Source organism: Cnephaeus nilssonii (assembly GCF_951640355.1).
Source record: "Cnephaeus nilssonii genome assembly, chromosome: 14".
NCBI classification, from domain to species: Eukaryota; Metazoa; Chordata; class Mammalia; order Chiroptera; family Vespertilionidae; genus Cnephaeus; species Cnephaeus nilssonii.
The window spans coordinates 46,694,555-46,838,733 of record NC_137085.1 but is presented as its reverse complement, the minus strand read 5'-3'; the positions used below and the strand labels follow the sequence as shown (position 1 = coordinate 46,838,733).

General features: G+C 42.3%; 1 protein-coding gene across 1 annotated transcript; it reads left to right on the top strand.

Moving 5' to 3' along the window:
• Positions 1–31,047: 31,047 nt before the first annotated feature.
• LOC307111171 (uncharacterized protein) lies at positions 31,048–113,018 on the top strand (the record flags this gene model as incomplete). The annotated part of the gene is made up of 7 exons (XM_079790839.1): positions 31,048–31,101; positions 33,396–33,451; positions 35,707–35,802; positions 95,777–95,926; positions 98,314–98,452; positions 111,951–112,006; positions 112,533–113,018. The coding sequence occupies 5 exons, from the start codon at positions 31,048–31,050 to the stop codon at positions 98,366–98,368; spliced, it is 411 nt and encodes a 136-aa protein (XP_079646965.1). The 3' UTR covers positions 98,369–98,452; positions 111,951–112,006; positions 112,533–113,018.
• Between the last annotated feature and the right edge of the window lie 31,161 nt (positions 113,019–144,179).

The window sequence follows — 144,179 nt, the reverse complement described above, 5'->3', positions numbered from 1 at the left end:
GCCAGGTGTCCGCGGCAGCCCCCCTCAGCGGCCGCGGACCATCAAAAGTGGGGAAGCTGGGTGCCTGTCTGCTCCGGCACCAGGCCTTTCGGAAGCCTCTGCTGAGCCGGAGGCTTCTGAAAGGCCTGGTGCACCAGTGGACAGGCACCCAGCTCCACCACGAAAAGCAAAAGCATGTAGGGGACCCTACACGTGCATGATTCAGTCATGCACTGGGCCTCTAGTATATATATACACACACACACACACACACACACACACACACACACACACACTGGGTGGCCAGATTATTATGCGTTTAATCTGGCCACTCGATGTAGACTGACCACAGAGTTGGGATTTTAAAATAAGGTTTTTCCATGTATAAGAACTGCATTGTGGGTAGTTAGAAAGAAGCAGGGGACTTATTAACCAGAGGCTGGGGGCCACTATCTCCTGGTCCCTTGACATATCAAGATTTGCAAGCTTTCCCTTATACATAAGTACACTGAGTGGCTGGATTATTATGCATTCAGAGATCATAATAATCTGGCCACTCAGTGTATATGTATGTGTGTGTGTGTGTGTGTGTGTGTGTGTGTGTGTATGATGTGTGTGTATATGTGTATGTGTACCTTAGGTTATCCTTGTCTACCATTATTAGAAGCAATAGCCTATTGTGAACATCTCTTAAACAGTATCTCATCCTGGAGTCTTTTATACTAATCATTCTAAAAGGGAAAGTTGAGTAGTATAATATACTAGAGGCCCAGTGCATGATTGAATCATGCATGTGTAGGGTCCCCTACACGCTTTTGCTTTCGATCGCAGTGGAGCTGGGTGCCTGTCCGCTGGTGCACCAGGCCTTTCAGAAGCCTCCGGCTCGGTGGAGGCTTCCGAAAGGCCTGGTGCCGGAGCAGACAGGCACCCAGCTCCCCCGCTTTTGATGGTCCGCGGCGGGATGTGAGCTCACTGCCCCAGAGGCCCTTTCTGTTCCACAGCACAGCCATGGCGCAGACGCGAGCTCAGCATCCCACCGGCCCAATCGGCTACCCCGGCCACCCCGAGTCCCGCCCCCTGCGCCTCCCTCTGGCCCAATCGTGGGCGTAGCGAAGTGATGGTAATTTACATATTACCATTTTATTAGGTAGGATAGAGGCCTGGTACAGGGGTGGGGGCCATCTTGTGTCCACATGGGGGCAGGATCTTTGACCACCTGGGGGCAGCTATATTGTGTGTTGCAGTGATGATCAATCTGTATATTACTCTTTTATTAGAGAGGATAGAGGCCTGGTATGGGGGTGGGGGCCAGCTGGTTTGCTCTGAAGGGTGTCCCTGATCAGGGTGGGGTTCCCTTGGGGCGTGGGGCGGCCTGAGTGAGAGGCCTGTGGTGGTTTGCAGGCTGGCACGCCTCCTGGCAACCCAAGCGGAGGCCCTGGTATCTGGAATTTATTTTCCTTCTACAATTGAAACTTTGTAGCCTGGAGCGGAGCCAAGCGTGGGGTTCCCTCCGAGGCGGCAGCCATTTCTGTTGGGGTTATAATTGAAACTTTGTTGCCTTAAGCGGGTGGTCCCGGCCAGGGTGTGCGGAAAGCTTTGCTTCCCCTGTTGCCGGTGGCAACCCTGGCCTGCTCTCTCAAGCTCCGTTCTGACGCCATTTCTGTTTGAATTTGTTTACCTTCTATAATTGAAACTTTGTAGCTTGAGTGGAGGCTTAGGCCTGGCAAGGGCAGGTGGAAAGCTTATTTCCCTCTGTTGCCTGGGAAACCTTGCTCTCTGTGGCTGTAGCCATCTTGGATGGGTTAATTTGCATACTTGCTCTGATTGGATGGTGGGTGTGGCTTGTGGGCATGGCTTGTGGGTGTGTCGGAGGTATGGTCAATTTGCATATTTGTCTATTATTAGGTAGGATAATGATTGCACATGGATTAATTGATTTCTGTGTCTATCAGTAAAAATTTAATGATTGCTTTCTATAAATTTCTTATTTACTCTCAGATCCATTCCTTACTTCTTTTCTTCTATGATTTGTATAATAGATATAGGCTCTCTTACCCTTTGGCTTCCAAGTATGTATGTCCAAGGAGGCACTGGTAAGACATTGGAGGCAAGAACAGGGAAGAAGTCGAGGAATTCTCACCTCTCTTTTTGTTTCCTTTGATGTCTCTGAGAGTAGCTGTGTCTCCTCCATGGTTCCAGCTCTTACTGGAAGGCCCTGGCTTCTGGGCTGTGATAACAGCTCTTCCCATTGTCTTCCCTATTCCTAAGGGTGGTAGAGGCCTCTTATTATTGCTAACTCATGGGTTGGGTTACTCCACTTGGCTTCTCAACCCTTCTGTCACTTTGTAGTCAGTTCCCTCCAAATTTTCACCATGTCATAATTCCTCTATCTTAAAGACCTAGTGCAGTTACTTTATTTTTCCATAGAGTTTTGTTATAGTATGATGTGTATAACATCCAGTTCTTCTTCTCAGAGAAGGTATAATCTTTACAAGGAACAAAAGGTATCTCTAGATGAAAAAATAACAGATCACCACATAGTAAGAGTCAGTCTTAATGATTTATAGGAGAAGGCCAAAGCAACTGAGAGAAGGGAGAAACCTCTGGAATCTTCATAATCTTTATGTGGAGGTGAGATAAGTTGAATTGCATAGTAGAATAGAATAGAACATGCTCCAGGTGGAAGACAGGATCAAAGAGTTAAAATAAGAAATTTTGTACAACAAATTCATGTTCAAAACTTCCATGTAAAAGTAGCTTTTGAAATTACTTTCCATTCAAACTAATGGTAGGTGATTCTTGTTCATGCTTTGAAAAAATCTTTAAACTTTGAAAAACATTTAAAGCTGTTTGAAGTGATGGCGTTTTTAATCTCATGTTACCCATGTGGTCTTGCTGGTCCATAATCTTGTACTAAGCTAGAAATTAACCTGCCATTCATGGCAAACAAGCTCTGGCACTTCAGATGCTACCAACAGACAGCTGATTAAAAGCTGAGTAATGAATTATGGTTTAAAAAATTCTTGAGCAAATGCAAATTTTTCTAGTGAATAAGAGTTTATGATAGGTGTATGAGGAGATGCTCTTTCTATGCCAAGATGTCACTGTATTTTTTAATGGACTAAAGAAATTGAAATAAGTTAGGAAATAGAAGATATAGTGTGAAACCAATTACTTTGATGTGGATTATTACTCTAGCTAATTTTTAAAAAATGTTGTTGCTTTTTAAAATTTTTACAGAGAGAGGAAGGTAGGAGAGAGAAAGATAGAAACTTTGATCACCTTCCTCCTGCATGCCCCCTACTGGGAATTGAGCCCGCAACCTGGACATGTGCCCTGACCGGGAATTGAATCAGTGACCTCTTGGTGCATGGGATGACACTCAACCAAGTGAGCCACACCAGCCGGCATTACTCTAATTTGTAAGTGTGTTGCCAGGCTGTGCTCAGGACCTGCTGGGAATCAACATGCCTCTCTGTTGGTATATATTGTCTTCATATAGTCAGTGGGAAGAACATTGAATTTGTAGTCAGATCTGAGTTGGTCTTTTTTTTTTTTTGGCAGTTTGATCACGGGTGATGAATTTAGCTTCTTTTTTATTAATTTATTTTTAATTACATTTGATATAAAATATTATATTGGTTTCAGGTGTACAACAGAGTGATTAGACATTTATATACCTTACAAGGTGATCTTCCAATAAGTTTAGTACCCATATGGCACCATACATAGTTGTAACAATGTCACTGACTATATTTCCTATGCTGTACTTTACATCTCTGTGTTGTTGTGTTTTTTTTTATAACTGGCAATTTGTACTTCTTTTTTTTAAAAATATATTTTATTGATTTTTTACAGAGAGGAAGGAAGAGGGAGAGAGAGAGTTAGAAACATCGATGAAAGAGAAACATCAATCAGCTGCCTCCTGCACACTCCCTCCTGGGGATGTGCCCACAACCAAGGTACATGCCCTTGACCGGAATCAAAGCTGGGACCCTTGGGTCCACAGGCCAATGCTCTATCCACTGAGCCAAACCGTTTAGGGTGCAATTTGTACTTCTTAATCCCTGGGGATTTAACTTCTGAGTTTTGCCTTCTTCATCTGTTAATTAGAAAGAATGATGTAATCTCTTAGGAGGCTGTTGTAATTATTTAGGTGAAAGTGCTTAGTAAACTGTCTTACAAATGTAGCTATTTCTTGCTTAAGTATTTGTTAACTGTCTCTCTATATCTACACTCCTGTGCTTGGCCAGGTTATAAAATTTGCTGGGGGCAGATAATAGACACCTAACTGCACTATTACATAGGACCTTGTGCTTATAACACAGACAAGGGAGAATGGCAACATTTTCTTGTTTGCTTTTTTTTAATTTTTTCATTTTTCAATTGGCACTGCTAAAATTCTGGCACCTGGCCCATAGAGTATTTGAACTCATTTTACATTTTACCCACATGACATGCTTGGCTCTGCTCCAGAGGTAGAAGTTGAAGTAAGTAAATGATCTCTTTATTTGCTTTATAACTAAGCTCCGTTTCCTTTCCTCTCTTACATCCTGAAGCCTTCATAATATACAGTATATACATGGCATAGAATGTACATGAACTAACAAGTCATTACTTGCAAAGTTCTTTTTTCTTTTCCTGTCTTCGGGACTTTATTAGCACTTGGAAATCTTAAAAGTTCAGCTCATAGGCAGGCTCCTCATCGGGTATTCCTTGACCCCAATCTGTGAAGCACACTAGCCACTCGATGATAAGCCAACTGCTAAAAATCAGAGACAGCCCAGGAGACCCCCTGCAAGCTTCTAGCTTTCCCTACTCAGAACAAGTGTTAAACTGGTCAGAAGTCACACAATTCACTTGGAGAATAATAGTCTTTTGCAGTTTATGCTTATCTTGACACCCAACAGCAGTAATAATATGTTTGGCATAAACTACATACTACTTTTTATTATTCCAGAGGTTTCTTTAGCAACACTCTTCCCTCGCCCCCAATATTCCCAGACTTCGAAATTTCTAAAAATAAAATCTTAACTATATTTGTAAAGACAAAATAAGTTCTAGCATACACATTTTCTGTTTATTCCTCTGCTTCGCCTCCGCCCTTGCCAAATCTTTCAGCTATTCACACCAAAAATGCTAAAAGTCAAAGAGTATCATCAGGATTTCTCAAAGAGGACTCTTGTCTTTTTTAATTTAAAGCTTTAAGAGCTCTCTGAACTCATATGTGAGAGACAATTGAACACTTTTCCCCTTTCCTTAATAATGGTCTATATGTTTTGTTTTATTAATCTGTTCTCAGCTATTAGCAGCCTAGAAAACATATGTAAATACTGACCTTCTGAATGCCAAAATTTAACTTCGAATTTGGAAGTAGATCATGAAGACACCAGAGCTGTCAAAATAAATGAAATAGCACCCACTGATCACATTCAAACTTTTATTCTGAGCTAAATTTGATCAAGCGGTTCACAGCTCATTAGAAGCAGTGAATTGGAAATGGAAATGTGGTCGCCCTATGTCACAGTCAGCTTGGGCTGCCATAACAAAATACATAGACTAGGGGAATTTAGGGGAATTAAACACAAACGTTTACTTCTCTGGAGGCTAGGAAGTCCAAGATCAAGGTGCTGGCCAGTTTGGTTCCTGGTAAGGGCCTTCTTCCTGGCTTGTAGCTGGATGCCTTCTCTCATGGTCTTTGTTTAGTGCATGCATATGGGAAGGGGGAGGAGAGAGAGAGAGAGAGAGAGAGAGAGAGAGAGAGAGAGAGAGAGAGAGAGAGAGAGAGAGAGACTTCTTATAATAGCACTAATGCCATCATGAGGGTCCCACCCTTAAGACCTCATATAAACCTAATCACTCCCCAAAAGCACCATCTCCAAATACCATCACGTTGGGGGGTAGGGTTTCAACATGTGAACTTTAGGGGCCAAAATTCAGTCCATAGCATCCAGCTAAAGTCAGATACACTGGCAACAGCCAAAAGAGAAAATTAGTCTCCTGATAGGGAGGGATCAAAGAAAAACTGTTATTTTATTTTTAAGGGGGACCATTTAGTTCAGGGACATATCACACTGTGGATGCCAGTGGTTCCTGAGAGCATCATGATTACTAATGTTCTGATTCATTAACAACAGGATGAAGAGACTTCAGTGCCCTCTGTTTAAGAGGGAAGAGTGTACTCTGTACTCTTTCAGAATTATTTTTGTCAGTGTACTTAAAATACTGCTATGTCTTCAGGTTGCAATTAATCATGTGAAATATCCATTTACATTGAATGGTTTGTTTTCCTGAAACCTGACCCATCTTATGCATTAACAAACAATAAGTATTTTATAGGATCAGTCAACAGGATACTATTTTCAGAGAACAATTTTCTTTAAAGCTGAATTATGCAGGAGCTAACAACATTTTATGTTGAGACTTCAGCTGTTGAAAACCATTCATCAGGTTTTTCATTACCTAGCACCAAGGTTGAAAAAAAGGTATCACAGTGCTTTCTTATGCAAGCAATGTGCATGAAAAGTCTTATTACTGTTTAAGTTAAAGGTGGTAATACAGATTGGGGTTCAACAGAAGAGAGGAATTATGTTTGACTGCAATTCTTTCACCTTGGCCAAGGAACAGTGATCTCCTGATTTGTCTGCCCTTTGTCTTAGTGTTTCTCTCATGTTAGTAGCCATTTGCTGGACTCTGGTGATTGCAATAGCCACATCCCCCCTTTACTGCCTGCCATAGTTACCAGGCAATCAGCATCCATCTCCACAACAAGGCTCATCATGCCAAAGGCTAGGCTACTCAAGTCAGTTGGCCGCAATTCCCTGAGTCAGTCCCTATAATAGACATGGCCTTGCCAAGAGGCCATAATAATTGTTATCACTTGGCAAAGGCTCCCCATACTCTGGATGGTGTTTGGAAAGGTACAGTCTGCTACTGCCTCCATCATTCTCTTTTTATGTGTTTTTTCACATCTGAGAAGCCCCCATTTGGCTGACAAATCTCTTCTTTGGCTATATTAAAGCCTCTGTGATCCGGTCTCATCTTGCAGAGTGGTACTACCCTGCTGTCTTGTTAAGCTGACACTGCAGATCTTGGATATGAGCCATTATGTCCTGATTTTAGAGTTTATGCCTGGATGTCATCTGACTCATCTAGATCTGTGTTCTTGAGGTAGATGTCTCTCTGTAGTACCCCCAAACCAACAGTTACTGAATAATGCTCTGTACCACATGCTTTATCTCATATCCACTTCTAATCTATTAGCAAATTCTCATGACTCCACCTAAAAATATTTATCTTGATTCTACTGACTTCTCCCCCCCTCCACTGCTGTCTAGCCCAGGCTTCCAACCTATCAAGCATGTTTCTGCCTTGGGGCTTGTGCATTTGCTATTATGTTCTGGGGACAGGGCTGTCCTTTTCCCTCTGAAATGTGCATGTCTCAGTCCACTACTTCATTCTGAGCTCTGTGCATATGTCCTGTCATTGGAGAAGTCCTCCTGACTACTCTATCTAAAATAAGAGCCTCCTTCCCCCATGGTGTATCCCTGGCTGTCTCTCCTCACTCTGCTCATGTATTTGCTCATTAATTTTTAAATCCATCTCCCTCCCTAAAAATATAGGCTCCACTGGGTTTGTTCTCCAGATACTAGAACAGTGCCTGGCACCTAGTATGCCCTCAGTAGACATTTGTTGGCTAATTGACAGAATGATTCTTTATCATATTGAATCCTCACAGCACTTCTTTAGGTGTTAGGTACCGCATTCCAATTTTGTATATAAGCTAAAAAAGCAGGCTTGATAACTTGCTTAGAGAATACAGCTACTAAGGAGTTGAGTTTTTAATTTTGGTCATCATGACCCTGAGTTCACTGTTCAACATATCACACTTTTAACCCCATCTAGTAATGAAGAACTCCATGGCAATGTTAGTGAGTGATAGGAGGTGGCATTACATTTACCATTGATGTTTATGGCAGGACAGATCACTGGGTTTTACCTGATTTCACAGCTGATGATGAAATTCTTCAAGAAGCTAAGTTGTAGTTCTTCTGAATACTGTCAATCAAGACTCCTCAGTCTCAATATGGAGGATATGGAGTTTAGCTTTCTGTTTCCTTGGCATTTTGTTCTGAATAAACTGGTCAAAAACCTGCTGATTAGTCATTGGGTTTCCTCATCCCCTCTCAGATAGATAATCATAACAAGAACGTTATGTGTAGTTTGAGTCCAGAGACAGAAGACAGATCATATTCATTCATTCAAGGATCCGAGTCAAATAACCAGCCACAGGTCTAAGATACATAATGTTAGATGTGACATTTTCAGGATTTAAAGCAACAGGGTCCTTATATCGATGGATTTCGACCCATCACAAGAATGCCCGACTGGTGTTAGAAAAGGAAAGCCCTAGCAACTAACCAAGTGCCCACACTTGCCTTTAGATGCTGCCTCTTGGGCCAGAGCAAAGGCAAGGTCAGGAGCTAGTATGTGCCTTTTGAACACACTGCCCCAGCCATGGGAAGTCAAGAGGGCTCTATGAGTGGCTGCTGGTGTATGTATCAGTGGGTTCATCTCTGAATGGGTAATGTTGTCTCATAGGTTGATGCCATTTTGTTTTTGTTTATGAAAAAATAAAAATTTACTTTTAGTACCTGTTTTAATGTAAATGTAAATGTCTGCAAATACAAGTCTGTTGAAACTCCAGGAAATAAGTGGTTATATGGCTATAAAAAGTAAAAGTACAATGAGTTCAACATGAGTCAGCATATGAGAATGTTGTTGAGGGGGCAAATGTGACCCTGGAACCTGAAAACAGGAACCTAGCAGGAGGTTCTTTTTCCTGCAAACATCATTTTCCATCTATTTTTAGAACACCTCTTATATACCAGGTAATGTGTTATATGCTGGTACCACACCGATCTAAGAGCCAGCCAGTTCTCAAAGGGGCCAGGAACAAGGGACTTCTCTATGGGCCACTTTTGGATGCTCATGTTCCCCTTTATTTCAGCTTTCAGGAATTCTAAAAGGGGAACTAAAAATTTGAGATAAATGAAAAAGGAATTGATTAATTAGTGTGAAGGTGATTTAATGACCAATTAGAGGAAAGATACCAAGAGCATACCTTGTAGTTTGTCTCCCTTCACGCTTAGTGAGGAGGTCTGTGCAGCCAGAGAGATGATATTGAGATAGAATAGATATAAAGACTTTCCCTTCTTGGCCTTAAAGCAGTGAAAATATTTCCAGATAGCTCTCAGTCCTCGCTTTCAAGATGACCAAGGAAAGGAACAACAGTCATGCCCCAAAAGGTCCCAGCCATGTGCAGCCTATTCGCTGCACCAACAGTGCCCAGTGCATGCCCAAGGATAACACCATTAAAAAGTTTGCCATTTGAAACATGGTAGAGGCTGCAGCAATTAGGAACATTTCCAAAGCAAGTGTCTTTGATGCCTATGTGCTTCACAAGCTGTATGTGAAACTGCATTACTTCAATTTATATATTGAAGTCCTAACCCCCAATACCTCAGTATGTGACTGTATTTGGAGATAGGACCTTTAAAGTGGTAATTAAGTTAAACAGGGTCATCAGGCTGGGCCATAATGCAAGATAACTGGTGTCCTTATAAAAAGAGGAGATTAGGACACAAACTGGCACAGAGGGCAGACCATGTGCAGACGCAGGGAGAACACGGCCATCTACAAGCCAAGGAAAGAAGCCTAGAAGAAATCAACTCTGCCAATAGCTTGATCTCAGACTCCTAGACTGTAAGACTGAGAGGAAATACATTTCTGTTTTTTAAGCCACCCAGTCTGTGGTATTTTCTTATGGCAGCCCTAGCGAAGTAAAACAAACACACAAATGCCAATCGAAGGACTCCAGCCCTAAACATGTAAGTATGCAAAGTACTGCACATACATATCAGGACTACTTTAGAAAGAAGTATTCTTAGGTGCTAGATCACGCTGGGCTTGCTAAACTCAATGGTAGGTAGGATGAGAAATAATCCTGACTGGCTACATGGATGCTAAGTGCTTTATGATTCTTTTTTCAATTGAATTTATTCAGCTAACATTGGTTAATAAAATTGTATAGATTTCAAGTGTATAGTTCTATGATACATCATCTGCATATTGTCTTGTGTATTCCATGCCCCAAGTCAAATCTCCTTCCATCACCATTTATCCCTCTTTTACCCTCTGCTTCTTCCCCCAACTCAATTTCCCTTGGGTAATCATAATACTATTGGCTATGTCTGTGAGTATTTTTTTTTTCTCAATCCCTTCACCTTTTTCACCCAGCCCCCCAAACTCCTCCCTTTGACAGCTGGCAGCCTGTTCTCTGAGTCTATGAGTCTGTTTCTATTTTGCTTTTTTGTTTTGTTCATTAGATGCCACATATACGTGAAATCATATGGTGCTTGTCTTTTTTTTTTTTTTTTTACTGGCTTATTTCACCTTAACATGATACTCTCCAAGTCCATCCGTGTTGTAGAAAAAGGTAAGATTTCCTTCTTTTTTTTTTTTTAAGGCCAAGTAGCATTCCATTGTGTAAATGCACCACTGCTTCTTTATCCACTTATCTGCTGATGGGCACTTGGGCTGCTTCCAAATCTTGACTATTGTAAATAATGCTACAATGAACATAGGGTACCTATATTATTTTGAATTAGTGTTTTGGGCTTCTTCAGTTATATTCCTAGAAGTGGAATCACTGGGTCATAAGGCAGTTCCATGTTTAATTTTTTAAGGTAACTCCATACTGTTTTCCACATTGTATGGTTGCACCAATCTACATTCCCACCAACAGTGCATGAGGGTTCTCTTTTCTCCACATCCCCACCAACACTTGTTGTTTGATTTATTGATGACAGCCATTCTGCCAGGGGTGAGGTGATATCTCATTGTGGTTTTAATTTGCATTATTCTGATGATTAGTGGTGTTGAACATCTTTTCATTTGTCTATTGGCCATCTGTATGTCCTTTTGGGGAGGTGTCTATTCAGATTCTTTGTCCATTTTTTAATTGGATTGTTTGTATCTTTGGTGTGGAGTTCTTTAAGTTATTTCTAAATATTGGATATTAACTCCTTATCACATGTATCATTGGCAAACATGTTCTCCCATTCAGTGGGGTGTCTTTCATTTTCTTGATTGTTTCCTTTGCTGTGCAAAAGATTTTTAGTTTGATGTAGTCCCATTTATTTATTTTTTCTTTTGTTTCCCTTGCCCAAGATGATATATCAGAAAAAAATATTGCTATGGGAAATGTCCGAGATTTTACTGCCTATGTTTTCTTCTAGGATTTTTGTAGTTTCCAGTCTAATATTTAAGTCTTTAATCCATTTTGAGTTTATTCTTGTTTATGTTGAAAGAAGGTGGTTTAGTTTGATTTTTTTTGGCATGTATCTGTCCAATTTTTCCAACACCACTTATTGAGTAGGCTGTCTTTACCCCATTGTATGTTCTTGCCTTCATTTAGGCTTCAGTTGGTTATTCAGGTTGATTATTCTATATTTTAGTTGTAATTCCAGTTTGGTCCTGGGTAGGAGGTGAGTGTAGCTTCCACCTACTCTGCCACTATTTTGGATTGAAAACCCTGTTTTATGATTTTAGTAGCTCATTCACTGTGTGAACATTTTTAAGTGCCTTCTATGTACCAGCATTGAAATGGAGGAAATGCAAGAATGATTGACGAAGGATATGTCCTCAAGGATTTAGTTATAGGTGGTCATTGCTACACTGTGAGAAGTCTTATGATGAATATATGAACAGGGCACCTAACCTAACAGCGTGGTTGTTCTAGCTCTTATTTCCACAGTCAATGGACTACACTTGGTATTTTCTTTACTTATTTCTCCTAACGTCCTCTTTTATTATATTGATCTTCTCCAGTTTTGTTTTTTCCTTTATGACTAAGCATTGGATATTAACATAGGATCTGTAGTAGTTCATTAGGCTTCCAGGAAGTCATTCAGAGAGCTTGATGCAAAAAATCAGACTTTGTGTTAACTCTGACCTGGAACATTACCATCTATCTAACTCAGTTCCAGAAAAGGGAACCACCTTCGGTGACCTCTTACCCCCATGTTTGAGGCCATAAATGGGTAGTGGGGCCCTGCCAAGTTGGGTCACTGTGGTTCATAGGGACTGTCACTCTCTCAGAAACATTATACAGCTGCAGAATTACTATGCTACCCAAGGTGATTCATGAAATCTGTACTTCTTAAGAAGGGAATGATAGAAATCTCATATAAAAGCTGTAATGCAGTCATGAGCTCTACCTCTCAGTTGACTGCCCAGAAGAGTCCTTGAGGAACCAAAAGAGAAATCTGGGGAACCTAACACTTTGATTTGCCCAAGACAAGTATTAGGAAGCAGTAGGAGTACAAGTTTTAGATTATATTTTTAATCTAGGATGATGATAAAATATAAATGATGTTTGATATCTACTTGTATTTGGTATGTACTTGTATTTAGGGTTCTTCAGAGAAATAGATAGGGAAATAGTGGGGAGTTATTTAAGGAATTGGCTTATGTGATTTTGGGGGATGACAAGTAAAAAAATCTGTAGGGTAGGCCAGAAGACTGGAAACTCAGGCAGGGTTTCTATGAAGCAGTAGTCTTCTTCTAGGGGAAACTTCTATCTTTCCTCTGAAGGACCTCAACTGATTGGATGAGACCCACCCACAGTATGAAGAGTAATGTGCTTTGCTAAAAGTCCATTGTAAATGTTAAGCACATTACAAAATACCTTCTTACCAATATCTAGGCTAGTTTTTGGCCAAATAACTGGGCACCATAGTCTAACCAAGTTGACACAGAAAATTAACCACCATACTACTTTTAACTAAAAGAAATAATCTGAATTCTTCATCATGTTATTGAATAAGAATATCAAGGAAGATAACTATTATTTACAAAAATTCTTTAAACCTCATATTCATCTCTCGTTGTATGCTTTCATTCCCAGGATTTCACATGGCAGGCAAGTTCATCTTTGAAAAACTCTCATAGTTGACAAGCCCTTGCTTGAATTGATTTAGTTCCAATCCCTCTCCATATAAATGCCATATATTAAGTGCAGTTCTACCCTCTGGAAAAACACTGAAGCAGGATGAAGACCAATTTGTCTTAAATAAGGTCCAAGGTGTGTTCTATGGGATACTCATTTTGTGCCATGCTCACTGTCAGGGGAGGGGGCTAGAGAAGGTCCTGTGGTCAAATAAGGTTGGGAAACATTGCTTATAAGCTCTTCCTTTGTAAGACTTATATGACTCCTATGAAAGGTTTTGAGATTCTGCATCAAAGAAACCAGCTATATTAGTATTTCACATACACTTAACCTTGGAAAATCCCCTTTCTGTTTTACAGTACCATCCTACAGAATATAAATTGAAAAATTCTCTTTGACATCATCAATATCCAACAAATCAACTGTTTGGTTTAGATGGTCTGTTCCCCTGGTTGCTAAGCCTCATGGCTTTTGTTATCAGAGCTCTGTTGTGGAACAGTCCTTAGTGGCTTAAAATAATAGCTATTTATTATTTTTCCTGAGTCTACAGTTCACTGGGTGATTCTGATGATCTTATGTATCTGCAGTGATGAGTGGCTGGTCTAGCCTAGCCTTGCTGGAATGACTCAGCTTTATTCCATGTACCTCTCATATCCTTCCAGCCATCTCTCCTGGGGTATTCTCATTGCAGTGGCAGAGGCTGAAGAGACAAAATGGAAGCATGCGAGCAAACACTTTTCCAAGTCTCTGCTTGTATCAAGTTTACTAAAATTCTATTGGCCAAAAATGTCCCTTGAGAGAGTTATGAGTGGTAGGGTACTACAAAGTTACAGGGCAAAGAACAACAATATGGGGTAGCCATTAATTGAGGCCATTGGTTATATTCATCTAACGAAACTGTCAAATGAAAATCTGAGAAAGGGTGTCAAGAAAGATGCATCAGAATTGCCAGATGAGCATAGGAAAATTGCATTGAATCCTTTCAGAGATGCTCATAGTAGGGTTGGGTATCCATAGTTTTAAAACCTCCTCAGGTAATACTGATAATGAGATGATAAACCAGGTTATGAAATCCCCTAGTCTAGATCCCTCTTCTGTTTAACAATATTAATTAAGCTTTTATATATTTTTTTTAGTTATTTTTTAACAGTTTATTTTTTTATTGTTTAAAGTATTACATATAGTAGTACATATATCTCCTTTTTCCCCCCATTGACCTTCCCCCAGCCTCCCCTACCCTCTGTTGCATGTCCTCACACCCCCCCCCCCCCCCCCCCCGCCGCCCCAGCATTTTGTGTCCATTGGTTGTACTTATACGCACGCATGCAAGTCCTTTGGTTGATCTCTTTCTCCCTCTCCGCAACACTCCCTAGCCTTCCTGCTGTAATTTGACAGTCTTTCCGGTGCTTCACTGCCTCTGTATCTATCTTTTTGTTCATCAGGTTATAATGTTCTTTATTTTCCATAAATGAGTGAGATCATGTGGTATTTTTCTTTCATTGCCTGGCTTATTTCACTTAACATAATGCTCTCCAGGTCCGTCCATGCTGCTGCAAATGATAAGAATTCCTTCTTTTTTATAGCCGCTTAGTATTCCATTGTGTAGATGTACCATAGTTTTCTAATCCACTCATCTGCTGATGGTCATTTAGGCTGTTTCCAAACCTTAGCTATGGTGAATTGTGCTGCTATGAAAATAGGGCTGCATATATCCTTTCTGATTGGTGTTTCTAGTTTCTTTGGATATATTCCTAGAAGTGGGATTATTGGGTCAAATGGGAGTTCCATTTTTAGTTTTTTGAAGAAACTCCATACTGTTCTCCACTGTGGCTGCACCAGTCTGAATTCCCACCAGCAGTGCACGAGGGTTCCTTTTTCTCCGCATCCTCTCCAGCACTTGTTGTTTGTTGATTTGTTGATGATAGCCATTCTGACAGGTGTGAGATGGTACCGCATTGTCGTTTTGATTTGCATCTCTCAGATAATTAGTGACTTTGAGCATGTACAATATCATGTTATCTGCACATAAGGACAGCTTTACTTCTTTTCCAATTCGGATGCCTTTTATTTCTTCTTCTTGTCTAATTGCAATGGCTAATACTTCCAGTACTATGTCAAACAGGATTGGTGAGAGTGGGCATCCCTGTCTTGTTCCTGTTCTTAGGGGAAATGGTTTTATAATGATAAATGCCACAAGAGATATAGAAACAAGTCTAAGATGTTGATGCTTCTTCCCAATGAGCTTCGTCTTAGGCAAATATGAGTAATGTGTGATAAGTTATACAACAGCAGGCCAGTTTTCAATCCCATACCTGCCATGACTCTTTTCTGGCCTTAAATCTGACATAATTCATTCATTGTGTGCCATGCCCTCAATCAGGGGCAACTGGAAGAGGTAGACTAAACCAAGAGTGTGGCCCTAACTGGTTTGGCTCAGTGGATAGAGAGTCAGCCTGCGGACTCAAGGGTCCCAGGTTCGATTCCGGTCAAGGGCATGTACCTTGGTTGTGGGCACATCCCCAGTGGGGGGTGTGCAGGAGGCAGCTGATTGATGTTTCTTTCTCATCGATGTTTCTAACTCTCTCTCCCTCTCCTTTCCTCTCTGTAAAAAATCAATAATATATATATATATATATATATATATATATATATATATATATATATATCAAGAGTGTGCAAATTTAGCCAAACTTAGAAGGTGCTGGGAATAGGTGATTTCTTCCTAGAAGACCAAGGATGTCAGAGGGTCAATGGAATTACTATTGTAAAGGATTTGACTATTAAGATGTATTAGTACCAAGCATTATCTACAGACTGAATAAAATACTATCTCCCAAATATATATACAACTGTTTCTACCAAAGATAGTTATGTACTCTTATGATTAGTAACATAACATATAGGCATTACTGGAGTCATCATATCCAATTATTTTTGTGTATATATGTATTTATATAAAATCTCAATCAGTAGGGAGTGAATATACAACTAATTAATATCTTGTGGAAGTTTATAATGTTTACATTCAAACGTTGGAAGGTGTATCAGTCTGTTCTTGCTGCCATAACAAAATACCACAGATTGGGTAGCTTAAATAATAGATTTTCATTTTCTCACAGTTCTGGAGGCTGGAAGTCCTTTGTCAAGGTGCCAGCAGGGTTAGTGTCTGATGAGAGTCCTCTTTCTGGCTATCCTTCTCATTATGTCCTCACGTGGCCCTTTCTCTGTGTGAGTGCACAGAAAGGCTCTGGTGACTCTTCCTCCTTTTATGAGACCCCCAGGCTATCAGATTAAGGCCCTACCTTTTGACCCCATTTAACTTTCATTACCCTCTCAAACGCCCTACCTCCACAGTCACATTGTGGGTTCAGGCTTCAACTCATGAATTTTGGGGAGTCATAACTTAATCAATAACAGAAGCCATTGTGTTAGATTGTTGATGAATGTAATAAAATGCCTCACTCCTTACTACAGCCATTTGGAATCTCCTCCCAGACATAATTGGAGCTCAGAAGCTTCCCTAGCTCGGTCCTTTAGGATGGCGACTCGCAAACATTTTTTAACCATAGCCATACTAGGCAGCTGAAAAGATCCATTGGCCTTCCTACTTCATGTGTTCCAACTAGATTATATAAAGCAATGGGGCCAAATATATATGGATTGTATGTTTACTTTAAAATCAAATGATAAATTTATATATAGATTTTTACACCTTAGAACATTGCAACATGAACTTAAATAATCAAATAATCTTATGTTCATTTTGATCATATGTTGCAGTTAAAAAAAGGAAACAAAATTTCATCACATTACGCCCTAGCCAGTTTGCTCAGTGGATAGAGTGTTGGCCTGTGGACCAAAGGGTCCCGGGTTTGATTCCAGACAAGGGCACGTACCTTGATTGCAGGCTCCTCCCTTGCCAGGGCCTTGATCAGAGCTCATGCAGGAGGTAACCAATGGATGTGTTTCTTTCACATCAATGTTTCTCTCTGTTTTTCCCTCTCTCTTCCACTTTCCCTAAATATCAATGGAAAAATATCCTTGGGTAAAGATTAACAACAACAACAAAAATTTCCTCACATCACCAATGAATGTTCTGCTGTACAAGCATATTTTAAATATTTATCAATAAAGGCATAAATGATTAATATTTGAATTGCAATGCTTTTGTGTCACAATATAGCTATTAGAATATTTTAGTCTCCTAATCTGCATATGTGCTTTATTGGAAGCTATGAAAGCAAACATTAATGGCACAGTGGTTAAGAGTGATGGCTCTAAAACAAGGGCCAGCACACTATGCTTGTTTTTATAAATAAAGTTTTATTGGAACTCAGCCATGCTGATTTGTTCACATAGGGTCTACAGCTACTTTTGGGCTACATTAGCACAGCTGAGAATACATGGCCTATAAGGCCTAAAATATTTACCATCTGGCCTTTCACAATAAAAGTTTTCTGACCTCCAGAGTAAAGATCCTTGAGTTCAAATCCTGACTCTAGTTTCCAGCTGTGTGATCTTAGGCAAGTTACCTAGCTTCTCAGTTCCTTAGTTTCCTCATCTGTAAAACGAGGAAGTAATATTAATTGCCTCAAAGGAGGGTCAAAGCAAATCGCTGAGCATATAAAGATCTCATCCTGGATTAAAAAGAACACTAAAACAGTAGTTGTTAGTACTAACCAAACAACCGCAACAAACTACATTTGTAATGAAAATGCTAAATTAAGAGCAATTTATAATTAAAAAGGGAAAATGATAGTAATTAAAAACCTGACCATCTCAAGTCAACTGTGATGAGGCTCCTCCCCAAGTGTCCTTTCTAAAAACTTGCAGGAATTCTATTTCTATGTGGGGCATACCCAGTGGGAGCTTTTGAACACTGGCAAGCATTGCCGGGCACTGAGCCATTGTACGAGAATATAGATTAAGTTTTAATAAACTCTGGCAATATGCTAAATTTAGTTTAATAATAACACAATTAGTAACTTACCAGTAAATAGCCTCTAGCCATTCATAAAAATAGAAGTCAGTGGAATTCAATTGCATTTTTGTTTCTGTTTATAGCCTAATCAAATCATCTTTTGCAACCCCAGCCCTAACCCTTTCCTGGTTGGATGGGCAGCCATCTAGTTCATAGAGTCAACGAAACCAAGTCATGGATTCCATCCCTGGTTATATTGTCAACTTGATTCTCTCCTGTGGCCACAGGCTTTACCTTTCACCATGGTCAGCTGTGGCAAATCTGTCCCTGGGGAAGACGGAGTAGTAGTTCGTGTGGTTGGGCAAACATAAATATCTTAGCCCCAATGGAATACATCTCCCAATGACGAGAGGTAGGCCAGTAGCCTCATGTTTTGTTAAAGGAAGTTCATAGTCAAAAAGAGAGAAGGGCATTGGAAGTTGCTCCTCATTTACTTCGGGATTATGTGAGGTCATTGGCAGTTTCTTCTACCAGAGGTTAGTTTTGCAATTGTATGGGTGACACCTGGAATAGCAGTCATAAAGAATAAACTGGGTGTTTAATTAGGAGGAAGAAGTGTGAATAGAAAGTTCCTTGCCTAATCTGGAGGTTGTTTGGATCCTTATCACTGTCAGAAGTCTCTTCACAAAATTTCGAAATGAAATGCAGATAATCATTAACCTGGTAGTATGACTGGGAAAGAGCCATTAAGAATGGTTACGGAGCCGCATGGTCAGTACTGTGCTTCCTCGTCACCGTAGACTCTGATTGTATTTTCTTCTTTAGATATTCAATTGATGTTGAAAAAAGTTGCTATGGATGATTTTTGCACAAAATGCTCCATACTACATTTCTGGTCTTTTCTTTCTTCTCTGTTGGCAGTCTCTCTGGTATGTGAGAAGTTTGGCAGAGCCCCCTGTCTTTGTTCTTCCCCTTCTGTCTCTATTTCTTCATGTTCTGTGGCTACCTGGAGATCTCCCTTCTTTGCTCTCCACCCTCCCCCATTGATTTTCTCATTTTCCACTCCTGTCCTTGGAGATTACTAGCAAACCCAGTCTAACTTCAGTCAAGAGAAAGTGAGCTGTCCATACCCAGCGTTGTTCCTGGGTCAGAAATGACCAGATAATGTATTATTGAAAAGAAAGAAGGACATAAAAGAATGTTTTTGTGAGTTTATAGTTCCTGTTCAGCTTTCTTGTTTTTTAAAACAACATGTGTTTCCTGATTATGGAAAAAATACTTGTCCATTGTAGGAAGTTTGGCAAAATAACACTAATAAAGGAAAACATTTTTTAAAAAAATATATAATCACCCATAATCCTACACACTGGATAGCCACTGTTAATATTTTGCTGTATTTCTTTCCTGTCTTCTTCACCCTTATTTTAATTACACATATACGTGCATACATTTCTCTGTTAAAAAGTTACATTAAAATAATACCTCATATTTATAGAGTGCTTACTGTATACTAGATCTATGCCAAGTATTTTATGTATATTATTTCATTTAATCTTCATTACAACACTATGAAGTATGACTTACGTTCTCATTACATTAAAATGAGGAAATTAGGCCCAGAGAATGAAATAACTTGACCAATGTAAGTAAGGATGAAAATTCAAGCAGATAGAAACTCACCGTATTAACACTTTTCTATTCTGGTCACCAGACTACTCCATTACTAGTAGATTTGATTATTTAATTTTTTAGTGATTAGAGGATTAATTTTTAGAAATTCAAGTTATTATCTTTGAAAAATAATATAATGTATATCAATAATGGTTAAAATACTTAAATTTAAATTTTGTAACAGAGTACCTTTTGTCCTTCCATAAAATGGGTAGCGGAATTATTACCCACATGAAGTGCCATAAACTGAACTCTATTCTTGTTATTATCCTTGTTTCTCATTCCTTCTTTACTCTTCTAAATGAACTGATGGATTTGTCAGGTAAGAAAGGGAAGAGGTGGAGTCATCTCATTAACACACAAAGGATTCACACTCAACTTCTCCCTCCACTCACTCCTTCTCAGTGACTATTACACACTCATAGATCCACTGCTTTCTTTCTCATTCTACTTTCCTAATATTTCCCCAATGGTTTTAATCATAAAATAGACAGGAGTTGAAGTTCTTAGCCAACTGAGCAACATCTAACAAAATTATGATTTCCCTAATAATAGAGTGGATTCAATGTATATAAACATTTTATTTTTTGTTCTTAATGTTGCATTTTATCAGTTTATAATGTGCATTTTCTTCTATTGATGATTTCTGTCTTCTAAAATAAATACTCTACCAGAGTAGAAATTCTACTTTATCTCCATCTAAAAATATTTGTGTGGGAAAATGTTATCTGAAATCATTATACATCTGCACATTTATAATCTGCTTTCCCACATGATAGGTAGGTGACTTATACATTTTAAAGGGCTGCATTATTCTTGATTCTTTAAATATATTTATTCTGTTTGTGAGCATGTAAAGTGTATTTTATAAATGAGCTTCAGGGGGCACTGCTGCAAAATTTCTTCAAACTGTTATTTAATTCCTGGATTTCCTGTGAAATGTCAACACTGCTGCTTATTACTAAGAAAGCAGAATAAACATCCTAAAGGGTATTCTTGAACTACCTGATTTCAAATGCTGAATAAAAAGGTTAATTTAGAATAATACTATTTTGTGTATAATATATATGAGATGTAATGTATAATTATTCATTTGAGCCCTTTCATTTTTATGGATGGATGGGGAAACTGAGTTTATGGCCTGCCCAAGTTCAACAGCTGGAAGTGAAGTTTCCTGCTTAGGAACAACCACATTTTCTATAGTACCTTAAAATAGAAGGCATTTATTTTCTCTACTATTCCCCAAAGGTTTTTAGATTTAGAAAAAATACCTGGAAAACTAATACTCTACCAGAGTAAAACTGTCTGGAAAATTAAACACTTCCTTATATCCATAGTCTCTGAAATAGAGTTTCTCCCTGCTCTTCCACAACTTCTACAACCAAGGCTATGCAATACCACCCAAAGGTCAAAAATTTGAACCATTTTTAGAGGCACAGAAAAATTACAAGAATAGTACAGAGAGTTTCAAAGTGTCCATGTTCTCGCATGCCGGAATTTAGCATTTTACATTTCGTAGTATAATTATCATAACCAGAAAATTAACATTGGTATAATACCATAAACTAAACTAAAGACTCCACCTGATCTCTAGTTTGAAGTGTCCAACTAATATCTTTTCTGCTGTTGTTGTTCCTAAAATCCAATTTAGGATTCCTGCATTTGGTTGTTATTTCTCTCTCGTCTCGTATAATTTTTCAGTCTTTCCTTTTCTATTGTGACCTTGACACCCCAAAGAGTATTGATCAGTTATTTTGCTGGACGTCACTCAATTCAGGCCTGTCTGGCATCTTCTTGTGATTGGACTGAAGTCATCCAGAGTACCACAGAACATTGTCACCCTTCTCAGTACATCAAATCCAGCATTCAGGATGTCCATATGTATGATTATTGGTGATGTTGGTCTTGATCACTTGGTCGAGATGGTGACAACCAGACAGTTCCACTATAATGTTATCATCCCAATGGCCAAAGATGAAACAATTTGGGCAAGAAAATAGATAATGATAGTATTAGATGGTAACCTGTGAAATAATATACATATACATGAGTTCATAGTGATATAAATAAGTAATTGGTAAAATAGATGTGGTTAATTCTTGCTTTCTCAATAGTTATGTTCTATAAAGTCACTGTGTTTAAACACTGAATAAGCTAATAATGATTCACTGCTCCTAGAGAAATTGCAGGTTTAGGTTTTACAAGCCTCTGGTAAAAACCTTCTCATCAGTTGATCCATACATAACCTGGTTTTATTTGTGTTTCTGTTTAAAGACACTTTATTTAATATCATTTGTTGATTTGTTAGCATTGAACTTAGCCTATAGCACTACAACTCATGCCTGAATGAAGCTTATATAACACTAGAGGCCCAGTGCACGAATTTGTGCACGGGTGGGGTCCGGCTGGCCCAAACTGACAGGGGCCCATCAGGCTGGACTGGTGTGGGGGAGAAGCCACAGGCGGTGGGCCAGCTGGCCCCTCCCCCATTCTGGGTGGGGGGTTGAGGTGGGGCCAGCCAGGGGGAGGGGCTGCGGGCAGTTGGCCGGCCCGCCTGCCCCCGATCGGGGCCAGGGGGGCCGATTGGGAGCTAGGATGGCCGGGGTGGAGGGGCCGATCCGGGCCTGGATCAGGCTGGTTAGCTGGTGCAGTGCGCGTCATAGCCACCAGTTGTTCTGGTCATTCTGGTCGTTCTGCTGTTCTGTTCGCTGAGCTTTTATATAGAGAGATAGGTATTTTCTCTGTAAGGTACATCACCGCCTCTTGTGCTCAGGTATACTAGATAGCACTGTGCTTGGGGTACATTTCAAACAGTGAAATGACCAATAAAAAGCACAAAAATGTGGCACTAAATAGATTGAGAAAAGGACAATTGTTTACAGTATGAGAGCTGAAATAAGGCAGAGGGTCACCTTGTGTGACCTCAGTGGGAATGTGTGCTTGAGGTGGCTCACATTTTTTCACTGCTGTACATGTCCAAGAATGACCGAGAAAGTGCTGTGAGTGTTGACTTTGGGGTTACAAATAAATTTTACCAAGCAGACAAATTCTTAAATATGTAATTTACAAATAATGATGAACTATATATGGAGAAGTGACAGTTTTACAGTAGAATTACAAATAATAAATGTGAAAAGAATAAAGCACATAGAAAATGTGTCACTATGTAGCCCCACAGTAATTATTATTGTGGATGGACCCACCACTGGACACTAGAAACACTGAGCAAAGGTTGAGAGCAAAGGGATTTGCATAGTCTCAGTGTCTAACCTCTAAGACATTTGTTGACAACAGGGGCAAATATATTTTTATTTTAAATTTAATATTGCATCATTGTTACATTTTTCTAATATTTATAAAACTTTAGCAGATGTTGACTATCAATACATATAAATAGGTGGTATGGGCTGAAATTCTTGATGATAATGGGGTTCCCAATTTTTTTGGTATTTTTATATGTGGATAATTAGCTAGTGTTCACTCAAAGATGTTCATTTATGTATAACTGGAGAAAAATCAAAGAGGCTGCCACTTCAAGGGTGGACTTGGGACACTTAAGCATCACTGCCCATGTGAAATCATCCCAAGTAGAAGTCCACATTTGCTTTTCCGTGTTCCCACTATGCTTATTTGAATAGACGAGAACTAGCTATTCTACACTATAGAATTGATTATGCACACACTTGTCTCCTGAGCAGGGTGTTTCCTGAGTACAGCAGCTGCCTCATTCATCATATATCTCCAGTGACAAGCACAGTGACTCACACATAGTGGGTATTCAATAACCTTTATTGCAAATTGGATGACATGGGATGGGACAGGGTAGGACCCAAGATTAATACCCTGGGTCTGCAGAGTAACCACTGTCCCTATTTTTTCACAGACAAGTTTTCGTTCTTGCCATCTTTCCAGATGCTCATTTTCATCTCCTGCCCATGGTGAAAACAGGCATGCCCTTTGTTTGTGGTATTGAAAGGCACCTGGAAATGAAGACAGGCCTTTTTAAGTACACTTGGTTCAAGGGAATTTTCTTATTCCACATGTCTTAGTTCACATGTGACCTTAGGTGTTTTATTCACATACCTACCTCTTTCCTAATGGAGGTGCTGCTGTTGTCTCTAGGGGCAAAGGAGATTGATGGCAGCATTCGTCAGGGATTTTATGAAGCAGCTTATCTGAAAAAGCTTCTAGTGTCATGGTTGGTTCTAAGAACTTGGATGATTTCAGATTGAACCAAGTGTATGAGGGTATCTAACTGACCTAACAAACAGCTCCCTAAAAAATGGAACATAAAACATTTTTTCTTGCTCATAAACATTCTAACGTAGTGTTCCCAGTTGGGCAGTTTTCTCTCAGGCACTGTTTCAAGGACTCAGGCTTCTTCCAACCTGTGTCTCTACCTGCTTCCAGATCCTCAGCATTCTCCCCCTCAGCTGGTGGTTTTTATGGGTCCTGTCTAGAAGTGGTTTCCTGCCTTCTGCTCGAATTCCCTTGGCTGTAAATCAATCCTATTACCACCCCTACATGCAAGGTTTCAGTTTGTGTGCCCAGGAGAAAAGGGGAAATGGATGAACAACTAGCCAGTCTGATTCACCATCTCAGCCTGGTGTCTCTCCTCTGAATTTTCCTGAATAATTTTCTTGTTCTTCTTACAGTACTTAACACTTTTTATTGTATTCACACATTAATCATTAAGCCCATTGATAACATCATGGGCTCCCCACAACATGCCAGGTTAGGGAGCCTGTAAAGAAGAGTCAGGCCCTAACTGGTTTGGCTCAGTGGATAGAGCGTCTGCCTGCGGACTGAAGGGTCCCAGGTTCGATTCCGGTCAAGGGCATGTACCTTGGTTGCGGGCACATCCCCAGTGGGGGGGGGGGGGGGGGGGCGGGGGGTGTGCAGGAGGCAGCTGATTGATGTTTCTCTCTCATCAATGTTTCTAACTTTCCAGCCCTGTCCCTTCCTCTCTGTAAAAAAATCAATAAAATATATTTTTTTAAAAGAAGAAGAAGAGTCAGGGCCCACCCAGAAACTCAATCTGGTTCAACTTTATTCAAATGTCAGATTGTATGGAAGTCATGCAGTACTCATGTTTCACTCTGTCATCCAAACAGGAAGTGATGATTGCGTGACTGCCTAGCTCACAATTTTTTTTTCTTTCTGATCAGCCATTTCATGTAGGAGGAGGACACAAATAAATCCTCCCTCTTCAGATCATGGCAATTTTAATCTATACCATAAGCATAGCCACTAAAATCTATTATTAGGAGAAAATGTGGTAGTCAAATGGAAAAAGCTCACAAAATATTTTAAAGTACTCTAATCTACTCATGTATCTAAATTTTGCCCCAAATATTTATTTGATATTCATTTGTTCATATTTTGTCTATTTTTTTTATCTTACAAGCAGAGGCAGGTATCCAAGATTTAAGGAGAATGTAAAATCAAGAACTTTCGCATTTCTCTAAATTTAATTATCCTTGAAAAAATTGGAAATGGTTATTATTCAGTCTTACTGGGGAATTAGAGTTTTGAGACCCATTGCTATTTCTCATCTGTTAGTGTGTAAGCAATTTGAATTTAGGGACTTTGTGTGACATAATGCTCCCCCCGACCCCTAATTCTTAAACACTATCTTATTTTCAGCTAACTGATCAAATCATCTTTTTAAAAAAAATCATTATTTGGGCAATTTTTAAAGAAACTTATTGTAGAAAAGGTTGAAAATATAGGAAAGCAAAAAGACAAATATTAGAAATGTTCATTATCTTACTTTCCATAGATAAATCCTGTTAAGATTATTCTGCATTTCCAGTTTGTGTGTGTGTGTGTGTGTGTGTGTGTGGTTGTGTGCGTGTGAATATGACTACAATATACATAACCTTTTATAACAATGGGATAATACCAAGCATCCTATATAATAAATGGGCAATATGCAAATCAACCAAACGGCGGAAAGACTGGAACGCCACGGCCCCTCCCACTGGCCAGCCCCACCCCTGAGCGGCCCCCCCACCCTGATCACAGGTGGGGCCGGACTGCAAATGGCCCAAGGCCCTTCACCCCAGCTGGCCCAATTAGCCCCCATTGGGGGGGCTGGCTGGACCCCACCAGTGCACGAATTCATGCACCAGGCCTCTAGTATAGTTATAATTTTAAAAATTCATTTATCTTATATTGGACATCTTTTTACTAGAATTTCATTTTGTGCATATTAAAAGTAAATGAATCAATAGATTAAAAAGCTACAAAAAACTGGCATCTGTATGTAAAATGGGATTACACAGGGGAAGTAATATAGAATTTAGGAGAATAGCTGAGGGCATTTTGGTTCTGAGACAGACAGTAAGTAGAGCATGGTGGTTCAGTGCTCAGATGTGGGTTTAAATGCAAAGTCAGCATACTAGACATAATCATGATGTAAATTATTTTGTATGGACCAAATGGTTATATTTGGGTCAATAGTCCAAGCCCTTCTTTGTGATATAAATGCATCAGCATCTATATCTCCAGCTTTCCAGTTTATTCACTGCAATCCTTCCGAACTATTCTTCCTTATTTGTAAAGTGGACATGAGGCTAGAATTAACCCCATAGGGTTGTTGAGAGGTTTAAATGAGTCGGTACATAGAAAGTGCCTGGTAGATAGTAAATGCTCAGTAACTGTTAGCTATCATGACACTATATATGACTTTAAAAACAGTAGAGGTAGGCTTTAAATCAGTGATTCTCAACCAGGAGTGACCTCCCCACCCCGTTCCCCAGGGACATTTGGCAATGTCTAGAGACAGTTTTGGTTTCTCAACTGGGGAGAAGCACTGCTGGGTAGTGGTCAGGAATGCTGCTCAACATCCCACAATGCAGAGAACAGCCCCCCACAACAGAATTACCCTGCCCTAAATGTCAGTGGTGCTGAGGGTGAGAAACCCTGCTATAAAGGAATGGCTATGCTGGACTGTCATGGATGGACAGGGAGCATTTGCCACTAAAGTCACACAGTTAGAAAGGAACCTCTCTGATCATCAATTTGCATGTCTGGAAAAGAGGTTAATTGTACCCAATTCACCTGGTTTTTGTGGAGATCAAACGAAAGACTGTATTTAACTCTTGTATAAATTAATGTGCTGTGTAAGTATAGGTTAGTTCTAAATTGTTTTCCTCAACCATTTTTATTTTATGATTTCCCCACTAAAATGCCTTTTTAGACATTTTTTTTCTTAAGTAATTCTTCCCACCATGAAATTTTAACACCATAGGTATGCCAGATATCAACTTATGTAGTCAGATAGGGTTAGGTTTGGAAAGTCATAAACCATGGTGCTATCTAAGACTTTTTTGCCCCATAAGAACTAGTTTTTACCCTCTTGGTTCAATGTTACCACCATTAAAAATGCTTGTCTGAAATAAAAGGAATAACTTCTGAAAGTAAAAAGTGGTTTTTTTCCCCATAAGTTTTTAATTTCTTATTAAATTAAAAGTAGCTTAATAGCACCTGTTCTGCCTTTTGGGTCATACTGAGACAGCAATGGGAAACTCAAATATAATACTATCCATTTAGCATGCCTATAGCTTATATAAGGCTAAAAATGCCTATGCCATTTTAAATAGATAGCAATCCTCATGCAAATGAATGGAGATTTAGTGAAATCTGAAAATGCAAAAATAAAATCTGGTAGAGGGAAAAAAATATACGAGAAATTGAAGAGAAGATGAAAGCTTTCTAGAGAGGCAGCTATCCTGTCTTTAAACTTATCATAAAAAGGAAATATAAAAGAAAGGTTTGAGAGGCATAGGATGGAAGGGAAATTGTGCTAGATAAGGCAGTGGAAGGAAATAATACTATCTTTTCTTTCTGCAGGTGAAAAAGTTTCTAAGAACTAGATAGCTTTCTTCCACTTTGTTTGAAAAGGAAAGATTAAGCACAGCTAAATCTGCAAAGAGAGGTGTGTCACACTTTGGGGGAAATTGGAAGGTTATAGCTTATAGGTTATCCATCTGGTAATCAAGCTGTAGGTCTGGGACAGGCGTCCTCAAACTACGGCCCGCGGGCCACATGCGGGTGTTTTTGCCGTTTTTTGTTTTTTTTTTTACTTCAAAATAAGATATGTGCAGTGTGCATAGGAATTTGTTCATAGTTTTTTTAAAACTATAGTCCGGCCCTCCAACGGTCTGAGGGACAGTGAGTGAACTGGCCCCGTTTAAAAAGTTTGAGGACCCCTGGTCTGGGAGGAGTCTTTACTGCCTGACCTGTTTTTATCTAGTCCTTTTGTTCCTTCTAAGTCCTCAGCAGCAGGCTCCTGTCTGAGTTTTCAGCCTTATCTCTGACCACACCCTCTCCTCTAGTCAGCTCAGCCTCCCAACCTCTCAGCAGTTCTTAGGGGTCCCTGGGTCCTTACTTTTGCTCATAACCGACACTTCAGTGTGGACTGTCTTCTCAGTGCTTTACTTTATACCTTCATATTCTTTATTTCTTTTAATGACTACTTCCCCTCACTTTACAGGTGAGGCTCGGAGGCCCATGACTTCCTAAGGTCACACAACTAGTGTGACCAGAATCCAGGGCTTTCACTCAGAATCTGTTGTGCGGCTACTCTTGTGGTCTGGGCCCACATCGCCACTTGATTGACGTGTTATAGTCTGCAACTAGTATTGTTTTCTAGTTATCTATAGACAGATAACCTTTTCACCTTGAAGATGGATGAAGGACAGTAGATAGAAGTACCAGTCATCTGCATTATATATTTCGTCCTGCTTATTTGTTAGCATGTGACAATGACTGCGAATAAAACTTTGGACCTTTGCCCTTTTGTCTGCCAGTGTTTGGCATGGTCCAAGAGGAGAGCTAAATGTTGACTGCACAGTATGAATATCTCACATGTTGGTTCTGTGCCGTGAGTTTTTAGGTATGCGCTATAGGTAAGTGAGCACATATAGAGGTGTTCCCAGGCAGTACTGGGTGTTATACTCTTTGAAGGCAGAATTGGCTGCATTTATTTTTATATCTACAAGCCTAGCCGGGCCCTGGAACATGGCTAGTGCTTAGCACATGTTTATTGAAGCAAAAGAGCTATTGTTTCCCTCCTTCTCCACATGGGGTGTCTGCCAAAATCATAACAATTCTCCCTTCTCTGGGAACTCGGAATTGCTGCTGGCTGTTTCTTCCCTGAACTCTCACACCCACCCCAGGGTCAAATACCTGACCAGAGCAGGGCCACGTTCCCATCCTTGAGGTCTGGAATTGAGACCCTGAGGGACTGAGGGTCGGTCTTTGTGGCTAAACCCAGAACAGATAAACACAGGAGCCGTTACAGAGCTGTCTTGTGGAGTGCAGATTGAAAAAAGCTCCATTTCCAAGATAAAAGATTGAAGCCATTTTACAGAGAAGAACAGGCAGAGTATGGAGAGAACTCCCTGAAGGGATTCTAGCCCATTTCTAAGTCTTGGTGGCATTTCGGCATTTCATTCTATGAGACACTCTTATGTTCTTATAATGAAATCTCTTTTATGTTAAAGTTGGTTTAGGTTGGCTTTAAATATTTGTAACTAAAAATCTTTTACCACTATGTCAAAATACCAGGTTTCTCATTTCAATAAAATAAATTATACTAAAAATTATAAACCGAAATCACTTGGGAGTATTATATATTAAAAGTAGATTTGGGGAGATTGCTGAAATAATGCGGAGGGGCTCTTTGCATCGTTAGTTTTGAAGTGATATGTAGTTTTTCCTTCAGGATGAAGCAGGAACATGAAGAGAGAAAAATAATAAGTGCCTGGGAACCACAGACAATAGTCAATGATAAAGCAAAGGACCAAATAGTTAAAACAGGAACCTAAGAGTCATTCCTCCATGCTTCCCAAACCTTGGCCCTTATATCCAACCCATTGCTAAAGCCTGCCTATTTTCCCACCTGACAATCCCTTGAGTCTGTCTCCATCCACTCTAAGTGGCCAGTGTTTCTCATGGGGCCTCCCACAGTGACCTCTGTAAGTGGACTACTAACAGCCACTCTTTTTTTAAAAAAAATGTTTGTTTGTTTTTTATTTCAGAGGGAGAGGGAGAGAGAGAGAGAGATAGAAACACCAATGATGAAAAAGAATCATTCATTGATCAGCTGCCTCCTGCATGCCCCCCACTGGGGATCAAGCCTGCATGTAAAATGGTATTGAATTTCATTTTGTGCATATTAAATTAGAATTTCATTTTACTGGTCATCGAACTATGACTTCCTGGTTCATGCATTGACATTCAACCACTGAGCCACACTGGCCAGGCCTGACAGCCACTCTTGCCACCAGTGTTTCTCCCCACTGTGACTAAAGTGCTAAAAAAGCCCAGTTGATCCTGTCACCCCTTCCAGGTTAGACTTCCTTTTGATTTTCTCCCTGCAGCCTTATACGGTACAGCGTTGTCCAGCTGTCCAGCCTCATCGGAACCCCACCCCCACCTGCCTGGGCCCCGGCCACGGGCCTCCTTTCTGTCCTTGCCTTGTCAGGTTCCCTCCACTGTGAGCCTTTGCCTATGTCATTGTCTCTCCTGCAACCATCTTTTCTGCCACGTTCCCCCAGCTTTCCTTAGCTTCCCTGACTACATCGTGACTCCTAGCGGAATACCGTGTACCCATCTTTTCTACCATTCGGCGTCATAGCGGTTTTGTTCTTCGTTTTCTTCCTTATTTGTTCATCTGTGTATTCTACTAGACTGTGAGCTCCACAAGGGCAGGGGGTCTCTGACCTAGTCCTAGCCCCTAACAGGATACCTAACTGGAGATTAAGAAATGTTTGCTGAATGAATAAATATGTGGAAAGGTAGAAGAAATAAAAAGAAAGCAAACCAACCAACCCCCCCCAAAATATCAGCCTCCAACTTTCACACCCTTTTTCAAAGTTGGGTTTATAAAATGTAGCTGTGTTTAACTCACAGTTTCTCTTGGATACTAGGCTATTTATGAACAATGTTATTAATGATGCTAAAATTCTTTTTACAAGTATGGGATATCAGGTTGTCAGGAGAGAAAATAGAATTCATGGGAGTGGGACTCCTAAGCCAGCCCACCAATGCCTGTTTAACCCACGGTGTCTCTAAAGCAGTAATCCTGAGCCCTGAAATCTACCGGGAGCTTTGAGAGGGACTCTGGGGATACGGCAGGAAAGAGGCCTCCGATGACGAGCAACCTCAGAGCTCTGTGAAGGGAGATGCTCTGAGAGGCGAGTCCTCAGTCTGCCATTCCCGTGGTGAGCAGGGGCCTGGGCAGGGGGAATGGCGGGGAGCCTTGGGGACCACGAGAGGAACAAGTTGCTCAGAAGCCAGTTGATATGACTGGCGAGAGCAGGCTCCTTTCCCTTCCCGTTGGTGTATGTCCCTTTTGAAACTGTGTGCACTGAAGCAGAAGACACAAGTCACCCTGCGGGAGGAAGCCTTTTCTTCCAATGAGACTGGATTTTGGGCTAGAGTTTCTGCGTAAATGTCCCATCCCAAGAAGAAGAAAGGAAAGGAGGTTCCACAGTCGGAAGGATTGGTACAGAAGCCTTCTGAGAGCAGGGGAGTGACGTCGGCTTGTAGAGGTGACAATAGGCATTGGTCCCTGGAGAGAAGGGTGGATGGCGCTCAGGGAATGCGAAGGCAGGAAGGGAGGGAAAGACAACACAGGCTACTGGCCTGACAGCGAGGGACATGCATATCCTGCGATTACAGTGACCAGATTTTCTGACAAGTGTTCCCAGAGCCCATAGTTGGTAGAAGGGCCAGTGACTTCAGCTAACCCTTCCTAGAGAGTATCAGTTTTATTTAAAAAAAGAAGAATCTGGCTACAAAGTCCGTTTAAAACCCAGAAAATATCCGTTTCTCTAAACAATTGCGATGACTTGTTCTCCTGAAATGAGATAGTTCAGAATGCTCCGCAGAAGCATTTTTGTTAAAATTCCCACAAAGAGGATTGACTGAAATTAAACCCAGGGTTCTTTCCAAAGAGCTTTACAAACACCATCATCCATTCTGTAAGAAGCACAGGAATTCTGATGAGAACACATTTTTCAAGAATTCATTACCCCCGTCCCTTTCACCCAGGAGGGGGCCTCTTATTCAGGCTGCTGGATGTAACCAGTGAACCGAATACTTGAAACCAATTTGCTGGTTTGAGAAGAGGTTATTGATTCTCACAGCATGTGTATACTTGGAAAATTTTATTGTTTAACTCTACATGCGGATGATTTTTGCCTCACACTACTTTAAGTCAGGCAGCCTGGGTGAGGAGTATGAATGCTCCTTGTTTTATTGAAGTCTCCAGAGGAACTGAAAAATGTTTAACATGAGTTTAAAAGACTGTATGTACTTTGCAGAAGGTGTCTGGTTAGGTGAGGGATATGGTTTGTAAGCAGGTGCTTTATTTTGGGAGGAGGCTATTGGGAGAGAAACTGCCTGTGCATTTTGCCCAGAACAAAGAGAGCAATGGAAGTGATAGATAAAACACCAAATGAGATCAATATATTCCTAGATCTTGTTTAAAATGATCACTGCTTGAGCTATTTATTGTTTTCAGAATTGCAAAACCCAATCAATTGATTATTTATATCATATTATCATTTATTTGCCATATGACCTAAATGTGCATTCTTAAAATAAAAGGAAGTTTCCTCCATCACTGATGGGAAGGAGGAACAGAGGGAGTATGGTGTCAGGCACATACATACTCTCTGAATGATTTTGTGTGTTTGTACTATTTTTCACTAAATAATAAAATCTTATTAAATAATGTTCAACTTTTTTGGTGTGTTAAAAATGAACAAAGACCACCCTGGCTGGTGTGGTTCGGTTGGTTGGGCATCATCCCATGCACCAAAGGGTTGCCAGTTCAATTTCTGGTCGGGGCACATGCCTGGGTTTCAGGCTTGATCCCCAGTAGGAGGCATGAGGATGCAGCCAATTAATCTTTCTCTCCCTCTCTTCCTCTTCCTTCCTCTAAAAATAAAAAATAAAAATCTTTAATAAAAAATAAAAAATAAATGTTTAAAATGAACAAAAACTGTTTAAAATTACAGTTGACAATAGTATGTTAATTTCAAGTGTACAACATAGTGACTAGACATTTATATACCTTATAAAGTGATTGACTCCATAAGTCTAGTACATTTTGAACTAGAACATTTGAGGCTATCCTCCCTTCTGGGCGTGTGTAAGAATATATGTAGGTGGTAAAGCCACATGCTGCTGAATATGTTCCATCAGATCCTGGAAATGTGGCTCCACCCCAGCCAACTACCCTCCTCCACTTTTTTCCCTCGAAATATTATCGTTGGTTCAGGGAAGGTTCATTCTAGCAGGAGGTCTGCCATTTTGAACCAATTTGAGCTGCCTTTGTAGCCGAAGGAAATGATTGATTCTTCCCAATCATCATTTATAAAGTGACCAGTGGGAGCAGGTTTGCTGATAAATTCACAGCCACAGGGGAGGATTTTAATTTGTAACAAGAAAAATTTCCTTCTGCTTAATGAGGAGAGACTTCTCTGACCCTTACCTGCATGGGTTTCTGCTGGGACGCAGGCCCTACGGGGATCTATCGACTTGCACTGAGGAGTTCTTATAATACACAGCTGTGTTTTAGAACTGACACTGCCTAAGTCCTCATTTGGAGTGGGCAATTGGTGGAGAAAAGAATCAAGTTATTTTGCTCAAACATCTGCATTTTTTGCTTTGATGGTGTTTTTTTAACTGAAAGTTATTTCTATTTCAGGGCCTGTCGTTTATGCAGAAGATTGTCCTATGAAACAGAGAGAGTGACTGAAACTAAAGAAAGGACCCCACATCTAACCAAAGGCATGTCACAGGCGGGGGGTGGCGAGAAGGAATAGAAGTTTCAATGAACGAACAGGGTAAGACACAGCTGGGCATGGACAGGTAGCCATATGAGAAATATTTAATTCCCAGTGGTGATTACTGGCATGTGAAGCTCATGAAAGACACAGCCTCAATATAAGGATCTTGTGTTAAAAATTTCCAAAGGCTGCACAGTAGGCACACCAGCCATACCAATAACGGTAATATGTTAGAAATATACCTGTTATATTTCTACACTATTGCACACTTTGGTGATTAGCCACTTGGGATACTGTCTGCTGAGTTGTGTTTTTTTTTAAATTCTAACCCAAGGTTAAGTTTTTATTGATTTGACTCGAGAGAGGAGGAGGAGAAGGAAAGAGAGAGAGAGAGAGACATTGATGTGAGAGAGAAACATTGATCAGTTGCCTCTCGTACACATCCTGACAGGGGATCAAACCCACAATCTAGCTATGTGCCCTGACCAAGAATCAAACCGACAACCCTTCGGATGCACAGGACAACAGTCCAACCAACTGAGCCATACTGGCCAGGGTCTATTTACTGAATTTCTTGAGAAAATCTCCAAGAGTCAGCAGTTAGTTCTGACTGAGGCAGCTTTCAAGATGTGAGATTCATCATCTGTAGGTATTAGGGTCACCTTGGAATTTAACCTCCAGCCCAGTCTAGAGCAGGTCACCTGAAACTGAAATTCTTCTGAGACACAAGAACAGAAAAGAGTTCTTAATATGAAGGAGGATGCGAAGTGAACTTTTCCTTTTTTGCTCAAGGGAGGAACCAAATTTAAAGGGGTGGTGAGAACACTGGCAGAAGGATGTTTTTAATACATTAGCTGATTTTCCCACTCTGGCAGCTCCTGTTGCTCTGCCTCTCCCGCCAACCCCATTCAGGCATCTTTTGTTGTGTCTGGGGAAAATGAGTTTCACCAGAGAACAGGAAAAATGGGCTTTTGATCATCAAAAGTCAAGACCCTCTAGGCATTTGGCATAGAAACTATAAGGAGAATTGAAGAAGGCTTCTAGCCTCTGTTAGAACATGAAGTTTTCCAGAAGTGCTGGCGGGGAGTGGAGAGAGGGCATGATCTGGGGGACGAAAGAGCTCTTAGTTGTTAGTGGGGGGTTGAGGAGGAGCAAAGGGAAGGTGAGGGGTAGAGGGAAAGCAGCGGGACTCATTTTTAGAACCTGGTGGCCTCTCTCTGCTCTAAGAAAGAGGCTCTGTGCCCTGCTCCCCAGAGGGAAAGGTGATGGATACAGAAACCCCGGCTGGCTTGGGTTGTCATCACTTCCCCCTTCTGTCCAAGCAGGCTACAAAGCCCTGGAACGGAAGTGGCTGAGTGGTGTCTAAGGTACAGAGAATCTGAGCCAACCTCAGGGCGGGGAGAGTTCCCAGCACAGTGCGAGGATGTTAGTACGAGTCCTCTGTGCCCAGAAAGTGCCACCAGAGCAGTAACAAAGGATCCACAACTTTCAACTGGCACCCGAAGTGGGGGCAGTCTTGTAGAATGGAGCCCTTAACTTGTGGGATCTGACTCCACCTCCAGGTGGAGTTCCAAAATTAAACTGAGTTGTAGGACACTCAGCTGATGTCAGAGAATTGGTAGAGGGCAGGGGGGAGGAGGGGGCGGGTGGGAGGAACACCACACCTTTGGGATCAGAAGTGTTTTGAGTAAAACAAGTTCAGACCTTTTCATGACTTCTCTGTTTTCCAAGGCATAATTCAGATTTCACCTATTCCCAGGCATCTTTCCAGACCTCTCAGTTATTTTTATTTTCTCCATCCTCATGTGCCTTTATCAATTCACACATTCCTTATAGCCCATTACCAAAGCCCATTATCAGCCTTGTATTGCCAGTTGAGTTAGTGTCAGCCCCTGGGTGTGAACCCCGGAAGTATTCATCTTGTGTCCTCCCAGCACCTACCATGGATTTATACCCCCTAGGCTGGCAGGTATTTCGGTGCCTGGTATGTAATAAAGCCTCCATACCTAGTCATGGAATGAAATTGAATTTAAAATTCTCATGAAACCTGAGACAGATCCTTCCTTTATCTGTTGTATGGCCTTGGGATTGTTGTTGCTTAACCTGGATCCGGTTCTCACTCTGTAAAACAGGATGGACAATGAAGCCTACTTCCTAGGTTGTGGTGAGAATTAAATGAGAATGGAGATAAAGGGCCTGGCGCATAGTGTGTGCTCAATACAGGGTGGCAAGAAAAAAGCACGGCATCAGTATTTAATGCACCATCAGCACCGATCTGCAATGATTTGTGCTTCTGGTGTTCTTGCTTCCAGCCTCTGCTTTGGGCCTGGAAGGAAAAGAAATTTGCTGGAGACAACGAGTCTCAGACTCTTCCCTGATTATGAGCAAGAGGTTCCTGGATCCAGGAGGTGAGTAAAAGATGGCCTGGGCTTTGGTGTGGAAACTTCATTCTAAATTCCTGGCACAATGAAAAGGCCAGAGCTAACAGTAGAATCATCAATTATCTACTAGCACCCAGAAAAGATGGGAGATCTTAATGCTTATCTAAAATTTAGAAGAACCTTTGCTAAAAATGGAGGTGATTAAGAGAGAATGTCAGGGCTCTCTAATAGCCGTTAAAAACCACTCCAAGACCTTTGATGCAAGGACTTGTCTATTTTCTGAGCATAGGTCCTCATTAATACAACCTTCCACTCCAAAGCTATAGCATATCTCTAAGTCAGGGAACCAGAATTACGCCCAGAGCATCTCATGTCTGCAATGCGCCTGGAAAGCGGTGGCTGGAGAATGGAGGATGAGGTTGCCTGAGATCGCCTTCCCCATGGTCTCAGACCAGGCACATTTGGGGTTGTTGGAAGGTTGGGAAAAGAAACTCTCATCCTCTTTTCCTGCCTGTGCTCTCACCATGCTTCATACCCCTTAGTGTAATCATCCTGAGTACAGGATGGTGTGAACATTATGGTTTGAATGAATAAAACTGTGGTCCGTCCATATGAATTGTTTTCTGCTGCACACTCTTGATTTCAAACTTGTGTTAGTGTATATCGATCGAGTTGTCCCTGCATGACCTGGGAAATGCCTTATGTCTTTCTGCTCTTAATGATTTATAACCTAGATGACATACCACATTAACGTGTGGATCTCTCTTAAAAAAGGCAAGTGCCTGCTTCCCCCCAGTTGTACTCCCAAATGAGAGTGTGAGTCCGTGGGTCTTGGGATAGCCCTTTCGAATCTACATTTTAAAAAATCTCAAGGAATTCTTTTGCTTCACAGCCAGAGCTCAGAACCGCTCTGCACAGTAAAGCTCTGTGGCTCTTCTTAATGAGAACAGAGAGAGGGAGCACGTCTTCTTTTGAGATGCAAAATCTTGGTTGACCTTTTCATTTTTGTTTTTTGTTTTCTGCCAGTTGGTGGGCATAGAATAGGAAACGAGCTGAAATGAGAAGATTAGGAATACTTCTAAAGTAGACAAGATCGGGCGTGAAATAGAAACAAGGACAAGCCAGGGACACACTTGTGGAGACTCTCAGTGAAAGTGAAGGCCAACTAGTGAAGGTTATCCCAGCCGGCTAGGAATGCAGGCAGGGGAAATCAAGTAAAGGGTATAACCTAGGACAAAGAGGCAGATAGGAAGATTGAGTAACTGTATTTTATAAGTTCTAAAACATCCATATTTCACATTTTAACGTCCCTGGCATCTGTTGGCCGGAGCTAAGTGGGATGCATTTGTCATTGTCCGTGCAGAACACAGTTGTTATTCTTCATGGTGGCATAAGCGGGCAACTTCAGTCCCTAAAGCAAACCATTTAAGGGCTATTTGAAGAAAGAATAAAAATCCTAATTGTTGTCCAAAAACTTACCTACTGTTGTCATTTGCTGGTTACAACAAAAAAGTAACAACATAGAAGCCTTCAGATCAAACGTTCCTGCTTGGAGAAATAGTGGAATGCTTTTTGAAAGAAATACTACATCCTCAATGCTCTTGCTGACACAGGCACAAATATTGTGGGGAAAAAATAGGAACAACATGCCAATTCTGAGTTGAAAAGTGATCCAGGAGAGTTGGAATTTAAATGAGGAGAAGTTTGGGGTATAGTTTTATTGGCGGCATTTTTTCTCTCTCTTAATGGTAGATATTAGTAATGCATCTTACCACTGATGGTGTCTTAGATTTAGTGTGATATTGTATTTGTGTTGGTCTTTACAAAGGAAAATATTAAAGAAAATTCTCAACTATAAATAGTCCCATAAAAAAAGCATATGTAGTTTTTGTTTTTGTCTTTTGCTCATATGTGGGCTATCTATAAACCTGAAAGCAACAAATGGACAAACAAAAACTCATAGACACAGACAATAGTATGGTGGTTACCAGAGGGAAAGGTGGGTTGCGGGGGAAATAGTAAAGGGTAAAGGGGGTCAAACACAGGATGACAGAAGGATATTTGATTTGGGTGGTAAACACACAATGCAATATCGAAATGGTGTATTATAGAATTGTATGTTTGAAACCTATATAATCTTATTAACCAATGTCACCACAATAAGTTTAATAAAAAAATTGTAAGCATATATAAAACCATATACGGGACTCAGGGAATCATAGACCTGTGGTGTCTAACTTCCACAAAGGAACTTCTCTCTGAAAAAAAGAGGGAAGAACTACCATATATTAGAACAATAATAACTTTTTTTAAAAGCAGCTTTTTTTCATTAAGAAGGAATTATTCCAATTTAATAGAATTTTTTTTAAGAACTAAGTGGACACATGACCCAGGTAGGCTTTCAAAAAGTCTCTCCTAGTTGGAGGGCTATTCATTCCCCTATTCTCAGGCTTGAGTTCCCCTAAGATGCAGTCATTTTCTCTATACTGGATGCCTCCTAGTAGAATTCCTCAAGACCCATGATCCACAGGTCCCATCCCACTTCTGTATGCTTCCCTTTCAATAACTCAAAATAGCTTTTTTTCAAACCTCATGTTGCTCTTCCTCAGGCTAAACAATTCTTTCTTCAAAAATTTACCAAAATTTATGTTTTTTTGGCCTTCCCATTCTTGAATCTATCTTCTGAATAACCTCCAATTTATCTGTATCCCTTATAACTGAGGAACATATAACCCAGGTTGTCAAGGAGTCTTCGTTTATGCTTATTTTCCCGGCTTAATCATCACCCAAAACTCTTTCATTCTAGAAAGCGTCCTGGTTGACCAATATCATATATGGTCTGCCTACTTTCAACTGAACTGAATGCAGTATCTAAGGGTGGGCGGGCAGTAAGAATCAGAGCAAGGCTCTCACCAGCCAGGTCTTGGTATTTTACAGTAGTCAAACATGCATTAGTGACTTGGGCCATACATCACACCTTTTTTGCTTCATGTTAAGCTTGTGGCTGGTTGCTAATCTTCAAGTCTTTCCCTCAAAGCCACATCTTCCCTGTGCAGTGCTGGTTCTGGTGGCTCGATGGTATCTGTTCTTACTGAATCTCATGATGTTAGAATTCAACCCATTGTTCAGTTGGGTTAAATTGTGTCATCCAAAATTTTACCTTATCCATTCCAACTTCCTGCTAACAGAAGATATTATCTTGCTTTTCTGTATCGTTGTTCAAGTTCTTGATTAAAAAGATTGCATAGGGCTGCCTTGTGGCACATCACCTCTTTTTAGTTTGACCTCCATTTACATCCTGGAGTCATTTAACATCACAAACTCACTTAACTGTAGTTCCATCTAGGCCATAAATTCCTGCCTTTTGTATGATAATATCTTGGGCTTCCTTAGCAAATGCTTATTGATACTTAAGATGTCTAATGTAGAATGTCTTTTTCTGATCTATGCATCTAGATCCTAGGAGAAAAAAAAGAAGTTATGTCTAAAGTGACTCCTTTTTAGCCCCCCCGAGGCCTTGGAAATGTAATGACTGACACAGAATAGGTCAGTGCTCAATGAATATTTGTTGATGTGTGATTTTTCATTGAAATGTAAGTGGAAGATCTTTCTCATGTCTCTTGCTGTGAAAAAAAAAGTCTATTTCTTTACACCTGCCAAGGACATCTGCTTTGGGAGGTCCCCCACACAGATCAGGTCCACATCAGAGTATGAATTGACTATTTGCTAATCACATAAATATTATTGCTGAAGTGAAAACATGATTTCGGCTAGAAGTGTGAACCAAATGCAGGAAGTGCCAGCTCTTTAACGTAAGCAATTAATTAGGCATCATCTTCAAGTCTGGTGATAGGTCCCAGGGTGTTAATCAAATCAAATATCACCAGCTGCTGAGAGAGCAGGCTCTTTCAGGAAGCATTCCCTGCACCAAAGGGGAGATGAAGTTGGCATTGAAATGGATTTCCTGAGGCTCCAATAGGGAAGGAATTGCGGGAAATGGCTTTGTAGGCTTGTCCACAACCGATCAGACAAACCCTTCTTGAGTCACCTGGAGGGGTGAAAATAGACAGAGCTGGGTTCAAGTTTTGGTTCTGTTTCTTTGTAGACTTGGAAAATTATATAACCTGTCTGAGCCTTGGTGTCTTCAGCATTAAAATAGCGGTAAGGACACCCACCATGCAGAGTTTTTATCAGGATAAGAGACTGCATAGATGGCACCCAGGGCAATAGCCAGCCAGCAGGAAGGATGCTGTATGGCAGGCAAGTGGTAGTAATGGTGGTTGTTAATGATGAATGGGTTCCGGTCTACCCTCTGCTGCTGGTGTGACCTTGGACGTACCCTTGGCTTTTCAGAGCTTGCTCTTCCCCATCTCTGAAAAGGCAGGAGTGGACTAGATGGAGTTAAGGGCTAACTGCCCATCATTCTTTGACAGAGATGGGAATTAGGTCAATTCTGAGATAAGTGGAATAAGACATGAGAAAAGTGCACTGGTAGGTAGGAGGGTGATGTCCTGTAGGGAGTTCATTTCCCCCCCCTCCAGTCTCCACCTCCCTCCCAGAGCAGGCTGGAGGCCACCTGAAATGAGCCATCACCTCAAGTCCTCCCCACCACACCTGCCTGCCTATCATCACATGTGTGTGCATGTTATACCACAACAAGGGTACCTTGGAGGAAGAAGTAAATTTTGGAAGGTGGGGCAGGCCTCTCTTGAACTACTGGGATATTTAAAATAACATTTCTTTTTCTTTTTCTTTTTTTCTTATTGCAAATTAATACATGGTTGATGCAGAGAGCAATGAACACATCGTTTAAAGCAACCATCATTGGCATTCTATGTATACTCTTCCAGGTTTTGTTTGTTTGTTTGTTTTATATATAAAACAAAAATGACCTTATAATATCAACCTATCATATAGTGTACTTCCCTGGGTATTTCCCCTGCCTTCATTGTCACTGCTGTTTAATGATGCCTGGTTAATAGTGAATTGTTGGTTATTTAGCAGAGATCTCCAAAACAGGAGGTTTGCCCAGAGGTCATATGCAAGGCAATCTATCAGAGAGCAGGAAGAAAATTTTACAATTTCTGTGTATATTTTTACCTCTTCATTTTAAAAGTGTGTGTGTGTGTGTGTGTGTGTGTGTGTTTCATTCATAAAATGTAAAACTATATCTAGAGGTATGCAGTCCAGAGCTGGGATGGTGGCTCAAGGGTACCTTCAGAGACTGAATTTCTTTCCAACCTTCTTCCTCTCCACTGTAGATAAAGCCTTCATTTCAGGCCTGTAGCCTCATGTTTTCAAGATGGCTGCTGTATACCTGTGCTTTATATCTACATTCCAGGCAGGAATAATGGGAAAGAATGAAGGGCAAAGGATCTTCTCCTGGTGAGGCTTTGCTTTTTATTCAAGAAAGGATGTTTTCCTTCTCATTGGTCAAACAAGGGAAGTTGGGAAATTGAAAATTTGTCGCTGTTCAGCCTCTATGGCAAAGGAATTCAAAGAGATGGAGAACTGGAAATTGTTTGGGGGTAGACAATCCATAGGGTCGGCCATGGTTCTCTCCTCAGAAAAATGCACACGCGTGTGCAGGTGTGTGCACACATACACAGCTTTGCCAGGTAATTTCAGGGGGTTCCTCTCAAAAGTGGGGGTGGAATGGAAGCCACACTACAGGGCCACATTGAGACCACTGCATGGATGCTTTGCTCTGCCCAGAGCCAGTGGGCACGAGTGAAGCAACAGAGGAAGGAGACAGCAGACACAACAGAAAGTGACAATATGTGTATGAATGGGAGTGGCAGATACAGAAAGCAGCATGGCCCATGAAGGTTATAAGTAGCACACATTGTAATAACAGTAGTCTTTAGGTATCTGAAGATTAAGGGAGTGCACCACCCTGTAGGACCAGAAGTCAGCTCTCCAATGAGAGGTAGGGGTAGTGAAGGCTGTGGGGGGTGGGCGAGGGCACCCTTCAGTGAAAAGTTGGGCCACGTCCTATTAATTTCTGTAGAGTTACAAGACATTCATCAGGAATTCAAAGGGTTTGGTGACTTGCAGATTTGAAATCTGATACAGAACAATTCAGTAAGAAAGGCTCATGTCTGTAGAATGCTGCAACATGGTGTCCCGTTAGGTGTTGTAAATAATTTCACCTGTAATTAGCTGCCTACACATTTGTAGGAACTGATCACAATGTTTGGGAATATATGAGTTGCTGAGATGATATACACACAAGCAGCAAAATAATTAGCACCATCTTCAAAACCATCCCACAGGGTCCATTTTTTCCATGTGGAAAAATCACAGCTATCCCCCAGTATCCTTGGTCCATTATAAACTGCAGAAGCAAAAGATTTTAAAGAACAACACAGGTGTTTGAGCCACGTGTATGTTCCTCTAGATGACTTGATGATATCAGAGGAGAATGTCATGTTGGAAAATAAGTAAAACAACACTTACAAAGCAAAGCCTCGCTTAGCAGCACTGGCCAGGGCTTTTTAAATCTATTTTTGGAGCATCATCCCATGCACCAAAGGGTTTTGGGTTTGATTCCTGGTCAAGGGCACATACCTGGGTTGAGGATTCACTCTCCTATCCCCAGTTGTGGAGCATGCAGGAAGCAACCAATTGATGTGTCTCTCTCACATTGATGTTTCTCTCTCTTTCTCTCTCTCTCACCCTCCCACCCCCCATCCTTCCTTCCCTTCCACTCTCTCTGAAAAGCAATGGAAAAAATATCCTCAGGTGAGCATTAAAAAAAAAAAAAAGGAAATCATGAAGTGAAAAAAGAATTCACTGACTTTTCCAGGGGAAGAAATATCTGATTTCTGAACACGGTCTATATCCTGAACAAGTTTCTGAGAAATGATGCAACTGACTAATTTTGTAAAGCAGTCCACGTGTCAGTCACACAGCAAGTTTTTATGTTTCCAGGTGCCTAAGAGGTCAGCAGTTTAAATGACTAAGATTTTTAGCTGTATCTAACCTCGAGGCCCACCTGAAGTAACACTTTCCAAATTTTGCTGCAGAGTAAATAGTTTTAAGACTTGGCTTCTGGATCAGACTACCTAGGTTAGGATTCCAACGCCATCATTTATAGTTATGTGGCTTGAGACTGAGTTATTTCACTTTTCTGCCTTCATTTTCTCATCCACAAGATGGGGATAATCACTTCATAGGATGGTTTTGAGGACTAAGTGAGATAATCTATATAAAAACCACACAGGGTATGAAACAATACACATTCCAAACTCATAGATTAATAAGCAACGTTTTTTTCTGATTAGTTGCACATTTTTTCTTGTCATTTATCAGTACCATAAATTTACCTAAGGATAAAGAATATTTTTTATTGTTAGCTCACTTTGAAATATAGCATTCATTCCTGAAAAAGTGTTTACCATTTTTTTTGTGGGCATCAAAATGATGTAATATTTAAGACTGATGAGAATTCTGGGTTGGAATTCTCACTTATTGCCTCCAAGACTTGGAAAAGTGCTCAAGACCTCAGACCTCAGTGGCCTTATTACTAAAATGGGAATTCTGTTGAAATGAGTTGACAGATGCAAAGTGCTCATTATCGGTGCTGGGCACCGGGAAAGTGCTCACGGCTGACATTGTCACCGACTCGAACTAAAGAAAGTGGAGTTAAGAGGTGATATCATGAAGCAGTTTGCTTCATCTTGTAAATAATACACTGACCTTCCAGACCCATAATATTCAAGACAACATGTTGATGGATGCTATATCAGGAATTTTTTTCAGAGCCAAACATTAAAAACAAGGGACAGTCTAATCAGATAGAGATGGCAAGCACGGCATCCTGCACCCGTCACCGCAACATTGGCCATTGTGCACTTTAACCTACTGAGTTCACACTCAGGCTCCGAATCTTTCTCAATGCAGTCCTCTCAGTAACCATTGCCAATTTGACTGGGTTATGTGAAATCAAAGCTTCTCCACCCTTGTTCCAATATTGTGTCTTCAGAAGTATTATTTATCCTAGAGGAGGAAGAATTTGTGTTTTCAAGTAAACCCATTCCAATAAAACTCTTAAATATTGAGAGAGAATCCTCTCTAAAACCCTTGAATAGTCAAAGTGAGTTATAAAGAGAGGGAAGAGTTGGCTGACAATACCCAGGATCTATTGTTTGTGCTGCTTTGGAAGATGCTGCTAAGATGGATGACATTGACAACTGCAATGGAAAACAAGAGAGAGAGAGATTTGCTAGGGCCTGAGGGAACCAATTGGAATATGGCTGCTTATGCTGACTCAGTAAATAATTTTCTGGAAAGACAGCCAGCATGTAGTACATGATACAGCTGGGCATGTTTCATTTTATCTGAAGCGAAAGATGCAAATGACTAAATGTAAAGATGTTTCCTATATGTTGATTGCTGTAGTAGTGTGCTAGGGCTGCCATAACAAAATACCGCTGGCTGGGTGGCTTACATTACAGACATTTATTTTCTCAGTTCTGGAGGCTGGAAGTCTGAGATTAAGGTGTTGGCAGGTTTGGTTCTCCGGAGGCCTCTCTCTTTGGCGTGCGAATGGCTGCCTTCTTGCCGTGTCCTCACATGGCCTGTTCTGTGGATGCATGCCACCTGCTTGGTATCTCTCTGACTCTAAGGACACAAGCCATATTGGATTAGGTCCCCTCACTTATGGCCTCATGTAATTTATTAGCTTCTTAAAGGCCACATCTCCAAAAATGTTTGTACTGGGGGTTAGGGCTTCAACATGTAAATTTTAGAGGGACACAGTTCAGTTTATAACAGTTGGTTTGTACTCATTGAATTCTAGGTTCCATAGCATCTTATAACCCCAGTAGTGTTACTTATACTCATCATCATGTGACCCTAGTTCTCCAAGAAAGGAGAGTGATGCTGGTGATACACTGTTTAAGAGCACGGAGAATTGTGTACTCATTTTAGAAAAATTTCCATCTTCTGCAGATCAATAAGACTGATACCTCAATGGAAAATGAGCAAAGATATCAGAGTAGAAATTCACAGAAAGGGATAGTACAAAAAACTAACCAGAACATGAAGAGATGCTCAATGGGATATTACTTTGCATGTACGAGACTGGCAAAATTAGGATAATGCCAAGTGTTGACAGAGATAGGGGACCACGGGAACCCTCATGTACTATTGATGAGGACGTAAACTGGTATAGAAACCTTGCAGAGGACTCTGGTGGGAATAGCAAATTACATCTATGTGTACACTTCCTTACCCAGCAAGTCCACTCCTGGATACACATCCAGAAGGAATGGTCACAGAGTTTACAAGGATCCTATGTGAGTAAGGTGATAAGGCACTTCAGCTTCCCTTTGACAATTGTAGGTACATCTGCTGTCTGGTAGAATTTTTAATAGCTCCCTTTTCATTCTCAGAAGTGTTCACCCTGTGTATAATAACTGAATTTATAGCATATTTGTGGTGGTGCGTGTAGGTAGGGGGGTGGGAGGAAATTTGAAAAGTGGAGCAGCAAAATGTGTTGAGTTCATGCTATTCAGCAGAAAGAAGTAACAGGCTAGATGTACCCATAATAAAACATATATGCCTTTAGAACACAGTGCTGAATGAAAAAAGAAATAGCTTGAGCTTTATAACAATAACACTTGCATGCCATTAAGATCTATGCATATAGGACTTTATGTTTTATAAGAACACATACTAACATAAGGACATACATTTAATCACATTAAATAGTTGAGTTGGGGTAGATGAGGAATAGCAGTGTGAGATCAAGGGGGGAAAAAGAAATAAAATAGATGGGTCTTCTTAGAACAAAGATGATAATGGACCATTGAGAAGTATGATCAACTCAGGTCACACTATTAGAAATAAAAAAGAAAGGGTTTCATCAAAATAGATAAAATTGAAGAATTTTTTAAAGTATTCAAAAAATTAAACTATAGCTTTCTTCAGAAAATGGCATTTGTTTTCTTATTTATTTTCTGAGGCTCTAAAAGGCATTTATGTCTGCTTAAATAATTTAAATATGACAAAATAAAATTAAAAACATTGAATGAGGAAAGCAGAACAGAGAGTATATAGAATTAGGAAAGATAAGGCAAAGTCAGGTGTGAGGTTAATATCTAAAATTCACACCAGAAAGTTCTGCAGATTTTCTGGAGCTAAGTCTCAGATGTGGCACTAAACTGCTAGAAGAACGAGATGCCCTCACACACCTGATCTACAATATCTGTAATAACAGCCACTGCAAAACCGCTCTGACTACTAAGAGGCAGCCCAACTATTTCCCATTCTGAGATCAGAGAGAAATTTCTCCCCTGGGCTTTCATAAGGAGGGCACTGTGTAATGGAATAGCGACCTAGAAAACTAGTTTCCACAGAAAGGCTCATTCCAAAGCCATGCTGAAGACCTAAATGCTTTCTTAGTCTAACGGGGCTGGAGCTCCTTGAATTTCTGCAAAATAACTAGGCTTCCATTCCGGAGTAGTTCAGGAAACGTTCTTGTGTATACAATACCCCCGGGGCCCACAGGCATTTGATTATGAACCACAGGGCCAGAAATTGCTGGTCATTATAGCAATAGCTAAGGAAAGAAGAGAAAAAAAAGATTCCCCTTCCAGATTCCAGGAGTGCCTCCCACCCCCAGAGGAGGAGGTGGGAGATAAAGAGGGAATGTTTTTCTCTATCTTTTCCTGAAACAACTTTAGCAACTATGAAATTTTTATTGACTAAAAACCAAACATAGTAATTATTGTAGAGACTACAGATAGTAAATCTGTTATGTGGAAACAGGTGTCACCATAAGAGTGAAACCAGCGAAAAGCAATGCATACTGGAAGGCTTCAGTGACGGGCATCTGCAGAAAGAAATCCACTGAGAGATGATCTGAAAATGGACCTTTGGAGGTGTGAGGGTGTGGCTGAGGCAGGAGAGGGAAAGAGACAACCTGGTGCTTTGGTTCATTCTAGATTTGGAGCATGTATTCATCAAGTTCTTTTGAAGTCTGGCTGAAATAACCCCTGAGCACTACCCGGTTATATTTGATCTTTATCTACCAAGTGACTTCTATTTATTAACATGCTTTCCAAGAGCCTGAGAGAGGGAGCTGTGGAGGATCAAGGTCAAAATAGTTGTAATTATTTCCTTTCCTATCCTGTATGTGACTTTGCAACTCATCCCATCAATAGCTGGGGACGATTTCTTCACCCCTTGTATCTGGGCTGGCTTTGGGACTTGTTTTGGAAAGTGGAATGTGGTAGCTGTGATGGGTGGTATGCCAGGTCTAAGCCTAGGTCTCCAGAGGTCTTGAATACTCCTTTCTCTCTCTGTGAAACTTGCATAGCCACCATGGGAACACACTCAAGCCAACTTGCTTGGTGATGAGAAACATATTACTTTGGCTGATTGCCAGACAGCACTAGACATGTGTGTGAGGCCATCTTTGATCCGCCACCAGTTGACCACAAGTGCCTGAATGAGCCCAGGAGAGATGACCTCAGTGATCAGTGATCAGTGGCCCAGATCAGCAGAAATGCCCACTGGCCTTAGACATGTGAGCAAAACCAAATGCTTATTGTTTTAATTCTCTGAGTTTTGGTGTGGTTGTTACACAGCAGTGACTAATTGTTAAGTGGATTAATATTAGTGTTATAACTAATAGAAAATTTTGTCTACTATTATACATTTTTTTTAAAAAATTACAAACAAAAATATTTTCAATGAAAAAGAAAGCCACACACTTTGGCATTCTGGTTTGTGTTTCAGGGTCTTCTAAGCCAATGAGCATGGAAGTCCTCGAGAACCTGAGTAGCTGAATAAGTGGACACAGTAGAGTTTCTGGACTTGTATAAATGGAGGATCAGACTCTAGACAAGTGACTTTAAAACACTCCCTTTTTGCCCTGGATGGTTGCTCAATGGTTAGGGCATCAGCCTGTGGACCAAAGGGTCGTGGGGTGCCGATTCCCAGTCAAGGACATATACCTGGTTTGTAGGTTCAATCCCCAGCCCTCAGTTGGGGTGCAATGTGTCTCTCTCACATCAACATCTCTTTCTCTCTCTCTCTCTCCTCTCTCTCTCTCTCTCTCTCTCTCTCTCTCTCTCTCTCTCTCTCTCTTGCTCGCTCTCTCACTCTCTCTCTCTCCCCCTCCCTCCCTCCCTCCCTCCTCCTGACTCCCTTACACTCTGTCTAAAAATCAATGGAAAAAATATCCTCAGGTAAGGATAAAGAAAAACAAAAAAACCCCACTCCCTTTTAGGATTCTCTGCATAACTGTGGGGAGACAGCCATATGTGTGTTTTTTTTAATAAATAAAAATATCTAAAATGTAACAGTCACCATTTCCTCATGTCTTCCTTGTTTACATGACCGGGGATTGTTTGCTCTTTACTCCTAAGTCCTTCGCATCTGATGCTGTGAAGGGCTCCTTTCTTAGAGCTGTGCTCTCCACTCTGTTGCTGTCTCCTCGCCTTTCCTCCGGGAAATGAGGGGGAATGTGCACAAAGATACCTGTCACAAGTGAAGCTGGCAAACACTAACTTTTAATTGGGTTCTACCGTGGTTTCCGTGACCCCTTCTGATCCCCTGGCATTTTCTCTTCTTTGGGTTTCGTCATCACTTTTATTGTGAAGAATTTGGTTGGATTTCATGTCTGCAGCAAGAGGAAGAGGCATAGCTGGACCTGGCCCCTCTCCTGTGAGTCACCAGCATGTTACACGGTGACCAAGCCTCTTTATTGCCACTGCTGCTGGGCCAGCGGAGCTTGGAAAGCAGGGATAGAGGGCTCTGGGATTCACTAATGACTCCTGAGGAGAGGCAGGAGGAGGTTTCTGTCTTGGGGAGGCCATTGTGAAAATGCACCCGCCTGTGTCCTGCCAGAAATGAAAGATTTCTCTTCTTTCAGGACCGCTAACGGGGGCAGGGCCCGAAGTCTTAGGGTCTCCATACAGGAAAGTTATTGAGCTTTACCGGGACTTCAGTTCTCATCTAATAAGTGAGAATGGTATTAAATTTGTCATGAGGATTAAATAATTTAAACGTGTAATTCCTAGCTTGCCTGGAGCATAAACACACTTGATAAATGCAGGGTGTTTTTTCTTTAATTTTTCTTTCTTTTCACCTTTTCTGACTTTTAGTTATATTGTTGTTTGCTTGTATATGTGTTTCTTACTTTGTAGAATGAAGGATGGGTTTTTGGAAAGCAAGAATACATTTTTACCAAAATCCTTGTACTTTTTTACCTAATAATTTCACATATGTAAATGTCTACTGAAACAAGGGCCCAATTTTTTTTTTCATTTTTAAAATATATTTTTATTGATTTCAGAGAGGAAGGGAGAGAGGGAGACAGAGATAGAAACATCAATAATGAGAGAGAATCATTGCTTGGCTGCCACCTGCACCCCCCGCCCCCTACCAGGAAATCGAGATGCAACCTGGGCATGTGCCTGGTGGGAAATTGAACCTACTACCTCCTGGTGCATGGGACGATGCTCAACCAACTGAGCCACACCAGCCAGGCTAGGGGGACCAAATTTTAAAAAGTAGAAAGCTTTTGTCATAAAAAGATCCATTGTCACTTCCAACACAAGGAAAGTTCTTCCTGGTCATTTGCCTGTTTGACTTAAAAAACAACAAAAAACCCCAGCACTTCCATCACTTACTGTTTTCTTTTTCTTTTGTGCTATTTGCTTCTTATTCTCATTATTGTTTCCATGCAGTTAGTAAATTCTCATCCCTTCCTCAAATCATTAAAAAATAGGCCAGTATTAATTTTCCATGGGCTCAGGATGAATCACTTCCTTCTAAGAAAGATTGTCAAACAGGCTTATTTCTTTCATCTAGGCAGCCAATTTCCCAGAGAAGCAAAATGGGATTATGATCCATCTTGCATGTTTATGCAGCTATCAGGATATGTTTCATAATAATAACCATGCCAATCCTTCATAATATTTGGAAGAAAATGGTCAAAGAGCACACTAAGAAAACAGTCAAGAAAGTATTCGAAGGGCAGAAAAGGGAACTTGACTGGACTGGTTGGTTGCTAGATGCTGATCCTTGTCTCCACGTTGCTTTTACAAAAACCCTGCCAGGAAGCATTTTAATCTCCCATTTCTTGAATAGGAAACTGAAACCCGAAGATTTCAGATGGTTTATCTCCAGACCAAGAATGTACGCACAGGGCTGCTTGACTTTAATATCCATGTCCTTGCTTTTATTCCCAGATGCCTTCAAGGCAGTGATTCTTACCCTTGGCTACACATTGGAATAATTTGGGAAGCTTTAAAAAAAAATTGGCAATGCCCAACCCAATACTGAAAAAGAACCAAGTTGGAAGAGTCACACTTCCCAATTTCAAGATTTATAAAACCTTAGTAATCAAGACTGTTCATTGGTGAAAGGATAGTCAGACACATAGATCAATGGGGCAGAATAGAGAGCCCAGAAATTGACCCACACAGATACAGTCAGCTGATCTTTGATGAAGGAGCAAAGGCAATTCAATGGAGAAAGGATAAGCTTTTCAACAAATAATGCTGGAATAATTGGAAGTTCATATGCAAAATAAAAATTGAACCAAGACCCAGACCTTACACTTTTATAAATCATAGACCTAAATGTAATATACAAAACTATAAATCTTTTAGAATAAAACACTGGAGGAAAGCTATATTGCCTTGGGTTTGACAAAGAGTTTTTTTTTTTTTTACTTTATTAAAATTAAAAATTTCTGTGAAAGAAACTGTTAGGAGAATCAAAGGACAAGATAGAGAGTAATTGCAAACACATCTAATCAAAGACTTATATTCAAAATATACAAAATGTTCTTAAAACTAGACAATATGAAAAACAGTTTTAAAATGGTCAAAATATCTGATCAGACACTTCACCAAAGGAGATACACAGGTTTCTAATATTTTTCTCCAACAAAGGAACCAGAGCTAAGATAAATGGCTGGTTCTAGGACAAGGGTAGCAAATATGAAAGACAAGCCTGGAGCTGTTTATAGTGCCAAATGTAAGAAGGTGTTTAGGACAACAACACAGTGATGCGGGGGGGGGGGGGGGGGGTGTCAGAGGGACACAGGGCCACCTGAAAGGCCTCCCAATGCCCAAATCTGGAACTTTTGAGCAACAAAATAAAGTAGTATTGGAGTGAAACCCAGAGTGTAAAATAAATAAGTGAATCCATACTGATTTGAATAAATTATTGGATAGATAAATAAATGGAGGAAAACAGACATATTTCCTATACAAAGAATTCTAAAAGTCTTATGTAGATACTGTGTCCTCATCTCTTCATTCCTTGAGTGTGGGTTGAACACGGTGGCTTCCTTAAAAAGACTACAGAATGAAAAGGGGGAAGGAAGAGTAATTGACAGTGGAGAAACCTGAAAAACACTATTTTAGCCAAATTATTAGGGTCAACATCAACAGTGCTAAGTCACGTTGATATACGTCCCCTTGATTTGATGTGATGAGAATGGCTTTATCTCTATGGTCTTCTTTCCAAAAGCACATAACCCCAGTCTAATCATGAGAACAACATCAGACAAATCTCGATTGAGGGACATTCCACAAAACACCAGTACTCCCTCAAAACTGTCGAGGTCATCAAAAACAAAGTCTGTGAAATGGTTACAGCCACGAAGACGCTAAGGAGACATGACCACTAAATGTAATATGGTTTCCTAGATGGGATCATCGTATACAAAAAGGAAGTTAGGGAAAAACCAAGGAGATATGGAAAAAATATGGACTTTAGTTAATAATCTGTCAATATTGGCGCATTAATTGTGATAAATGTACCATACTGATATAAGATGTTAATAGGGGAAACTGGGAGTGTGGTATATAGGAAATCTCTGCACTAAATTTGCAATTTTTCCCATACACTTACAACTGTTCTAAACTTAATTAAAATAATTTGCAATGCCTGGTTACAACCCTGGGGTTCTGATTTGATTTGTCTGGTGTGTGTGGTCTGACTCGGGACTTCAAAAAGCTGCCCAGGTGATTCTGATATTTTTTCCAGGGCAAACCACTGCTCTCAGGGAAGGGATGGTTTTTGCAAATAAGCTGCTTTTTCTCCCTTCCCCTTTGCTTTTTTAATTAAAATAAATGCTCTGACCTTTTCCCTGGTGAAACAGGGACTTCATGATCTTGGTTGTTTGAATGCAGCAGTTCCTTAAATGTACAGCCAGTGATATGGAGTTTAGAGAGTGACAGTTCCCATTAAATAAGAAATCTCGTCCAAGAAACTTAAAATACCACCAACAGTAAGTAGACAGGGAGGCGCAGACCATGCTAAATGTGTCTTCAGTTTAAATCTGTGCATGCTGGGGATGCCTTTCATTTCTCTCTGCGGTGCTAGGCCATGCGTACTAGGACACGGAGCTACAGCAGCCCCCAAGTTTTAGGTGCAGTGGTTTGGCTTTAATTAGTAGTCTTGTTCTGTGGGGCTTGATTGTGACAAATGAGATAAAAAGCATCACCTGCTGGCAAATGCAGCTTAAAGGTTCAGGAACTGGAAGCTGAACGGAGCCATCCTTGTTTTTCTCCTGCGCGCCAGCCAGCAGCGGGGTTCCTGGGGGCGTACCTGGTGCCTGAGAGGCCTGGCTCCTACTGACCCCAGCACCCAGACGGTGGAGAGACCGAGGCCGAGAGGCGGCGGAGCCCTGCCTCCTCCCCACGGACAGTTGTGGCACTTAATTTGGAAACGGTGAGACTCTATTTTTAGACTTACACTGTTTGCTAAAAACTCTATCAGGGTAGGAAATTGTTTCATGTGCATTAAGGTATGAAAATGATTTATTTCTCCATCATTTTCCTTCCTCAGAAATAGTTATCGGTAGGCATTTCTACTTTTTAAAAGCCTCTAAGAACATTAAGCAACCAGAAAATATTTGTCGACTAAGTCTTACACTTTGCTAGGCACAGGGGGATATTTAAAAATTAAAAAATAATAGTGGCCTTTTATTTATTCATCCAGGCAATGCTTAGTTGAGTATATATCATGTACCAGGCATCTGCTAGGTAGTAGACATTAAACAAAAACAATTAAGATTCGCCTCCTTTTTTCAGAAGCCCAAAGTCCAAGGACTCATTGTCTGTATCAGTGATTCTCAACCGGGGGTGATTTTGTTCCCCAGCAAATATTTGACGATGTCTAGAGAAATATTTGCTTGGCACTACTGGGGAGGAGGGGAACTGTGGGATGCCAAGCCAGATGTGTATTGTTCATGAGTAGAGGCCAGGGATGCTGCTAAACATCCTCCAATGCACAGGACAGCCCCCCACAACACAGAATCACCGGGCCCAAAATGTCCATGTGCTGAGGTTGAGAAACCCTGAAGACCCACTGAGCCCTTTGGTAGAAAGAGAACACACGCTCCAGGTGTGAATTATCCAGGCCAGCGTTTAAGCCACCTCCTGCCCGCCCTCTACCAGGTGGGGTGGAACGGGGGAGGGCTTTACCTGAGGATCCATGGAGACAGGGTATGGTGGCACTGCTCAGAGGAAGGTCAGTGGTGCTGCCATCGGGTTCCGGCAGTTCTAACGGTAACTTCCCACACCAGAGGGCATGTCCCGTTAGGTCAGGCTGCTCCAGAGAGAGCCCCTGAGCCCCCTCTTTATGGAGAGCAGCCAAGTGTCTGCAGTCAACCCCCGAAACCCACAGTCCTTTCAATGTAAACATAGCATTTGCAACCAAAGTTGAAACTACTATACACATTTCGTATCGTGTTCCTTATATTTATGTATTAACTGAGTGTAACTGTAAAGAGTGGCTTTACAACTATGCTGTTCAAGACAGCCACTAGCCACCTGTGACTCCTTAAATTAGTTGAAATTCAATAAAATTTAAAATTCATTCCTCTGCCACACTAGTCACATTCGAAGGGCTCACTAGCCACATTGCCTACTGGCTACCGAATTGGATAGGATTAGAACATTTCTACCCTCACAGTTCATTGGATAGTACTCTCTTACAAGCCATTGCTAAGGAGCCTCACCCATATGCTGTGATTGCTAAAAATACCAAAAAAGAAAGAAAAAAAAAAAAAAAAGGCTTGTTTCCTAGCAGCTGAGGCACCAGGGTGAATGCTTTGCATTAATCTCATTATCGTTGTCTATTAAAAAGACACAGACATGTTCTGCTGGGGGGAACCATCTCTTGTCAGACATGGAATTTAGTGAAGGGTAATGGATGTTGGGTAACGTATCAGATGATTGCAGTTGATTTTCCAGAAGGTATAACAATGTCAAATTCAAGTAGATAACCCCTTTAAGGCATTTCAGATCTAAGTCAAGTGTGTATTGTTAAATATTAATTCCATTATGGAATGTCAGCAGGGAATTAAGAGATGTGACCCAAATATATTTCTTTCTAGTAACTGAGTGTAATAGAGAAGTAGTGTGTAGTGTATTTCAGCCGAAGATGGGATGGGATGAAGGGAGGCGGGAGGAGCAGAATGACCTAGAAGGGCTCTTGCAAAATACATAAGTTGTACAACATAATGTTTGTCAGAATGGTGGGGTGGGTAGGGAAGGTCTTGCAAATGTATATTTTGAAAAAGTTCCCCATGTAATTCCATCGTACCCAATCCAGGTGCATATTGTTTGGAGCTATGAAAAGGAAAATTAGTATATGTCTTCTTTCCATTGCTTGATGGGGAGGGGGTGTGCCTTTACAAAGACACCCGGGCCCCGCCTCCAGCTATGATTTCCTACATGTTGGGTGAGCCCCGATATCCGCTCGGTTCTCTCTCACTGTCTCTTTCCGATGACCCACTGGTTGTTCCCATCTCCTTCCCCCCCCTCCCCCCCCCTGAGGTCACTTAGAATGATCCATCGGGTTTGGAACAACTGCCTCCGGCGTTTCTTTCCAATGCCAGGTGTCTCCAGCACGCATTTGCAGAGGATCGCAATCTGTTCTTGGATGCGTGTTCTGATAGTGCCTGAAATGATGATATTGTGTGCTGCTGATCAAAGGCGTCACGTGCATAGAGGATGCACGGCCAAGCAGGACATTCAGCTGAGGAGATTCAGGGGCCCCTTTTATATTTTTTTTGCTCAAGATGAAGGGTACCCCACTTCCACAGGAAGGTGGGCCAAGTGTGCATGAGCAGGGCTAAAAATATTCTCCAAAAAGGACCTTAGGAAGCCCTTGGACAAGTGTTTAAGTTGGGAGTTCACAGTGTGGTTATAGGGTGTGGCTCGTTTTTGTTAATATGAGAAAGCTATTAGTTTTGAGAAGACTAACAGTCCATCAGATTGTTAGTTAGCTCTGCTGATGGGTAGGAAACTTCAACACTGTTCCCCTGAACCCTCCTTTAAAATGGAATTTCATACCATAGTTTCAAGGCATATTAGCCCTGGTGGACTGTTTGTTTTTCATTATGCTTTTTCTGTTAATGGATTTAGAATAACCCTACTACTTTCTGCATTTTCTTCGTCCCTGGTTTCCAATTTTCTCCTGTTAGAGATTCAGTTGTGTAAAATGCTGGTAACTTGGGATTCTAACAGCATAAGGTGGGACTCATATCACTGGGGACTATCCAGAATATCAAGTCTTTTTGGTGGCACATTATACATGTATTACATGGACAAAAATATCCTACCACCCCCAGCAAATGTCCAACCCCAGCTTCCTACTTCTATTTAGAGCAGCAGAATCTGTTGGTTGTGAAGGTGACAAAAGAGATGAAATTGGGAGGAGACGGGAGCAGATTGTAAATCAATTATTTAAATTCTGTCTCTAAAAAAATCTTTGTGAATGCTTCTCCTATGAGTCTCTCTGTGTCAGAGGCATGAAGTGCCCTACTATTCTGGAAGCCAGGGTTTGTCTTCTCTAAATTATCCAACTGGGGTGGGGGTGGGGGAGAATCTTAAAGCATAAATAGTTTGGCTTTAAAAGTTCACTAATCACCCTAGCCCAGTGGTTGGCAAACTCATTAGTCAACAGAGCCAAATATCAACAGTACAACGATTGAAATTTCTTTTGAGAGCCAAAAACTGACTTCTGCTCATGGGCCACGAAGTTTCAATGGCACTGTACGTGCACGCCTGCACGTGGTATTTTGTGGAAGAGCCACACTCAAGGGGCCAAAGAGCTGCATGTGGCTCGAAAGCCGCAGTTTGCCAACCACTGCCCTAGCCTGTTTGGCTCAGTGGATTGAGCGTCAGCCTGTGGACCGAAGGGTCCTGGGTTCGATTCTGGTCTAGGGCACATGCCCAGGTTGCAGGATCGATCCCCAGTGGGGGGTGTGCAGGAGGCAGCCGGTCAATGATTCTCTCTCATCATTGATGTTTATCTCTCTCTCTCTCTTTCTCTCTCTCTTTCCCTCCCTTCCTCTCTGAAATCAATAAAAAAATATATATTTTTTAAAAGTTCACTAATCTTTCAAAATGAAGATGGAGAAAGAACTCTAGAATGGCCCACTGAAGCCTGCATCATTCATTAATACTAAGTGCCTATTATGTACCAGAAACTGTGGTACAACAAGCATGTCAAACTCAAAGGCTAACAATTTTCATAGAAACATAGGTCTATTTCAATAGAGACATGCTGAATACAAAGGGCTGATATAAATGAGTAATCATTAACATAAAATAATAGAACATTCTAATAAAAATTAACTTTTTCTTTAACTTACCAGACACTGAATACCTGCACAAATTAATAAGCGTAATGCAAATAAACCTATTTTTCTTGTTCTCTGAAAGCGAAATATTTCCTGTTGCGCACACCAAACAAGTCAGTCCAAGACTAATGACGTGGCAATCGGCTGCTAAAATATTCGCTGCTAGTATTAGTGGGGAGAAATGGTGCACCTGCATGTAAGGCGAGTAAGGAAATGAATGCAACACGATTATAGTAATCAGTCATTAGCGAACGTTGTAGTTCATTATTAATAATTATGTAAACAGGATATTGTAAAAATTAAGCTATAAATTTTTTATTAAAACGTTTCTTACATAACTTTATATTGGCTGGACCACAAAAACATTTGTTATGGGCCACATGCGGCCCACGGGCTGTGAGTTTGACATGCTTGATGGTACAGTGTGCTGGTGTGGCATGGTAAAAAAGTTATATATATATAGTTTTTGTCCCAGTTCCTGGCACAGAGCTCCTAAAATCTGTGGAGTTTCCAGAGTCATAGGAGTGTCTCTTGTATTCTAATGAGGTTACTACATGTGGTGCTTAGATAGCTGCAGGATGGGGGCTGGTCACCAGAGGAACCTACCACGTGATTAGAGAATTAGCACTATCAGCCCCACTTCCAACTTCTCGGGAGAAGGGAGGGGCTACAGAGTGAGTTCCCTCACCAGGGGCCAGTGATTTAGGAAATCATGCCTACACAATGGAACGTCCATAAAAACCGAAACAGTGAGGCTAAGGGAGCTTTCAGGTTGGTGAACCGGTTGATGTGCTGGGAGGGGGCGCCCTCAGAGAGGGTATGGGGGCTCTGTGCCCTCCTGGCCCTGTGCATCTTCTTCTTTTGGCTGTTTCTGAGTTGTATCCTTTATAATAAAAATGTAATAGAAAGTAGAGAGCTATCCTGAGTTCTCGTCCCTCTAGTGAATGATTCCTGAGTGGGAGTTGCAGGAACCTCCAGATTTGTAGTCAACTGGGCGGAAGTATGAGTCCCGTAGGGACCCCAGTTGTGGCTGGTGACTAGAGTGAGACTGAGCCCTTTTCTGGGTTCTGCTCACCACTCCTCCTTACCTCCTTGTGCCTAAGGGTGGTCACAGTGCTTCAGCTCCTAACCCTGGATTATTGCCCACAATCCCTGTGGTTTTATTGCACCCTGAGTATGCCTTTGTAAAAAGTTGCTGAGTAAATAGACCTTCTTTGAATTATCCTGACTTGTGTGTTCCATCTTATTGAGACCCTGACTACAAGCACCGTGCATTTAAATGTTGGATTGATGCTTGACGAGTATATTGATTTTTATTTTAATATAGTTGATGTTAAGCCGGCCATTTAGCTGCTTATGAAGGTTGCCCTATCACTGCTTCTTAGCAATGACAAAATCATATCATAGAAACTTACCTTTGCAGTTCCTTTGGCGGGAGAGGATACATTCAATGAGGTAAAGAGAAGGGGAGTTAGCACATCAGTTCTGCTTTATAGCATTTAGAACTGCAATTTCAGTTGCCAAAATGCTCATTACCCACTATGATTCTGGCATTAATACTATATTGCAGGCTTTGAAGACGCATTAATAGCCTGGGATTTATACCAAGATGATACAAGCTGATAAGAGGTTGATAAATGTTGCAAAAAGTCATTGTTATTAACTGTTTTATTGGTGAGCTGGAACAGGATAGTAGCACTCAGATGTTCCATAGTTGTGCCTGAAACATATTTCCTTTCACAATTAACATTTAAGTGTGAGAGAGAGGGGGATCCCAGAAATGGGTTGTGAAGAGAGCACAAAAAAAATGTGCTTTTATTTAACTTACAGAGGTTCTGTTCTGGGGAACCATGTCATGAAACCTGGATTTGTTATTGGTCTTTTCAACTGATCCCACCCCAGCACTTCCCTTAGAATCTATTATAAGCCAATTTTTCCAAATGATGAATTTCTTATAAAATGATATAAACTTATAAGTCTGTGGCCTTTCGTAGGAGTTACTTTGAGCCTCCTTTCTTCCTTATTTTGCTTCCTGAAGTCATTACTGAAATATAAATTAGGAAGGCCAGACAGGAGTATCAAAGACGGCTTCCAATCCATTGATCTGCAGATAAGAGGGAAAGCTTTTCTCAGAAGATGGTGAGTGTTTACATCTCAGGAGAATTGGTGAGAGGCTACTTTCATCCTTGATCATTAACCTTTAGACGTAAAAGCAATTTCAAAGGCCATTTACCCCCCTCGTGCTACAGATGAGGAAATGGACCCAGAGATATTGGAAGATTTACCCCCAAATATAACTATTTTGTCAGGGCTGCTGTAACAAAGGACCACGGACTGAGTGGCTTAAACAACAGAAATTTATTGCCACCCAGTTCAAAGTCAAGGTATTGGCAGAGTTGGTTCCTTCTGAGGATTGTGCGGGAAGAACCTGCTCTAGGTCTCTCTCCTTGGCTTGCAGATGGCCAGCTCCTCCCTTATCTATTGAATATATCATCTTCTTACTATTTGAGTCTGTGTCCAAATGTTCTTTTCTTTAAGTACGCCACCCGTATTGGATGAGGGCCCACCCTAATGACCTCATTTTAACTTGATTAGACCCAAAAGACCCTACATCCAAATGCAGTCACATTATAAAGAGCTGAGGATTGGGACTGTAAAATAGGAATTTGGGGGAAGACAAGATTCAACTCATGGCAACAGCTGTCTAAACACTGATTACAATCTTGTTCTTCCGATGCTCTTGTTAGGTTTTTTTTGTTTGTTTGTTTTCTGTTACACTATGTGGCTTTTAATATTCTTGCTCCTATTGCCATAGAGAAGACCATTTCCTTTTACGCAGAACATTTCAAATGATTCAATTTAGGAGAGCACAAGGTCAAAGTAAATTTAGGGGAATATGAATCCTTATTAATATAGACTGAAAATATTCCTCTTGAGGATAAAGAAAAACAATAAAGTTCTGATTATCAAATGGCTGATAATGATGAACCTTTAGAGTTAGAGATGAAGTTCTCCTGGACTTATTCCATAAACTACAGTTTTTATTATTACATTGTGATGATAAAGAGTTTGTCCTGTTATTTTCTTCTTTGACTTGGATCTCCCTGTGCCTGGAAAAAAAGGCTTTCAGGGAAGCAAGGTTTACTTCTAGATGTCCTGTAATGAAGCTTTGGCAAAACCATTGCCAATCTTGGCATTTAATTCTCCTAAAATCATTTTGTCCGTGTAGGGATGCTTAAGTATATCAAGGTTATGAAGCAGCCTAATTGGTGCCAGGTATCTTAGGGAAATGTTTGTACATTGGGAAACAGGATATTTGTTATATTGTACCAAGTGGTCTTTTAGAGAAGGTGGATCTAAACAAGATAAATAAGTTTTTATGTATCCTGTCACTGAGGTCAAAGCGGCCTGCTTACTCTCGCATTGTTGAAAATGTCTTTGATAAAGGTTAGAACAGAAGAAAAATAATAGGGTGTTGAGCCTTTGATAATGACCTCATTCTCCTCATTCTCATATGGTCTGTCTTGCTCCTTTTGAAGGAGGGGAACCTGATGATCAGAGAAATAACATGATCAGCTCCAGATCCCAAGCACCCTCCCTGCTAGCTCATTGTGCTTTTCACCCAAGACAGCAGCTGTGATGTACAACTTAGGAACAGGGCACTAAGGGATGATGCTAACTATATAGTGACACTCACTAGGGGTACATATAAGTTTGGACATGACCTACTTCACCAAGTCACAGAATATGCCTCTTGATGGTAGTAGTTTCTAGGTTTGAACTCCTGCAGTGCTTCCCAAAGCTCATCTCTTCAATCACCATCCTTTCAATATACATCAAGGAAAAATATTTGTGGTTAAACAAATTTGGATGATAACCACACACTAAATCCCTCTCTTGGCTGCCCGTTATGCTTATTAGACTATTAATGTCTTGCAATGAAGAAGCCATTCAACTTTCTTTAACCAGGTGTTTCCAAAGTCACATGATCATGGAACCATTTGTTCATGTGAAACATGTAAGCTGCAAACAACACGTTTTGAAAAATCTGTTTAAAATTTACGTAAATTGAAAAAATGTATCCATTGAAGAAGAATGTAGATCAAGTTCATAGATGACAGAGTAAGAGGTCTGTAGAGATAGCCCTCTGAAATACGTGAGAGACAGTCCTTATAATCTCTCATAAAATATTCATTGTGGCTATTAGCAGGGACGGAATAATAAGCTGGACTTGCCAGGCTTTGCACTCATTGGGATCCTTCTTTATTGTAGGGGTGTAGATGGCCGTGTGTGTGTGTGTGTGTGTGTGTGTGTGTGTGTGTGTGGTGTGTACATGCCCTGAATAATCAGATGGCTTAAAAAAAGAAAAAAATGTACTGGGCTAATAATTGGAAGGCATGATATATTTTTGGCCTTTGACATAGATTTGTGATGTGACATCTCCACAGTTCCATTCCTCCCCTAGCTAGTGTGGGTGCTATTGCACGACTCCCATTCCTCTGTCACAAGGCAGGCCTTTAAGTGCCCAGCAGCCTTCTCTTTGCACTTGGGACCTCAGCGAATACTTTGAAGATGACGAGGAGGAGAAGGTTGTCAGGCTGATGACATAATGTCTCAGTGTTTGGGTTGCCCCGGGAGGAGCACAGTGTTTGGTACAAAGAATCATTCTTGAGGGAGGTGTGGGTGGACTGTCTGACGCTCTACAGCACCCATGCAGCGCAGCCCTCTTGCCCATGTAGAACGTTGGTAGTTAGATGCTCTGTAACAAAGACCCTTTAGTTTTAAATAACAGAGTCTATCTTGAGCTAGCTTAACAGAAAAGGGAAATATACTGTGAGTATATTTGAGCATATGATAGAATTTAAACAGTTTGCCCAATCAAATCTTAAAGTAAAAAAATGTGACAGCTCAAGGGATCTGCCTTTAACTCTCAGCTTCTGTAAGCCTCAGCTCTGACTTTGAGTCAAGTCGACTCTAGTTCATTTAGTTATGACACATCTGTTTGTTGAGGAGAATGTGGCGATACCTTGATCTGAAGAAAAATAGGTCCTTTCTCCAGCCCCAGAGGATAAATTGTGACAATCTAAGCCAGGGATGGGGAACCTTTTGTCTGCCAAGGGCCATTTGGATATTTATAACATCATTCATGGGCCATACAAAATGATCGACTTAAAAATTAGCCTGCTATACTTGGTCAAACATTTACTTAACTCACCCCGAATGCCTTAACAGGGCCAGACCAAATGATTTCGAGGGCCTCATTTGGCCCCAGGGCCAGATGTTCCCCACCCCTGAGCAGTCCTAGTAATCTTTTCTCTTTGTCAGTAATTGGTGTAGGGGTGGCCATGTGACCCAGCACTAATGTAGGAGATGTAAATGAAGGTGGCTGGATGTGGGTTCTGGGAAAGCTTTTGTTCTCCCAATAAAAGGAAACAACAGATTTACCAGGCGTGGTTGGTTCTTTCTCCTTTTGCTTTCCCTCCTCTTCTCTGGAATTTAGATGCGATGCCTGCTGGTGCAGCAGTCATCCTGTGACCATGGTACAACAAGCACCAGGTGAAAGCTGTGTGCTAGGAACAGAGTGTGCAAAGGAGAAGGAGCCAAGGTCCCTCTATGGTTGAGCTGCCACACTGACAATGGATTTCACTCCTGTTTTGTTCTTAATCAAGAAAAAATGATAACTTATCTGTTGAAATCACAGTGCACTGAGATAGGTCATTGTTATTGTTGTTACTTAAAACCAAATTCATTCATCCGTGAAAACGTTCTGTAGTATAAATATAGCTGTCAGGAGCCACTCCCTAGGGATTATAGTGACTCTCAGATCTTTAATGGGGGAGAGGATAGGGGATGGTTCATGAAATGGTGGCATATTCAAAGTGTCTATGAAAACTACCCTGAAGCTTTGAAATCTCACCACTGCTAGTACACACGTGTCCTAAATAGAATTAACCCTTTAGCACATTAATTTTACTGGTTTTTATTGATCCCTTATCATCTGCTATACATTTTTCTAGGTGCTGGGCTAGTTTGGAGAACACAGCGATGATGTTGGCTCTCATTAAGTTAACATTCTGAGGAGAAAATAGAAAATAAACCAGAAAAACAAATGAACAGAATCATTTCAGATAATGAGAAGTTCTATATAAAATGTAAAATGGAGCGTTGTGATAGAGAGTCATGGGAGGCTGTATGCACAGAAGGTCTAAGAAAATGATATTGCAAATGAAATTTCAATTGCAGAAAGGAGCCAGCTGTGTGAGACCTGAGGGCCAAGCTTTCGGGAGAGAGCGGCCGATGCAGAGGCCCCAGGCAGGAGCGAGCATGGCCCGCTAGAGACACAGAATGAATGAATCATCGATGCGTGTCCACTGCACGGTGATTTGGGAGCCCACCCAGGCTTATCTCATTGTAGCGGTTCCGGCCATGGGCATTATGTGTATCTCCAGGCTGCAGACAGCTACATGTTGCCTAAGTGACTTTTCCTATCATCTGCTTCAGCCTGTCAGGACCCAGGGGATGGATGGCTGGAGGAGGGTCCATGTAATAGACTGTGATCAAGGTTACTGATCATCCCCTTTCCTTTGAAAATGGACCTGTCATTCTCAGCCTTGTCTCTAGGCTCCCCAGGGACTGGCTTCCCTTGGAATCGGGTCCACCCTATTCTGGAGGGACTGGCAAAGCATTCAGCCGGCACACAGCTACTTCAGGACCACGCTGCAGTCACTCCCACAAGTTAGAGTTGCCACACTTGATGTGTCTTGCTGGGAAAAGACCAACACAGAGAGGCGGGAAGCCGGAAGGGCTCCTGGCTCTGGCTCCCAGCTTGCCTTAGCTGGTCATACCTGGCATCATTTTCAAGTGACACTTACCAGTGAAGCAGTGGCTTGAGATCACAGGGCTGGAAGCTTTCTCAAACTTTTCCCTCTTGTGTCTGGCATTACCCAGAACAGAAGTGTTAGAATGAATGCCACCCTCCCTACTTGAACCCGGGGCAATTAGAACCATTGTAATTATATCTGTGGGCTGTTAGATTTCCTCTGGGGTCCTGTGTGATTGGTGGGGCCCTAGGAATTCAATGATTGTTTACTTTAGAAGAATAAGGTGACTTGGAAGTACCCAAGCTACCATTTAGAAACCCCAGTCCAGTTCTCCTAGATCTGATACAAAATAAATTACAAAATATCAAAATTAGAAGAGACTTTGGTGATTAATACCCCTCCTCTTAGAGATGGAATAAAAAAGGAAAAATGACTTGGCCAATGTTAATAATCCTATATAATAAAAGCCTACCATGCTAAGTGTCTGGTCATCTGGTCGACCATTCAACCAATCAAAGCGTAATATGCTAATGATATGCTAAGGCCGCTCAACTGCTTACTATGATGTGCACTGACCACCAGAGAGCAGACACTCCAACCGGTAGGTTAGTTTGCTGCTGGGGTCTGGCCGATTGGGACTGAACGAGGTGGGCTGGACACTCCCTGGACCCCTCCTGTGGTCCCTCCCTGGCTGGCCAACCTCCCGTGTCTCTCCCTGGCCTCTATCATGCACCGGTGAGGTCCCTCTGCCTGGCCTGCACCCTCTCGCAATCCGGGACCCCTTGGGGAATGTCGGAGAGCTGGTTTTGATCCAATCAAACAGGCTAGGACGAGGGACCCCACTGGTGCACAAAGTCGTGCACTGGGCCTCTAGTACTATAGGAAAAGGAAGGCTCTTTGAGATTTGCATGGGTCTTGCATAGACAATTCCGATATTTTGTTGTAATGTTCTGCTTTGACTTATGGAACAAAGAAAATATCTCATTTGTCAACAATGTGAACAGAGTTCTCTGTTCCTCTATCTGGTTTGAGTGGCCCGTTCTAAGTAGCAGGCATTCTTTTTTTTATTTCACAGAAATGAATCCATTTAGTTAGTAAGTGGCAACACTGAACTCAAGCTTAAGCATTCCAACTTTCATCCAATATAATTTCCAAGTCCATCTCCACTTGTGCTGTCTGAGGGTTGAGGGACATAGCAGAATTAGCCATAACTTAGGTGGGGTAGGACACATAGGTGCCCTGTGGAGGTTGCTGGGAGCTCCAAGGAAAGGATTCTGATTTTCAGCAAACCATCCTCACCTCACTGACATATGAATATTTCCCCCTTAGATCTGCTGTATCTGAAGCCCAGGTCCCCTGGTCCTCATACAACTTGATGCTGTCATCTCAATAGCTGCCTCCACTTATTTTAAACTAGAGGTCCAGTGCACGAATTTATGCACCTTGAAAGGAATTGTGGGCCATGAGGCTGTGGTGGGCACAGGGTCTCGGCCCATCCTCTGCGCCCTTGCCTGGCCCCTCCCACCATGGCACCCAGTCCCCTGTCTGCCAGCAGCCCTGCTCCTGCCACCACCACTCCCATGAGCTGATGACGCCTGCCCCACTCACACCCGCTGACCATGCGGAGCGATTGGTGCAGGTGCCAGCAGCGGGTGTGAGTGGGGCCGGTGCCGTCAGTGGGTGTGAGTGGTGGCTGCTACCCTGATCGCCCCTCAGGAGCAGGGGGAGGTGGGGGAGCCCTGAGGGGCAATCAGGGCTGGCAGCCGCCACTCACACCCGCTAATGGCGCCAAGCGATCGGGGCCGGTGCCAGGCGCGGGCAGCGGGTGCGAGCGGTGGCTCCGGCGCTGGCAGCAGGGTGTGAGCACCGGGCTAGACCATGGTGTGCAGGAGCAAAGAATTTTTAGTAACCACCAGAGGCTCGCCCTGATGACAGCACCAGTGCTCCACGTTGGTCTGGTGCCCCCACTCACCTGCTCCACCATCCCATTGCGGCTGACGCCCGCCATGTTCCATGCTCTGCCACCTGCTGCTGATGCCCACCATGTTCTGTGCGCACTCCCTTGTGGTCAGCGCATGTCATAGCAACCGGTGGTTCAGTTGTTCGGTTGTTCTGCCATTCTGTCTATTTGCATATTAGAGTTTTATATATATAGATACTGTCTCCCAGGCATAGTGTGGCACATAAAAGCCCAGTCTGTTAGCAGCAACTGGCTGCTCCAAATCCTGGCTCCACCACTTCTTTCGGGGGACCTGATGTATATGACTTAACCTTCCTGGGTCTCGGTTTTGTTTGCTATAAAAGGAGGCTAGCAAGAGTACTTTCCTGGGAAGATGGTTGAGACTAAATGACAGAAGGGATTTATAAGAGTGTGTGCTCAATCAACGTTAGTGGTTGCTGCATTGCTCTCAATACAATACAAGGAATTCTGTTACAGGACTGATGTCTCCAGCAGTACAGAAAGAATATGTTCATAGTTCATATTATTCGTAGGCATCCCAGGGTGAGAAGAATCTGAAACATAGTTATGTCCAATTTGCTGTTTGACTCCAGAGAATGATCTGTCACAGATCCTGTCCTATAGGGGTTATCTTCTTATTGTCCGGGTTACTGCCTCCAACAGCAGAAAGCTTTGGCTCACCACCTGAAAAGCTCAAGTTGACCTGGAAGTCATGCTTAGAAAAGAAAAAGAAGTGCCTCTTCTATAAGTTGAAGAGTATAAAGGATGCAATGATAAAAACCACTGTCCTGGATTTTTCCAAAACTCAATAAATCTCTCTGCATAAGGGTCTCCAGGAGTTGCCAAAGTATCCTTTGTCTCCTTGTTTTTGTCATGTGATAGACTGGAAAAAAGTTAATGAACTCCCTCCCATTAGATTGTGCATTTGTGCTCCAAGTCTATAGAAGTGCTACTACTTCCAGTTATACACATCTAAAACACACCCCATGCTTGTTTCATGGTTTCTCAGCAATATTCTCACTTTATTTGATCACTTCCTGTTTGTCTATTTCCTCATGCAAAGCTGATTCTTTCTCTCTCTCCTCCCCCTCTTCTGTTCCTTCCCCTCCCTCTTTTCCCCTCTCACTCTTTCTTCCCACCTTTATACTTTTTGCATATTTAGGTTCTCTCTCTTCTCTCTTCTCTCTTCTCTCTTCTCTCTTCTCTCTTCTCTCTTTCTCAAGACCTTTCAATGGCTCAGCATTTTGTTGCAATGAGTGAGCAAGGTTGGAAAACAAAGCCAAACTGGGAAGCAACAGCTCAGCCTCACAGAGTAAATTGTGCTATTTCTGGCCAGAGCAGATGTGGCCTGATGGTCTTTGGGGAACAATATCTCTCAGGTAAAAATAAATTACTAAGATTAGAACCAAAACGATGCAAATCCTTTATTTACAGACAGATCATGAACTGGGAGCCACATGGAAAGAAGACTAGCTTGGAACTCAGTCAGGATCCTGTCCTGGGTTTCTTCCAGATTACCCTCCAGTCATCCATCTGGTCTCAAGTGAGTACCCGTGACTTACAAAACCATTTTTAAAAACCAACAACAACAAAAAATAGGAAGAATAGAATAACAAAACTCTGTGTGTCAGTACTGAGTTCTAGGCAGTCCAAACATTTTGACAAGTTCACTCCAGACCTACTTGATTCCTCTTCAGTCCCATTTGCCTTCCTCCCATCCCACAGATAAACACTGACCTGAATTTGCATGCTTTCCTACTTCCATATACATACGTATCTTTCAACAGTAGGTACTGTCATTTTGCATGTTTTGAACCTTTAAATAAATGGAAGCACACCGGCTTTTTCTGAATCTAGCATTAGACTTCAGAAACATAGCTCTGGTCCCTTCATTTTAACTGCTATGTGGTGTCATGTTTCATGAACAGACCACTATATATGTGTATTCGTTTTTCTATTGATGAACAATCAGATTGCTTCCTTAAATTTTTATTTTTCTATTTCAAATGACATACAATGTTATATTAATTTCTGGTATTTCATTTCATGATTACACATTTATATACCTGATGAGGTGATCACCCAGATAAGTCTAGTATCGATCTGGCACCATACATAGACATTGCAGTATTATTGGCTGTATTCTCTATGCTGTACATCACAGCTCTGTGGCTATTTTTACAACTGGCATTTTGTATTCCTTAATCCCTTCACATTTTTAATCCCACCACCAACCTTCTCCGATCTGGCAACCACCAATTTGTTTCTGTTTTGTTTGTTCCTTCTGTTTTTTAGAATCCACATAAAGTAAAATCATATGGTATTTGTCCCTGTCTGACTTATTTCACTTAGCCTAATATCCTCTACATCCATTCATGTCACAAGTGATAAGATTTCACTCTTTTTTATGATTAAGTAATACTCCACTGTGTGTATGTGCCACATCTTTATACATACAGCTATTGATGGACATCTAGCTTGCTTCCATGTGTTGGCTATAGTAAACAAAGCTGCTATGAACATACAGGTGCATGTATCTTTTTAAATTAGAGTTTTAGACTTATTTGGATAAGTAACCAGAAGTAGACTTGCTGGGTCATTTGGTATTTCTACTTCTAATATTTTGAGGAAGCTCCATACTGTTTTCCATAGTGGCTACACTAATTAACATTCCCACCAACAGTGAGTGCATGAGGGCTCCCTTTTGTCCATTTTCTCACCAACACTTGTTTGTTGATGTATTGATGATAGCCATTCTGACAGGTGTGAGGTGATATATCTCACTGTGTTTTTAATTTGCATTTTTCTGATGACTAGTGACATTGAGCATCTTTCCATATGTCTATTGTCCATCTGTATATCTTCCTTGGAGAAATGTATGTTCAGGTCTTTTTTGGTGTTAAGTTGTATTAGTATCTTAGATACTTTGGATATTAACCCCTTATCCTTGGTGAATATTTTTTCCCATTCACTATTTTTAAATATGTTTTTACTACTTTTAGAGAGGACGGCAAATGGATAAAGAGATAGAAATATCAATGAGAGAGAAATATCATTGACTGGCTGCCTCCTGTACACCCACTACTGGGGATCAAGCCTGCAACCCAGGCATGTGCTCTGACTAGGAATCAACCAGTGACCTCTTGGTTCATGGGTTGATGCTCAACCACTGAGCCACACCGGCTGGGGTCTTCTCCCATTCAATAGATTGTCATTTCATTTTGTTGATTGATTCCTTCTCTGTGAAAAACTCTTTACTTTAATGTAGTCCCATTTGTTTACTTTTTGTTTCTCTTGCCTGAAGAGACATATAAAAAAATTACTAAGAGCAATGTCAAAGATTTTACTGCCTATACATATTTTCTTCTAGGAATATTATGGTGTCAGGTCTTACACTGAAGTCTTTAGTCAATTTTGAGTTTATTCTTGTATGTGGTATAAGAAAGTGAACCAGTTTCATTCTTTTGTATGTATCTGTCCTGTTTTCCAAACACTAATTTTTGAAGATACTGTCTTTACCCCATTGTATGTCTTCCCTCCAATGTTAATTGACCATATAGGCAGGGATTTATTTCTGAACTCTCTATTGTGTTCCAAAGATCTATATGTTTATTTTTTGTCAGTACCCATGATATTTTGATTACTATGACCTTGTAGCATAGTTTGAAAGTATGATACCTCTAATTTTGTTCTTGAGATTGCTTTGACTATTCAGGGTCTTTTGTGGTTCTATATAAATTTTAGGATTATTTGTTCTGGTTCTGTGAAAAATGCCAGATAAGGATTGCATTGAATCTGTAGATTGCTTTGGGTGTTATGAATATTTTAATGGTTAATTCTTTCTATCCATGAGCACGATGTATCTTTCCATTTATTTGTATCATCTTCAAGTTTTTTTGTTGATGTCTTATCGTTTTCAAGTACAGGTTTTTATCTCCTTGGTTAAATTTATTTTTAGGTATTTTACACTTTTGATGCAATTGTAAATTATTTCCTTAATTTCTCTTTCTGATAGTTTGCTATTGGTATATAAAAATGCAACTTATTTATTATTATTTCATTTGTATCCTGCTATTGTTTCTAAAATCATTTATTCTAATAATTTTTATGTAATCTTTGGGGTTCTCTAGATATAGTAACATATGATCTACAAATTATTACAGTTTTGCCTCTTCCTTTCCAGTTCAGATGCCTTTTTTTTCCCTTTTGTCTGATTACTGAGGCTAGGACTTCCAATACTATATAGAATAACTGTGGTGAAAATGGCATCCTTGTCTGCTCCTGATCTTAAAGAAAAAGCTTTAAGCTTCCACTATTGGGTATGATGTTAGCTGTGGGTTTGCCCACACATGGCTTTAATTATGTGTAGGTGTGCTCCCTCTAGCCCCACTTTGCTGAGAGTTTTTATCATAAATGGCTGTTGGATTCTGTCAAATGCTTTTTGCTTTTTATGCATCCATTGATATGTTCCTATGATTTTTATCCTTCACTTTTCTTATGTCGTATATCATGTTCATTGATTTGCATATATTGAACCAACCTTGCCACCTGGGAATAAATCTTTCTTGGTCCTACTGTATGATCTTGTTAATCTATTGCTAAATTTAATTTGCTAATATTTTGAGAATTGTTGCATCTGTGATCATCAGGGATATTGAGGTAGGCCTGTGTTGCTATAAATTGTCTTCTTAGAACTGCTTTGACTGTGTCCTTGAGGCCCAGTGGCATTGTATCCCTGGACACCTAAGCTGGATGCTCTAAGGCTGTCTCTTATGTGTGTTGTGTGTGCCCTCCTATTGTAGTTGAAACTTAATTGCTGTTGGCACATCTGTGGCTGGGATTAATCTTCAGGCTGACTGGCTATGAAGATTAGCTGTGACTACAGAAGACAAGCTGTTGTGGGGTTGGGGGCGGCGGGGGGGGGGGGGGCTGACCCCATGGACCAAGAGTCACTTCAGCAGGTTTCTAATGCCAGCTGAGTCTGCCCTCAGAGTGGGTCATTTGTGGAGTTGGTTGGGTGGTGCTCTTGTGTGATCTGAAGGTGGCCACTGGGTATGTTGATTCTGGAGCCTCTTGGGAGGGGCTCCAGTGCAGGCCAAGGTTAGCCATTGTTTGGGCCTGGCTTGGAACCACCTAGTGGGAACTACAAAATGATCTATAATTGGTTACCACTTTTTCTAGGTCTGGAGGCACTTGGAGAGGCTAGGCTACGAACTGAGGCCAGTTGTCATTAGTGCCCTGGTTAGAGTCTTTTTGCGGCTGCCACTTGTGCTGAGTTTGTGGCTTCTTAGTGGAAGGTACATTCCATACCAACACTGGCCAGTCTTGGGGCCACCTGATGGAAGCTGAGACTGGTTTCCGCTTATTCTGGGCTTGGGGCGACTCAGCAAGAAGCGAGGGCAAGCAGAGGCTAGCTGCTGCTTTTTTGGTGTTGTGGATTTTGAGAGACTTTTGGAAAGTTTTCAGCCCGAGAAAAGGCAGGCCACTTGTACGGAAAAGCCACTGGAAGTGGCTTGGGCCTCTGGTGAGAGTTGGTGGGGCAAGGCCTCAGGGACTCACCAGTGTGGGGTGAACAGTGTTAAGCCAGTTAGTGGAGAATTGAGATTTGGTGCCCGCCTGCACTTGTCAGCTTGGGGAGGGTGAAGCTCAACAAAGGAGCCATGGCACCTGCCAATGCTTCTAGCCCAGCGAGAGCTGCCCTGACCCAGGCCTCTCCAGTCAGCTGTGCCCCGAAACCCGTCATTTCCATTTCTCCCTGTATGTCCCTGGTGCTTTTCGAGGTGCTGCATCTGAGCTACAGCTCAGAATGAGTGAACCTGGGAGTGAGTGGGCAAGCAGGCCCCTCAAGAGAAACACCTGGGATTCCAGCAGCCCTCCATCACTTGGATGTAACCCCTGCTGGTTTTCACAGCCATATGTTATGGCGGATTCCCCTTCCTGGCACTGGTGCCCCAGGTTGGAGAGCAGGGTCTGGGGTCCCCCTCAGGGGGACTTCCACAGCTGAGATATCTCTCCCAATTCTTAATCACCACCCTGTGGGCATGGGACCTGCCTATTCTGTGTCTCTGAGACCTCCCACCAGTCTCATTGTGGCTTCTTTACATCCTTAGTTATAGGACTTCTGTTTAGCTAGTCTTCAGGTGGTTCTCCATGATGGTTTCTCTGTAATTTAGTTGTAATTTTGATGTTGGAGATGAGCATAGCATTTACTTACTCCACCATCCTGACTGGAAGTGCTAGATTGCTTTTAATTTTGCATTATTTAACCAATGCTTCAATGAATCTTCTTATATATTTCCTATACTAACATACAAAAGCTTCTCTAAATTAACATTTTCAAATAATTTTATCTGCACCCACAGTTAAACACACATTTTATATGGAAGCCCAGGACATACATGTGCTGCATTTGTCTGTGTGTGTATACACATATATGTGGAATAAAAGTTTCTCAAAATAATGCTCACCCTTATTTTCTATTCAGTTATAATCCAGTTTAACCCAGTCTATTTCACACCCAAAAAATATGCTGGTTGCAATTTACCAGAGTGATTTCATGACCCAATGATGCATCTCCACTAAGAATTTAAAAAATTGTTCCGGGGACATATATCTAGACATGGAATTAGAGGGTTTTAGGTTATACCCATATTTTCAAATTGAGGAGTTTATGTCCTTATGAGTTCCTTTTATACATTTAAATGGATATTTGTATTTGGCTAGAATTCTATGTGTTTCTAGAAGAAGGCTTTTATTTAATATGTCATGTGGATAGAAATGGAAATCCTGTTTTAAACTTTCTGGGCTTCAATTTTTTTCGTCTGTCACAAGAAGCCAAAACCAAACAAAAGCTCTGGACTCTTTAGTGTTTTTAGGGAGGACTTCTGGGTCTGCTACCATGTATCTAAGTCCTGAGGGGTGAGGGGGCGGTGTTGGGACAGGGAAGGGGAGAATGAGTAGCTGGAATTCTGGGCTTTCACCTCAGTCCTTCCTTCCTCAAGGTGCCCATTTTAATATTTATCCATTGTATTTCTATTAGATTAAGTGAAAAAAGGGGTGTGCAGCTTGGAAATATTTATAAGCTATGGGTTCAGATGTTCTCCAAGATGCTTTCTAGACCTAAACTTAGATGAAAATAACAAGTAAAACTGGACCATGTAAAACTGCATCCAGAATTGAAGAACAAAACGGCTTAGGGTGCAGGGCTTTGGCAAACGATGTTGGTCCACCTTAGAGTCAACCTATACCTCCTGCCACTTCAGGACGTAACTTGGCCAGGATGCTGTTAGAGTCCCGAAGGGCAATGAATTGGGGACAGGTCGGGGCTACCACTTTGGAGATTAGAATATTCTGTCATTTGGGCTTCATCCACATGAGGCTGCTTTAATTTTTTTTTTGTGTGTGTGTGTGTGTGTGTCTTCCTTGTGTTTGTATTCTGTGAATAAGGGCCTAATATAAATTTTTCTGTGCTCCATTTCTGCCCCATGTACTGTCTGCAAGCTCATTTTCTCAGCAGGGAATACATACAGTTAAACCATTATATTCACAGATGAAATGTTATTATCATTTTAATGAAAATATTTAGCTCCTCACGGGTTTATTTTTGCCTTCTCAAACAGAGTAAGAGTGTTACAGAAAACCAGAGAAGAACCAAGCAATACTTATTACATGCGGGTCCAGAGGAACATGTCTCTCAAATTCTGAGCCGCAACATGGAGGAACTATGCCTATTTATATGTTTTTACCTTCTTTGTCTCCCAAATATGGGTTGTTTCCAGCCCCCTTTGCAAGTTCTTAAAGAGCCCCTATGTGCTGGGGCCTTGAGACCTCAACCAAAGGCCTGGCCTGGTGCCAGCACTGATCATTTCGTCCGGGGAAGGTGTAATGGCCTCTCTGAAGTGGGAGAATTCTAATTTTCCTTATTATTCAAGCAGGCAAGCATTTACAGAAGCCAAATAGCAGGGTTAAAATTTCAAACAGCAGTTTTTATATAAGATGGATGCTTCAAGAGAATAAAAATCTGGTAGTAACTTCGTAGTAAAGTGATTTGGGGATGGACATATGTTAACTATTTTACATAGAATGGTGGATCCCTTTCCTAAAAGGCCTGCTTTTTCTCTTGCTCTCTCCACCTCCCTGGGCCCAGATGACTGCTTCCTCTCTGATCCCAGCCCCGCCCCTCAATTTGTCCTGCTTGCATTTCATCTTCCTTAATCACTGTTTTCATCACATCACTGGCATGCTCAGAAACCCTCCAGCGTTCTTTATTTTCCACCGCATCAAATCCAAGTGTGGCTGCCTGTTTTCAAAGCTCCTAATCGATTCTTTCCTTAAGACTCCAGCTTTATTTCCTTTTGCCAAATGTGGTTCTGGTTCCTGGGGTTTAGAGATAATGGAATTTTTGTACACCCAAAGAATAAAAACTTGAAATCTGCATCGTTTTTCTAAAGCACAATTGAGCCTGGTTGCCTTGAACAAAAGCACTCATCAGCAGCGATTGCTACCCTCCCTCCCCCTCCAGGCCATGTAAGTGAGGGGGGGGGGGACCCTCTGGGGACATTGGTGGAGCAGAGCCAGCTGTTTATACCCTGCCCTTTCTGCAGATACTGGGAGATTAGGTTCTGAGAAAAGTGACTTGATTCACTGGAATGGTTTGTGAAAAGCTCTGCCATTTTGACAAGATAGGCAGAATGCAAGCAATTTAGATGGCAAGTATGCGATACAGTGAATTGCAAACCAGGAAGGGCTGGTTCAAGAACTTGGAAAAGAGTTACACACTGCCGAAGGCGGAACTCCACAGATCCGAGTTCCAGAGAAGATGCTGGTGGGAGGGTAAGGGAGACTCAAGAGAAGCTTTACCTGTTGGAGTCGGTGTGTAACATCTGTGAATATCGGTTTTCTACTTTTTGTCTATTGGGGTTGCGGGTGTGTTTATCATTTACTTTGTTGTTCTAGAAACTATGCCAGTAAGCCCTGGCTGTTCCACTGAGTAGCAGTATGAGTTGGGGTCAAGTTTCATTTTCCATAAAGTGAAGGCAATACTAGTACATAGAGTGTGGGTTTATTGTGAGGGTTAAATGAGATACACATTGACAGAGCACAGAGCATTGTCCAAGACAAAAATATTAGCTATTATTCCTATCATATTACAAGTATGCTTAAGGTCCTCTTCATGTGAACAGCTGTTAAAAATCCCACCTTCTCTCCAAATACTTCAGGTCAGTTCAGTTTAGCTAACATTTACCGAGTGCTCATTATGTGCTAGGCACTGAAGTGACACTGATGAGACTATAAGTAAGGCATTGACCTTGCCCTTGAGCCGCTTACTTCTGGTGGAGACAACAGACTCATAGATTATTACAGTGTAAGGCTGATAAAGTCACCACTAGCCAAGTGTGACTACTGAGTACCGGAAATGGGGCTAGTCTGAATTGAGATGTGCTCTACCTGTAAGGGACACAATGGATTTTGAAGACTTGATATAATAAAAACTGTAAAATAATGAATTTTTAGTATGGTATTGATTTCCTGTTGAAATAACATTCTGAATATGCTGGATTAAGTAAAACACATAATTAAAATTTGTTTCACCTGCTTATTTTTAATTTAAAAAAACAACTTGCAACGGGCCCAGCCAGTGTGGCTCAGTGGTTGAGCATCAACCCATGAACCAGGAGGTCATGGTTCAATTCTCAGTCAGGGCACATGCCTGAGTTTCAGGCTCAATCTCCAGTATGGGGCATGCAGGAGGCAGCCAATAAATGATTCTCTCTCATCATTGATATTTCTCCCTCTCTCTTCCTCTCTCTGAAATCAATAAAAACATATTTAATAATAAAAAAAACACTTTGCTGCTAGGAATTTAAATGTATGTGGCTCCTGTTATATTTCTATTAGACAGAACTGGTCTAAGGTGATACAGTGAGTTAAACCAAGGTGCTACGGGAATGGAGAGAGGCAGGTGTCATGCAGCCTGGAGGTTGAAGGAAGGCTGCCTGGAAGAGCAGATGCATCCTGAGCTGAGTCTTCAGGACCAGCAGAGGTTATTCAGGCAGCGACAAACCGAAAGGGCCTTCCAGATTGAGGTAACAGGAAAGGCACAGAAGATGGGAGTGTTGAAAGCTGCTGGTTGTTGCAGAGCATAAAGTACTGTGAGTTGGGAACTGGAGGAAGATGAAACTACCAGAGAAGTGGGGCCTGGTTTTCCCATTATTTAACATCCAGTTGTCATTAACTGCTCTGGCTCTTGTCTCATGCATGAGGTCTGGTTCTGTTTCCAGTATTTATTGGTGTGAAGTTTTGGATGATCAGCTGTTGAAAGCTGGAAGCTTCTGTCTGCACAAGAAGAGGACTATCCTGGAGGATGGGACTAATGTGCATATGCTACTCAGAAGGCAGAATGCCATTTCCTTTCTGCAGATAGCCCCAAAGAGTGGGTAGGCAGCCAAAAATTGCTGACTAGAGTAATGGAGGAGAATCATACAGGAAGGTGAGAGTTTTGGTATGTTCTGGTTCATTGGGTTCAAGGAGAATATGCCTGACTACATCACACTCATTTGTCTGTCAATGGATTTCAGTGGGACTCCTGCCCCCACCCCAAATTCCCACCAATAAGGAATAGAACCACCCATCAGATTGTATTAATTTGGAGGCTCATTATACCCATTTGATCACAAATCACACTCGGGTCTTCTGCCTTTTACCAGTATAGATGGTTATTAAATGGATATTTAGTAGGTTGTGCAAGAGAAGGTGGAGGAGGAATGGCTAAAGGAGACTCCAACAACGTAAGTGGGTGGAGAAGTGGAGAGTTAGAGGGCATCTTCCATGTCTGCATCTCACTTTTGAATGTACATGAGAATCTTGTGAGAATACCCATTCTGATCATCATGTCCAGGGGTGGAAGCAATAATCTGCATTTTCATCAAGCTCCCAGGTGATGTCAAAGCCACTGGTCCGTGGACCTCACTTTGAGTTGCAAGGTCTTCAAGTCCATTTAGTACAATCCTTTACCACAGGGACACATATGAATTGTCAATAGCACTTTGCAAAAGCTATCTTTTATAAACATGTTTCATACAATATTTTTATCAGCTACATAATATTTAGTCATATCAAAATTTTGTTGTTTTTCAAACAGTCCCCAGTTGGACATTTTGGTTGTTTTTAATTTTTTTTTGGTCATTATAATCAACACTTCAATAAACACTTATGAACCTAAGGTTTATATACATTAGGGTAAATTCCTAGAAGTGAAATTACTGGGTTAGAAGATAAGATGTTTTAAGGTTTTTAGTTCATTCCTGGCCAGTGTGGCTCAGTTAGTTGGAGCGTCATCCAGTGCACAGAAAGGTTGCGGGTTCGATTCCCGGTGGAGGCACATACCTAGGTTGCAGTTTCAGTCCCCGGAAGGCAACCGATGGATATTTCTCTTTCACATCGATGTTTCTCTCTTTCTACCTTTCCTCTCTTTCTAAAGTCATTTAAAAATATTTTGAGGTGAGGCTTAAAAAAATTTGTTTTAGTTCGTTTGTATGTTTGTCATATTGTCCTGTGCAAAAGTTGTACTATTGTGTATGTGTTACCACAAACAGTAAGAATACCAATTTCTCTACAACATGCACCATAATCTTTTTTTTAAATCTTTGATAGTTTGAAGCACAAAAACAAATGGTATCCCATTGTTTTATTTGCATTTTAATAACTAGGGAGATTGAACATTTGTTTTCATTTGTCTATTGCCATTTTAATTACTTATTTTGGGAAATTAACTTTTCAGATCTACTCATTTTTCTATTAGGGCAGTTTTATTTTTCTTAATGGCTTGATAGATTGTAGTAATTGTTTTAGTGCAAAAATATTTATTCCAAATAATTTTCCCAGTTTATTTGCTTTGCAGTTTTGTATTTCATTACAACTAGAATGTGTTCTGGATTGGGTCTTCTATCAGTTTATTCTTTATTTTTAAGAAAGTTATGTTTTTGTGTGTCTGTGTTAACTGTTAAACTTGCTAAACATTTGTATTCATTTGAATAGTTTAAGTTAATTTTGAACCTTATCTCTTTTTCTTGTCTTCATTTATTAGCTAGAAATTCTAAAACTGCTAATGCCTCTTTTTAAATTTTTTTTATTAATTGAGGTATAATTGACATATATTTCCGTGTATAACAATTTGATATTTGTATACATTGAGAAATGATCACCAAAGTATGTCTAATTAATACCTGTCACCATTCATAGTTACAAAAAATATTTTTCTTGTGATGAGAGAATTAAGATTTACTGTTCTAATAATTTTAAAATATTTAATACAGTATTATTACTACAGTAATCATGCTGTACCTTACATCCCCATAACTTATTTATAACTGGAAATTTGAACTTTGTTACTCCCTTTACCAATTTTGTCCACCCCTATCCTCAGCAACCACCAATCTGTTCTCTCTCTGAGCTTGTTTTTATTTTTAGATGCCACATGTGAGACCATATAGTCTTTTTCTTTCTCTGTCTCATTTCACTTAGCATAATACCCTCTAGATCCACCCATGTTATGACAAATGGCAAGATTTCCTTCTTTTTATGGCTGAGTTTTTAAACCCATTTGTCCATTGATGGACACTTAGGTTGTTTCCATATCTTGCCTATTGTAAATAACATGGGAGTGCATACATTTTTTCAAGTTAGTGTTTTCATTTTCTTCAGAAATATACTTAGAAGTGGAAATCTGAATGATATGGTAGTTATATTTTTACTTTTTTGAGGAACCTCCATACTGTTTTTCATACGTTGCATCAATTTACATTCCCATCAACAGTATACAGGGGTTCTCTTTTCTCTGCATCCTTGCCAATACTTGTTGTTTCTTGTCTTTTTTATAATAACCATTCTAACAGATGTGAGGTGCTATCTCATTGTGGTTTTGATTTGCATTTCCCTGATGATTAGTGATGTTGAGTGTCATTTCATGTACCTGTTCACTACCTGTATGTTTTCTTTGGAAAAAAATATTTATCCATATATTATGCCCATTTTTAAAAATTGAATTGCTTGGGTTTCTTTGCTATTGAGTTGAATGAGTTCTTTATATATTTTGGATATTGGCCCCTAATTAGATATATGACTGACAAGTATTTTCTCCCATTTGTTAGGTTGCTCTTTCATTTTGTTGGTTTACTTTACGGTTCAGAGGCTTTTTAGTTTGACATAGTCCCAGTTATTTATTTTTGCCTTTGTTGCCTTAGCTTTTGGTATCAATTCCAAAAGATCACCACTAAGATTAATGTGAAGTACCTATGTAATGTGAAGTACCTATGTTTTCTTCTACGATTTTTATTGTTTCAGGTCTTTAATGCATATTGAGTTATTTTGTTGTGTATAGTATAAGATAGTTGTCTAATTTCATCCTTTTGCAAATGGCTGTCCAGTTTTCCCAACAGCATTTATTGAAGAGACAGCCCTTTCCCAGTTGTGTATTCTTGGCTCATAAATTTATTGACATATATGCATGGGGTTATTTCTGTGCTCTCTATTCTGTTGCATTGATCAGTGTGTCTGATGTCATGCCAATACCATAGAGTTTGGGTAACTATAGATTTATAATATAGTATGAAATCATGGAGTATGATGCCTTCAGCTATTTGGGGTCTTTTGTGATCCTATTCCAATTTTAGGATTGTTTATTCTATTTCTATAAAAAATGCCATTGAAATCTGTTTTTTATTGTTTAAAGTATTACATATGTCTCCTTTTATCCCCATCGCCACCTCCCCTGCCACTCCCACTCCCCAGGACAAGCCCCTACCTCCCCAGTGTCCATGTCTATTGGTTATGCTAATATGCATGCATACACATCCTTTGGTTAATCTCTTACCCCTCTCCCCACCACCCTCTGTCTGAAGTTTGATGATCTGTTTGGTGTTTCTCTGTCTCTGGATCTATTTTTGTTCATCAGTTTATGCTGTTCACTGGGTTCCGTTCCAGCATGAAGTTGTCTTTCTAGATTTCTGCATTTTTGTCCTGGGCACAGGAAGAGCCAGCCTTTACCTGAATGGCTTCTGGCCCCGTGGTCATACTTAGCCCAGTGGCCTCTACCTCAAGATTATGTACATACTTACTAATAGGGCTTCTTTTTTACATCCGATCTCTAACCCATCTGGCATTTCCCTTTCAAATAACAAAAGTGCTATTTCAGAGAAACACAAACAAAAATGTGAGCACCTATGTAAGATTCCATGTGTAGGGAACGTCCAGAACAGGTAACAGAGCAGAAACAGAAAGCAGGCCAGGGGTCTCCAGGGGCAGGAGGAGTGAGGAGTGAGTACTGTTGGTGCAGGGTTTCCTTTTGGGGGATGGAACATCTGCAACTAGACGGTGGTGATGCTTGTCATTCCTTCAGGCTCAGGAATGACACCATTTAAAATAAAAACAATAATTATATTTATTTATGAAGTTGCATCACCCCAGGGAGAAACAAAGCATAAAATAAGAAAGAAGAATAGAGAAAAACAAAAAGACCCAAAAATACTCTGAATAATAACAATTAAAAAATAAACAATTGAATAACCCCATGAAGAAAAGTGAAACATAAAGAGGAAGGAAAATAGAAGGAAAAGGTCAACGAGGGGAGGTAGCACCAGTTTTTCTGAGGGGAGACGGCGAGCAGTCTCAGCCTGCGGCTCTGGAGCTGGCGCTGCTGGGGTTTCAGGAGGCAGCTCCTCCTCTGAGGCAGGACCCTGGGCAGGTTCCAGGGAGGGCTCCTCATCCAGGGGTGGTGGGGCCTCAGTCATGTCTGCAGGTGCCTCCCAGGCCGGCCCCGGCTCCACAGCTGCTACCGGAGACACTGATGGAGGTGGATGGATCTCTGGAGGTGCCCACGCCTCCAGCTCTTCATCGGACTCCTCGTCAGACTTCTCTGTCTGGACTTCAGGTGTTTCTGCAGGAGCCTCCTCTGCCTCCTGGGCCGGTGCTGGGTTGTGAGAGGAGAAAAGATCACCCACATGCCTGCATTTCCTTGTGCCCCCTTCACCGCCCTCCGCCCCCCAGGATAGAACACAGGCCAGAGCCTTCCAGAGAAGCCACAGCCCAGGACCCACCACAGGACGTCCTCCTCGCTGACAGTCCAGCAGGTGGGTGGTCTGAGGCCGGGCTTTGTCCCTGGCCAGTCTCTGGGGGTGCTCCCTGTGTGCCTGGCACTGAGCCCTCCCCACAAGCTCACATGCACCCCCCCCCAATCTATTCCCACCTTCTCACCCTTGGGCTCTGCCTCCTCGGGCTCCAGGGACTCTGGCCAGGAGTGATTCCCGTGGGCATTTGGCCACATGTAGGCACATGCTGGGAACTTTCTGGGGACCCTGGGCGACTGCAGGCCGGGGCTGGCAACTGGATCCAGGATGGAGCTTAAAACTCTCTTCGGCCTTGGTTTCCAGGTTGCATGCCACCTCCAGAACCTGGGTGGCTGCTGTCCCGCTATGACCCGAGTTAAGTCCTGCAATGACAGTGACCGGCAACCGGCCCAGAGATCTCAAACCCTGCCCGGCCCTAGTCGCTGCTGCTTCTGCCCCCTGGACCTTCTGCTCCCGGATCAGGCCCAGCCCTGTGTCTGCACAGACCTCCTCCCAGGGGAAATGAGAGTCACCTCCAGGGCTTGGGATAGACCTCGGGCAGAGGGCGCCACCCACACTCCATGTCCACCCAGCCAGCCTTGACCAGGGGTGCGAACATGACTGGTCCACCAGGCTTCTGACCCCTCCTCAGCCTGTTCCTGCTCAGGCCCTTTCTATGTGAACCCCCTGACACACACACACACACACACACACACACACACACACACACACACACACACACACGGAGGGGACATCGGGCTGCTCAGGTGGGTCAGAGTGGTGGCCTGGCCCGCACACAACCACCCTGGGCCTCCCTGTGTTACCTCTGGCTCCAACCATTTCAAGGGCGACACGGGTCTGCGCTGAGGATCGAAATAGCGTGGGCCACTGCGGAACCCACTCTTATGGCTGCTTCTCTTGAGGCCTTGGTCTCGGTACAGGGGGAGACAACACGAAAACATGGTGTCCTCTCCAACGTCTCTATCCGAGTGAGATGGGAAGGGGCAGTTATAGAATGTAGCTGCCTGGTTACCGGGTTCTGCTGGGCTCCATCGTCAGGAAGTGAGGTCACCCCTGGGTCCCCTACCCCTAGCACCTCCTCACACAAGAGCAGTGACCTCACTTCCTGACGATGGAGCCCAATGGAACCCGGTAACCAGGCAGCTACATTCTATAACTGCCCCTTCCCATCTCACTCGGATAGAGACGTTGGAGAGGACACCATGTTTTCGTGTTGTCTCCCCCTGTACCGAGACCAAGGCCTCAAGAGAGGCAGCCATAAGAGTGGGTTCCGCAGTGGCCCACGCTATTTTGATCCTCAGCGCAGACCCGTATCGCCCTTGAAATGGTTGGAGCCAGAGGTAACACAGGGAGGCCCAGGGTGGTTGTGTGCGGGCCGGGCCACCACTCTGACCCCACCTGAGCAGCCCGATGTCCCCTCCGTGTGTGAGTGTGTGTGTGTGTGTGTGTGTGTGTGTGTGTGTGTGTGTGTGTGTCAGGGGGGTTCACATAGAAAGGGCCTGAGCAGGAACAGGCTGAGGAGGGGTCAGAAGCCTGGTGGACCAGTCATGTTCGCACCCCTGGTCAAGGCTGGCTGGGTGGACATGGAGTGTGGGTGGCGCCCTCTGCCCGAGGTCTATCCCAAGCCCTGGAGGTGACTCTCATTTCCGCTGGGTGGAGGTCTGTGCAGACACAGGGCTGGGCCTGATCCGGGAGCAGAAGGTCCAGGGGGCAGAAGCAGCAGCGACTAGGGCCGGGCAGGGTTTGAGATCTCTGGGCCGGTTGCCGGTCACTGTCATTGCAGGACTTAACTCGGGTCATAGCGGGACAGCAGCCACCCAGGTTCTGGAGGTGGCATGCAACCTGGAAACCAAGGCCGAAGCGAGTTTTAAGGTCCATTCAGGATCCAGTTTCCATCCCCGGCCTGCAGTCGCCCAGGGTCCCCAGGAGGTTCCCAGCATGTGCCTACATGCGGCCAAATGCCCACGGGAATCACTCCTGGCCAGAGTCCCTGGAGCCCGAGGAGGCAGAGCCCAAGGGTGAGAAGGTGGGAATAGAACGGGGGGAGGGGGGGAGGTGCATGTGAGCTTGTGGGGAGGGCTCAGTGCCAGGCACACAGGGAGCACCCCCAGAGCCTGGCCAGGGGCAAAGCCCGGCCTCAGACCACCCACCTGCTGGACTGTCAGCGAGGAGGACGTCCTGTGGTGGGTCCTGGGCTGTGGCTTCTCTGGAAGGCTCTGGCCTGTGTTCTATCCTGGGGGGCGGAGGGCGGTGAAGGGGGCACAAGGAAATGCAGGCATGTGGGTGATCTTTTCTCCTCTCACAACCCAGCACCGGCCCAGGAGGCAGAGGAGGCTCCTGCAGAAACACCTGAAGTCCAGACAGAGAAGTCTGACGAGGAGTCCGATGAAGAGCTGGAGGCGTGGGCACCTCCAGAGATCCATCCACCTCCATCAGTGTCTCCGGTAGCAGCTGTGGAGCCGGGGCCGGCCTGGGAGGCACCTGCAGACATGACTGAGGCCCCACCACCCCTGGATGAGGAGCCCTCCCTGGAACCTGCCCAGGGTCCTGCCTCAGAGGAGGAGCTGCCTCCTGAAACCCCAGCAGCGCCAGCTCCAGAGCCGCAGGCTGAGACTGCTCGCCGTCTCCCCTCAGAAAAACTGGTGCTACCTCCCCTCGTTGACCTTTTCCTTCTATTTTCCTTCCTCTTTATGTTTCACTTTTCTTCATGGGGTTATTCAATTGTTTATTTTTTAATTGTTATTATTCAGAGTATTTTTGGGTCTTTTTGTTTTTCTCTATTCTTCTTTCTTATTTTATGCTTTGTTTCTCCCTGGGGTGATGCAACTTCATAAATAAATATAATTATTGTTTTTATTTTAAATGGTGTCATTCCTGAGCCTGAAGGAATGACAAGCATCACCACCGTCTAGTTGCAGATGTTCCATCCCCCAAAAGGAAACCCTGCACCAACAGTACTCACTCCTCACTCCTCCTGCCCCTGGAGACCCCTGGCCTGCTTTCTGTTTCTGCTCTGTTACCTGTTCTGGACGTTCCCTACACATGGAATCTTACATAGGTGCTCACATTTTTGTTTGTGTTTCTCTGAAATAGCACTTTTGTTATTTGAAAGGGAAATGCCAGATGGGTTAGAGATCGGATGTAAAAAAGAAGCCCTATTAGTAAGTATGTACATAATCTTGAGGTAGAGGCCACTGGGCTAAGTATGACCACGGGGCCAGAAGCCATTCAGGTAAAGGCTGGCTCTTCCTGTGCCCAGGACAAAAATGCAGAAATCTAGAAAGACAACTTCATGCTGGAAAGCAGTCCTCACGCCCCAGGCCAGATAAAGTTGTGACCTCCCTGTGGTCCAGCAATCTCTGGAAAGTTGGTGTTTTCTAAAGGGACACTGGGCAGACACAGGCACTTACAAGCGGAGGTAGTGCACACATCTTTACATGTCAGAGTTGCCCCACCTCCTGAGGACACACACTGTCACCATCAGACTGGCAGACTTCTGGACAGGTGGTGACCAGCCCTGGGGACAAGGTGAGGCAGCAGAGGCCCCAGCAGATCCACTTTGGAGAAGGGGAAATGCCCCTCCTTTGGGGAACAGTGTGCAGGACCTGCCAAAGCTCCACAGGTGCACACCTGCACCTGGCAGTGCTATCGGAAAGGAAAACTAAGAAAACAATACTATTTGCAATTGCATTAAAAATTAATAATTACATAGGAATAAATTTTACCAAGGATGTCAAAGATCTGTACTCAGAAAATCACAAGACATTGAAGAAAGAAGAAGAAGTAGAAGAAGATACAAGTAAGTGGAAGCATATACCATGTTCATAGATAGGAAGAATTCACATCATTAACATGTCCATATTACCCATAGAAATCTATAGATTTAACAGCATTCCACTCAAGATACCAATGGCATCTTTCAAAGAAGTAGAAAAAAATCATAATTTCTATTGTCCAGAAATTTAGAACCAGCTTATCTGGATGGTTTTGACATGGTTTTTAAAGCAGTTGTAGTCAAATGTCCACCAGGGATATAGTCATTAGAAGGCATGAAGAATCTGCTTCCAAGATGGCTCACTCACACAACTGTTAGCAGAAACCTCACTTCTTTTGTAGTGGTTGGAAGAACTCAATTCCTGAACACATGGATCTCCCCCTGAGGCTGTTGGAGTCTTCTCACAAATTAACAGCTAGATTCCCCTCGAGCCAGTGATTTAAGACCAAGGAGGAAGCCATAATGTTTTTTATAACTCAGTCAGAAGCCTCCTACTCTTCTGCCATGTCCTATTTATTAGAAGTGAGCTACTATGCCCATTTCTCACCCAAGAGAAGGGGCCTTGGCACTGACCTTTTGAATGGAGGAATGTCAGAAAGTTTGTGGACTACTTTAAAATCACAACACAAGGCAAGCTATTTGTAAAATTCATCTGTAATATAACCTCTTGGGATTTCAGTATCATGCTATGTGAAAGAAAAATGCATATCATATGTACTGTTAGCTGACATTTTGCCTTAAAGTTTGACCAAACCACATTTGTCATACAAGTAATACATGTGTAAGAAATAAGTTTTACATAACTTTTTGTTTATCAGTGAAAATTTGTGCCACAGAAGGTTTTTGTTTGTTTAGTGAATGATAACTTCATGCACTAAAGTACAGATTGTTCTGGTGTCAGTACTGAATGTTCACCAATGATGTCTATAGAAAGGAAGGGCATCACTAGTCAGAGAAAAAGTTTGTCCCTGTTCACAAATACACCAGTGATGGTAAGACCTATGATTTGTAATACTCTTCGTTTTGAGAGAAATAACCAATTTTCAGCTGTTGATTGCAAGTTCTTTCAGCTTTTTTGGCAATGAAAATGGCAGCCACGTAAAATGTTGCTTTTCCACAACACAAGACCACTTGATGTTAGGGAAAGTGGTGCTTGCATGAATTTCTATTAAGTGATGAATGGTATTAAAACATTTTTAATAAATTTAGTATTTTGGCCACAGTTTTTTCTCTAACTGGCTTTCTTAAATAGTGTCATCCAGAATGAAAACATAGTTAGATTTCCTGGGTTCAAAACCCAGCTGGACCACTCACAAGTTCTGTGATTTTATTTTATTTTTTAAATATATTTGTATTGATTTCAGAGAGGAAGGGAGAGGGAGAAAGAGATAGAAACATCAATGGTGAGAAAGAATCATTGATCAGCTGCCTACTGCATGCCCCACACTGGGGATCGAGCTGCAAACCAGGTATGTGTCCTGACCGGGAATCAAACCAGGCATGTGATCTCCTGGTTCATAGGTTGATGCTCAACCACTGAGCAACGCCAGCCAGCAAGTTCTGTGATTTTAGACAAGTCACTGAATCTCTTTGTGATGCAATTTCATTATCAGTAAATAAAGTTTATAATAGCATCCACCTCAAGGAAATGACCTAAGGTTTATCCGTATAAAGTATATATATATGCCGCCTGGCATAAAGTTACCATGCAACATATATTAGCTATTATAACACTTACTATTATATCCTGAACATATAATTTAAGGAATGAAATATCATGAATTTTAATCTAACATATAAAAATCTAACATATAAAATTTCTGAGGAAGTCATAATTATGGTGAAAATAGCTCAATCATCATAATTTTGATCCTTTCCCAATACTTAATGATTTCCTTTCATCATCTATGTAAAATATCTATAAACTATTATTGAAAATATTTTAAACCCATCTACACAAGCTTCCATAGACTATGAAGAAATACTGAACTGAGCCAAATGCAACCAAGCATTGGATTAGGAATCCTTCATTCCTCTCTCCAAAGTAAATCACTCATCTTTCCAAATTTGTAGTAGGTGTGCTCATCAGCATACAGTAAAGTGGAATGCTATAATAAGTCTTTAGTGAGAAATTTGTCTCTAAATTCTGGTCTATAATCAAGTCTAATGTCCATAAATATGTATGAAAACCATAAACTGTTAACTAGCATTTTCATCTTCAACAGTAATAGACAATAAAGGAAAAGATGACTGGATGAGGAAACTGATCTATGAATTGAGCTATTTGTCGTTTAGCTAGGTATAGATATATATTTTTAATTTCATTATTGATTAAGGTATCACATATTTCTCTTCATCCCCCCATTCCCATCCCACACCCCTCCCCACACATGCCCCTACTCCCCTGTTGTCCTTAACCACTGGTTAGGCTCATATGCATGCACACAAGTCCTTTGGTTGATCTCTCCCCTATATTCCCACCCTTCCCTACCCTCCCTCTGAGGCCCGACTGTCTGATCCATTTCCCTTTGTTTCTGGGTCTGTTCTTGTTCATCAGTCTATGTTGTTCATCATTTCCCCTAGATGAGTGAGATCATGTGCTACTAGAAATACACTTATAAGAACCGAAAATGAGACAAGCAATAATGGTTATGCTGAAAGGCAAATGAATCAGTCTGTAGTGAGTTTCTTTCTGGGCCAACAGTTCTTTTGAGACCCAATTTCAATGTCAAACAGTTCCTTATGTGCACATGTCAGCAATGATATTTCAGTTCTGGATGGTGGACAGATGGTGGTAATGCAGGTCCGACCCTCTCTGGTTTGGTCCTGGGCAACCTGCAGTGACGCACAGCTGCTGACTGCTAGTATGGCAAGGCGACGTCAGCGTCTTCCATCTCTGGACTGCTTCTCTTCTGTCTTCATGGCTGGAGTAGTCCTGTCGATTCCTCTCTGTTGCTGGAATCCACATGGTCTCGGAGTTGTTTTCTGAAAATATACAAACATATTCTCGACCAAAAGTTAATAAAGGAATATTTCCTATAAATTTGACTTGGGATCCTTTTTAATTTTTTGCCCAAATGATTTTCCTCTGGCTTGTTTTGACACCATGTGTGTTTTTCATGGGTGTCTTGCTTTTAGCATTACAATTAATTTTCTAAAGTACAAATTTTCTAGATGTAATTTACTTACAGGATATTTGTCCTTACATGATATTCTTCTACTATCCCCCCCTTTTTTGATTTAAATATTAGGAGGCTTTTGAAAATTTTTTAATGTAGTCTTGATAGCTTTTAAATTTTATTTTTTTGCACTATAATATTACTGCTTTAAAAAATTGTTATGTAATTTTATCATGAGATGAACTACCAATAAAAATTTTAGTTAACACTTTAGGAACTGCTTTTTCTCCAGTACTATTAATTTTTCTAGAATATTCGCTTGTTTCAATGAGCCGATTTAAATTAGCCTGAAAACTTGACTACTATTTTACTGTCAAATTTATTACTCTAACAACAATCTTATTTTACCCTGTAAATATTAGTGGAAAAGATTATTTGCCTTCTTGAGTAGGCCCTGAGAATTCCTGGTGGTAGGCTGCATTTAGACATCAAAAACCCACTTCACCACACCAAGAATTCAAGACAACTCAAACAATTCTTGTTTGAGTGAGAGGGCAACTGCTGTCGGCCAAGTCTCTGTCTGTTACCCGGGTCCCGATTTGAGCTGGGCATGGGACATTAAGCAGCCATGGGGGCAGGGGACTTCCTTCTGAAAGGGTGAGGGTTCAGGCCCCTGCCAAGTTAGGGGGGTGAGGGTCTGTGCCCCACTCTGTTGACCCCCAAGTTCTCTCCTGATGGCCCCTCTGCGACTGTGCCTGTCTTAGGTTGTTCCTTCCCTGAGGAATCTTACCCGTCTCTGGCTAACCAGCCATCCTCCGGGGCCACGCAGGGTGATATGAGGTTCAGTTCTGTCTCCTTGGTACCCTATGTCTCCGTGGCCTCCACGCCCAGCACCTGCCTTGGGATCCCCTTGCCTGCTGGTGGGGCCCCAGCACTGATCACATATCTTGGGGAACCCGGGTTTCTTCTCCAGAGAGGGCCCAGCTTGCCCCACTGGGCGAGAGACAGATCCATGGTACCAGTCATCACAAGGCTTCAACCTCGACATGAACAGAAAACTCAGGCAACAGCTATGTGCAATTGGATTGTGAGAAGAGGGTCCCTCTTGGCCAAAATGGCAAGAGGGACCAATATAGAATGCTCAGGTGCCTTCCCAGGAAGCCCTCTACACAATGGAAGGGATTAAATCCTTACATGTCCTTTTTAAATTGCTGCTAGACATTCAAAGAATTTGTTTGTAAGTTTGCTTGGGATAATTATGTATTATGCGGTTGTAATTCTAAAATATCAAGAGATGTGTTACCTTTGTCTCCAAGCACCATAAAGATAATTTTTTTTATTGATCCCCAAGGGTGTGAGGTACTATTATAGGTAATGGGGGTAATCCAAATCTGGGAAGAATTTTAATGACATTGTAGAATAATATCATGTAAGGATATTCTTTGCTCTAGGCCATGGCAATTCCCTTACAAACTGGCTGTCCATTTCTTTTTGTATGACAAGGTCTTAGTTACATTTTCTGCACCTCTCCAGGGGGCAGGTAGTGATAGTGGTGACACCCTTTCTTTGGTGTCCACACAATCCAGAAACCTCTCTTTAATTTTACACACAAAGGGGCATTGTTTTGATTTTGTGTCATACAAAAGGGAAGCTGGGTGGAGACCCCTGTGTAATTACACTTTCTTGCCCCACCCATGATCCTCCTGGATGACTAAGGTGTTTGGTATTATTGGTGACTACAATAGTCAGGGGATCATCCCACGTAAGGGGTCTTACCCATGAAGGGTCAGGAGCATAAGTCCAAAATACTTCCCCATTTTCCCCAGGTAATATTATTGTACATCTGATGATTGCTAGCATGGTTAGAAAGGCGTTCTCAGGCATTCTTGGGTTTCTGGTTACCTCCCAATTTCTTCCCTGAGGTTTGACGTTCTGATTGATATTTCTCTGTCTCTGGATCTATTTTTTTTTCTATCAGTTTATGTTGTTCACTATATTCCACAAATGAGTGAGATCATGTGATATTTATCTTTCTCTGCCTGGCTTATTTCACTAAGCATAATGTTCTCCATCTCCATCCATGTTGTTGCAAATGGTAAGAGCTCCTTCCTTTTAACTGCAGCGTAGTATTCCATTGTGTAGATGTACCACAGTTTTCTAATCCACTCATCTGCTGATGGGCACTTAGGCTGTTTCCAAATCTTAGCTATTGTAAATTGTGCTGCTATGAACATAGGGGTGCATATGTCCTTTCTGATTGGTGTTTCTGGTTTCTTGGGATATATTCCTAGAAGTGGGATCATTGGGTCAAATGGGAGTTCCATTTTTAATTTTTTTAGGAAACTCCATACTGTTTTCCACAGTGGCTGCATCAATCTGCATTCCCACCAGCAGTGCATGAGTGTTCCTTTTTCTCCACATCCTCACCAGCACTTGTAGTTTGTTGATTTGTTGTTGATAGCCATTCTGACAGGTGTGAGATGGTACCTCATTGTTGTTTTGATTTGCATCTCTCAGATGATTAGTGACTTTGAATATGTTTTCAGATGTCTCTTGGCCTTCTGTATGTCCTCTTCAAAAAGTGTCTATTTAGGTCCTTTGCCCATTTTTTGATTGGCTTATTTATCTTCCTTTTGTTAAGTTAATGAGTTCCCTGTAAATGTTGGAGATTATACTTTTATCAGAAATAACATTGGCAAATATGTTCTCCCATGCAGTGGGCTTTCTTGTTATTTTGTTGATGATTTCTTTTGCTGTGCAGAAGCTTTTTATTTTGAAATTTTGATAGAGATTGCATTCAATTTGTAGATTGCTTTGGGTAGTGTAGACATTTTAACAATATTATTTCAATCCATGAGCACAGAATATTGTTCCATTTCTTTTTCTTCAATATCTTTCATTAATTTCATTAATGTCTTATAATCTTTAGGATACAGGTCTTTCACCCCCTTGGTTGAAATTATTCCTAGGTATATCTTTTTGATACATTTATAAATGGGATTCTCTTAACTTCATTCTGATAGTTTCTTATTATTGTATAGAAATTCAACAGATTTTTGGTGTTTGTTTTGTTTTCAAATTATAAGAGAAAATATAGAAAAAGATTTAGAAAAGGTGAGCCAGCTGGCTGCGTGGGCTCAGGAAACCAGTTATAGAGGCCAAAGAAAGGCAGAGAGAATAGGCCTGGGGGAAGGCGTGGGCATGCTCAAAAGATAGAAAGAGTGCTTCAACAGGATTTTTTGTATATTGATCTTTGTATCCTGCAACTGTACTGAATTTATTACTTTTAACAGATGACAATATATATCATTGTCCTGTTCCTAATCATAGGGGCAACACTTGCAACTTTTTACCATTGGGTATGATGGTAGCTGAGGGCTTGGCATACCTACTTTAAGAGTTTTTATAATAAATGGATGTTGAAATTCGCCAAATGCTCTTTCTGCATGTAATAAGTATGTGGTTTTGATCCTTCATTTTGTTAATGTGGTATATCACTGATTGATTTGTGGATGTTGAACCATCCTGGCACAAGACAAGATGACTACTCTCACCACTTTTATTCAACATGGCAATGGAAGTCCTAGTAAGAGCAATTAGGCAACATAAAGAAATTACCATCCTGGCATCCCTGGAATGAATCCCACTTGATCCTGGTGTATGATCCTATTAATGTATTATTAAATTTGGTTTGTTAATATTTTATTGAGGATTTTTGTATCTTTGTTGGCCTGTAATTTCCTTGTGGCATCTTCTCTGGTTTTGGTATCTGGTTAATGTTGGCCTCATAAAATGAGTTTGGAAGTCTTTCTCTTGAGACAATTTCAAACGTAGAGAAAGGTTGCAAATACAGTACAAAGAACTGTTTTTCCTAAACAATTTGAGAATATGTTACTGGCATGATGCCCCATCAACTCTGAATACTTTAGTGTATGTTTTCTACAAACAAGAAATACTAGGTTATCAAAATATAACTATCAATACCAGAAAATAAATGATAGTAATGTATCATCTAATATTTAGACCCTACTCAAGTTCTGCCAAAAATCCCAGCCACATCCCAATAACATCTAGTTTTTGTTGTTGTTGTTATAGTTGTTTTTAAATATATTTTCATTGATTTCAGAGAGGCAGGGGAAGGGAGAGAGAGATAGAAACATCAATGATGAGAGAGAAACATTGATCGGCTGCCTCCTGCTCGCCCCTACCGGAGATCGAGCTCGCAACTCGGGCATGTGCCTTTGACTGGAATTGAACCTGGGACCCTTCAGTCCACAGGCTGACACTCTATCCACTGAGCCAAACCAGCTAGGGCAACATCTAGTTTTTTAATCACATGCTGTCCATTAAAAAAATTATACACAAATGTTGATAGGATTATCATAATCTCAAATGTGTATTAACTGATGAATAGGTAAATGAAATATGGTATATCCATACAATGAAATATTATTCAGCCTACAAAAAGAATGAAGTATTAATACATCTTAAAACATGGATGAACCTTGAAAACATTATGCTAAGTGAACTAAGCCAGTCACAAAAGATCATATATTGTATGAGTCTATTTATAGGAAAGCTCCAGAATAGGCAAATTCATAGATCAAAAGATTAGTGTTACCTAGGGATTGTGGTTTTTGGTAGAGGGAATGGAGAGTGACTGTTATTGGGTATGTTTCTTTATGGGGTTATGAAAATAATCTAAATTGTGTGTGTGAATCTAGTTTTATTTTTATTGATATGATTGTTTTTTTACAACATTATGAGTTCCAGGTGCAATATTATTATTTGATATCTGCATATACTACATCATGCTCACCAACAAAAGTCCAGTTTCCATTTGTCACCATATAATGGACGCCTTTTACCTGTTTTGCCCTCCCTCCACTGATAACCTTCTATCTGTTGTCTGCCTCTATAAATTTCTTTTTATTTTGTTGTTAGTTTGTTCATTTATTTGGTTTTTTAAATATTACTCATATGAGTGATATTTGTCTTTTTCTATCTGACTTGTTTCACTTAGCATAATATCCTCAAGTTTAATCCATGTTGTTGCAAGTGGCAGGGTTTTATCTTTCTACTAGAGGCCCGGTGCATGAAATTCGTGCACAGGGGTGAGGTGTGTCCCTCAGCCCAGCCTGCACCGTCTCCAATCTGGGACCCCTTGAGGGATGCCCAACTGCCCACCAGGATCGGGCCTAAACAGGCAGTCAGGCATCCCTCTCACAATCCAGGACTGCTGTCTCCCAACCACTTGCTTGCCTGCCTGCCTGATTGCCCCTAACCACTTCTGCCTGCCAGCCTGATCACCCCCTAACCACTCCCCTGCCAGCCTGTTTGATGCCTAACTGCTCCCCTGCCAGCCCGATTGCCCCTAACTGCCCTCCTCTGCCAGATTGGTCACCCCTAACTGCCCTCCCTGCCAGCCTGTCCTCCCCTGCAGGCCTGGTCACCCCCAAATTCCCTCCCTTGCTGGCCTGGTTGCCCCTAACTGCCCTCCCCTGCAGGCCTGGTCCCCCCCAACTGCCTTCTCTTGCAGGCATGGTTGCTCCCAAATGCTCTCCCCTGCTGCCCTGGTCACCCCTAACTTCTCTCCCCTGCTGGCCTGGTTACCCCCAACTGCCCTCCCCTGCAGGCCTGGTCCACCCCTGCAGACCTGGTCACCCCCAACTGCCCTCCCCTGCTGCACTGGTCACCTCTAACTTCTCTCCCCTGCTGGCCTGGTTACCCCCAACTGCCCTCCCTTGCAGGCCTGTTCCCTCCCAACTGCCCTCCCCTGCTGGCCATCTTGTGGTGGCCATATGGGGGCTGCCATCTTGTGTGTTGGAGTGATGGTCAATTTGCATATTACCTTTTTATTAGTTAGGATGACTGAGTATTCCATTGTGAATATATATTAACCTTTTGCACTCGGATGTTGAGTGTGACTCGACACGGTTAGCATTAAATCCCGAGTAGAATAAAGGAATCAAGAAAAAAGCAAGCGAGTGCAAAGGGTTAAAACATCTTTACTCATAAGATGATGGATATTCAGGCTGTTTCCATATCTTGGCTGTTGTAAATAATGCTGCAATGCACATAGGTGTGCATGTCTTTTCTAATTTGTGTTTTTGTATACTTTGAATGAATATCCAGAAGTGGTAGTTCTATGTAGTGAACCCCTTTCACGTCCCGTGTGGTTCAGGATTCAGGTTCAGGGTTCGGGCTCTGGAGAAGGCCACATGCAAATGAAAGAGACTGGAAAATATTAATTTGGAAATATTGGGGGCAAGGAAGGAGCCCAACTCAAGGGGAAAGACTCCACTCTGCTCTGGCCTAGTATCCCTTTTGTTAAGACTATGGGATACACCCATAGCCTTTAGGCAGGCAATTCCAATAATAGCCAATCAGCAAGAATTTACATAAAACTAGAAGGTGGAAGTTGCTTCAGCTACCATTGTCTCAACTAAACAGTGGGTGGTTGGCTCTGACTTTTCAGAGCTTCAAGGTTGACCAGCCTTCAGGGTTCCTTGTCCACACCTCTCTGCTAGTGAAGGCAATGGGTGGTTTCCAACAGTTCTATTATTAAATTTATCTCCATTGTTCAAAGCATTACAGATGTCCCTTTTTTCCCCCACTGACCCCTCCCCCCTCTACCCTTCCCACCCAGGCCTTCACCACACTATTGTCTGTGTCCATGGGTTATACATATATGCATATAAATTCTTTGATTAATCTCCACACACACCCCAACCTCTGTCTTTCCTCTGAAATTCATCAGTCTGTTCCATGCTTCTATGTCTCTGGATCTATTTTGTTCATCAGTTTATCTTGTAGCACCATACAAATTTTAGGATTATTTGTTCTGTTTTTGTGAACAAATGCCTTTGGGATTTTGATAGAGATTGCATTGAATTTGTAGATTGCTCTAGGTATTATGGGCATTTTAATAATATTAATTCTTCCAACCCATCAGCATGGAATATCTTTCCATTTCTTTGAGTCTTCTGCAATTTCTTTCCACAATGTCTAATAGTTGTCATGTCTTCTACCTCCCTGGTAAAATTTCCAGGTAAAATATGTGTTAAAATTAGATGGTGGTGATGATTGCACATCTTTGTGAATAAACTAAAAACATTTATTCATATACTTTGAAAGGTTGAAGTTTATGAGATGTGAATTATATCTGTTATTATTTTTAAAATTTTACCCATAATGTGTCTTTAGTCTCCTTCAATATGGAGCAAATTGTTCAGTCTTTTCTTGATATTTTTGAAAATTACAGGCCAGTTCTTTTGTAGATTGCTCCTCAGTTTTAGTTTGTCTGATCTTTCCTTACGATTACATACAGGTTATGTATCTTGGCCAGAAATATCACAGAAGGGATACTGTGTTCTTATCATTGTGTGTTATCAAGTGGTACATGATTTTTATTTGTCCCAGTGCTGGTGATGCTCAATTTGGTCACTTGATTACGGTGTTATATGTCAGGTTCATCTCCTATAAAGTTATTCTTTTCCCTTTTAAATAACTTCACTTTGTGAAAAGTTACTTTGAAAGGGTGTAATTATCCCATTCTTTATCAAACATTTATCCAGTTATTTACAGTATATCAGTATGAACCCATGTTTTCATATTTGATTTGCCATGTTATGATCCATTACTAAAGTATCTATTTTGATGTCAAATTATTCCAGATTTGACCAGTGGGAACACCGTCACACTGCTTCTGTGTTCTCTCGGTGTGATCCCTTCATTCTTTGACCACTTCCTTACCCTCTGGTGCAAGATACTGCTCCAGATTTATCTTTATTCTGCCTTTCCCCACCCTAACACCAGCCATTTTTCAAAGAAGCCTGGTTTCTCTTAGTGAAGAACGATATTTAGAGACCACAATTTGAGCTCTAAGGTAGGCTCATTGCTCTTTGGATGTCACTGCTCCCAAATCCCTCTCAGTGGACAGGGCTAGAGAATATATGTACGATTATGTGTATACATACATTTATGTCTGGGATTTTCTATATTATCTGTTGGTCGGTCTATCTATTCATCCATCCATCCATCTATTGAAAATCCATGAATTTTATAGGGATATTTTTACTTCAACTACATTGGTTTATTCTAGATTTCTCCATTCCACATTTGTAACTCCCTTCTCTGAGAATAAGAAACCTGACTTCTATTATCCTTAAGACAGTTACCTATATGATCAAATCATTGTGTAAAACCACTCTTCCATCTAAACCACTGCCCTCTCCCTGTGTATGCTCTTCTCACACCACTCAAGTTCTGGCACACCCCCACTTCTTCTTGGGCTTAGCTAATGGGCTTGGATGAATTGTTTAAGAAGGGAAGGGGGGATAGGATTAGAAGGGAGAGAAAGCTAGTTTTCTCTTGTGATTTATAATTTAGTGAATTATACTAATAGGTTTTTCTAATATTGACTCATCCTTGGACTTTCATAATGTGCCCAGCTGTGATTTTTCTGCTCTTTCGTTTAAGATTTCTTGGTAAGTTATTTTTATGAGTTGACAAAGCTTTGGAATGCTAGAAATTTTCTTAGACATTCTCTTAATTTCCTTCTCTTTGATTTCTATAGGGGCAATACAGAGCTTTCTCTTGGCTTCCTTGCAGTCTCCAGTGCCTTTGATTTTGGAAATGCTACCAGCATGATGACTGCATTTTCAGTGGTGGACATTTTTGATATGCCTCAGAAGCAAGGACTTACAAGAATATCTACTTCCCAGTGGTAATGTGTGACTCTCACCATAAGCTATGCCATTATTTATAATATTCTAATGACTTTTTTCATAGAAACAAAACAGAGATTACTAACATTTCCTGAAGTTTCCAAAAAATAATTCAACTAAATGCCCATTTGTCAGTACAGCATTGAAAGGAACCAGCCTAAGGAATAATTGGTGAGTCAACCAATACCAAAACCACAATCCTTCATCTTCTTCATAACCAGCCTGACACAAAAAGACTTATTGAAAAGATAAATCTGCTTTGGAAAGCATTTGCATTTTAAGCAGAGATGGAATTTGGGGAAATGCCATGTAGATATCCATTATTCTACAAATCATAATTATTGTCAGTGACCTGAAACCTGGAACAGGTATTAATGGTTAAATAATGTTCATAGTTTTGTTCTTCAAGACTGCCTTTGTTCTCCACCCAATTAATACTGTTGCCTTAGCTTCTCTAGGCCTAAAGTGCATATGTTGCTTATATTTATTTGGGTAGTGTTTACATTTGGAGGCACCATCTTCCCCTGACAGAAAACAAATCCTGAATTGCTATCCTTTTTAAATTTTTTTATTCATACTTTCTTCCCTATATAACACCAACCTCTGGCCATTTCTGTTTAAAGAAGATACTACTTGTTATATATGTAGCTTCCTCCAAAAAGATCTACATATGCCTGTGTACTCGTGCACATGTGTACACACACATGTAACCACATGTTCTGTATATGTTTTTATATTTTTTTCTTGACTCACTCCCTCCTGAAAAACCATTTGAGTATAACCAAAGCTAATAAGAGATGAGGGTAGAATAGATGATATGTTTTGTTTATGAGATTGAAATTTATTTTAGCATGAGCACTTGACCCTTGGGGATCTGTGCCCCTGTGTGAATTGCATGCTTTAGCTATGTTAATGTTTCTGAGAACTCACACAGAGGGCAATCTAATTATCCAAATAAAAGAAATGTCTGAAAACAAATAAGTAGAATTTTCATTCTGAAAGCATGCTCACTTGCAAACTGGTAGGTAACATTCTTTTCAGAAGTGCATTAACTGGAATATTGTTTGAGCCTATGATTATAATATTTTTTCATTCATTCAACAAATATGTATGTATTGAGAGCCTTCATGTCTGGACACTATCCTGGATGTATTAACACACAAAGACAAACATGATTCTGTTTTTTTATAGTAAGGTAGGGAGAGAGAGATAGAAACATCAATGATGAGAATCATTGATCAGCTAGCTGCCTCCTGCACACCCCACAGTGGGGATCGTACCCGGACATATGGCCCAACCAGGAATCGAATTGTGACCTCCTGGTTCATAGGTCGACACTCAACCACTGAGCCACACCAGCAGGGTCCAAACATGATTCTTGATGGTAAACTTAACAACTAGTTTTCCAGAAACAAAACCCCTGAATTTTAGTATTTTCCATTTTTTGGTGTATAAATACTCCCATATTAGCAAATTCCATGCTATCCATGTTCTGCATTGGCTGGTACATAGTAAGAGATTTTAAACTCTATAAACCATCCTCATCATCTTCATATCTTGATCACAATTATTATGAACAAGCTTGCTTTAAGAACATACTGAAAAGAAACTCATGATCTATAGTGCAATTTGCCTACGATATATACATAGGGGTATGTGTGTATAAAGGTGTATGAAAGCTGAGAAGGGTCTGAAAGGATACACTGGACTTGGTATGGTTACCTTAGAAAGATGGGGAACTGAGGGAAAGTTAGGCAACACAGTGGGATTTTTTCTGTTTTTACTAAAAATCTGTAAAGTTTGGATTTTCATAAGTATGTATTTTTATAATTTTTGAAGAAAGAATTTGCATTGCTCCAGTTGAGCGAACATACCTCTCACATGATATTAGTCAAATGGTAACCAAATATATAGTGGATACAAGGCACTTCTTTTGAGAGTCAGATACTAGAATATATGAATGATTGTTAAATTGTTTTCCTGGTGAAAAGTGACACACTCTGTTGACAGAAGATAAAACAGAATTAAGACACTTGATAAGTATTCCAGTAGCTATAAGACAAACCACCTCAAAACAGTAACTTAAGACAATGATAATGTTTATTTTGCTCACAGGTTTGTAATTTGGGTGGGGAGTGGCAGAGAAATTTTTTCTCTGAAGGCTGAAGAATCACTCCTGAATCTGATGGTCAATACTGGCCATTGGCTGGGACCACCATGGGGCTGTGCTGGAACACCAACATGTGGTCCAAGACTGCTTGTGTTGGACCCCATGCAGTCCGGGTTCAAACAGGGTGTATCCCAAGAAAGAGCCAGGTAGAAGCTGTATCACCTTTTATGACCTGACCTTGGAAGTCACACAGCATCTCTTCCTCTTTTATTCCAGGTACTCAGAAGGCATTGCCCAAGTGCAAGAAGAGAAAAAGACTCCATCTTTTTAGGGGAAAGGAACAATTCCGCAGGCATGCGTGGGAATGGAAATATTAACATGGCCATTCCGGGAAAATACAGCCTGGCACCGTGAGGTGAGTCCTCTTCTTTGCGATGTCATCTGCACCACACACCTGCAGAGCAAAGAGGGAAAATTGGTCAGATCCTCTCAGCTGCCCAGCTGAATGTGAGTATTGCAACTTCACCTTGACTCCAAAAACCATATTCATGTATTGTGAAAGCTGTCATTCGTATTAACTAAGTTCAAAAGAAATTTTAATATTATAGGATTATAGTTCCCATGCCTAGCATATCCCTGGTTTTTAAAGTAATTATCCTGTGTACTGTCAAACTTCTCTTAATCTAAAAAGACATACTGATAAATTACAGGGATGGTAGAAGTGTACCTTTGCTCTGTCTGACTCAGGAAATGTGGGTTTGTATTATTTTTGTCTCTAAGCTTACTTCTCAAATTCAAAAAGAGGGCACAGAAAGAAGATGCATGAAAACGAATGTTTTGCAATGGAATTTCAAATATTCCTCTTAACTGCACATGAGTATCTGATTCGGTTGGTTGCCCTTTTTTGTTGATGGTTTCTTTTGCTGTGCAGAAGCTTTTGTTTGATGTAGTCCCATTTGTTTATTTCTAGTTTGTTTCCCTTGCCTTTGGAAACAAATTCACAGAAACACCACCATGTACTGATGTCCAGAAGCTTTAGTGCCTGTTTTCTGCTGTGCCTTTAATTGTTTCAGGTCTTACATTCAAGTCTTTAATACACTCATTTTTATTTTTTTTAAATCTTTTTAAAAAAATTTTCTTTATTGATTAAGGTATCACATAATTGTCCTCATCCCCCCCATTCCCATCCCAAACCCCTCCTCACTCATGCCCCCATCCCCTGTTGTCCGTGACCACTGGTTAGGCTTATATGCATGCATACAAGTCCTTTGGTTGATCTCTCCTCCTTACCCCCATCCTCCCCTACCTCCCCTCTGAGGTTTGATGGTCTAATCGATGCTTCCCTGTCTCCGGGTCTGTTTTTGATACACTCATTTTGAGTTAACTTTTGTGTATGGTCTAAAGTAGGTTCAGTTTTCCCAGAACTATATATTAAAGAGACTTTTCTTCATTTATATTCGTGGCTACTTCATCGTAAATTAGTTGTCCACACTTCTAGGCTCTCTATTCTGTCCCATTGGTCTGAGTGTCGGTTTTTGTGCCAATACTAGGCTATTTTGATTACTATACCTTTGCAGTATTGGGGAGTGTGATACCTACAGTTTTGTTCTTTTTTCTCGGGATTACTTTGGCTATTTGTGGTCCCATACTAGGATTATTCTATTTCTGTGAAAAATGCCAATGAGATGGGGATTGCACTGAATCTATAGAGTGCTTTAGGTAGTATGGATGGACATTTTAGTAATATTAATTATTCAGACTGTCTTTCCATTTTTGTGTGTTTTCTCCAATTTCTTTCAAGAATGTCTTTTTTTTTTTTTTTTTCAGGATACAGGTCTTTCATCTCCTTCGCTAAGTTTAGTCCTAGGTATTTTTTATTCTTTTTGATGTGATTGTGAATGTTTTTTTTTTCCATTTTATTTTCAGATAGTCTGCTGCTAGTAGATAGAAATGCAAGAGATTTTTGTATGTTGATTTCGTATCCTGAAACTTTACTATATTTGCTTACTATTTCAAGTAGGTTTTTTGGTGGAGTCTGTGCAATTTTCTATATATAAAATAATGTAACCTGCAAATTAGTCATAGTTTTATTTCTTCCCAATTTGGATGCCAATTAGTTACTTAGGTTAAAGACCTTAGAATGTTAAATCTATGGGAAATTTTAAAGGTGTCCAGCCAAAGCTTTGGCTGGGAGCCCTATCCTCGAAGAACCTTCTTCTAGTTTTAGGTCTAGAGTTCTGCTTTTGCAATCCTTCCATCTGATGATTATGGGATGTTCTTAGGCACTTCCTGCCCCATTATAAGTATAGAATTATTTGGGGATCAGACCAACTGTAGCTCAAGCCTCAGTTCTGCCACCTCTTAGGTTTGAGGTGGTCATGTCACTCCACATCTCTGAGCCTCACTTGTGTATTCAGGTCAGTCCCAGAATTATCAGTGTAACTGAGGTTTGCACATCTAGAATGTGCTGGCCCTCGCCTGTATGCTGAGCCTGCAGTACTAAACAAAACAGATATCGTTCCTGCTCTGAAAGGGCTCAGTTCCTTCCAACACACGAGAACGAATTACCAATTACAATCAGAGGATAAGTTCTCTGATAAGGATAGCCCAGGCTTGGCAATGGGCACACTGTGCGGGTAAACCTTTTGGGTATATTATATCAAAGCTGAGATATAAAGAGTGACTAGGAGTTGTCAGATGGTTAAGAGTAACTACAAATGCCTTAACTTTCTTCCAGTGAAATGGGGACACATCTACCTTGAGGTGGTATATTGAGAAATAGAGCTAATGAATATAACAACACCAGAACTATGCTTGACAGTTCAGTACTGGGCCAGGAAACATGTATTGGATGGGTACCACCCTAGGCAACGGGGCTTCAAATATGAGTAGGATGCCCTCCCAGTCCTCCTGGGTCTTCAAGGCTGCACGTCTAGCTCTTTCTCCTTAGGCTCTGTCACTGCTCTTGCCCCACTGTCTTGTACTTGCCTATTCACATCTTGAGACCACCAGCTTAGTGAGGTCAGAAATGCTTCTCTCTTGTTCACTATTGTATCTTGAACACTTAGTTGTTCCTAGTGTCTGGGACCTTTGCCTTTTGTCTTATCCCGTCCTTGGTGCCCTGCCACATCCTTTATCCCCCAACTTTCAGCTTACACCAGCCCAGCTTTCAACCACCAGCTCGCACATGAAGGAGGGAGAAAAGGAGTTGGGACATGTGCTTTAACTATCCCATAGCTGCTCTCGGCAGGGTTGGATGACCCTGAGACATGTGCTTTAGTTATCCCAGAGCAATGACTCAACTGATAACTTTATCCTCCATTGTCTCACTTCCATACCAATGATTCCCCCAACTCCCACATACACTTGAATCCTTATCTCAAGGTCTGCTCAAACAGAATGTCCACTTAGCATTCAAATCCCTCTCCTGTATTTAGGGAATTCTGCCACCTCTAAAGAGAGTATCTTCCATGAAAGGACCTGAAAATGTCAGATGCATGTATAGCCAGGCGAGGACACACCACCTTGTCTTGGTCAATCAGACACACCTATTCCACTCAGTGATGTCATGAAGAAGCAGGAAATGCCCAGATTTGATTCTGTTGACAGGTAGTGGCAAAGACAACCATTTGAATGGTAACTTTCAGCATCTAGTGTTGGTGGCACATGTGGTGTGACCAAGACCAACGCTTCACCCAGACAGTGGACTTGGAGGGTTTTGAGCACTGCTCCTTCCCTCTGTCAGATCAGAACATGGATCTTTGGTCCCCTCAGATTCTTTGATCTCTCCAATAGCATTCGGATACATGTCTTTCCTGCCAGTGTCAACGTTGGTTGGTGTAGCTTCTAACTAAGAATGCTGTCTTTCTGTGTCAGTCAGGATAGAGCCAGGTTTTTCAAGCAGATGAGATTTATTATAGATAATTGGTTAAAAAGGGAATGGAAAAGCTGGACAGCCAAATGGGGAGCAATGAGGCACCCCACAGATCAGTCACAGCTAGAAGCTGCCATCACCCCTAGGGCTGCAGGGACAGTGGAGGAGGGGCGCCCACTGTCTGACAGGAGCTGGAACCACAGTAAGGACTGCTGGCCAGGTGACCAGTGAAGCTCCACAGGAAGGGGGGGCGGGGAAGGAAGTATCTGGCCTTTTTCTTCCGCCCATCCTCCAATGTTACACTATCTCTCTCATAAACTGTAAGTAAACAGTAGCACAGGGCAGAACAGGGGGCGGGCCAAACATAGACTCGAAAGCCAGCCAGTAGTTGACATGCACATGTCATAAGAGCTCAAATACTTTGTGGCTGAATGAAGAGAAGAAAGCAAGAAGAGGGCTGGGATCAGAACTTTGTACTATACCAACCCTTAAAGGAAAGGGGAATGAGAGGAGCCTCCCTAAGGAGAAATCATCGGAGAGATAGGAGGAAACCAAGGCAAAGCTCTGAAGCAATAAGATCTGCCAGATGCTTAACTGGATTTCCACCAAACAGACCTCCGAATTACTCATCGCCTCTAGACAGAAGACTGAGAATGCTTATTCATGAGCTTTGAGCATCATAGCTTCTAATCCAGGCTATTCCCTGGGTAGGTTGGGTTATTAAGCGAGGATAACAGCGCTTGCCAACTGTCACTGGGCAAGGCGAGAAAGCAACGAATAATGAAGATTTTAAATACTTGGCAAAATAGAGAAATGTGTTGCAGCAGAAATCTTAGTTGATGAACTAGAGAGCAGTGCATTCACTCTCACAGTTTGAATTTATGGGACTGTCCTCCATGAATAAATGGAGTGTGGTATCTTAGGCGGTGCTGCCTTACCGCGTGAGAGAGAAAGCCTGCAGTTGGGGTTGTGAGGAGGAAGGTGGTAGAATGGAAAGAGCGGGTGGAAGATTCAGGAGGACCTCATTTCAGTCTCAGCTCGGCTGCTCCTTACCCTTGTGGTTTTAGGCATATTTTAAATAAGCCGAGCTTTAGCTTCTTCCTGTTTAAAATTGGCATCATCATAATTCTTGGCTGATCATTTTGATGATTATGTGGGCAGAGCTTCTAGAACAATGCCCAGCACAGACAAGTTAGAAAATGCCACCTGAGGGCTGCCATCAGCTCTTCACAAAAATATTTGTTCCCTTCCTCAATCTACCTTCTTTTTTGCCATAGTTCTAGCCTTGGGGGAAGAAGGGGTGAGAAAATAAACATACTTTCTAGAACAAATGGCTAGCCAGCATGAACTGATTTTATAGAGAAATGCTTAAAGGAGTTAAAACCCCAAACTCAAGTGTTCTGCTTATTGCTGCAAGTACCAAAATCCACAGGCATTATAAATCCAAGGCCATTTCCTCAGAATGTCAGATGGTCAAAAAAAAATCATCTGTACCGACTTCGTTTCTTTAAAAACCCTCCCTTCCCACAGCTGTCACAAGTGCCACTCGTTTATATTCTGGGTGGGAGCCCTTTCTCAGGTGGTGTCTTGGTGTTTCTGTGACCCAAGCCAGGAGGCCTGTGCCTTGCTTGACCACACTGTTTCTTCCCGACACGGCCTGAAACAGGATGGCCTCTGGGCCCACCACCAAGGAGCCGGCCTCCGCTCTGGGTCAGAGGCAGCGCCGAGCGTTGCCAGGCTACGCCACACAACACAAGACCCCATCTCCCTCTGGTTTTCTGGAGCAGCTGTCTGCAGTTCAGCTGTTGAAATTTCAGTTCCTTCGCTGAAATCCAAACACATCTGCCCCCCCAGACAGGAAGCTGCCTAATGAAGTGACTTCCTCCACGCGGACTAGTCTTGTGGTTTTATTCAGCCCTTCTAGCCAGTGTGGGGGCTGAGCACCACGGAGGGGCCTGTCTAGGGATGGAGGCACTGAGGTAGAAAATGCCACCTGAGGGCTGCCATCAGCTCTTCACAGCTTGACTTTGAAGCATCATGTGGAGCTCAGACAAAATCAGGTCTCACTTAGGCTGCAGCCTTGAGTGGACAAGCTGGACACCCCTCCAGCAGCCCATAATAGTCAAGACACTATTTTTAGCAACTTAAGTATAGAGACATATTTAGTTGTTCCAGTCACTCCGTGAGGAGGTACATTCTGAGCCACATTTTATTGATGGGAAATGTGAAGCACAGAGAGGCTAACTGATTGAGATGAGATCATGCGTAGCAGAATCAGGATTTGAACCCAGGCAGTCTAGCTTCTGCATCTACTTTCCCAAGCTCAAGCAATGCAACCCTTCTTATAACTTTCCACACATGCTCATCTACCAGATGATCATTCCCTGTCGCTTAGGTTCATCCGGATCGCTTATTTCCTACCAGTTGTCTAACTGATTTTCATTGTTATCCAGGGAAGTTCCTTCATCTCCCTCTGATGTTGGTCCCTTGTTTTCTGGATATTGGTTTTTCTTTCTTGGTTTGCCTCACTGTTTTAAAGGGAGCCATCCTTCAGAAGACTTCTTGAGAAAAATGTACATAGATCGGAAATATCAGAAAATGTTTGTATTCTATCTTGCTAACACTGTGTCTGTATTCACTACATTTCGCATTCTTGATCATTTATATGGGGCCTGTTTTTCCCCCTTTCTTGAAACTTTTACTATCTTTCTGAAAGTTTATAGCAGTTGTGTTTTTTCTCATTTATTGTGCTGGGTTCTCAGTAGGCCATTTCAGTCTGGACACTCATGTTTTTCAGGTCCAGAAAATGTTCTTGTAATATTTCTTTTGACATTTTTTTTCTCTTTTGTATTCTATTGTTAGGATGTTGGGCCTCCTTGTTTCATCTCTTTTCTCTCTGATTTTTTAAAAGAATGAGTTATTTCCTTAGCTTTATTTTCTACATCTTTTACAAATATATAGATTTATAAAATATTAGAGGCCAGATGCATGAAGATTCATGCAAGAATAGGCCTTCCTTCCCCTGGCTGCTGGCACCGGCTTCCCTCAGGCACCCAGGACCCGGGCTGCTTCGCTCTGGCTGCTGCCAGGCACCTGGGGCCCGGGCTGCTTTGCTCCAGCTGCCACCGCCACCCACCAGGGGCTTGCTCTAAGCCGCGCCACAGCTGCTCGGAGCACGCCCCTAACCCTGGTGTGTGTCTACTGAGGCTGCGGGCGGCAAGCATTCCCCTCCCGCCCATCTACACTCAGAGCTCCTCCTGAGCCAGTCGTGATGCAGCCTCCTCCTGAGGTGGTTGTGACGCATTAAGGTGTCTAGACTAATTTGCATATTACCTCATATATATATATATATATATATATATATATATATATACACATATATACACACACACACACATATACATATATGTATGTATATATAATTACTATGTATATAATTTACAATCTATATACAGGGTAGGGAAAAGTAGGTTTACAGTTTTAAGTACATGAAACAGTTTATTCTTGTATTATCTATATGAACAATGATAAACCTACTTTTGACCCACCTTATATATATAAATTGCAAACATATATAATTTTAGCTATTAAAAATTTTAAGAACCCTTTATTATCCTACTAATCTCTGCTTATTCTTTTTTTTTCTTAATAGCACCCTGATTTTGTTTTAAGGCTAAATACCTTATTTTTATTCTCTCTGAGATCATTAACTATAATTTCATTAAAGTGTTGTTTTTAGTGTGTAGTCTCTTTAGTTTCCATTCTTGTTTTGATGTCTCCTATCTTTTATGTCAGAGGCTTTCTTCAAATGTCAAGTAATCCTTGGTTTCCTGTTGATATTTTAAAAGTTAGGTTTAAAAAATGCTGATTGGAAGCTCTGTGTGTTTGGACTTGGCTTTATCAACTGTAGAGTGCACTGTAGAATAATTGGGTGATGAGTTGACTTTTTATTGGGAAATTTCTAAATGTCTGTACCAACAGGCACATGAGATATTTACCTGTGTAAAATTTTGTGAAGGTTAGTTATATATGGCATCATAAACAACTTAAAAATCAATGTTAGGTATATGAATTCCTAAACCTTTCTGCTATTTGATTCATGCTGACCTATATCTATCCCCAATCAGCTTTATAAATTGTTTTCCTAAATGAAGCCAGTTCTTTCAAAAAGAATTATGCTCAGTTTGTGCCATATACCCAAACATCAACTGTTGAGTTATAAACTCTAATAGTTACATGATAGCTGTTGGCTAACTTGACTTCTGACTGGTGCCAACTTACTTTCATGTTACTTTTATTTCCTCATAATGTGTAATTATTGCATGTAGACCCATTCTACTCATTAAGATAATTACGTTTATCTTGAAGTTCATCAATCTCCTTGTTTATGTATCCTCTTCATGAGTGAGGTTGAGATTTTCTACATATTGGAATAATCACACTGGAAAGCCCTGTCTACTGACTTTCCATGTAACTCTCTATAACCCCTTGGCAAACTTCCTGTTAAGGGCTCCTCCCCACCCTTTAAGTGGTATAAAAGCATCGTAGTTGTAGCCGGATTCTTATGTGATTTCTTTTATGTGGAATAAAATACTTGATTTGCTGGTCTTATCTTACTAGACCTCCTAGAAACATTTGATATACTGGATTGCTCTCTGCTTCTTGAATCTTTCCCACATACCACATTCTTCTGATTTTGTTTCTACCTCCTATCACACTGGCCACTGTTTTCTATTCTCTTTTGTTAGGTTCATCTTTTCAACTTGACCTGTGATGTGAGAGTGCTTCAGGATCGTGTACTCACCTCTTCTCCTCTCTGTCCCTTAAGGTGATTCTATCCAGTTCCTAGCCATATGCTGATGACTCAGTCTCTGTGTTGTAGCCCTAGGACTCCTGAGTCTATTTGCCTACTTGACATCTTCACATAGATGTTCAATACAGAACTCTTGAGTCACACTATTTACACATGCCCTAACTGCCCCTTACATACTTCTTTCTTCCCATTTTGTAAAATGGCACCACCTTCCAGCCACTTGCTCAAGCTCAAAATATGACCATTACTCTTTATTTTATTCTTCTTCCACTTAACGCATGTATCTACAACCACTATTGGTTTTACTCCAGCAAATGTTTTTAACTTGTCTGATTCTCTGTATTTCCACGACTCTTACCTTAGACAAAGACATACTGTTTCTTCTGGACTACTGCAATAGCTTCTCACCTGGTATCCTTGCTCCCATTCTTGCACATAGCAACCAAAGTTTTAGAAACATAAATCAGATCATGCCTTTAAGACCCTCCAGAAGTCTACTTACAGAACCGCACATGCTCTAGCTCTTACCTACCAGTCCTGCGTTTGTTTCCTCACAACACCAAACTCATCCCCTCCCTCTAGTCTGTGAACAAGCGCTTCCTCTGCCTGGAATGACCTTCTCTCTTATTCGTGCGCGTCACAGTCTTATCTTCTCTTCGAAAATGTCACCTCTTCAGAGTCCTTCCCTGGGCTCCTACATAGTCATACTGAGTCCTTTTCTTTCTCATCAGCCTATTTTTATTCTAACACTTATCACTATCTGATATTTTAATAATTTACCTGAATGTAAACTCCTTGAGAGCAGTGACCTTATCAGTCTCATTCAACATAGTATCATCAGTGTCTGGCACTGAGAAAGCACTCAATGCCTGGTTTTTGAAAGAATGGGTTAATAGATGGATGAAAGGTGTTTTAGAAGCCTTATAGTCCTTCTCTCTCTCGGTGAGTAAACCAGAGAGAAAAGCAACTTGCCAAAGATCATGTAGATTGGCGGCTATTTGTTCTAAATCTGTTCACTGTTACACTAACAGCTACATCCAGTGGCAAATATTTTTAATTATACTGTTGGTTCTACCAATCTAATCAGTTCATTGTCCTACCTTAAGGTCTTATCCAACCTGAGGGTGCTATGGACAGAAGCCACCTATATGTTTTATTGTGTCATTTGCCAGTGACTGGTCATCTTTATCCTGGGGCAGTTATATAAGCTTCGTTCATAAACTTTGAGAACTGACTTTTTGGCTCTTCTCTCTTGTTGGCCCACAACAAACCCACCTTTTTATCTATTACTCAAAATCAAGTTCTTAACATGCTAAGCCTTGATTTTGTTGCCTGATCAGCTTTGCCATGATAGAGGAGGGGGATACCCAACAACAAACTCATTCTCTGTCACTTTTCTCCTCTATTTAGAATAATAAATATGAAATTCACTTCACAGGGATTAAATGAGCTCATTAATAATCCAGTTAGTTGGATTAAATAAATTTATGAATATGAAAACATTGGCTGAGTGTAAGATGCATTACAGACATGAGATTAAATGCAAGAGATTGCTCATATTAATCAGTTCCTAATGTATTAAATATATGGTCATCAGTAATTGTAATCTTTTAAAGTCCCTGTTATATGTCAGGCTTTCAGAACAACTGCCTCTTAACCAGTATACTTTTGATTTTAATACTATTTTTAATAAAATTATGTTCACTGTAGCCGATCCACATGGTATAAAATGAAAATTGAAAGTATATATTTTTACCTCAGACCCCACAAATATAACCCCAGACATAAGCAGATAGCATTAGCTTGCTGTTTTTAGTTATTAATAATAGGAATAGCAAACATAACATAATAGTTTAGTACATGATTAGGAGTCTGGCATTGTTATAAACACTTTATATATAAATCCATTGTGATGCTCACAATAATCCTATGGCTCAAGTATTACTATTTTTTTAAAATATATTTTATTGATTGTACAGAGAGGAAGGGAGAGGGATAGAGAGTTAGAATCATCGATGAGAGAGAAACATCAATCAGCTGCCTCCTGCACACCCACTACCGGGGATATGCCCGCAACCCAGGTACATGCCCTTGATCGGAATCGAACCTGGGACCTTTCAGTCCGCAGGCCGATGCTCTATCCACTGAGCCAAACCTGTTTCGGCTCAAGTATTACTATTATCTAATTTCATATATGAGTAAACTGAGGCCCAGCGTCACAGAGCTAGGCAGAGGCAGCTCGGGCAGTCTGGCTCAAGGGCCAAGCTCTTGTTACCATAAACAACATGGCTTAGATACCTTTCCAGATGAGTCTGTGGAGATCTGCATAATGTTATTACCTACAGAACATCCCATTGTATGATGTCCTTTTATTATCGACTCAAAATTAATGAGAATTTTAATTTCTTCCAGATTTTATTACTAAAAATAAACTGCAAAAATATAAGATGAAGCTGCTCTGCTCAGCCCAGTGCTTTTGTGTGAATCTGTCTACAGCGTACACTTCTAGAGGTGGCTAGCTAAAACAAAGAACCTGTGCGCTAAACTTTTTGAGTTGACAATAACGAATTGCTCTCCACAACGAATAGTAATTTCCCCTGGACTCTACAGACCACGAGAATCACTGCGAGGACTTGTCATTTCTTTGTGCCTCTGTTGTTGTTTTTTTATCTAATTTTTTAAAATCGGATTGCTCTGCTGTTTGAGGAGGAATTTACCACATGACAAACAACATTTTAGGAAAGCTCCTGTGTTTCTGTGAGGTGAGGTCTCTGCTCCTGCGCCTGAGGCTCTGGGAGGATTACCGTGAGGCTGTTCACCTGGACTCAGCCTGAGATATTTATTGGCTCTTATTTAAGCAGAACCTCTAAACCAGTGGTTCTCAACCTTTCTAATGCTGCGACCCTTTAATACAGTTCCTCATGTTGTGGTGACCCCCAACCATAAAATTATTTTTGTTGCTACTTCATAACTGTAATTTTGCTACTGTTAATGAATCGTCATGTAAATATCTGTGTTTTCCGATGGTCTTAGGCGACCCTGCTAGCGGTTCTCAACTCACGACCCACAGGTTGAGAACCGCTGCTGTAGAGCCTAAGACCATCGGAAAACACAGATATTTACATTAGGATTCATTAACAGTAGCAAAATTACAGTTATGAAGTAGCAACGAAAATAATTTTATGGTTGGGGGTCACCACAACATGAGGAACTGCATTAAAGGGTCGCGGCATCAAAAAGGTTGAGAACCACTGGTCTAAACCAATATACAGTTTCACTCATTTACACTCCAGGGGGAGAGAGAACTGTGAGGAGTGAGACACCGCAGAATGCAATCGCCCCTCATCCCACCCCGGCAAACTTCTGAAGAAATGGAATTGGTCACGTCTTTCCCATTTCAAGTCTCTCTTCCTAACCAGAGTTGTTTCTCAGTGCATTGGCATGTGAAAAGTCCAGGAGGAAAGGAAATAACAAGGTTACTTTATTAACTACCATTTCATTCATCCCTTGTTTGTTTTGTAAGGGGAACTATTAGCTAAGATATGGTGCCTGCCTCCAAGAAGATATTGCAGTCTTCTCCAGCTACGGTAGGAATGGAGCATCAAGAAAATCTCGTGCATTTCAATGGGAGGGAACTTAGAGCAACAGAAAGATCAGGACTAAAATGTCCCTATTTTATTGAAAAAAGTAAAGCTTTGAGAGGTTAAAGGACTCAGCGTAGCTTATTCAGATAGAGTGGCGAAGTCACAGCTGAGACTTCGTTTCTACTTTCAGAGATCACGTGTTCTCTATTGCACCTGCGAGGGGGAGGGGGAGAGGGCTTGGGTCTCCAAGCCTGACTGCTGCCCATGTCTAGTCTCATCCAGTCAGCACACTGACATCCTTCTCTGTGCTCCAGGCATACAGAGCTGCTGGCTAAAATAAAACTATTTTACATACGTGGAGGGCGGATGAAATTCCTATGTGCCAAAGAAGCAGAACCCCATAAGCAACGTGGTGAGTGCGTGAGCTGATGCCAAAACAGGTTAGGGGACATCGGATGTGGCTATAGGACCTAACAGCGAGGGGTCGGAGTTTTTAACAGAGATCTAGAATAAAAGACTTGGGCCTGTGAGTGGTGAGGCGCTGAAACTGAAGTTCACACATAAAGCTAGAACCGAGGAGGAAATGTTCCCGCCGTACACGGGGATCATAAAACATTGCTCACTTACGACCAACCCACTGGTGAAATTCTCACCAGTTAGATATCTCCAAAATAAAAAAATTTTAAATTTCTGCCATGCAAAGGTATAGAATCCAAACGGCTGATTACTTTCATAGTATAGGACTCCCAAATGGAGATATTAATATAGGTACTGGAAATACTTCAGACCAGTGAGATCCTGAAGTTCCCAGAGGAATACAATGCCAGACTTGTTTGAAAGGTTACTACTACATCTTAAAGTACACAGAAATTCCACCGGGTAAATGTATCCTCGCAATAAAAAAAGTACAAAACAAACAAGGAAATGGTCCACAATGGGGGAGAGGACTTGTACCCCAAAAACCTGAGAAAACATAACAACCTACAGCTGTAGGAAAAATAAATAAAGCTGTCTGAAAGTATATGTGCAATCATCGAGGAACTAAAGAGAGAACTGAAAACTTCATGAAAGAACAGGGTACTGAAAAACAACAGGCAGAGATGAAAAAACTCAATAGAATAATTTAAAATAAAAAGTTGTGGATAGAATTAAACACAATGGCCAGCTTTAAGAGCAGATTGGCACACTTAAAGAATGGATGGTAGGAAAGATAAATCTGAGGAAATTATCCAGAGGGCTGCAGAGAGATAAAAAGGCATAAAATTCAAAAGACAGGTTTAAATTAGAAGTTTCAATTTAGGTTTAATGGGAATGTCAGAAGGAGAAAGTGGGAGAAGGGGCAATATTTTAAATGAAAATAGCTCTGGAAAATTCACAGCCAAGAAAAGCCTCAGATTGAAGAAACTCACTGAGTCCTGCACACAATGTATAAATCTACTCCTCGACTCATGTGAAGAACAGAACACTGAAAATAAGCAAACGCTAGCTGAAGAGCAAGTAGAGAAAAAAAGATAGTATTGCAAAGGAACAATCATTAGAATAATAGTGGACAAAAGCAAAACAGAGATCAGAATGCAAATCTCTGATTATCAGAATCACCTGAGACGCACATTAAAATGCAATATTATGTTTTTTTCCCCAGATGCTCTGGATGGTGTTCAGGAAGATGCCTTTTACAAAAGCTACTCTGGTCATCAGGTGGGTTTAAAACCCCTTTATTCCTTAGCACCAAATACATAAGCGCACGCAGATGTTCATCTACAATTGTCCCCCCACGGATACCAAACTTCATGGAAGTTCACGTCCCTTCGGTAAAATGGCGTAGCATTTGCATAAAACCTACTCACACACTCCATAAACTTTAAATCATCTCAAGATTACGTATAATCCCTAGCACAATGTAAGTGCTATTTAAATAGTGAGACTGCATTGGTTAGGGGATAATGACAAATAAAAACCTGTATGTTCAGGACAGACGCAATCATCATAGGCCTAGCTACACAGTGTACATCAGCAACAACGTAACATTCTTGTCAAATATTTTTGATGCGCAGTTGGCTGACTCTGCACATGTGGAACTCACAAAAACAGAGGGTGGACTATAGTCATACACTCTGATCTCAAAGATATGTTAGTGAAATTACTCCTTTCACCCACCCCTGAAAAAAATGCGGAGGTTGGGTCCATAACCAAGGATAATTTCTGAAGGTTTTTTTCTTTCCAGTCTCTCGGGCAGTCATGCTACTTCCAGAAGATGATCCCAAAAGAAAGGCAAGTGAGTTTAGTCCAAGCACCTCCTACCTCACAATTTCTCTTGTATTGCCATCTTCAATGTAAGAATGGTTAGAATCAGATGTTGCATCATCCCGCCTTGTACCTCTGAATCCTGGGTGGGTACTTGATGAGACCTAGGAATAGCCTGTGGTTGTAGAGTGTTTGGCAAGACATGCTTCCTATGTTACTTGATATTTCATGTTAAATATAAGCAGACATGTTAACCCACCAATACCAGAAATCTAGTCTCCTCTGCCTTTACGGACATCTGTTCTCAGACCAAGGGTTTTTCAACTGTTATACTTAGGGCGAATTCTATGGTAAAGTCGCACTGACTACAACTATTTACAATAGCCATACTTTTTGAACTAATAGCACTACTTGTAGGAATTTATTCTAAGTGCCTCCAACACATACAAAGACCCTTTATACAGGCATACCGTGGAGGTGTTATTGTGGGTTCGGTTTCAGACCACCACAACAGAATGACTATCACAATAAAGACAGTCATCTTTTTGCTGGTGGAAGGTCTTGCCTTCAACTTGTCAAATCTGCTGTATCTGAAGTACAGTGAAGGGAAGCACAATAAAATGAGGCGTGGCTATACTCGAAGTGGTGCGGTCTGGACACTCTGTTCCAGACACATGTAATAAAGCATTTTGCTTTTGGGCATGAACTCCTTACACACATGCATGACACTATTTCTCCTTTTAGTAGAGAATGCTTAAACAATGGCATATCCACACAACAGCACCGTGCCAGGTTCAAAATTATGCTTTGAACAGGCAGCTCACAAGACAAATTTTAGAATTACCATAAACACAAAGAAATATTTAACCTCATTAATAAAGGGAATAATAAAACTCCCTTTTTACTCATCATAAGTTAAAAAAAAGAATGATAATATCTGTGTTGGTGAAGGCGTGGAGAAATGGGCACTACTTTGGTGTAGGCAGTACATATTGATACATACTTTCTAGATAGAAATTTGGTAATATGTAGCCAAAGACTTAAAAATTCACATAATTTTTTTCTCAGCAAGTCCACATAAATGGTGGTTATTTTTTAAATAATTTGAACAAGTATAGCATTGTTTATATTTAAAAAGTTGGGAACAATTTAAGTGTCTGAAAATAGGAATTATTTAAAATGTGCTATACACTGGAATATAGTTGGGAAAGATATTCATAATACATTGGTAATGGTTTTAAAATTATAAAATAGAAGGTGAAATTATAGATAAGAAGGTGATGTAATAAGAAATCATAATGATGGAAAAGTGTATGTTACCAAAAAAAAAAAAAAGAAAAAAAGATAGTGATTATCTCTGGGTGGTGGAAGCCTATGGGTGGTTTTCTTTACATAGTATTGTCTACAAATTTTGCAATAGAATTTTAATTATTTAAATAAAAAGATAGTTTGCCGAAACCAGTTTGGCTCAGTGGATAGAGCGTCAGCCTTCGGACTGAAAGGTCCCAGGTTCGGTTCTGGTCAAGGGCATGTACCTTAGTTGTGGGCACATCCCCAGTGGGGGGTATGCAGGAGGTGGCTGATAGATGTTTCTCTCTCATCGCTGTTTCTAACTCTCTCTCCCTTCCTCTCTGTAAAAAATCAATAAAATATATTTTTTAAAAAAGATAGTTTGACTATCATATGAGATAAAGCGACCTTCTTTTTTTTTGCCGTAATTGGCATTGTGACTACAACTATGTAGAAATGTATACCTTACTAGAAGGAAGGAAGGCAGGCATTCCCGCTAAGGGCAGAGTTCTTTGGCCAGTGGAATAGGGGGCAAATGTTTTTCTATTTCTATTAATGTCTCAGACTTTCCCATCTATTACCAATTTTATATGTAGACGAACTAGAAGGAAATGTGTTTTTAATATAAATTAAATGGATAAAGTAATTAGGATCTTCCCTTTACATTTTTATCTTATATGCTTCTCTGCTGTATCAACTGTCCATACGGAGTCCTAATGCCAGATTTCTGGGCTCCCACCAGGTCACCGCATTGGGTACTTTGACATAAGATACTACTGGATTTGTGATTTCAATCATGAAAACAGAAGCTTTTCTAGAATCCTCGCCTGAGTCTAGCAGGGAGCTGGGCGGGATTGAACGTGCTCCTCCTCACCCGGCATCCTGTCTCTGAAGGGGATGGAGGGGATGAGATCTTGGCACCACTGCTCCAGACCCACGTGGCAATGCATTTGCTTTTTGGCTTGAACTCCTCACACATATGCTCTGCCTTTCCGCTTTCAAGCAGGGAGCTCCTTGCCTGCACCAGTCGGGATGTCAGCAGGCGGCCTGCGGGCCCCCAGAGCTTTCTGCATGAATTCCTCTGTGTGGTTTCTGCACATGCAACTTGGCACCCAGACACACAAACACACCTTCCTGCCTTCCTCCCCACACACACTCCGTATTCCCTTAGAAGTCATCCCGAGTCTTGGCCTGGATATTGAGACAAAGCCAGGCTTTCTTCAAAGAATTGCCTCCTTTCCATCTGCTGAGATGCCCTTTCCCCTCCCCAGAGGAGGCACACTCTCCAGTCCCTCTGCAGCTTCTGGCTCTCCCTGTCCCGTCCCATCACCACAGTCACCTCAAGGAAGCAACCTTGTCACCCATGGCCCTGGAGTCTTCTCCAGCTTCCATCACATTCGGCATAATGTAGATATTATCTTAGATGGGAATGAGTCCTTCATGAGGTGCCCCCAACTCAGCTGTCAGCCCCACCATCACACACATTTCCCGCCTTCCTCTGCAGCCCTAACACATGGTCCCTGGACCTGGCCCGCCTCTGCTTTTCCACATGTGGTTCCCTTGCCTTCTCCACTTTGTCCCCATCAATGCTGCTTCAATGGTCAGAAATCAATTTGAATGTCATCTCCACTGAGAAGTCCTTCCTCACTCGCCTCCCAGTTGCCCCCCCCCCCCCCCCGCCCCCAATCCAGTGCCAGGTGCCTCACCCATGACCTCTACAGGATCTAAGAGCATTCGCCAGCTCAGCTCTGCCCCTCACCGGACCGAGAGGTCCTTGCAAGCAAGGACGGGGTTTTGCTGTGGTAATATGCCAGTACCTGGCCTACTCTCGTCGTTTCCAGTGGATAGCAAGCTCTCGTAAATGTGTCCAGCAGTCCTACCCCTGAGAACAATCCCAACATATGTAAGGCATGCACAAGAATGCTTGCAGCACCATTACTTTTATTAGTCCCCAAATAACCATTAGTCCCTGGAAATAACCCAAATGTCTGCTAACTGGAGAGCGGGTAAGTAAATCATGGCATTTTAAATCAATCAACCCTATGCAACTATGGGAAGGAATGAAGAAATGCTGTGAATGGATTTCACAGACCTGATGTTGCGTGAGAGCCGTGAAGGAGGCGGGAGTCACCTGTGGTGGGAGAAACCATGAGGAGTTACCCCTGAAGGCACAGGTTACCTGATGGGGGCCTCGGGGACCCCAGGAATGCTCCGGGCGCTGGCCCCATGGAACTTGCTCACACTGTGGAAACGCATCCAGCTGTAGATTTATGATTTGTGTACGTGTCTGTATCTCAAACTTGAATAAAGGTTTTAATTGAGCCCAGTCCCTTTGTGAACACTTTCTCTTGGCGTTTGGACAGGGGCCGACATGGTGAGTGTAGGTGTGCCTGCTTCAGGGGTGCCCTCCCCCGTCCCCGCCTCACAGCAGTGTCCCGGGGGCAGAAAGGAGAATTTCTCGCTGTATAGCGTTTAGTATTTGCGTTAAGAAACGTGCTGCGGGTGCTAATTTGGGTGGTTTGACTTCTCCACTTAAATTTCAGCAAATCACTACAACTGGCCTGTCCCTCTTTGCGTGGTGTCTTCAGCCTCCTGCTCCTAAGACTTTAGTCACCTATTGGCCTGGGCACACCAGCCAAACCTTCCTTATGTTCATTCCCACGTCACTGCTGCCGTTTACAATTGGGTTTTTTCCTCTTGGCACCAGGCTTGTGCTTACTAGTAATTATCTAAATTAACATCTTTCAGCTGCTGAGGGGGGAGGGGGTTCCCCTCCAAATTTAAGGGGTCCAGAAACACCAAACTATGGGGCGTTTTTTAATAATGGATTTTCTCTCTACACAAGCAGAGCAATGTGGACACGGGGCCTGGCGGCCCTGGTCTGAACCGGCTGCAGCCTCCCCTGGCGCCCGGCCCGCGCTGCAGGAGCCGCCAGCTCCTCTCCCACGCTCCCTGACGGAGGCCTTGCGGTGTCTGCACAGGTGGGGGTTCTGCGGCCACCCTCTCCGTTCACATTTCCTGCGCTTTCCTTCCTAAGCATTTGCCCAAAATAGAATCGCGGGTTTGGGGTCGGGGTGGGGATTTAGGGGGGAATGGCAGGTAGCTCCCTATAATTACCACCCAGAGGTCATTCCATTGGCTACCAGGTGGGGCAGGATCCAGAGGGCGCTCCGGCTGTCTCTCCAGAATCAGCACGGGAGTTTCTTTCAGGCGGTGGCTGGGGAGGGCCCACCGTGAGGCGGGGCATTAGTGCCCACCCCGTGTGCAGTGACACGGGCAGGAGCCTCCACCAGCCTTGCCACCAACTCGCCCCCGTCACCAGTCCTCTGCGCTGTGAGGTCTCTTTGCAGGATATTCCCCTCCTCCGCCTTTTCTAATGGGCTCCTGAAAGGCACTGTCCCTGCTTCTCTTTGCAGAGTTGAATTATCTCCGTCCTTCAAGGTCTAGCTCAGACCCCACCTCCTTTGGGAAGCCCTCCTGGATGACTTCAGCTAGAGGTGATTTCCCCCAGGGCTGGGTGTTTAGAGCCCCTGGGGACTAGGCGTTCTAAAGGTGATTGACAGCAAGAATAAGCCAGGCACTATTCTTGGCACTTTACTATATAAGGTCAGAACCCTTACAATGACTCCATAAAACAGGTGGTATTATTATTCCCATTTTACAGATGAGGATACTGAGGCCTGTTGTGATAGCAAAGCTCCCTCATTAGATGAGAAGCCCCATTTACCATCTCATTTATGGACTTGTCTCTTTCACAGCACAGGGCTCAGGGACTTGCATTGGTAATTGTTCAACTCAGACTTGTCCATTTACTTATGTGCTTAATGAGGCTTGAGACCATAAAAATAGAACTTGAAAAGCATTTCTGTTAGTCATATATGCTTCCTTCCCATTTCTGTCCACCTGGGGGACTGTGCATTGGAATAGATGGGATCAATAAAAACCACAATGATAAAAACAAGTCCTTATTTGGAATGTACGGTGAGCCAGGTATTGTGTGGTAAGTAGCATACGTTCATTACCCCTGTTGATCTCACCTTCCCCTCCCCCCCCTTTTTTGATCTTGCCAAAGATTAAAAAAAGGCTCTGAGAGAGGTTGCAAAATGCTTGCCAAAGATCAAAATGAGTAGATGAAGGCCTTGTAGCAAAGGGAATACAAGTGTAGGGAGTCAAACAAAATCCTGGGTTCAGTTACTACCCAAGAAAGAATGCCCTGAGGACCCTCCTCAGGCGGTGGGCCACAAATTTGGCTCTAGGCTTCCTAGTGTTTATGATTAAAAAAAGAAAAAAGACACACAGTCAAGGAGTCAACGACAACACCCAGGTTGCCTTCAAGGTAAAGACCAACCAGCTCTTTAGATAAAGCACACGGAAATGGCGCACCGAGCCATTTCTCGTTACAATCTCAGCACGGGCCAAGCTCATCTTGCTGAAGCGCAGAATAAAGAAGAATCCATTCAAGGGCGAGGCAGACCTATCGGGTCTAGACATGCAGTGTAATTCGGTTTCGCTTAGTCTCTCCAAGAGATGGATGGACTGCACACATCCAGGAAAGTCTCTATGAACGTTATTTCTCACAACTGGGCTCCACATAACCTGCTCCAGACGATGCCCTCCCCACCTTCACCTAAAAGCTGAATAGGTGCTTTGGTGCACCACCTCCCAACATCCTATAAAACCAGGAACAGCCTCAGAAAACCTGGTGTTCTGGCAACGCAGAGCTTTAAACACGGAATTTTGGGTGGGGAAAATGCAACTCAAACTTCTTTGTGTGACTTCTGATGCTTTTCACACTCCCACCTCTGCCTGCTTTTCCAGACCCAATTTATTGTCCCCTCCTCCCCAGCATCTTCTTGCTTCATCTAAATCACGCTGCGGGGAGTCCCATGGACATACTCAGTGCTCTCGCTCATTGAGACCCCAAAGTTATTTCCTAGGTGCACCCTCTCCCTTCTCCCCTAGCTTCTCTGCCTACTGGGTCTTTCTCTGAATCCTTCCTGGACCCCACCTTATAATTAATCTCACCCTTTTAGTAGGTTCCCATAGCACCTTGCTTACATCATATTTTATTATCCCTTTTATTAGCTTTGCTGATCTTTCCGCCAAACTGTAAACTCCTCCAGGGTGGATGTGTCTTATTTATCTTTGTATCCCAGCATTGGGGACATAACCTGACCTGGATCTGTTTCACCAAATATTTATTGAGTGCTTCCTGTACTGACAGAGAAAGCTGGGACAGTTGCCATCCTGCGATGCTAAGTGAAAAAACATGACTTACCCCACAGGTGACCCAAATATGTTTCCACTATTCTCTGAAGCCATCCAGTGCCGGGGCTGACCAGCAGCCCCTGGGCGACGGATGAACAGATTACTCAGACACAGTCTGACTGTGAAAGAGAGGGCTAAGGGGCCCCCAGCCATAGTGGCCAGGGAAGCCTCGATTGCCTGTCTGTTCGGCTTTATTGGAATTTTTGTCTTTGGATACAATCAGTAGGCTGAGTAATCCTGGGAGTTCACACGTGTTTACATTGTCCTCTAGGCAAGGGCATCCAGGGATTAAGCATAAGGATTCCAGTAAACACCCGGGGGTCTGCACCTACACAGACTTGTTTGGAAAGGTCAAGGAATAATAGGGGAGTGTCGAAGGTGGCGCCCCTGCAGTCTCCCCTAAGTCGGAATTCCGATAAACGCGGCAGGTGACCTTCCACACACTTTTCTCAGAAGGTCCTCCTTCCAACTTTCCAACCAAGTCTCTTGTGCTCCCCAACAATCCAGGACCGTGTGGATAGATGACTCGATTTGGTACAGAAAAGGGTGACCCAATAAATAGGTAGGACTGATTCTACTGAACCCTTTTTTCCTATCTCAGTATAGCCTGGATTTGAAAAGCTCCGAAGGAAACCGCACTTGGGTGTTGCCATTTATTCCAAGTATCTTCTCTTGTTTGTATAACATCTGTTATGCCAAGAACTCTGCAAAATTGTATTCAGCCTGCGAATGCATCCCTTCATCCACCAATAAAACATATGCCCCTTACATGTAAGACATCCCAGGAGACCATGATAATTTTACTGCGGCAGCGGGGGGGGGGGGGGGGGGCACGGTTACAGCAGTAGGGGAAAAAGCTATCTACGCTTCCATGAGTTTCTGACATGAATAGGGAATATAAGAAGTTACCAAATTTCATTGTCATTCAGAGGAACTTTTTTTTTTTTTTTTTTAGTGGAGGCTACAGTTAAGTATTTTGCAAACCTGACCTTGTTCTGTACTTCCAGAGCTTTTAATCAGCCATCCGTCCCAAAAAACCACAATGTGGACATTCAGAGCCACATAAGCACTACACAAATTTGAGGACGTGTCCATAAATGGAGTTCCAAAAATGTGTTGAGCAATGGAAGTATTTGGATACAGAAATTGGAACCTGTATTTGAAAAGTTACTTTACATCAAATTGCTTATGCTTATACATTAACTGGCCTAACAAAGTTAATTTTGCTTTGTTGTATGTCTCTGCAGAGTAGAATGATACTAGCAACATTTGCTAGAAAACATTCACTTTCTAGAGCATCTTCTACATAATAGAACATATATAACTTTCAGCAGAAGGTGGATCTGGTGGACAAGAAAGATCAAGTCCAGGGCTTTATAAATTCCGCATTGTTTTTCTACTTCAGATTCAAAAGACTCCCCAAACTTATGTCAAGGGTTAGTTGTGTGCCAGCCTCTGTAGTTGGTACTAGAGAAAGATGACTGAAATCTCATCTGTATTCATGTGGAGCTTATATTATGATAGGGAAGGCAGACTAGCACAGACATAAATTCAATAGGATATGATATAAATGCTAAGCTACAGGCACGCATGAATACTATGGAAACTCAGAGAAAAGGCACTGAAGCGAGACCAAAAGAAGGTTTCCTGAAGGTGCTGAGTCTCGGAAAGATGATGTGAGCACCATACATCCGATGGAGAGAGGATGGCAGTGAAATGAGAGCAGCAGGAGTCCAGAATAGCATCTTGGGGGGGGGGGGGGGGTCCCGCTGAATGAGCAGGTGGAAGAAGAGCCTTTAAAGGGGACCAAGAAGTGATGAGAAAGATCCCAATAGCACCAGGAGAAAACAGCGCCACAGAAGTCTGGTGTGGAATGCAAGAGCCTACAGACGGCAACTCCAGGAGAGAGGGATCCTTATCAGTAAAAGGCAGAGACAGAGGAGAGAGAAGCAAGGATGGAAGCAGTGTCCTCAAGTTGATGGGAGGCCAAGAGTAGGGGTGGGGGAGTCGACCCTTAATAAGAGGTAGGACAGCTCATCCTCCAAGACAACAGGGAAAGATCCAAGATTGGGAGCCCAGGGAGGTAAATTTGTAGGTGGAAGCACCAGAGGTTGATGTAGTTCAATCCAGATGGTTTTAGATTTTGGTTTGAAGTAAGCGACAAAGCCATCTGCTGAGAGTGAGGCCGCGGGGACTGGGAAAGGGCCGGAGGAAAGTGGCAGTTTGGGGACATCAGAGAAAGAAGTAGAAGAGGAGACTACCACTAAGGATGGGAGGACGCTGGGTTTAAGGTGCCTCCGGTTCACGTGGTTGTGGTGGTTTTTCACCTGCAAGCAGAAGCCCAGGGATAGAAGCGGAGAGTGATAAGAAGCATTTACTGAGCGTGTACGAGCATCCTCACATACTGAGATAGGCAGCATAATGCTGGCCTCCCCAAAGTGTCCGCATCCTGACCCCTGGGGCCTAAGCCCTGTCTATTTGCTACATTATATGGCAAATGGGAGTCCAGGTCGCAGAGGGAATTCAGGTTGCTGACCAGCTAGCCTTAAAATGGGGAGATTACCCTACGATCTGGGTGGGCCCATGTAAGAATAAGCGTTCTTCTATGTGGAAGGAGAACGGCCCAAGACCAGAGCGATGTGATGTGAGAAAGACCCAACCTGCCATCGCTGGCTCTGGAGATGGAGGAAGGGCCACGAGTCAAGGAACATGGGTGTCCTCAAAGCCAGAAAAGGCAAGGGAATGGATTCCACCTTAGAGCCTCCGGGAAGGAAGGCAGCCCCGGCAACACCTTGACTTTAGCCCGGGGAGACCGTGTCAGACTTCTGACGTACAGAAACGTAAAATAATAAATTTGCATTGTTTCATCTTACACATGTGTGCTTGCTTGTTGGGTCAACAATATAAAACCAAAACACGTATATGTTTTCTTTTCATCCTCACAGCGGTACTTTACCAGGTGGGCAATTTGGCGAGCTGATCCTGGTTAGGGACCTGGACATTGTCAGGGAGGTGGGAGCAAAACTTGAGGAAGGAACGTTACCATCTTACAAGACATGGGCCTCAAGGGAAGGCTCTGTAATAGTTTTTAGGTGAGGAATAATGGTCCACTTCTGATGGCCCAGAGGGTTCAAGAGAGTCTGAAGACTTGGGGTTCTCAAATCTTCCATCTGGATGCCCCCACCCCATTCGGGGTCCTATTCTTTCCCTGTCAAGGCCCTGACTTTCCATACGAGATCTGATGGGGCTGCATAGTCACCCTTCTCTGTCATTTGACTCTCACAATCAGGTCCCGAACCTGATTCTCAGCCCAATCTGCTTCTTGAGCCTAGAGCAGAGGGGGGTCTCTTGAAGAGCCATGAGGGAGGCCTTTGGGGTAGCATATTGTGCCCTGAATTAGTGGTTGATTAAGCTGAGCCTGCCAACTCCACGGTCCTTATAATTGCTCTTGGTGCCATGCCTCTCAAGTGTGAGCAAGTTTGTGACTGCTAGTACTCCATCCCACTTGGCCCCCGAGGAGATTCTTGGTAATTGTGATATCACCTGTCAGGCGATAACACGACTTCCCTCCTGCCGTGGGAACCGTTTCCAGAAGCATCTGCTACATCTTGGATTAAAAATAATTTTGCTTCAAAGTCAACACAAAATACCAAGGAATACAGAAGCCAGCACTCCTAGGTATATGCCAATTTGCTTGTGTTTTACAAGCTAACTGATCCAGTTAGTAACTAAAAGATTCCCAATCGTTTCCAGCAGTCAGTGAAATTGAGGAAGTCAAATCAGTCTTGTGACTAAAATGTTATGTTCTACCTTTGCCTTCCTTGTAGTAACTTTTTTTAAGAATGCTAATTTCTGCCGAAACCGGTTTGGCTCAGTGGATAGAGCGTCGGCCTGCGGACTCAAGGGTCCCGGGTTCGATTCCGGTCAAGGGCATGTACCTTGGTTGCGGGCACATCCCCAGTAGGGGGTGTGCAAGAGGCAGCTGATCGATGTTTCTCTCTCATCGATGTTTCTAGCTCTCTATCCCTCTCTCTTCCTCTCTGTAAAAAATCAATAAAATATATATTTTTTAAAAAATTTCAAAAAAAAAAAGAATGCTAATTTCTACTTCGGTTTGCCATCATTTTTCTCGTGTTTGTAGCACTAGAACTTTGTCGCTCCTCTTGTGGATACATCAAGTGATAAGGAATATATAGTAAGCCCACATAGAGCATTACTGCACATTTCAAGGGGCCAAGCACAGTGACTTCTGCATCCTTTGTCCCTCCTTCCCCTCATCTCCCTGTCCTTAGAATGATTTACAATTAGAAAACCAGGATTCCATGCCCAGTCTGTCATTTACTGCCTCCGGAGGCCTGCCTAAACAGTTCTTCTGTCTCCCACCAGGATACTCAGAAATACGCTTGGTATCACTCTGCTCTCCGCCCTGCTCACGCTTCTCCTGTCACACCGGGTTGAGTTTCTGCACCATGCCACGCTCTTTCCCCTTGCAGGGGTTCTGTGCTTGCTTTCCCGCTGCCTAAAATGCCCTTCCTGCTACTCTCCAGACCCCTGGCTTCCCATTCTTTAGGTCTCAGCTTAAATGTCACTTCTCTTAAATCCTAGGGAGTGCTTCCCTGTCTGTTCTATCTAGAGTAGATCACCGCGTACATGTTACCGTCCCTGAACACTATTTCCTTTATGACACACGTAACATTCTGTAATTACGGTATGTGTGCATGTAATTTGTGGTCTGTACACCTAGCTATAATGAGACCTTAAAACGCAGTGCTACTTCAGGGCTTGGCACAAAATAGACTCTTAATAAATATTTGTTAAAAAAAAAATAAAAAAGCTTGTGCATCTATGTCATTAAACTTGAGTGTATTAATGATGCAGTTGAGGTGAAAAACATTTAAGTTGTATTTTATCTGTACCAAACTCTACATGCAAATCTATTTCATAATGTTCAAAACTCTTCCATATTGGATTAATGATTTGATGCTACACCAAAAATACCATTACCTCTTAACGTTATGGATTTTTATTGTATTGCAATGTTTCACATGCTCATGTCCATAATTCCTGCAATATTTTCATGAAATGTGTCAGTTATTTTATCCGTAGTAAATGAATTATGTGCACAATTTGAGTTGTGAAAGAATGACATATTTAGAGAACTCCAAGTGTGTGAATGATTATACGTTAAGGGGGGAATTACCTTCCCCTTTGCCCACCAGCCAAATTGTTCATACTCCGTTGCTGCTCGAGTTATGTGGAAAAGGTCAAGTAGGACAAATACACCTCTGAACCGTCAATCACAGAGGTTCCCATCAGCCTTGAGCCCTGACCTAATTGAGCATTGGATTTGCATGAGAATAAGATACTTGCCACTGTCACATGCATTGCATCTATAATCAGCAAAATATGAGGCTTGAAGTTCAGGTGCAGATTGGCATTCTAACATGCTGGAGGAAGTGGATCGTGACCTTTCAAAGCCACAAGCAATCGCTTACTGTCCATCCCTTCTCAGCCACCTGGAACGTCAAATCAAGAAGCACCTTTGGAAGGCTCAGAGTTTGAATTGCAAAGTGACACCCAAGTCATCTATCGATTGCATGTAGAGCTGGGCAAGGGGAAATTAATCAATCAGTGCGTTTTTAAACGAGAAATTTGGCTTGCATCTTTTCTATGCAAGCTGAGTCTGCGGTGGAGAACACTTATGTTGGAAACCTTTTCCAGCCCAGCTGGCGTGGCTCAGTGGTTGAGCGTCAGCCTATGAACCAGAAAGTCACAGTTCGATTCCTGGTCAGGGCACATGCCTGGGGTTGCAGGCTCAGTCCCCAGTGGGGGGTGTGAAGGAGGCAGCCGATCAATGACTCTCTCTCATCATTGATGTTTCTGTCTCTCTCTCTCCCTCTCCTTTTCTCTCTGAAATCAATAAAGATATATTTTTTCAAAGGGAAAAGAAAACCTTTTCCAGAAAGGAAATCCTTTGTGACTACAATCCTTTCAGCAGGGTCATCAATAGAAATACACAGAATGGCCATGCTGGTCTCTAAAGCACATGAAGTTTCTAGGATCAGTTGCAAGTTCATCTCCATGTAACAGGGTCCTGGCTCTCATGGGCACAAGGCTGGCTTCTGTTACTCGATTTAACGATTTTCCCAAACTACACGCTTCTAGGTTATTCCCATAGGAATATAAGGCACAGCATAGAATTCACAGACTCAATAATTGGCCGGATGCATTTGAGTTTCATGGCTTCCCATTTCACCTGGGGCCCAGACAGGAAAGAACACTCTGGGCTATCACATTTTGATTATCTGCAATATGCCAGGTGCTACTGCATGCATTATCTCATTCAGCCCTCTCCCTAGCATACTAAGAGTTTTCTCAATGTTGCTGGCAAGGAAATTGAGACAAATCACCAATGGACACAAACTAGTGAGCACCAGAGCATGACTACAAACCCATCTCAAATAGGCTCCAAGGCTCACGCTCTTTCCACTGCACTATCTGCCTTGCACTTGAAGTCTATGAAATGTCATTCTACTCTCCCCATCGATGTGAAGGCCAGTGCTTGCTAGCAGGGCAGGTTGGGCCACTGGCCTCCAAAGAATGCTCCCTATTTTTTCATCTGAATTCAGCTCCCTGGAGAGTTGCCTCTCAGTGCCTCATAGCGGTCTCTATTGGCCAAGGTGGCAGTACCGCTAGGGAAAGCCAAGCTGAGTCTGCTTCCATCCGTGTTGACTGTCAGGAACTGAAGCTGGTTCCACGAACACCAAACCCCGGCCCTTCTGTAGCAGGGACTCCCCACAGCAGCAGTTGCTCTCAGAAGTAGCGGCTCTCTGTTGTAGCTCCCCGAAGTTGCCTCCTGGCCATCCCTGCCTTCCCTCCTAGCCACGAGACTCCTTGGTGGCAAATCATCCACATCGTCCATTATGGGCTTTCCAGCCTCAGGTAGCGTTCAATAACAGGCGATTATAAATAAAAGCCACACAGCTCTTTGGAGGAAAGTTGTGATTTCTTTGTAAATTTCTACTCAGAGCCATACTTTTGGCTGCCCTCTCAGCCTTCTCTTAATCTCCAAAGGGGCTACTCCCTAAGGAGACAGGGCTAAGGAACAACGTTCTACCAGAAGTATTGGATTGAGGTTTGTATAAATGTGAAATGCTGCAAAAGTCTTAGACTCCCTCTTCTTGGAGCACAAGAGCATCTAAACAAAGCAAGACCCCAGGAGAGCCCAAGAAATGCTTTAGCACTTCCAAGTAGATTATTCAAAGGCAATACTATTAGCAATCCAGTCTGATGCAGGTCAATACTAAACTTTTTTCTTTCTCTTCTCTTTCCTATGATAATTTGATCTCTCCTAACTTGAAAGAAACCCTTTATTTGATTAAACCATCTCTCTGGCTACCAACAGATTTTTCTGTTGCCTTCTACTGTTTACTTTCTGGATTAGAGATGAATAGGCTTTAATTCCCCCATTTCCTCATCTTTTTGCAATTTGATTTCTTTCCCAAAACTCTCATATTCTTGGACTCTAATATAGGCAATCCCAACAATACGTTTACGTCCTCATTCTCCTTGCCCTCTCTCGAGAACATTCCAGGAGAGAAACCAGGATCTCTGGCCCTCAGCTCCAGCAGAGCTTCTAGCCAAAGCCAGCACCACCTTACTGGTCACATGAGAAAGGGAGTCCTCCAGTTCTTAGTCAATCACCATCAACCACCAGCTACTCCCCAGCTAACACTGCACGCAACAGAGACAACCCTTCCTGGCAGAGCCCTGCCCAAAGGGAAGATTTAGAAGAAAAAGAAAAAATATATACTGCTATTGTTGTAAGCCACTGTTTTCACTAAAACACATGACTTTAACCCTAAAGGGCCTGACCCTCCTCTGATTCCCTCTGTACTATTCATCTGTCATTCAACGACGCTGTCTTCAGTTAGAAGTTCTTTTTTCATGTGTTTAGAGAATGTATTACCAGCTTGATTATTATCTCCTTGGAGACAGGTATCTTGTACAACATTTGCCTTTTAGCACAGTGACTTTCTGGGCTCTATAAATACTTCTTTGTTAATTAAATCAGGGACTACGTGTTCTATAAGATAAAATTATTTCTCAGTGTGCCAGTCCTTCAAACACAAGATGTGGTGCCCAGCAGATATATTAAAACCTACCCAGACAATGAGTAGATAAGCACAGTGACATTTAAGATACTAAAATATCTGCATTCTAGAAAATGCAGATAGTCACCAATTCCTCAATCCTCTAAAGTGGTTTTTTGAATCTACACTGCAACTTGATCATCTAAATCTTGGAGTTTATCTAAAATTTCAAATCACACTAGAGCCTCATCACTCAACATATTATTTGATTAACAAATTACAACACAAATGAAGCAAGTTTGCAGTTAGTGAGCTACAAATAGTCTATTCATATATAATGATTATCACTAATAGCCAAGTTAGTTAGATTCAGGTTTGTCCTAATGTTTTGCATTTATACCAATTTGTTTCCTTTTTCCTAATCAGTTCCACTTAAAGATAGAGAGGGAGGACTTCTGGAATAGCAGGAGCTTTGCAACCTCACTTCCCAACAAAATAATCTTAACTGGTAAAAACCAACAAGTATTTAAAATCTCTGTAAAAAGAATAAATAAAATAAAATCTCTGTAAACTGCCTATGAGAATGCAGCAAAAGAAAAAATATTTATTCAAGAAAATCCACTATATCTTGACAAGAACAATAAGAGCCTATGTCACTTAAGTCATGATCTACTCCCTCCCTTGCCCCTCCACCCCCAGATCAGCATGAGAGAAGCTTCACTCCAGAGAGAGAGCCTCTCCCCCAAGCTGCCAATCAACTGCTTTAGTATCTTCCTGGGATGAGCAGACACCAACACTGCTCATCCTCCCTAGCTGCCTGTTGCAGAGGCTACTTTCTAGGCAAAGGTGGCCAAGAGGCCAGGGGCTCCTTCCTCCACCCAGCCCCACACAGAGCCCCACTGCTTCTGTCCCGGGCAAAGGAGTCAGATAATTGCCCTCACCACATTTTGGTCATCGAGGGGGTATTCCACACGGGAAAGGCAAGCTAAGAAGATCAGAGGCCCCTGCCCAGTGCCCTGCTCACTAGAGCAGGAATGGTTCTTTATATATATATATATATATCTTTATATATGATTTCAGAGAGGAAGGGAGATAGGAAGAGAGATAGAAACATCAATGATGAGAGAGAGTCATTTATCGGTTGCCCCCTGCATGCCCACTACTGGGGATCGAACCTGCAACCCGGGCATGTGCCCTTGACTGGAATTGAACCCGGGACCCTTCAGTCTGCAGGCCAACACTCTATCCATTGAGCCAATCCGGGGCGGGCAGGAATGGTTCTCCAAGAGAGGTAGATCATTGCCTCTGCTCCTAGATCCAAATCGGTGGCTCTGAGGTTTTATCTAGAACTAGTAGCCCTGCGCACGAATCTGTGCACCAGTAGCTTGTCAGTAGCTTGCTGCTGTCCCCCAGTAGCTCTCCACCTGTTGCCCTGCACTCCTGTCCCTCCTTCCCCCGCCCCCCTCATAGCTTGCTTCCCTGCCCCCTCCTGTAGCTCACCGCTGCCCACTTGTAGCTCGCTGCCCCACCCTCCTGCTGATCTGTGATCCAGTCGTTACATTGTCAGTCATTAAGCTTCACTGCGTAATGACCATTTGCATATTACATCTTTTTAAAAAATATATATTTTTTATTGATTTTTTATAGAGAAGAAGGGAGAGGGATAGAGAGCTAGAAATATCGATGAGAGAGATACATTGACCAGCTGCCTCCTGCACACCCCCTACCGGGGATGTGCCCACAACCAAGGTACATGCCCTTGACCGGAATCGAACCTGGGACCTTTCAGTCCGCAGGCCGACGCTCTATCCACTGAGCCAAATCGGTTTCGGCTGCATATTACATCTTTATTATATAGGATGAGAAGCAGGCCAGAAAAATATAGGATGTTGAAGCTCCAACCCCTCCTCCCCCAAAAGTGAATTTATTTGGAACAGAATGGGGGGGAATTTAATCCTAAGGCATTCTAAAGAATGGTGGAGATTTTGGTTGTAAACAGTTAAGAGGACGTTGGTTGCTGGATTGCCAAAGAGAACTAGGTAAAGAGATAACCACCAAGATGAACCTTTCTGGAGTTAGGAAAAAACCCTCCAAGATTAGCCCAGTGAAGTGACCCAAATTTCACTGAACCCGACTGTGGAATAATGTATGTACAAGGACATTATTAAAAACAATAAAGTAATCGGCCAGCAATTAGTGGAGCCCAACAGCTGGATATGACATCAACTAACAGTATAATAGACAAATCAAGGAACTAGTCAAAGAGAGCCCTGCTAAAGCCAGTCATCCCAGGTGACTGCCCATGACCAAGGCTGTACCCTTTCAAGAATGACATCAGAGGCTTCAAACTTCTTGAGAAATAGACTTCACTAAAACATTTTCAGCCAAATTATTAAACGAATAAGTAAGAAATAACAGCAACAAGCCTGAAGAAAAATCAGTAGCCAGAGTTGCTACAATATATTATCAAAAATGTTCCATTTTCAACAAAAAATATGAGATATGCAACAAAACAAAACATTGTGACACGTGCATGGGGGGAGGAGAGGGAGCAGGCAACAGAAACTGCCTTCACGGGGAGAAGACGTCAGACTTAACAAATTTCGCAGAAGCCATTATACTATGTTGAAAGAACTAAAGGAAATCATGCTTTAAAAAGGAAAGAAAAGTGTGATAATGTCTCAGCAGAGAATAATAATAAAGAGATAGAGATTTTAAAAATGAACCAAAGGAAATTCCAGAGTTGAAAATACAGTAACTTGAAATGAAAAAATCCACTAAAGGGACTCAACAGTGGATGTGAACTGGCAGGAGAAAAAAATCAATGACCTTGAAGGTAGGTGGACACAGGTTACACAACCCAAATGAGAGATACAAGAATGAAGAGCCCTGGCTGGTTTGGCTGCTGACTGCGTCAGCCTGCAGACTGAAGGGTCCCAGGTTCGATTTCAGTCAAAGGCACGTGCCCAGGTTGTGGGCTTGGTCCCCAGTAGGAGGCATGCAGGAGGCAGCCAATTAATGATTCTCTCTCATCATTGATGTTTCTATCTCTCTATCCCTCTCCCTTCCTCTCTGAAATCAATTTTAAAAAAATATGTTTAAAAAAAAAAGAATGAAGAAACATGAACAGTGCCTCAGAGAAATGTGAGATATCATTAAGAGCACCAACACATGCAGAATGGGACTACCAGGATAAGAGGAGAAAAAGGAGTATAGAAGAATTATTCAATAAAATTATGGCTAGAGCAATGTTCAAGATGAATGCAGAATAGGTAGAAGCTACACTCACCTCCTCCCGGTGGTGTTTTATGATTCTTAGGATATAGTCCCAGAAGTGGGGTCACTGGGTCAAAGGGCAGTTCCATTTTTAATTTTTTGAGGAAGCTCCATACTGTTTTCCACAGTGGCTGTACCAGTCTGCATTCCCACCAACAGTGCACCAGGGTTTAATTTGCATAAAATATATTCAAATATTATTCTGTTATTAAAATACTAGAGGCCCAGTGCACAAAAATTTGTGCTCTCGGGGGCGGGGACCCTCAGCCTGTCCTGCACCCTCTCGAAGTTCAGGACCCCTTAAGGATCGGGCCTAAGCTGGCAGTCAGATATCCTTCTGGCAGCCCAGGACCCCCTGGGTGATGTCCACCTGCCAGCTTAGGGAAGCAGGCCTAAGCCACAGTCAGACATCCTTAGTGCTGCAGAGGTGGCAGGAGAGGCTCCCACCACCACCACTGCGCTTGCAGCCATCAACCTGGCTTGTGGCTGAGTGGAACGCCCCCTGTGGGAGCGCACTGACCACCTGGGGGCAGCTCCTGCATTAAGTTCTGCCCCCTGGTGGTCAGTGCGCGTCATAGCAACCGGTGGTTCCACCATTAGGGTCAATATGCATATTACCCTTTTATTATATAGGATCCCAGAAACCAGTTCACAATCCTTACTACTCTGGGCTCCCCAGGGGGGAAAAAATGGTTCAGGGCTGTACAGACTATGTTTAGCCTTAAGTAATTAGATAAAGAGCTAATGTCAGAATGTGGTAAAACTCCTCTCTGTTCTGGAGATGTGGGGACTGGCTCAGTGCTTGGCCAAATAAGTGAGCATTAAACTCTAGAAAAAGAGGGGACTCTGGAGATCACGTGTCACATGAAAAAGTGTGTGTATGAATGGGGATTCCAAGGCAAACTCTGAGGAAAGGAGTTGGGTCCAGGTAGTTTACTGGGTGGTGGTCTCAGGCAGAACAAGTGAACTCATAGGAAGTAAGACACAGAAGGAAGAAAAGGCAATAAAAGGTGTCCTACAACATGGTTTGCTGAGAGGGCAACTGGCGCTCAGTCCCGCGAGGGATGGTCTGAAAAGACAAGTAGACTGCGCTTCAAAATTGCCCCTCAGGAGCACAGGGAGACTGAGGCATCCATCCACCCGTTCACATCTCCCCCTTCCTGGGGTCTCGTCTGGGGGAGTTCTCTCTCGCACATTCTGGGCTGGGCCAGGCCGGGCCTGCCTGCTGAGGAACAGTTCCTGCTGAGGAAATCCTCCATGCTGAGAAAGAGATGCATGTGCTTGAGAGGGAAGCTGCCAGCTTTCTGGGACTGGTCTGACTCCTGCAAGTGAGCCTAGGTGGGTTGTGGCGTCACAGGGGGGGAAACAACATCAATACAGTCTCTTGTGAAGAAAGAAACAGGGTCAGGATGGGATCTCCACCTCTGCCCTGGCTCAGAGGGAATTTCCAGGTGGTTCGTCCTGCCCTACCTTGATCAGGAGGCAAATTTTCCTTCATGATCCCACAGAGTGACACAGGCCTTATGAGCATCTAGGATTTTCACTAGTGGCTTGTCTATAGCAGATGGGTCTATGTGAAACCGAGGAGGGGTCTAGGCAGAGTCTCATGGGTAGCAATAAACTTCACTTCCATCCAGATGCTCAGCTGTCTGTGGGTTGCCCCCGGAGTTTGTGGGACTCCCATAATGGTAGAAGAGAGACATTTTGGCCTGGTGCAGAGGTAACTTCCTCATAGCTTCTCAGTGCATGAAAGGTACCTACTTCCTTACCACAGTCCTCCGCTTCTCTTCCCCTCCCCCCACCTTATTGAGTCTTAAATACTGAGATAGCTTATTCTGCCAGCTTCAAAGTCTCTCTGTACCATCGACCCACTGATTAGTAGTAAAACACTAATCACATAGATTAATACTTGGGTATGTAAATTTTACCTCTCACAATTAGGAAATATCAACTTAAATGTTAAGAAAACAAACAAGGTTCCTTAGTATAGGATTTCTCAGAGCCTTCAATATGCCTATGAGCCTTAACTAGCCTTAAAGTTCACAGTATTTCCCAAACTTATTTGGCCAGGAGTTTTTCACAGAGAATCTCATGAAACTAATGTTCTATAAAACACACAGTCGCCCAGCCCATTCATTTTACTCACGGGAACATTGGGGTCCAAGGCGGCTAAGTGACTTGCTTAAGTTATTGATAGAGCCAGAACTTGAACCCAGATCTCCTGTCTCGCAGGGACCCTTTGCTCAATGGAAGCACAATGGTCCTGGGTGTGCCTGGGATGGACAGCTTATGAATTATGTAAATCTGCTTTTTGTTATTCAGATGGGTGTCATACTCCTTCAATGTCTAAACCAGAGGGAAAGTTTGTATCATTCCCATGATCTGGAACTGTCAACTAGTAGAAGCAGCTAAAGGGGGAAAAATGAGTTAATACCTCAGCCTGCTGGGTGAGACAGAGGTAGCTAGCTATACAGCAAAACATCATGCTCCGCCCACCCCATGGAGGTGTATACAGATCTAACTATACAGGCAGGTGTGGCCACGTGACAAGTTCTCACTAATGGGCTCACAATTTTTTTTTTTATTAAACTTATTGGGGTGACATTGGTTAATAAAATTATATAGGTTGCAAGTGTACAATTCCCTGACACATCATCCGTGTATTGTATTGTATGTCCACCACTCAAAGTCAAATCTCCTTCCATTACCATAAACTCGGCGCCCTCTACCCTTTACTTTCTCCACTCTCTCTTGCCCCTTCTACTGACTGGATACTGAGAACACTGGGACCCTAGGGAATACAGCAGAAGAAGGTCTGTGTCTAAACCTTCTGTGGGGAGGAGCCACAGGCTTACCTGGGAAGACTCTTACATGAGCAAGAAGGAAACTACTGTGATAAACCACTGATGTTCTAGGTCAGATACAGCAGTTCACATTGCCCTAGTTAAACTGCTGAAAGATGAAAGAAAATAGGGGGCAAAAGAGGAGATGAAGGTCATCAAAAAGCATGATACAATGGATTCCGAAATTTGGGGGCACAGAATCACTCCATCTCGACGGGGAAGAACATGGAACAAAGCAGGGGCTGAGGGCACTGGCACAGATGCAGCATCCCTGACACCGTGCTTTTCCCCACCGCCTTTATCCAATCACCTGACCACATCACCTCCCTAAGCAGTCTTTGGAGCATCTACTTCTGTCCGTTCCCACCGCTGCCACCCCAGAAGGAGTCACCATCTCTTGGCTGGATTACTCCAGAAACTCTCTAAGTAGTTCTACCTTCCATGGGCTGCCCTCCTCGCCTGCCCGTCACGAATCCATTCTCCCTGCTGTGTTCAGGATCACCTTTGTAACAGCCAAATTGAATTATGCTCACCTTCACCAGACAGATGAACCCCCTTCAATTAATTCTCAATGTGATGACAATCAAGTCCAAATGCCTCTGTATGCTATGTACGGCCCTGCGTGACATAGCCTTCTTTCCAGCTCCTGCCTCCCCTGCCTTTGGACTCTCTTCTCTAGCCATTCCGAACTTTGGGCTCCCTGAATGGGTCTTGTCTCTTAGCCATCACAGGGAATACTCCCACTTCCTGAAATGTCCTGCCCCTTTCTCTCCTCCCCTCCTCGTCCTTGCCCTGGCCCTTCTAATAGCTTGTCTCTCACTCTACTTAGCTGTCACCTTTTCTGGGACAGCTTCCCAGGTGCTCTCACACCACATTAGCTTCCTATTTTCTGTTCGTCCTTAGTACCCTGTCCATGCCACTCAACGGACTGCCATGCTCTAATGGTATGCCTATCAGTATCCCCCACTAAGCACGTCTCAGGTGCTTGGCACAGAGCAGGTGCTGGGAAAATATTTCTTGTAGGAATGAGTGAGGGGGGAAGAGAGGGGGGATGGATGCCCATTCTGTATAAGCCTAGGTAAGCAAGGTAATTAAATATGAGTGGACATAGAATCACTTTTTTTCTATACATTTATTTAACTCTGCTCCATAAAAGTCTAGAAAATGATATTCCAAAGTTGCTGTATTCGGCTGTTTTACAGGACCTGATGAATTGATTTCATGTATTTATGTATCAATGTGAGCAGACAAGGCAGCGTATCTCACTCACGCTCTGCAAGCCAGGACGTGAAGAACTGGCTGTTCGGTCTCAAGGAATGGAGCGCGCACAGGGTTAAGATCTTGGCTCTGAAGTCAAGGATGTCTGGGTTGAGCCCTGCTGTAAGACTTATCAGCCATGTGACCTTGGGCAATGGAATACTGTTTCTACAGTCCTGAGCACAGTGTCAGGTACATAATAAAAGCTCAACAACTAGCAATAATTAGTAACATTATAGGGAGGGGCAAAAGTAGACTTACAGTTGTAAGTACAACAGAGTTTATTCTTGTAATTATTGTATTATTTTCCATACGAACACCTATGAACCTACTTTTGCCCCACCCTGTATTTGCTACAAAAATTAATACTAATTTTATCATTATCCTGCCCTGCCGGGTCATGTCTAAAGGCATCACTGTGGGTTTGTACACTGTGAGCAGGAAATATAACCAACAAAGACCAGCCCTATGAGGTCACCAGGGAAGGTCTTGTGCTCCTCATTGGACAGACAAGAAAAGCCACAGGCAGCCGGGTGAGGAGACCTGCTCCCAGTCACGTAGCTAGCAAGGGCAGAGCCACCACTCAACCCAGAACTTCTGATGCCAGCTCTTTCCACTACACTGCATAGCCTCTGGGCATTCGCATTTCCAGGTGCTACCCGCTTCCAAGTGGGTAAGATCAAATAGGACATAGGATTCCTAAATTGCACCCTGGGACTGACTGTTCCCCTCTCCCCATTCATAGGTACTGGGGATTACAGGCCCCTGGGGCATCGAGCTCAGACTGTAGTGCACGGGATGTGTCTCCTCTCCCCAGGCTGCTCACTGCCACAGGGACAGATTAGCCCATGGAGAAGCAGTGTCCTTTCAGAGAGCAGCTGCTGCACCCCCTCACCCCCACCCCCAGGACTGCCCCCCTGCCAGCTGCACCCTGCACTGCAGAAGCCAGAGGTGCCTATAGACGCAACTCACGGAAACTAACGCAAGCACCACTTGAGCGAACACCAGGACGTGCTAAGGCTCTCGTCCGGCGCTCAGTGCAAACTGCCAGAGCAGGTCCTACACAAGGTGCTCAGTCAGACAGTACAAGCTCATAGGACCCGAGGCCGTATCTTAGTCCCGACTGTTTCTTTTGTAGGAGAGGAAAGTGGGCATAGAAATGGGCAGGAACAATGTCCAGGCTTTGGTGGTGGGGTGGGGCCCCCTGAGTCCCATTCCACTGTCCTTTCTATCACATCACCTATGTTTCTCTGGAGCATCGTTGCAATTGGATAACCCTCATGGAGACAAACTGCCTCAGATACAGAAACCTGCTTAGGACATTTGTCATCATTACGGGAGCCATTTTTCACCTAGGCCATCTTTAGTGACCGGAATACCTCCTGGGGATGGGATGGTTGAAGGGGAAGGGGGAGCCTGGGACTTTGAGTAACAGAAGCCCTAAGAGAAGCCCTAGAGAGCGGTGGATCATTCCAGAGCTGTGCTTTTCGGTGTACAGAGAAATGAGCCAGAGGGCTGAGACGTTCACTAGGATCTGTGAGTTCAGCCAAAAGGCCAGACCAGGGGAGCGACCACCAGCCACCCAGGCACCAGGGCAGCCCTGGAGTGAGACTGGAGAACGAACACTGCCCGAAGCACCTGCCCACCCTAACCTAATGCCCTTCATAGGTGGGAGGGAAGTCTTCAGGAGGCCAAGATGGGTGGGTCAGTCCTGGAAGCTCTGATGTGTTCAAAACCCTCCGGGCGTCTCAGAACCTCCAGGGGGTCCCTGAACCAGGATTTGCTCCAGTCAAACAGATAGAGGACATATCAAGTTCTCTGTTCTTCAGTGTCTAATCTTCCGGACTTCCACTCTCAGTCCTAAGCCAGGGACAGGCAATCGGGGGCAGTAAGACAGTGCCATGCCAGAGGACTGAAGGTCTGTCCCCAGCAGGCAGCCATTCACAGGAAACAGAGATGAGAGCGGATCGAAGGAAGATTACCACATCTTGTGACCGTATTAAATCCCATCCCATGTAAGGCAGCAGAAAGCGGTTTTTTTAAATTCTTAAGCCTCCATTGTCTTCCTTGGCACCCGGTACATAGAAGAGATTGAATAAACATATGACAAATGACTAGGTGAATGAATGAATGAATGAATGAATGAATGAATGAATGAAGTAAGCGTTTGAGTTGATGAGTAAATGAATGAACTATCTAAGGTAGAAAATAATTGTGGACGTACACAAGGGAGTTGCAGAACCTTGATGATGCATGCATAAATTCGCACAAATCCTACACTGGAGAAAGAAGTCATCTGTTTATGGAATTCCTACCAACACAGCATCTCCTCTTCTGTTCCTTACTCTCCTGCACTTTAGAGAACCAGAAACTGTTAAATTAACTCTTCTGTTCTCTGAACTTTTGGGCAGGATTAAAATAACTTTTGGGCCCGGCTGTTATGGTTCAGTGATTGAGCACCAACCTATGCACCAAGCGGTCGCTGGCTCGATTCCTGGTCAGGGCACATGCCCGGGTTGTGGGCTGGATTCCCAGTAAAGAGCATTCAGGAGGCAGCCTATTGATGTTTCTCATCCATGTTTCTCCCTCTGTCTTTCCCTTTCCCTCCCTCTTTCTCTAAAAATCAATAAAAACATATTTTTTTTAAAAAAAACTTTTTAGTGTTATTTCTCCTTTTTTTTTTTTAGCCAGTTGAATATTTGTTCTCCATCCAGAGCCCAACTGAGGTATTTTTCACTTAAACTCCTTTGGTGTCTTCTTGTCTGTGGCTACCGCCTGCTCTTGTCACCACAACATTCTCTAACACCCTGGTAGGGGACAGGCAAACGGGCAGGGTGAAGCAGGGTGGGTACGTGGGTGCAGACAGCCTGGGCCCTGGAATCCTGAGTCTACCACCTAACCAAGTAGCTTTGGATGAGGTACCCACCTCTGGATAACAATGGAACTTACACTGTGAATATGATTAGAAGTCTTCATGCAGGATAGCATTTTGCATCCTATTACACAGTGAATGCCCAATAAGTTTTCATTGTTATTATAGTGCGTGATTACATTATCTTGTAGTACATTGTTCTATTACATCCTCCTGCATATCATATCGCATCGTAGCGTGTCCCACTGCATTATATGTAGCAGTCGTACATTGATTGTGGTTAAGACCAGTGACTGTCCGTGTGTCCACCAAAGTCACACCCTCCCTAGAGCTCTCCTCTAATTACTTTCATAAGGTTCTTCCCTAGACTCACACCACTCTTTATTTCTCTCTTATGTACAGCCTGAAAGTAGAACCTAGGGCTCTTCAGGGAGAAAAATGTACTTGTTCTTCCTTTCAGACAACATTTAGCTCCCCCAGTGGCTGGATCATCCTGGCCTTCACCTTCTCATTCAGGGGAAGCCGTTGGGGTTCAGGGCCCTGTGTTTGAGGAAGGAATGATCCACTCCAAGTCTCCTTTGTTGACCCAACTCTCACCCTCCCTTCCAGCATTGCTGACTCCCACTCACATCAACGAGCTGTGGTTTGTGAAGTTGGTTGGAACTGTGAAAACTTAAGGTTATGAGCACTCCAGGATAGGGCCAGAGCGGAGTCTGACAGCTTATTTGATTCCCTGTACTCGGGAGGTCAAGGCCATGGGAGTATGGGTGAAAGGCCAGTTTCCTAGTAGCCTTGGGCTGCTGGGCCTATGTTAGGAAGGGATTTGGAGCTGAAGACATGTTATCAAATTAAGGAAAATGGGTACATTGACTGGCACTACTCTATGCTCATTCCAGTGGCAAACACTGTTGGTTACCTTCCCCTGTTTATGTCTCCTGTAGGTTATAGTGCCCCCATATCTAGGGGTGGCAACATGCTCAAGGAAGATAAACTCTTCACCCAGACTGAGAAGGAAGCATAATTGATTTATGCCAAGTGTGGCAATCCTACTCCCCTTTCCACATGATGAGTTTGGGAGTAGGCACCTGATTCAATTCTGACCAATGAGAACAAAGGAGCGTGAGTCCTCAGAAGATTTTTGTTTCCTGTTGTGGACAAAATAGGGGTTCAAAGGGCCTCTAATGGGTGCTAATGGGAAGTAACTTCACAGGGGTGGTTTCCTAACTGGCAGGTCATAGTGGGTAGTCACACCCCACGCATAACTTCTTTAGTAAAAGGTTTGTCTTTGCCTTAAGCAAGCCCTGTCTATTGTTCTTGTGCATCTAGGCTAACAAGAACATGCCAGAATAATCCTCTTTTCCAGAACCCTTGAAGGGAGCACATAATCTTAATTATCCTGTAATCCAATTCCCCACCTTGCTTTCTCCCACCTTTATTTAATCTTTCATATATACCCTCCTTAATACAAAGTGCATAAAATAAACTGCAAACTGTCATTCTAGGAAGAATTTTTCTCAGTCTGTTGAGATTTTGCTCCCAGATATATCCTCTGTTTGGCTCAAACAAAATTTTTATAGAAGTTCTCTACAGGTTTGGCCCTGCCTGGTGTGTCGAAGTTGGTTGAACGTTATCCTGTCCTTTGCATGGAGAGGTGGCCAGTTCAATTCCTGGCCAGGGTACATAGCTGGGTTGTGGGTTTGATCCCCAGGAAGGAGCAGGCAGGAGGCAGCTGATCAATGTTTCTCTCTCATTGATGTTTTTCACTCTCTCTCTCCCTCTGACTTGGGCTATAAGTGCATGTCTTTTTTTTTTTTTTTTTTTTTACTCCTGTTTTTATTGGCCATTATCACTGCAAGAGAGGCTCGGAAATACAGTCTATATGTAGAGGATATAGAAATGGTATGGTATTAACATAACATGTCTACTACATACAATTCACATTTTATGAGCTAAGGTAACCCCTTTCCTTTCTCTCTCTAAAATCAATAAAAACATTTTTTTAAAGAAGTTCTCTACAGGTTTGCATGTTCTTATGTTGACATTGTTACAAAGAGAAACAGCAAGCTCCTTTCTGCCTGGCTTGACTGCAATTGTCTGAGAACATGGTATTGGAGCTACGGCAACCATTTTGTGACCATGAGGCAACAAGCCAAAGGGCAAAGGATAAAATAGTATGAGACAGAACATGGCATTTTTTATGATACCACTGTACTGGTGAACAAATCGGGGACCATTTTCTTCTAGACTTTCATGATTTGTGAAATAATTTAAAATGTCTATTGTTTTAGCCGCTATTTTTTGTTGTTACTTGCAACCAAAGACATTTTGTGTGACACAAACGCTATTCAACTTGTGTTATAATTTATCTATTTCATGTCTGTGGATTCTGTCTTATTGATTTTTGTATTCTTAGCATTGAATATAATCTTGGTACTTAGTAAGACTTCAAAAATGCCTATTGAAAAAGGTTTTTAACTGTTACAAACTTCTGAAGTTGCTGAAGCATGAAGATCAGGATCCAGTTTTATGTCCTATGAAATTATTATGCTTCCCTCACTGCCAGGGACTTTGTCATTCCTGTCTGATCCTATTACTAGAGCCAAAGAATGACTGAGGGAGGAACAGGAAAAGGCCTAGTATTGGGGCTACTACTAAGAAATATCTCCTAAGAATTCCCAACAATTCCCATCAGCCACATTTAGACCTAACTCTCTAGTGATCAGCGTTTCTGAACTTGGCATACATAATCAATGAATATTTAAATTGGTATTGCCCTAGAAAAGCTAGGATATGTGTCCTATACATTTAGTAAATATTTATTTAACATGCCTTAACTACCAAGCACTGTGAGATGCATTAGAGGTATAGAGATGAACAACCACGTAGCCTCTATCCTTGAAAAGCTTGCAGTGACAAAATAAGATCTTACAACCTAAATACAGGGATTTACAAGGTACCATATCCAGCCCTCTGAACACAGCACTGAGGTGCCTACCACCTTCAGTGCTGCCTGAGTTAATGAGGAAAATGAAATTCCTAGGCATATGTCCAATGTTCAAGCTTGGTCCTCCTCACAGAGTTTGAAAGATGACTTTTTGCTGTCATCACCCATTGTCCTCAACATTGACTCTATATTCGCCAGAGGCACCCTTGGCCCAGACTATACCCTCTTCATCATTTACCCAGAAGTTATTTCAAGGGGAAAACAAGTTGATAATTGGCTGAAGATGTGGGGGGTTGCTTTCCTAGAGGGAGAGGATTATGCTTGCTTCCTTATGAACCAGCAAATATAAATAAATATAAATCAGATCCCATTCTCTTTTAAAAAAAAAAAAAAAGCTATATATTTACACTCTTGTGCTCAGTACCTCTTTGGTCCATCAACCTCAAGGACACCTTTCAGTTCCACACGGACTGTAAGAGTACAAGGTACCCAACTTACAGATTTTGATTTCCCCATTGGTCTGCCTTTTGTGAAAATTTCCAGGGACTGTTTTATTTTTCAATCCCTTTGTCTAACACAGCCTCCCTGCCCTCCCTTACACATCCTTTTCCCCCTCTCCCAATGTCCATCATCAAGCCCTTAGGGATGCCCTGACCTCCTGCTGGTTGTCCTAGATCCACTATTTCTTCTTGGCGAGGCCCTGATTCCAGAGCCTGACTGCTTGGGAATGAATCTCCCCATCTCCCTTAGTTACTCCTACGCCCTGGGTCTCAGCAATTGCATCTATAAATCAAAACTTACCGCCTTTCCTCCTGAATTACCATCATGGGCCTCTAATTTGCCAGCTTGGATCACTGACCCCGCTTAGCTGACCTACTGTAACTGATCACCATCTATACTCATGGCTGGGGAATTACAAGCAGTACCACCATGTGCTTAAGACTCATTCTTCATCTGGGTTTATACAATCTGTGAGAAGGCGTCGAATTGTGTACTTATTATTTGTGTCTTTTTCTCTGTATATATATATTATACTTTAATAAAATATCTACTTTTATATTTTGCATTTATGTTAACTCCACTTAGCTCTTCTATTTTCTCACTCAGCTCTCCTTTTCTCTCTTACTTTCTCTCTAATTCAAAAGGATTGAGCATACATACATACTTCTTTTAGGAAAAATAATACAAAACGGGACAGCAAAAGAATAAAGTTGTAAAGCTATCCATTTTCATTCCCAGCACCCAAGAATAACCACTGCTGATCTTTTCAGAAGGTTCTTCCTGGACTCACACCACTCTCTATTTCAGGGGCAGTATGACAGTGCCATGCCGGAGGACTGAAGGTCTGTCCCCAGCAGGCAGCCATTCACAGGAAACTGAGAGCTGAGAGTGGATCGGAGGAAGATTACCACATCTTGTGACCGTATTAAGTTCCATCCCATGTAAGGCAGCAGAAAGCGGTTTTGCAACCTTTTTAATGTCATCTACCTACATATCCCAGGATGTTCTTTTGAAAGGCTGGGTTCTATTTACTTATTGGGTGTAACACAACTATTAAACCGATTCCTACTGTGAGGGAGAGAGGCGGCGCCAGGATTTAGCAGTGCTGCCGTGAACAGCTGAGTCTAAATCATTGCACTGTGCTGGGCTTTCGTTCAATTCGCATTTCAATTATTCATCCCGCTTTTTCTAACCCAGTTTAGGTTTCTTGGTCTGTGAAGGAGTTCAGAATTGCCTTATTATACACTCCATGTTCTGGACTTTCCTTCTGAAAGATTTACATTTCGCTGAAACAAATAACGGGCTTGATGCAGACATTGTCAAAGAGATGGTGAGAAGGGACGAGGCCTGTTGGGTCCCAGTGGCTGCAGGAACAGGGGGTCTCACACTCTAACAGCCTGACTCGCTGGGGCTGATGCTGCTCGGAAGCCCTGTTCCAAGGCACAGTGGCATTTGCTTCCCGGTTGTTATCTGCAGTGTTTCCGTGGTGCTAATGACTACAAATTGCTAATGGTTGTGAAAAGCTAATTGTCTGCAAGGTGTTTCATCTCTCCCCCAACTGCCAGGAAAGCTCCCAATCATGGCTACACAGGGATCTCATTAGCGTCTCTGACAGTCCTCCGGGGGAACCCTGCCTGCGGCCTGGCAGGTCACCTGGCCTCCCCGGCACACCAAGCAAGAGGCGCGGTGCCCGGCCAGCACCCGGAAACAGGGAGGCGCAGATTTTGGAAGCACTTCCCAGGAGGAAGCAAAGGAGGTGGGGTGGGCCGGTGTGTGTTGTGCTTTAGTTGGAGAAGAGAAGAAATGGACGTGATCTTTGTGAGCAGGCCTCTCAACGTGGTTGGTGGAGTGTGCCCGGCACCAGCCTGGGTGCCTTGTGAGCTCGCTGTTTTAATCATCCCCGGTTTTCAGAGGAGTACAGTGAGGCTCAGAGATGATTTCCCTCAAATCTGTTAGCAACTTACAGATCCAGGACATGACTCTCAGCCTCTCTACTCTAGAGCCCAGATTCTTAACCACTGTATAACAGTGCTTCTTGAAAACTAATGGAACAGCTTCACTGAGGGAGGCGGAGGGAGAGGGGGCACATGTTGCACATGTGTGTGCATGTGTGCATTACGAGAGACAGAATTTGAACACTAAATTGAATTCGTCATGTTCAGTGATTATCTCCTGAAAGGTGCGCTGGTTAAAAGACAAGCCAACAACAATCTCACACTGGCTGACGAGTGTTTCTTCCTATAAGCTAAGGTGCTGTGTTCCCTCCTCTCCTTCCACTGAATTCCTGACTTGTGGCCTGTTTAAAATTTCTATTCTGTTGATTTTTATTATTTCCCGGACCTTTGACTTAAGTTTTACTATTTATCTACGGAGGCCAACTTAGGCACAGTAATGCTTGTTTGAATCTAAAGTGTTGCAAGTTTGCAAACCCTCTTCTCTCTTCTCTTATGGACTCACTAGAGGCCCTGTACACGACATTCATGCACTTCGCGGGGGGGGGGGGGGGGGGCTCAGCCTGGCCTGTGCCCTTTAGCAGTCCGGGAGCCCTCAGAGGATGCCTGCTCCCCGGGCCTAGGCTGCAGTCGGACATCCTTAGCGCTACCGCAGAGGTGGGAGAGGCTCCCGCCACCGCCACTGCGCTCACCAGCCTGAGCCAGCTCAGGGCTTCTGGCTGAGCAGCGCTCCCCCTGCAGGAGCGCACTGACCACCAGGGGGTAGCTCCTGCCTTGAGTGTCTGCCCCCTGATGGTCAGTGCGTGTTATAGCGACCAGTCGTCCCACAGTTCGGTCTATTTGCATATTACCCTTTTATTATATAGGACTAGAGGCCCGTTGCATGAAGAGATTCGTGCAATAGGTCTTCCTTCCCTTGGTTTCCAGCACCGGTTTTCCTCTGGCACCCAGGACCCAGGCCTTCGCTCTGGCCAGAGTCTGCCTTCTTCATCTTCACTGCAGACTCCAGCCGGAGTTTGCCGTCTTCATCTTTGCTGCAGACTCCAGCTAAAGTCTGTCATCTTCGTCTTCACTGCAGACTCTGGAGTCTGCAGTCTTGTCTTTGCTGCGGCACTTTGCTCCTGCAGATCCCTTTGCCCCCCACCCTCCCTCTCATAGCAGGCGTCTTGCACCACCTGGCCCATCCATGCCTGAAGCAGCTGTGTGGCAGCCATCTTTGCCCTTCTAATTTGCATACTCACTCTGATTGGCTGTGGGCATAGCAGAGGTACAGCCAATTTACATGTTTGCCTATTATTAGGTAAGATTAGCTTTATTAACTGGCATCTGAG